Here is a 132,281-nt window from a genome sequence, read left to right as displayed (position 1 = left end):
GTAATTTATAAAAAAGACCTATGGAAAGGTCACAAAGTTAGGCCATGCATAGGCCCCATAACAGAAAATGCTAAAGAAACTTACTAGGGGGAAAACACCCTTTAGATTTGGCAAAACAAAATCTATGCTATGGAACCGAAAAGATATCTCAAGGATGAAGGTAGTGATCCTATGTTTTTTGGTGTAATAATCAAACAATAGGAGCAAAAGACTAGTGGCCAAGAAAGGAACAACCCTAACACAAATTATGATAATTAGAACTTAGTGCCCAAGGTAGCATGAAATAGAAGAGAGGATGATGGTGCTCTCAAGTAGAGAACTTCCTAAGATGGGGAAGTCGAGTTTACATAATATATAAGGTATTAAAGACATTTAGGAAATTGACTTTGAAAATTTAAAATTAAAAGTTTCAAAGTGCAATGGTTATATTGATAAAAATTGAGACTACTCGAGACTGAGTAGTGGGATTAAGAAAAAGAAGGTGTCTTTAACAAGTTTAGCAAAAACTAAACCAATAAAGGGAGAGAACTACCACAAATGGTAGAATGAATCTCTATGTTGGAGAAACTATGCTTTTTAAAGGATGGATAAAGTATGGTAAGCCTTCGGTGTTGAACTATCAACAAATATTAACTTAGTGCTAAGGATGGAAAGAGTAAAATTTGATAGTGTTACTCTATAAAATGATTTATTGTTCAATAAAGACATCAAACTTTGTCTATAGGTGGTGGAGTTGTGAGACATAAATCCTTTATCCCAAAGTGGAGCCAAAAGAGTGCTATATGGTAGTGGCCGAAGCAGAAGCTCAAACAAGTATAACACGTTTGGACTAAATGCTCTGATTTGGATAGTCAAGAGTGGGAGTGGAATTCCTAACAAAGTGCTCGAAGAACGAGCATGCAGCAATCAATAAGTGAGTCTCTAGAAAAGAGACACAAGAGGACCAACACATGACACATGGAAGTGCCAAGATGGAGTCTGAAATGGAGTCCAAGAAGGAGTCTGAGATGAACCCAAGAAGTAGTTTGAGATGAACCCGAGAAGTAGTCTGAGATGGAGTCTTAGATGGAGTCCGAGTCCAAGTCCGAGGGTGGAACCCCAAAGTGTTCATCTCCCAAACCCTAGGGGATTTGGTGAGCTCCAAAAGTATAATAGGGGGAGGACTCCAATGGAGCCAGTTTGGCCAGAAAAAGCCAATGTGACCAAATAAAACTATATCCATGTGGTGGGTAATGATATAATCATTGAGAAGTCTAAAGCTAAAGTAAATACGGACAAACAAATAAGGTAATTTGGTGAAGTGTTCAAAAGCTGGCTCCAGCTCCCTTGGGAGATCGAATGGTCAACGCTCCCAATCCAAGTGTGGGTGGCACTACCTACTTGGATACCTGGCATAGCTCAATAGAACCTTGCTCTAGCCCCATACCCAAAAGTAAAAGGTGGGGAGAGTACTCATGAGGCTCGCCTAGGGCCACAGTATTCCAAAATGTTATCCCAAAGTCCTAGTTGTGAGTGAGACTCCTCTATGTGGTCGAAGGTGTGATTAAGTGACTAAAGTAGAATAGAAAATTTAGTTGCTTACACCTATATGAGAACATTTGTTTGTTTAATGGTTTTTCCAACAACACTATTAATTGTTAAAGTAGAGATAGAAGTTTCATTTCAAGGAATAGAAAGTTAAAAGTTATATATGCCATTTGACCATATTTTAGCAAAATGTTTGCAATCCCAATTCATGCCACACTAATTATTTTTTAATTGTAATACTGTAATGATGGTATTAAGTAGAAAAGTTTTCCCAATACCACCAGGTCCATCAATAAAGAAACATTGATGCTAGTTAATGTTAATGGCATTCATAATGAGCTCAAAAATATACCATTGTTCGTGATTGAATTGATTTATATTTGCATTGACTTAATCTTGTGATAGATTAGGGATTTATGTATTAATCATATTTTGATAATGGGAGTAAGAGTTAGGATTGGTAAACCAAAATCATAAATAGATTTATTGTGTAGTTGGAATTTTGAGTTCATATTAAGTAAAGCAATATCAAAATAGTTTATATCATTTCTAGCATAATCCTCAGATATATCAATTTTGAATTAATCCCATAATAGTTTTGGATCTTTTGGTGAACAATACAAACAAATAAAAATAAATAATTTTTTTAATTGGGATGACATTTTAAAAGCAGAAGCTTCTTGTATGCAATGTTGTCATTCTGAATCATCTGTTAAAAATTCCATTGTTATAGCTGCTTATTTAAAAGAGAAGAAAATAACACCTTCGATAGTACATATATCCTCAAATGATATAACATCTTTTTTATGAAGAAATATAAGTCACAAGTGTTACACCTCATTATTAAAAGAAAATATAGAATACATTCTTAGTATGAGTTTAATTTTTCATTGATGTAATTGCCATTTATGAGAGGATTTATTATATGTGTAGTGTAATGGAATTTGAGCATATGTGTATTGCCTTGCATTAATATCTTACATGTTCAAATTGAACTATTATGTAAGCATTGTTCCATTTTGAGTGGCTCTTTCTAGTGCTTCTTGTTTATGATCTAGTATGAAATAAATGTTTTAAAAAATAGGTAAATAAACTAGATGGCGTATAATAGTTAGTGATTTATCATATATATGAAACTTAAATATATGCCATATGGCTTCGGGAGCAGAAATATATAGAGCATTGACAATGCTTGAGATTTCATCCCAATTTAAAGTCCTTTATTTCTTAGATGCAATTAGAAATTCTAATGTTGCATAGTCATAACCTTTGTATACATATTGAAATAAATATTTAACACTTTTAGTTGAAGCATAGATCTCTACATTGATGTGTGCTTTCTATTTCTTACAAAGGTATTTATTATAAAAAAACACCCCATTTATTGTCAATATTACAACCATTTTTTATAAAAGTGCATCCATCATTGGGTCAGTAGTAATTAGGATAACTATCAACATAATAAATAATTTCAATATTAAAGTTTTTTGGATAATTCTTAGAGCATTTATTATTTTCCATGCAAGGGCTTCTAGGATTTAAATTACCATATGGACCATGTATCATATGATTTATAATTATGTTATACAATTCTAGTTATAACAGTGGGTGTAGCAGTTGTGTGATGATAAATTTGTCAATCGAGTCATGGTTTCTTATCTTGTCTTCACTTGATAACATTGCTAAGAAATGATAATGAGGCAAACCTCTTTTCTAGAATTCAATAACATAAACATATACGATGCACTTCTCAAAAATTGCTTTGATACTTATGTCATTAGGAATTCTTTAAGTTTTATGTTGAAAACTCTTGAAATAAGATCAAGTTGATCCTCAAATGATTTATTTGGCTATAAGTTTTGCACAGTTTCAGGCCACTTTGGGTTGCATGTAAATATAATAAATAAGTCAAGATTTCCAAAATGTGTGACACTAGCAATAGCATCTTGATAATGTTACTGCATTGCTCATAGGCTACCAGGAAATGTAGAAGGCAAAATTATAACTTTTCCAAGTTCAACGTTATTAGTAGCAACTCTATTGCTAATATAGTCTATAAGACCTATGTAGTAATCCACTTTTAAGTGTTTTTTATGAGTGCAAAAGAAATTAAAGGTGTTGGATTCAACCTTTATATAAACATCAACCATAAATTGTTGAGTAAGCTTCCCAACATGTAGCAATTGATCATAAACGAAAAAGTTGCCAATACTATCTTATTGAGATAATCAATATATGTAGTATTGAAGTAGTGTTATATGCGACTTATTATGGTAGATTTTCTTACACCAACCTTTATCACCAAATAGTAAAAGTACAAGATAAACCACAAGATCACAATTTTCATTGAGAATAGAAATTTTTTTCAACTATGAGTTATATGGATGTATGTATATTTCTCTATCAAGAGATGGCTCACCCTTATCAATAGCAAAAACAACAACAACATCATTAGTCCATGGCAAGTTAAAATGATGTAGATTAGTACCTTCACTTCAAACAATTATGTAAACACTATGTTTCAAAGTTCTATTGTTAATTGAATGACATTGTTCTTATGATTCAAGATTATACATCATTTGAAAAGCTTATGCGTAAGGGTTTATTATTCTTAGCAAATGATATAATTGTAATAATAAATTAGGTGTGAGACACAAATCCCTAAGCTCTAAAGTGGAGCCGAAAGGGTGCCACGTGGTAGTGGCCGAAGCAAAAGCCAAACGAGCATAACACGTTTGGACTAAAAGGCTCCGACTTGAAAGGTCAAGAGCGGGAGTGGAACTCCCAACAAAGTGCTCGAGGAATGAGCACGAAGTGAGCAATAAATGAGGCTCTAAAAAAGGACTCAAAAAGGACTAACACATGACACGTGGAAGTGTCCGAGATGGACTCGAGATGGAGTCTGAGATGGAATCTGAGGTGGACCCGAGGTGGAGTCCGAGATGGAGTCCAAGATGGAGTCCGAGAAGGACCCGAGATGGAGTCCAAAATGGACCCGAGGTGGAGTCCAAGATGGAGTCCGAGAAGGACCCGAGATGGAGTCTGAGAAGGACCTGAGATGGAGTCCAAGATGGACCCGAGATGGAGTCCGAGATGGAGTCCGAGATGGACCCAAGATAGAGTCCGAGATGGAGTCCGAGATGGAGTCCGAGATGAAGTCCGAGATGGACCCGAGATGGAGTCCGAGATGGACCGAGACGGAGTCCGAAATGGACCCGAGATGGAGTCCGAGATGGAGTCTGAGATGGAGTCCGAGAAAGACCCAAGATGGAGTCCGAGGTTGAGACCGAGACCGGGACTGAGACCTAGACCGAGACCGAGACCGGGACCAGGACCGAGACCGAGGCCAAGGCCGAGACCGAGCCCAAGCCCGAGTCCGAGTCCAAGCCCGAGTCCGAGTCCAAGTCCAAGTCCAAGTCCAAGTCCGAGTCCGAGTTCGAGTCTGAGAGGGTGAAAGCCCAAAGGGTTCGTCTCCCAGACCCTGGGGGGTTTGGTGAGCTCCAAAAGTATAGTAAGGGGGAGGACTGCAGTGGAGCCAATTTGGCTAGGAAAGGCCAGTTTGGCCCAGGAAGGCTGTACCCAGTGTTGGGTGATGAGCTGCCCACTGGGAAGTCCAAGACTAGAGTGAACACAAACCGACAAGCGGGGTAGCTTGGTGAAGTGTTCAAGAGCCGGCTCTAGTTCCCCCGAGAGATCAAATGGTTGATGCTCCCAATCCAAGTGTGGGTGGCATTACCTACTTGGATACTTGGCGTGGCTCAACAGAACCTCGCTCTAAGCCCATGGCTAGAGCACCCAAAGGCAAAAAGCGGGGAGAGTACCCACGAGGCTCGCGTAAGGCCACGGTGTTCCGAAATGTTGTCCCAAAGGCCCAGACTGTGGAAAGGAAGAGGAGTAGTCCTCTGGAGTAGAGACCAAGGATATAGTTGTGTGGCAAGGAAGTCCCAGAAGACTGTGGGACTTAGTGGTTGGGCTTGTGGGCCTCGATCCAATAGCAGTGTTGGCAAACACAACCATGGGCAGAAAGGGACTTGGTGGGGACCGGAAAAGGGATATTGGGGAAGGCTATTCCCCATGTCTGTGGGCATCCTAAGGACGCTAAGGAGTGGATTTGAGATGACCACTCATGGGCAAATGGCTCAGTCTTGGAGAGACAGGATTGCAATGTAGGTGGTGTTAGACCAATGATGTGACCAAGATGAATGAGCATGGCCTAGCGTAATGGGCTCATATGTCGGTGGTACCTTGGGGTGTCGGTCATGAGATCGGATATATGGAACACTTGGACCAAGTGCAACGGTTGAGTGGCACGGATGCCATTCCTGGGGCTAACAAGTCCCCAAGTCCGGAATAAGACTTATGGAGGTTGTGAGTGAGACTCCTCCAAGTGGTTGGAGGTGTGGTTAAGTGACTAAAGTAGAATGGAAAAATTAGTCACTTACATTAGGATCATAGTTTATGTTGAATTGGTTTTGCTCTCTAATATTTATAGCCTCATATGCATTAAACATGTAAAGTTGTCTATATGATGGTGGTACATTAACAGTACGATATGCTAAAGCAATACTATGATAAATTTGACTATGTATTCTAAAGTAATATGGGCTTTTACCACTTAAATTATCAACATTAGCACCCATTGATGCAAAAGCCAAAGCATTATTCAAATTTCTTATGTAAATTTTAAAATTAAATTTTTATTTTCATTAAAAAGCATATGCAATATATTAGGTAAAGATGAAAGTTGGGGAAGGAAACCCTTCCATTATGGCAGCACATTGAGCTTGACTCATTTTCAAAATGTAATGCACCACAAAAGACACTTGTAGATGACATATTTCTAATATTGTGTTATATGGTTATTATAATCCTTTTGATCTGCTAATTTATAGACAGTATAACTGTGATGATTGCATGCATTTGTATTAGTTTCATTAGCATTTTCAAGGTCTATATTTGTATGAGCTTCATCAGCATATACTATGTTTGTACTAGCATCATCAAGATCTGAAGTAATTTTTGCATTAGTATGTTTAAGGTCTAAATTAGTTTCTTCATAAGCACATCCAAGGCTATTGTATATGCTAGTGTCAATAGTTGGAGGCAACAGGTAATATATGTTGAGAGATATATACTAGTGTAGCGCACGTGGTTTCTACCCTTTATCCTATAGTGATTTACCATAGGATAACCACAGAAGCGGAACCTAAACCCTTTGTGCCATGTGCCACATGCCACGTGTCCAATGGACAATGGTGCAGAACCCGAGTTTCAAGGCTTTGGGCCATTGAACGAAGGAATAGTGCCAAACTCCCAAACATAGAGCCAAAGAGCATTGGCACTGGAGCACGGAATGACTCTCGAGTATACAACCCAAGGAGTGAAGGGATAGGGACATGAAGCAACTTGGATCAGTCCTAGAGCAACCAGCATCCCAATACCAAATCTAGCACGCAAAATGGAATAAAACGGAGCTAAACGGAGTCTAGCGCTATTTCAGCATATCAGTGGCCTAATACAAGGATATGGGTATTCCACCAGCTAACATGGAATGGAACTTGGGCTTAGACCTAAGCTGGACACAAAACAAAGACAAACACACAAGTGAAAGCTAGATTATGCCTCGGGTTAGTCAGCCATGCCTGCTATCCCTATTATACATTTGGAACCCCCCTAAAGAACACACACTTTGGGCTTTCACCCCAAACCTCCTTTAGTACTAAGAGTTAGTCTTTAGGGCAAACTTGAAACTTACTAAATATGGAATATCTCTAGATTGTGAATTTGGACACGGGATGAACACCATTGTGTTCATAACAATCTTTACACTCCATAGATATGCCAAATGAGCAAATGTAGACACTTTCTATAAATAGCATTTGGGACTAAAATAAGACTAACACAAAAGGCATGATAGTGAGGGTGTTTGGTAGATATGATAAGCTATCACCCAGCAATATTAAGGGATTAATCTCAATACGCAAGTTCTTGTCACTAGCCAATGCAAAACATAATGAGACGGGAACACCGAGCTAAGTATGCTTAGCTAATAACATATAGGAATTCCATCCTTATGCTCGTCCGGTCTAAGTACACTCGAAATGCCCAATTAACTCCACTAGCATAAAAGGGACTAATAAAGGGTCTAGCAATACTAACCTCCTGCTGTCGTGGTAGTAAGGAAAGAGTGTCCGTAAGGACTAGTTGATTAATAATTTTCAATACCCAAAGTTACATTCATGACACTTTCCCCCCCCCCCCCCCCCCCTTAAGGAAGATTGACATCCTCGTCGATGTATACTTTAGTCTAGAATACCACCAAGAAAAAAACTCTAGAAAAAGTTCACAATGATCACATTATATGAAAAATGCACAAACTTAAATAAATTAGGGTAACCTCTTTGTCTAACGCAGATGTGCTACCAACTCAGACACCTTTCGGCTGTCACTGACAAGGAAATGACTAACAGAGTTAGCTACCCTTGCTGCTCTGGGTGTCACCCAACTTACAAAAGTGTGATACACCTCTACCCACAAGGACATAGAGAGAGAAGCCAGAGGCCCCAACCCTCCTAAACAAAGAAACCAAACCCGTCGGTTAAGTTTAAATAGACTATTGTAAACAAGTAGTTAGAGTTGTTTACATGGTCATGCCCTTAATGGAATAAGGAACATCGATAGAGAGGTGGGAGATATGACCAGTAGACAATAACTACCCCATGACTAAAGATTTCACTATGCACATGAAGTGCCAAAACTAGTTTTTTACAGACTCAATTATCAGTGAATATATCTTAGATTAGAATATAAAAGTATTCCAAGTAAGTTATCATTTGATAAACTAGTATTAGAGTTAAGGAACCACCAAACTCATCATAATTGGTTAACATAGGATCAACCATCTAATAATATTCAATAGCCAGTGTATCATCATGAGAACTTAATGATAAAAACTTAACTATCAAATATTGCAAATAACATGTTAAACAACTTACAAAAGAACACAAAGTATCATCGACTGGCAAGCAAGATGCTCGCAAATGTATCACCCAAAGGAAATAACATCCAAATCTATCAGAACTAACTCGAATAATAATCAATAAAACAGAATGAATGCAATAAAACCAATAAACACTCATTTATGTTAACAATTGCACTAGCCAATCTGAATAAATCCCAGTCAACAATACCAAAGAACTCAAATTGCTTTACCAAGCGTCAACAACATCCTACTGATGTCTCAAACCCAAAAGACCAATCCAAAACAAACCACAAAGAACATATGGTATTGTGAAAAACCAAAAGCCGTTAAAGCAAACAACTAACCATCATGAAAGATCATCAATCATCCTATCAATGAAGAGATGATTATCGTTAAAAAAAGAATCCACCATCCCAAAGAATGGCAAACTATTCTAAACTAACAATAATCAAGCAAACCTTTCACAAAGATAATCAATTATTATAAATGATAGTCAATCATCACCAATGATTGCCAGATGCAAATATTAACTTCAATATTAAAACTAATGAGCTAAAATGCTTTCCCCAACAACTTTTAACAAATGGAACAATGAGCATGAAAACTCAAGGAACCAAAAGTTTAAAGAAGTATATAGCCAAGTCATGCTTAACAATGATCACGAGTCTTGCATGAACTAACTTCAATGATAAAGAAGAAACTATGGTACAACCCATAATATCCCCCCCAACACATCCATAAGTTAAACTTCATAATATAAAGTTAATGAAGAGCACGTCTTCATCAATCCAAAAGCTAAGTATAATGATGGTCTTCACTTTAGTTTTGGCTAAGTTGGGATTTATTGATCATTGATGATTCTTTTTGTGCTTGTTATAAAGTGAGTTACGTTTTGTTATAGATGGATTCATGGAGGATTAGTTTGGTGGTCACTTATTGAGCATAGCTTTCAAATCTAACAAGGATTCAGACATTCTAATATTAATCACTAACTCTTCCTCTCGTAAAGCTAGTATAGTCCATGACTAAATCACTTTTCAAAGAAAAGCTAAACCTTAACCCCTACTAAATAATCTCATCTAGAACACAACTAACTCTAATTTGCCACTCAACTTGTTTGAACGCTAACATAGTTGCTAACTAACAAATGCACAAATGCCAATAACATAAAGCCATAACTAAATCATCAACACTATCTTCATTGAAACTAATAAAACTTAATATTAATCTTACGGAGAGACATCTCATCCCACTTAAATCTCAATATCAATAATGTCAATGATAATCAGTGTAATCCAAGAAAAATTTATGAAAGAGCATGGCAATGACTACTTGAACCAATAGACAAATCCCTACAGTCTTGGTCGATTCACTTGTAATCATGCCTAAGAAGGATTCACTAGTGCCGTGCTAAAAAGCTACAAACCAGCATATTTGCCACTCATAGCAAACCTAGGGGAGGTTTACTTTCACCCATAGTACATGGAACAACTCAAGGAACCACCAATAAGATAACATTAATCCTGCCAACTCAAAGTGTAACCTTGAGTTGCTAATGTGCCTTATGAGCCCAAACACAAACTTGTGCTAAACGGAACATCTCAATCCATCTTATAAGCCCAAGAACAAGCTCACATTATTATGGTACAAAAAGGTAACCAAGTCCATACCTAAAGAACTAATGTGAAGTTTTAGCATCCAAATGTGTACCCACTCGGATCATCATTTTCATCTCTACATATGCAACGAGACTAGTTGCCCAATTTCATTAGATAATACTCGCTGAGATGTATGCTTTTGATACCAAATGTAATGCACATGGTTTTTACCCTTTATCCTATGGTGATTTACCATAGGATAACCATGAAAGCAGAACCTAAACCCTCTATATTCCATGTGTCACATGCCACATGTCCAATGGACAGTGGTGCGGAACCCAAGTTTCACGGGAGCTAAACTATGTGTAGCACACGTGGTTTTTACCCTTTATCCTATGGTGATTTACCATAGAATAACCATAGAAGCAAAACCTAAACCCTTAATGTGCCACGTGTCATATGCCACATGTCACATGCCACGTGTCCAAAGAACAGTGGTGTGAAACCTGAGTTGCAGGACCTTGGGCCACTAAAAGAAGGAATAGTGCCAAACTCCCAAGCATGGAGCCAAGGAGCAATAGCACTGGAGCACGGAATGACTCCCAAGCGTATAGCCCGAGGAGTGAAGGGACATAAGCATGAAGCAAGTTGGATCAGTCCTAAAGCAACCAGCATCCTAATGCCAGGACTAGCACGCAAAATGGAGTTTAACACTATTTCAGCATACCGGTGGCCTAACGTGAGAATATAGTTACTCCTAATGCCAGGACTAGCACGCAAAATGGAGTTTAACACTATTTCGGCATACCAGTGGCCTAACGTGAGAATATAGTTACTCCACTAGTTAGCATGGAATGAAACTATAAGCTTTTGAGTCTGGACTTCCCGGGAGGTCACCCAGCCCAGTACTATTCAAACCCAAGTACGCTTAACCCCAAGTATCCCAAGACCCTTAACCGATTGGAAAAGGGGGTGCATTCTTATTCATGGGCCCTTTCCCTCTATATTTGAACCCCATGAATCGTCTCTTAAGTCGTTCTCTTTGGTTACTTACAATCCACCACGCTTCCCTGCAAGTTCACGCCCTCGTGAACGGAAGCTGAGAGCCGCAGCTCTCCCGAGAGCCCCGCTCTCTTGACACCCTACCCCTCGAATCGAGCCCAGCGGGAGCAAACTGGACCAGCCAGATGTCAATCAATATATGGTATGATCCCCCTAACCAACCAATAGAGTCAGACCCGAGACCTCTCTGATACCAAATGTAAGCTCTTGAGTCTGGACTTCCTAGGAGGTCACCCAGCCCAATATTATTCAAACCCAAGGACGCTTAACCCCAAGTATCCCAAGACATTTAACCGATTAGAAAAGGGGGTGCACTCTTATTCATGGGCCCTTTCCCTCTATATTTGAACCCCATGGATCATCTCTCAAGTCGTTCTCTTTGGTTGCTTACAAAAACTTGGGTTTAAACCCAAGCTGGATGCAGAACAAAGACAAGCATGCAAGCGGGAGCTAGACTATGCCTCAGGTTGGTCAGCCATGTCCAACTTACCCACTATCTCTACTATACATTTGGAGCCCCCCCTCCCCTCGCCCCCCCGTTTTGAGAAACACATGGTTTGGGCTTTCACCCCAAGCCTCCGTTAGTATCAGGAGTTAGTCTCTAGGACAAACTCAAAACTTACTAAATATGGAATGGTGCTAGATTGCAAATTTGAACACAGGACTAACATCATTGTGTTCAGGCCAATCTCTACATTCTGTAGATATGCCAAATAAGCAAATCTAGACACTTTCCATAATTAGCATTTGGGACTGAATTGATGTGAGACACAAAATCCCTAGGCCCCAAAGTGGAGCCGGAAGGGCGCCACATGGTAGTGGCCGAAGCGAGAGCCAAACGAGCATAACACGTTTGGACCAAAAGCTCCGACTTGAAAAGTCAAGAGCGGGAGTGGAACTCCCAACGAAGTGCTCGAGGAACGAGCACGAAGCGAGCAAAAGGCGAGGCTCCAAAAAGGGACCCAAAAGGACCAACACATGACACATGGGAGTGTCCGAGATGGACTCGAGTTGGAGTCCGAAGTGGAGTCCGAGATGGACCAGAGTTGGAGTCCAAAGTGGAGTTTGAGATGGACCCGAGTTGGAGTCCGAAGTGGAGTCCGAGATGGACCCGAGTTGGAGTCCGAAGTGGAGTCCGAGATGGACCCGAGACGGAGTCCGAGATGGAGTCCGAAGTGGAGTCCGAGGTGGACCCGAGATGGACCCGAGTTGGAGTCCGAAGTGGAGTCCGAGATGGACTCGAGATGGAGTCCGAGATGGAGTCCGAGATGGAGTCTGAGGTGGACCCGAGATGGACCCGAAATGGAGTCCGAGATGGAGTCCGAGATGGACCCGAGATGGACCCGAGATGGAGTCCGAGATGGAGTCCGAGATGGAGTCCAAAGTCGAGACCGAGACCAGGACCGAGATCGAGACCGAGACCGAGATCGGGACCGCGACCGAGACCGAGGCCAAGGCCGAGACCGAGCCCGAGCCCGAGTCCGAGTCCGAATCCGAGTCCGAGTCCGAGTCCGAGTCCGAAGCCTAAGAGGGTGAAAGCCCAAAGCGTTCGTCTCCCAGACCCTGGGGGGTTTGGTGAGCTCCAAAAGTATAGTAGGGGGAGGACTGCAGTGGAGCCAGTTTGGCCAGGAAAGGCCAGTTTGGCCCAGGAAGGCCAGACCCAGTGTTGGGTGATGAGCTGCCCACTAGGAAGTCCAAGACTAGAGTGAACACAAACCGACAAACGGGGTAGCTTGGTGAAGTGTTCAAGAGCCGGCTCTAGTTCCCCCGGGAGATCGACTAGCCGATGCTCCCAGTCCAAGTGTGGGTGGAACTACCTACTTGGATACCTGGTGTGGCTCAACGGAACCCGCTCTAAGCCCATGGCTAGAGCACCCAAGGGCAGAAGGCGAGGAGAGTACCCAGGTGGCTCGCGTAAGGCCACGGTGTTCCGAAATGTTGTCCCAAAAGCCCAGACTGTGGAAAGGAAGAGGAGCAGTCCTCTGGGGTAGTGACCAAGGACACAGTTGTGTGGTGAGGAAGTCCCAGAGGACCGTGGGACTTAGTGGTCGGGCCTGTGGGTCTCGATCCAGTGGCAATATTGGCAAACACGGCCAGGGGCAGAAAGGGACTTAGTGGGGACTGACAGAGGGATATTGGGGAAGGCTATTCCCCTTGTCGGTGGGCATCCTAAGGATGCTAAGGAGTGGATCTGAGATGACCACTCACGGATAGTTTGCCTAGTCTTGGAGAGCCAAGACGGTGATGCAAGTGGTATTGGACTACCAGTGTGGCAAAGGTGATTGGGCATGGCCTTAGCGTAACGGGCTGCTATGTCGGTCGTACCTTTGAGGGTTGGTCATGGGATCGGACACATGGAGCACTTGGACCAAGTGCAAATATTGAGTGGCATGGATGCCATTCTCGGGGCTAGCAAGTCCCATGTCCTGGATTGGACTTATGGAGGTTGTGAATGAGACTCCTCCAAGTGGTCAGAGGTGTGGTTAAGTGACTAAAGTAGAATGGAAAATTTAGTCGCTTACAATTTGGTATCGGAGCTGTTCCTTAGTCTGACTTTTATTGGTGCTCAAGTACATCACCACTGGTGTTGGCAACGGAAGGTCCGAGAAGTGGGCCTATCTTTGAGGAGTAGCAGGTCGGGAAGATATGGCTCTCCATTACAGTTCATGTGTGAACTTGTAGACAAGGTGGTGGATAGAAAAGGGCCAATAATGGAACGACTTTGGGATCTTGGGAACAGTATATGGTTTTCCTCAAAGAGTTGAGGATGTGATCCAGATGAGCGTTTGACTTAGCAAACTGGCTAATGTAGTTGTGGTAAACAACTACAGTTGGGATCACGGGAAAGATAAAGACTCCAAAGCAATAAAGGAGTCACAAGATTTTCCTCATATAGTTGAGGTTGGTGCTCATGAATGTGAGACCAGAAGTAATGACCGTGGGAGGTCAAATACGGAAGAGGACTCAAGTCCTTGAAAAGGTAGCCAGGGCTACCTCTAATAAATGCTGGAACAACCCAAGGAGTTGGGGGTGTATTAAGTGGATGAGTTGGTGTTCTCATCACATGGACAAGTAGTCCTAAGGGGCAAAGGTTGCCCCCAGAGAACAAAATCAAGTGTCGGAGTAACACTTGTGAAAATAGTCCTTTTGAGTAGGACAGGAATGCAAGAAGTGTATTCCAGTGAGCTAGTGCCTCACAAGTAGGACCTTACGGGTCTGTGGATTAACCAAGTCCAAAACTGCTGGATGACTCAAGTAGAGTCAACGGATGGTCCTAAAAGGACTGATGGAAGCATTTGGACTGAGGTGTGTTGTACCCCACAAAGGATGGGGGGGGATCATAGGATCCAAGGATGAGAACAGAGGGTATCTCATCGATGGCAAAATGTGCCATGCTAAAGTTATGGGAAAGGTGTTCCCAGAAGAAAACAACTTTGACATAAAGTTGTGTGTGACCTCTATGGTGCAGTGCTAACGGATGGTTGGCATGAGAAAGAGCGGTGTTGGTCTTGGCAAAGACTTAGACACGAAGGGGAAATGTCATTGAGGTAGGCTCGTGGAGCCGATGGTGTGGAGACACCAAATGTGCCAAGGTGTGATACCTTGAGGCTATGTTGGTGGGTTCATGAGAACCCCTTGCCAAAGGAATCCCAATGGAAATGGGAATAGCATAGCCTAAGCTGCAGAGCATGCAGTTGGAGTGTGGTGACCCAGATAATGATAGAGGTGTGAAAGCACCAAGCAATGAGTTGTAGGACTTGACAACTATGAGGCAACTAAGCAAGAGGTGCAAAATAACTAGTTAAACGGGTAGAAGGTAGCTACCCAAGACTTCTTAATAGCATAGGGAAGTTGGATATACCCTTACGGGGGATAAGTTGCTTGTGTTGCGATATAGTAAGTCAATGTCATAAAAGGAAATACTCATTGTCAAGAAAGCCATCATTGGGACACCCGAACACTCTAGAACACCAGAAGGTGGTGTTTGATGTCGCGAGGGCAATGGATAAAGCCCAAGGGACTAAGTCTCTAGCGAATGATAGATAGAAGGTGCTATCCAAATGTCCAAGGTTGCGGAGACATGAGAGGACTGTCTACCCGAGTTGGACAAAGCCAAAAATGGAATTTTGGCAAGGCTAGTGATGGGCATGTAAAGGCCCATAAGCAATAATGTAATCCCAGTGTGTGGGATTATAAGGTGAGCATACCCGGATTGAGGAACCACTCCCTAGGCTATTGAGTAGGTTCATCCCTAAGAATACTTGCTAAAGCATGATAGAAAGTGCAAAGCTATCCTCCTGGTCTGGAGGAGAATGACCAAAGGAAAGGTGTGAAGCCAAAAAGCAAGAAGTAAGGGGATAGAACCGAACCGTAGGAATCAAAAGGCATAACCAAGGTTGGTTATGCCAGCTGGGAGTGGAGAATCAAGTGGGGGCTCGAGGGTGTTGCCGCTAGCAACCGTGATGCCATGGAGAGTCTAAAATATGGAATTGTCCATGTTAGACTATGTGGCATTTGGAAGGCTTGCAAAAAGGGAGGCCTTAGCAAGCTGAGGGACAGAGTTCCTTCAAGGTTCCCAAAGACGATTCTAGGTAGCTTAGTACCTAGAAAGGCCAAGTGTAAATGGTTCATGGAACGCGCGAAATCAGAGTGGCGCAGCAGAAGTGTGGTCTTGAAGCTTGCCATGAGGCAAGGTTATCAAGGTTAGGGAAGTAGTTCCCGAGTGTTCAAAGAAAGGGCTTTGAACGAAAGTCGATGGTCAAGGACTTTCACGCTTATGCAGGAACCATGTTACAGTGGTCGGAGGACTTGCCAAGCGAGATTGGCACGTCGGGGGAACAAATACCCTAGTTGAAGGTGATAACTTCAAAAAGGGTGGGCCATGGGGCCGAGCATGGAGGAGTCCATGTATGATCACAGACATGTCAAGTGAGAGGACTTGGCAGTGTGGAGGAACTAGGTTCCTAAGCTGTGATCTGTAGCGCGCTTTAAATATAAGTTGGTGCACCGGCGTGGGGAGTTACGCCAAGCATCTTGTGTGATGCTGTCCGTAGATGCATATACGGAGGTTGGGTTCGAGTCCCGACCCTCTAGTGCTTGGGTTCGAGTCCCAAATCACTAGGGTGTGGTGATGGTTTAGAATATGAGGACACTCATATTTCGGTGGTCATGGACTCTCAGTGGGGAGATTGGTTTGGGCACACCGCCAAGCGAGGGATGCCTCGGAGTCGTGATGCACGGTTAGATTGCTTAGTGTGAAAGCTCAGCATATCTAACTTGAACGCTTTGGTGCAAGTGGCACCAAGGTCGTGGTGAGTGAGATGGGGACACCTAATCTCAGTTGCTATGAACCCTTGGCCGTAAGGGCTAGCTTGGGTGCACCGCCAAGTGTGGGGGATGCCCCCGGGGTTATAGTCAACAACTTGGAGGTCTAGAAAACCAAGTACCTCTTGGCAACTCTGTTAAGGTGCCAAGGTGAGATCACTAGGTGATCTTATGGCCAGATAAGGACAAGGTCCTTGGTTGGCTAAGGAATGAAGTTCCTGGTTCAAAATGTTGAAATTGAACTGTTTAAGATGGTGTGGCTTGGTCGTGATGACCAAGTGGGAAGAGCACCTAAGGGAAATAAATTATGTCCGTGTGATGGCATAATGAGTCCGAGGAAAGTAGTCTCTATAAAAGACCCATGGGAGGGTCACGAAGTTGGGCCGTGGATAGAGCCCATAGCAGAAGATGCTAAAGAGACGTACTAGGGGTGAACATCCTCCGGACTTGGCAAAGAAGAGTCTTTGCTATGGAACCGAAACAATACCTCAAGAAGGGAGGTAGAGATTCGATGTTGCTTGGTGCAACAATCAACAGATAGGAGCAAAAAATGAGTGGCCAAGATAGGGCCGTGGAATCCCTTGGAAGGAATCCAAGTGACAAAGTTAGGCGAGGAACACTAATGTGTTGGACGCTAACAAGTTGCGGGAAAGGAAGTGTGTTTCCAAGGAGGGATTCCGAAATGCTCCGATTTGGCGAAAGTGGAAGCTCCAAGGGAGGGAGTGGTAAGGTAGCCAAATGATAGGGCCATGAACAACCCTAGCACAAAGTATGATAACTGAAACTTTGGCACGAAATAGAAGAGAGGATGATGGTGCCCTCGAGTAGAGAACTTCCTAGGATGGGAAGTGGAGTTGCACAAAAAGGTGCAAGGCAAGGTGTCGGAGACACCTAGGAAATTGACTCCAAGAAGTCAAAATTCAAAGTTCCAAAGTGCAAAGGTTATATCGATGGAAATCGAGACTACTCGAGAAGGAGTAGTGGGATTGACTTAGAGAAGGGTCTCTAAGAGGTTTAGCGAGAACTAAACCAATAAAAGGAAAGAACCACTATATGTGGTCCAATCAGTCTCTAAGTTGGAAAGACTACCCTCCTTAGAGGATATGCAAAAGGCATGGTGAGCCTTCAATGTCCAACCATTGACGAATATGGAGAAGGCATGGTGAGCCTTCAATGTCACACCATTGACAAATATTGGCTACGCGCCAAGGATGGAAATGGTAACACATGCAAGTGTTACTTTATAAAATGGTTCACCGTTCGATGAGGACATCAAACTTCGTCTATGGGTGGTGGAGTTGTGAGACACAAAATCCCTAGGCCCCAAAGTGGAGCCGGAAGGGCGCCACATGGTAGTGGCCGAAGCGAGAGCCAAACGAGCGTAACATGTTTGGACCAAAAGCTCTGACTTGAAAAGTCAAGAGCGGGAGTGGAACTCCCAACGAAGTGCTCGAGGAACGAGCACGAAGCGAGCAAAAGGCGAGGCTCCAAAAAGGGACCCAAAAGGACCAACACATGACACATGGGAGTGTCCGAGATGGACTCGAGTTGGAGTCCGAGATGGAGTCCGAGATGGACCAGAGTTGGAGTCCGAAGTGGAGTCCGAGATGGACCCGAGTTGGAGTCCGAAGTGGAGTCCGAGATGGACCCGAGTTGGAGTCCGAAGTGGAGTCCGAGATGGACCCAAGACGGAGTCCGAGATGGAGTCCGAAGTGGAGTCCGAGGTGGACCCGAGATGGACCCGAGTTGGAGTCTGAAGTGGAGTCCGAGATGGACTCGAGATGGAGTCCGAGATGGAGTCCGAGGTGGACCCGAGATGGACCCGAAATGGAGTCCGAGATGGAGTCCGAGATGGAGTCCGAAGTCGAGACCGAGACCGAGATCGGGACGGAGACCGAGACCGAGGCCGAGGCCGAGACCGAGCCCGAGCCCGAGTCCGAGTCCAAATCCGAGTCCGAGTCCAAATCCGAGTCCGAGTCCGAGTCCGAGTCCGAGTCCGAAGCCTGAGAGGGTGAAAGCCCAAAGCGTTCGTCTCCCAAACCCTTGGGGGTTTGGTGAGCTCCAAAAGTATAGTAGGGGGAGGACTGCAGTGGAGCCAGTTTGGCCAGGAAAGGCCAGTTTGGCCCAGGAAGGCCGGACCCAGTGTTGGGTGATGAGCTGCCCACTGGGAAGTCCAAGACTAGAGTGAACACAAACCGACAAGCGGGGTAGCTTGGTGAAGTGTTCAAGAGCCGGCTCTAGTTCCCCCGGGAGATCGACTAGCCGATGCTCCCAGTCCAAGTGTGGGTGGCACTACCTACTTGGATACCTGGTGTGGCTCAACGGAACCCGCTCTAATCCCATGGCTAGAGCACCCAAGGGCAGAAGGCGAGGAGAGTACCCAGGTGGCTCGCGTAAGGCCACAGTGTTCCGAAATGTTGTCCCAAAGGCCCAGACTGTGGAAAGGAAGAGGAGCAGTCCTCTGGGGTAGTGACCAAGGACACAGTTGTGTGGTGAGGAAGTCCCAGAGGACCGTGGGACTTAGTGGTCGGGCCTGTGGGTCTCAATCCAGTGGCAATGTTGGCAAACACGGCCAGGGGCAGAAAGGGACTTAGTGGGGACTGACAGAGGGATATTGGGGAAGGCTATTCCCCTTGTCGGTGGGCATCCTAAGGATGCTAAGGAGTGGATCTGAGATGACCACTCACGGATAGTTTGCCTAGTCTTGGAGAGCCAAGACGGTGATGCAAGTGGTATTGGACTACCAGTGTGGCAAAGGTGATTGGGCATGGCCTTAGCGTAACGGGCTGCTATGTCGGTCGTACCTTTGAGGGTCGGTCATGGGATCGGACACATGGAGCACTTGGACCAAGTGCAAATATTGAGTGGCATGGATGTCATTCTCGGGGCTAGCAAGTCCCATGTCCTGGATTGGACTTATGGAGGTTGTGAATGAGACTCCTCCAAGTGGTCAGAGGTGTGGTTAAATGACTAAAGTAGAATGGAAAATTTAGTTGCTTACAATTGAGACTAACACAAAAGGCATGATAGCAAGGGTGTTTGGCAAACATGGTAAACTATCATCCAGTGATATTGAGGGACTAATCTTAATACACGAGGATTCTTGTCAAGCCAGTGCAAGACAGAGAAAAAGAGAACTAAGAGATAGGTTAAGTATGCTCAGCTAAAAACACATAGGAGTTTCTACCTTATGTCTATCTAGCTAAGTACAGGTGCTAAACCTAGTAAATTAACACTTGAACAAGAGGGGCTGATAAAGGGAACCAGCAATATTAACCTCCTGCCATCGTGGCAATAAGAAAAGAGTGTCCGTAAGGACTGGCCGATAGATAACTTTTGATACCCGAAGTCACATTTGCAACACTATGCCTCAAGTTGGTTAGCCATGTTCAACCTACCCATTATCTCTACTATACATTTGGAACCCTCTATAGCCCCCCTCCTTTGAGGAACACACACTTTGGGCTTTCACCCCAAACCTCCCTTAGTACTAGGAGTTAGTCTCTGAGACAAACTTGAAACTTGTTAAATATGGAATGTTCTTAGATTGCGAATTTGGACACGGGATGAACATCATTGTGTTCAGGACAATCTCTACACTCCATAGATATGTCAAATGAGCAAATCTAGACACTTTCCATAAATAACATTTAAGACCAAAATGAGATTACCACAAAGGGCATAATAGTGAAGGTGTTTGGCAGACACGGTAAGCTATCATCTAGCGATATTAAAGGACTAATCTCAATACACAAGGGTTATTGTCACTAACTAATGCAAGATATAATGAGACGGGAACTCCTTACCAAGCTAAGTATGCTTAGCTAATAACACGTAAGAATTCATCCTTATGCTCGTCCAGTCTAAGTACACTCGAAATGCCCAGTTAATTCCGCTAGCACAAGAGGGACTAATAAAGGGTCTAGCAATACCAACCTCTTGCCGTCGTGGCAGTAAGGAAAGAATATCCATAAGGACTGGCTGATATATAACTTTCAATACCCAAAATCACATTTGTGACAACTAGAGAGGAAGTTCTACTTGATAAATGAAATGAAATAACCTATTTAGTGCAAATTTAAACTTAGGGCAAGAAGTAGATATTAGTGATCTAAAAGAAAATCAAAGCACTTATCTTAAAATTTGTAGAGATTCTAAGTAAAAGCCAGAATTCATGTTCTTACAGTGGAAAAAATAAAATAAAATTGAAGACTACACATTGAGAGCACAATCTATACATGGCTTAAGCTATAAACAAAAGAAAGGTTGCACCAACACTAATCTAACAACCAACAAAACCTAGACACAAGATTGACACACCTTGGAAACACCTTTTCCAAGGTGTGGTGAGCACTCAAAAAGCCGCTTTCCATTGCACCTTGACCATCACCACCACTGCAGAAGTGCAATTGAGCCCAGTTTGCCAATCAAGAGCTTCACGCTTGTCTCCTGGAACACTCTGAATGCAGAGAACAGCAGAAACATCTGCTTTCAAGGGCCTAGAAGGCAAGGAGCTCAATGGGAAGCTAATCAAAGTCTTGGAGAATACAATGACACTTGAGTCATGAGAGGTGGGTGGGGTTTGCAAGTTCGAAAACTCACCTTGGGCTTGTTCTCTCTCACGGAAGAGCAAAGATTGCAAACTCTCTGATGGTTCTGGCCGCGTTGAAGGCTGTCTCTGGCTCCAGCTCTGCCACTCAATGGCATCCACAAACCTAAATGAAGACATCTCAAATTTCCACAGCACACAAAAATCCAGATTGTTGTGGTTGGGGCCAAATTAGCGGCTGCCATCCCGACACTGAATACAGATCTCCACAGGAAGAAGTGCAATTGCTGAGATTGCCACTGATCTGGCAAGCAAGCTTTAGCTCGATTGCGGCAGGGCATCTAAGGTGAGCTAAAAAGAATGGGCACGGGGGTAGGACACACTAGTGGCACGTGTCAATGCCAATGAGCACCAGAGCTGTGGTGGTCTATGCAAACCGAGCCTGGACTATCACTTTATATATATGGATAAAAGGGAAATTGCAAAATCCTTTTTAAGGTCAATGCCTTTGTGGTAGAAGCGATCCAGAGGTGGTTCTCAGCTTTGTGGAACTGACCACACTGCATCGGTGCTGTGCAGTCTGCAAGTCATGGAAATCCATCATCAACAATCGCCACAAGTGGTGTCAAAACAGTGGTGAGCAAAAATCATTGTGGGTTATAAATACCTCCGAACACTTTTTCACCTGGGATCCATCACGGTCCAACCACAGTGTGGAGTTTGCAACCGAGAAAGTCGTTGCTTTGGCAGGTGGCCTGGTATGCATCATCATGGATCATGGCTTCGCCCATCTGCATGTGTTTACCCTGGTGGTGGGCAATCCAGTGACCCAAGAGTGGAGCGAACTACCAACGCTCCACATTGAGGAGATTTCTTTTGCGGAGGACTTTGCCATGTTTGTTGACAAAGATGACTTCAAAGTCAGCGCGCACTTCATCAGCTACGACTCAGGGCACTGGTGCTACATCTACGACTCGGCAACACACGTCTGGTCTTCTCTCCCCAACCTCCCGTTCTCACAGAGGGAGGAGCGTCACGGGTTTGATGCTCGGTCTGTATTCCCAGACTTCTACGACCCTAGTATCCTGGGATTGTATGACTTTGTCCGCACCAAGTGGATCACAGGGGAAGTCGTGCGCAGCCTGAGGATTACAACGGGCCTGGAAGGGGTTGAACAAAGTGGAGAGTTTCTGCGCTGCGTATTGCCGCGTCCCGGTTGGTGCACGACAATGCTGTGGGATTAAATGGCCAGCGCTACTTTGCATGTGCATGAGGGAGACTACTGCAAGGTAGGGTACTGCAGAGCTGATGGCTATGGTGTGTGGAAGGTTGATGACACGGTTTGGTTATAGTCTCAGCAGTGCACTGTAAAGCCCTGCTCAATCAAGTGTATCCTGGGCAGTCTCACAATTTTTCCCATTGTGATATTCATGCAGAGGACAATCTCGTCATCTTTTCGGAAGGAAAAGTGTTCGTTTACGACCTGGACACAGAGCGTTGGGGTGGAGTGGGCAGGCGCACATATGAATCAGGCAAGGGACTGCTTTATCGCCCAGTGCTCACGACACTCTGTGGAACAACACGTCATCCCAAGTGACGATGAAATTCGCCCTGAGTTCTACAGAATTTTCGGGTTTTTAGCATGCTGTGTTGGTTGTGGCACCAAGTACCAGAGAAAATGAGGTGGCCAGAGATCAGATAGGAGATCCCTACACATGGTATAGAATGCCAGCAAGGATGGAAGAGGTGCCCTAGCCCAGGTGATTCTTAGCACTTAAGACATGTGCAGAATATTTGCATTCAACTCAAAAAAAATTAAAATCTGCACATGTGCAAATATATAATGCTTTCACGTGCAATCAAGATGCATATATGAGGAGGAAAAACTCTGTATCTCAACTGTGTATAAATAAGTATATATACATAAAACTCATAATAGCAATTCTTTACAAGAATTTTCATCTGGTAACAGTAAAAGTGGGAGCTTAACAGTTCACAACCAAGGTCACATGCTACTGGCAAGATTGAAGGGTGAGCAAAAGTGTATGCAAACAAAACCAAGACTAAGAACAAAGTTTTAGGTAATTGATTTATGAGTTTTCTATATGCTTTTCTCATCAGCTCTCTATGCTCATCATCTCAGACTAACTAGGCACAATTTAGGCTTAGATTCATTAGATCAACCACCTAATCGTGAGTGGTGTTAGAGGTACTTAGAGATAATATAAGTAAGCTACTATTGTGAAGCATGAAACAACTCTGGTATAAATGCACTACAGTTTTGTATGTTAAAAGTTTCTTGCCATACGTTTTTAGCTGTTTTGCTAGATTATATTAATGAAAAGTAAAAGACCACAGAACATCCTTAATTCAAGTTCCAGTGCAATACTTCAAAAGAAATCAAAGAACACCATCAAAATGAAACGAACCTTGCCACTTTATTATACAAACTGTCTCCATGAAACCTCATCCTTGTCCCAGTAGTTCTTTCCTCGATCCAAGTTTGACTCCTAATCAATTGACATGTAAAAGAATCTCTTTAAAAAACTTTTAAAAGTACAAAGGATTCTTACCTTCTTCTTGTTCTTTCTGGGCTTCGCAGTTCCTGGACGCATCCTCGTAAGCATTGGTGTCATCCACATGATCATCTCGTCCAGCTTTCCAGGAGGAGGCTGGGGGCAGTCTCATCTTTTGGCATCCTAAAGGAGCTTTGGTTCTTGATTGCAGACTACTGGATGAAAGTCCACCTAAGACTGAGGGTACGAGCTACTCTATACACCTCACTTTGCGAAGGCTGAGTTGTGGAAGATATACAGGCATTTGGAGTTTCTGCTCTGGAACATTTATGAAGAGCGAGAAATTATTTTTAAAAATAACAGAATATTCTCGAGAAATTTTAAAAGGTTAGCGCTTCTAAAAAGGAAATTGCAATCCTTCAAGGTAACCGACAGATGCAAGATGATATTGTGGAGCTGGTTCTCAGCTTTGTGGAACTGACCACACTGCGTCGTTGCTCCGCAGTCTGCAAGTCATGGAAGTCCATCATCAACAATCCATCCTTTCGCCACAGGTGGTGCCAAAACAGTGGTGAGCAAGAATCATTGTGGGTTATAAATACCTCTGTTAGTGACGACGAAACACTTTTCGGCCTGGGATCCATCACGGCACAACCACAATGTGGAGTTTGCGTTGCCTCCACTGACCGAGAAAGTCGTTGCTTCCGCAGGTGGCCTGGTATGCATTGTCATTGATCCCTCCGAGATTGGCCTGGTCCATCTACTTTTCCTTCCTAAAAGATGACGAGATTGTCCTCTGCATGGATATAACAATGAGGAAGTTTTCAAGACTGCCCAGGATATACTTGATTGAGCAGGTTTCACAGTGCACTGCCAAGACGATAACCAAGCCACCATTGTCATAGCCATCAGCTTCGCAATACCGTACCTCAGACGCATACACCCAGGCGCTTGCAAAGTAGCGCTGCCCATTGTAATCTCACAGCATTGTCGTGCACGAACCAGGACGCAGCAAAACGCAGCGCAGGATCTCTCCACCACTGTCTTCCAGGCCCGTTGTAATCCTCAGGCTGCGCACGACTTCCCCTGTGATCCACTGGTGCGGACAAAGTCATACAATCTCAGGATACTAAGGTCGTCGAAGTCTGGGAATACAGACCGAGTATCAAACACGAGCTTTCCGTGACGCTGCTCCCTCGGTGAGAACGGGAGGTTGGGGAGAGAAGATCAGGCGCGTGTTGTTGCCGAGTTGTAGATGCAGCACCAGTGGCCTGAGTCGTAGCTGAGGAGGTGCACGCCGACTTTGAAGCGATCTTTGTCAACAAACATGGCAAAGTCCTCCGCAAAAGAAATCTCCTGGGCTGGTAGTTCGCTCCACTCTTGGGTCACTGGATTGCACACCACCAGGTTAAACACGTTGTTTACGACCTGGACACAGAGCGTTGGGGCATGTCATCCCAAGTGACAGGATATTTGAAATTTGATAGGTGTGCATCTACAGGGCATGCTGTATTGGTTGGAGAAGCAACCAAAATGATTCAGACCAAATGGGGGAAGACTTTGTGATCTTCCGGAGCATGGTCTAGAAAGGCCAATGGATTTAACATAAAACCAGAATATACTCGGGAATTTAGGTTACCTTGTTGTAGGGCTTAATGCCCGTCAGGGGCGTTGCACCGTCTGTAGCAGCAGATTCCGAGACGGACATCACCACACAGCACAAAACCAAGCGAATGAGTCATGCAAGGAACTTCTTTGGATGCACCATACGGGAGTGTAAGATCTCTTGTGGCCATTTCTCAGGCTGGATGCCAAAATTACAATTGGGCCATGGATCGCGACAAAGAACCAAGGATTTGTTAAAAAAGGAAATGACATTGCTTCTCAAGAAATCTGGTCCCTCTTTTCAGGAAGTATAGGTTCGGTCCAACCTTGAAACTCTTGTCTGGTTCTCTGGGTAACAAGTATGTCTCTACTCTCTAACCGGAAAAGCAGAAGAAGGCATCACTCATGCTCGGACTCTGGTGTTTACCACGACTGATGCCGCCCAATGTCTCCTCGTGAAGGGGTACGTCAAGTCCTATGCGTTTTCTTTTAACACCAGATCAATCGACTTCGTTGCTCTTTTCAGGACCATGCTCTCTCGAGGGAAGTGATATTGTTAGTTGTGGAGGTGGCCAGCCAGAAGGAGGTACCTTGGCCTCTTTCCAGTTACTTTGAGTCTCATTCTGATGTTCTTGTGGTTGACCCTGCCAAGCGCAACGATGCTCCGCCACCAGCAGGGGAGACGAGAAACTAAAAATATTTTCGTCCCTCTCGCGTGACAAAATGTGATTTAAATGCGCTTCTGGCGCCTGTGTATTCTTCACTGTGCCAATGCCAAGGTAAGTTGGCAATCTTTCCAGTGATTTTGGATACCAAGGGAAACTGTGGGATCAGCGAGGCTTTGCTGGCATATTCGTTTCTAAAAACGAATCTACTCAGCATAATTTTATTATGGAGTTCTTCCATGGTGAATGGCGTCCTTCTCTGAGTCCTGCGACTTGGCTTCATCTTATGGTTTGTGGCGTCTTTCCTTTTCAGCAGTTTTCCAATAAGAAATCTTTCGACGACGATGATTAGCTCTGGTACTTTCTTGAGCTTCTTTGTTTTGCATTGTGTGTATCTTTTTAGGTGATTACCTTCGACGAAAAATCAGGTGGCAAGATCGTCTGACAAGCTGGCCTTGACTAGGTGAACTCTTAATTCTAGTTCTAGTTTCTTCAAATCTTTAGTTATGTAAAGTTGTGTTTTCTGGTGTGCAACAAGTTTGATGATGTTTTCAGAGCGCACGAACTTTTGACAGGAGAGGGTCCATCAGCAATTACGACTTCTCACAGGTTTACAGCTCTTTGTTCATGTCTCGAAAGCTGATGTGAAACCATTTCAAGGGTCAAAGAAGAGAGTGACGTGCTATGGAATCCAAGACAGCAGAGTACACAGTGGTATGTTTTTTAACAGCTGATCATACCATCCTTTTTACATCCTTTTCATTGTTGTGAGAGCACAAAGAGGAGGAGATTATAATGGTTTTTCACAGCAGCAAGTTGTGGTTATTTTTTGCTCATGTCGTTGTGCTAATCTGTGTTTTGGATCCTTTGCCATATAGATGACACTGAAACAAGACGTAGTATGTAACTTAACTACTTCGAACACAAAATAAACCTAGTTACAGCTTCAACACTGTGTGATGGATGTAGTCGGTATGTCCACCATACAGTGCTGAAGTCGCAATTAAGTTTGTCTTGGGTTTGAAGTAGTTAAGCTAGATACTATGTTTTGTTTCAGTGCCATCTGCTTAACAAAAGATCCAAAACACAGATTAGCATGACAACATGAGCAACAAAGAGCCACAACTTGCTGCTGTGAGAAACCACCCCAATTTCCTCCTCTTTGCGCTCCCATAACAATGAAAAGGATATAAGAAGGATAGTACGATCAACTGTTAAGAAATATACCACTGCGTACTCCACTATCTTGGGTTCTACAGTATGTCACTTTCTTCTTTGACCGTGGAAATGGTTTCGCATCAGTTTCCAATTAAAACTTTCGAGACATGAACAAAGAGCTGTAAACTTGTGAGAAGTCATAACTGCTGATGGACCTCTCATGTCAAAAGTTCATGCGCTCTAAAAGCATCATCATGCTTGTTACACACTGGAAAACACAACTTTGCATAACTAAAGATTCAAAGAAACTAGAACTAGAATTAAGAGTTCACCTAGTCAAGGCCAGCTTGTTAGACGATCTCACCACCTGATTTTTCATCGAAGGTAATCACCTAAGAAGATATACACAATCCAAAACAAAGAAGCTCAAGAAAGTACCAGAGCTGATCATTGTCGTCGAAAGATTTCTTATTGGAAAACTGCTGCAAAGGAAAGACGCCATAAACCATAAGATGAAGCCAGGTCGCAGGACTCAGAGAAGGACACCATTCGCCGCAGAAGAACTCTATAACTCAGGATCGTTGCAGTGCTCGACTGCAATAGCGACCTAGGGAGCCCACGCTGGCTGCAACTTGTCCTTGAGCAGCTCCAGTGCCCTGTGTTTATGAGGATTGTGGATGTTGACTGGGAGAAGAATGTGGAGACCATCAGAGACACTGAAAAATCGATAGAAAGTGGAGATTACAATGAGAATCGACAGGCAAGAGACTGATTTTTTGAAAGAAAACTCCTCCTCACCTCTCCATGCTCAGATCACGGGTTTCAAACAGGAAAGGAAGGTTGGATGCACTGTGAAATGATAGATTATGATGAGAAATCAATGGAGCAAGTACAATATTTCGAAGGGAAACTCCTCCTCACCTCTCCATGCCTGGATTGCAGATTTCCGCTGGAAGAAGAAGGTTGGATGCACTGCACAATCGATAGAAACTTGAGATTAGGATGTGAAAAGCGGCAACACACCTCTCTATGCCCGGATCACAGAACTGGCCGGAAGACGAAAGAACGTTGGATGCTGCAAAATTTAGGGGAAGTGGAGATTATGAGGATAAATCGATGAAATTAGCGTCAAGAGATTGATATTGGGAAAAGAAACTCCAATCTCACCTCTCCTGACCTAGGCTTGGAATATTCTTCAACGGTGTTAGATGGTGTCGGCTGCGAATCATCTCGTGTGGTGTGCCGCATTTCAGCTCGGCACAGTCCGGCGAGCATCTTGCCTCACCACTTGCTTTGAGGTTCGTGTTGTCCAGCATGGATGGCTAACTATTTTGTTCTCCACAGGTCCCGCCTGGTGAATATCGTCTTTCGCCCATTGCTACCAAGCACAAAACAGGACTATTATTTTCTCCACAGCACGTGGATGTTGTCTTTGCTGCGCCAGTATTTAATATTGTCTTCTTACAGGTAAAGGCTTTCCTTTGTATTGCAGAAACTCTAAAGGCAGTCAGTATCTCTGGACACGTGAACTGCAAATCCTAATGCAGCCCTGGGATATACATTGTGCTCGTCGATACTCAGGGAGGCAACAAAATAGTATATCAACTGACTGATACCCAGAACCATTTCAAATTTGAGAATGTTCTTCCGGGACAATATAAGCTCGAAGTAAGTAATGCCAGGCTAACATGGTTTGAAGCATGCGTAATTTTCTTTTGCAGGTGACCAAAGAAGGAGGACTTGGAGACGATGAATGGTGCTGGGAACAAAAGGTAGTCAGTGTGGATGTCACTTCCAGCGATATCGAAGACATCGTATTTGTTCAAAAAGCATACTGGCTTCGCATCAAGGCTACTCACCCAACTAAAGCGTTTATTGTTCACGACAACAAAGACCCGGATCCTTTGGAAATCATGGTCGGTGTTTTTGTTTATTGTCTTTGTGATCATTTTCTTGTTTCTTCCAGAGCGGGTGGCATGCGTAGAAAGTCCTGGAATACACGAATTGCACTTTCTCTGGGCTTGTGTTTCTTTCGGTGCTCCCATTTTCTCATTTGACACATCCAATCCAAGGGTATGTCGCGCAGTTGGGAGTGTCTAGGGCTTTGAGTTTCATCTCTGTCTTGCAGCGCATCAATTTGGTTGCCGAGAAATATCTTTTAAGCGGACACATTGACGTGTACTCTCCCTTATATCCTGGAGAAAACAAACTGGAACAGAAGTTGCTGGTCGAGGTTTGGAACGCTAAAGACGGGAAGCCTATTGCCAATATCCACGCTCACCTTTTCTCTGAAGCCAACGAAACGAGTCCCATTGCAGTCTATGAGTATGTCTATTGGGCCCGTCTCGGGGATGCTCTTAGTTTCGTCCCACGATATGGGAGGTATGCGTCTTCCAACCTTCGAATGCTTATATTGCTGCGTATGAAACAGAGACCAAAATCAAACGGAGCAAGTTCTTCTATTCTATCCTCGAGAGCAAAACGTAAGCTACATTTTATTTTCAGTTGTCAGCTTTCAATTTGTATAATCAGGCCACTTTGGCTGTGGATGGCTGTCAACCGCGAGTACCTAGTTTTGCTGAACGACCGGCTGTGTACGTAACCGGGAGCATTGTTCCTGCACTGGAGGCAGTGAACATTGTGATAACTGCAGAAAAAGAAAGCAAAATCGGCCTTTTAAAAGCAGGAGAAGTGGCTATGAAAGTACTAACAGGAGACGATGGCGTTTTCGCAGCTGGTCCTCTTTATGACGACACCCCGTACATGGTTCATGCGGACAAGGTTCGTCCTGGATTATTTCAGAGCCTGTGATTATTGATACGTGTCTCGGATACCACTTCAAGCCCTTTGGAAAGAACTCTTTTCAATGCCAGAAGCTTGCTCAGATCCTCGTAAACATCATTGCTGGGGACGGCGCCGAGGAGATTCTTCCGTCCGTTCTTCTTTCGCTGAGCGGAGACGATGGATACAGGAAGAACGCTGTCGCGCCGCCGGGAGGCAAGTTCGCTTTCGACGGCATGTTTCCTGGCAGTTTTTACCTGCGACCTCTGCTTAAGGTACTCGTCCTTCTGGTGCTATCTCGTGAATGAATCTTTACATCTTTACAGGAGTATAGTTTTAGTCCGCCTGCTCAAGCCTTGGAACTCTTGTCTGGTGCAACTTTAGAGACAACCTTTATTGCATGTCGAAATTTTCATGTGAATTCCTTCGATGACGAGTTTGTTTCTGCTCTGTAGCATTTATGGAAGAGTCTCCTCCTTAACTGGGAAACCAGAAGAAGGCGTCACTGTGGAGGCACGTTCGGACTCTGGCCTTTATTATGAAGAAACCGCAACCGATGCTGATGGAAAATACCGACTAAGAGGACTTGTGCCCAATACAACGTATAACGTCAAGGTGGTCGTGAAAGAGGAAGTAGACGGTCCTCCCAGACTTGAACGTGCGTCTCCAAGCGTTTATCCAGTAGAGGTCCGAAAACCTTTTCGTGAGATTTTTCCAAAAGTAAGCTCCATTGTCTACTCCTTAGATCTCCACCAAGGACACCAGCTCAATCAACTTCGTGGCTTTTTGAGCACAGCTTGGCGACTGTGCTCTCTGGCCTCGTCGAGGGAAGTGATCTTGAGAAATGGCAACCGCACATATCCGTGGAGGTGGCCAGCATCTCAGAACCAGCGAAGAGGTACCTTTGCCGCTTTCCAGATTCTTTGAGATTCAAGGTCTTCCGAGGGGAAAGTACAGGTTGCGGCTTGTTTCCAAGATGGCCGTGCAGACGCACAAGTTTCACTCGGATGTTCTCGAGGTTGATTTTGCCGAGCGCAACAATATATTCTTAAACTCCGTCAAGTTGTATGCAGAGGAATACCATTACAAGCAGGTGAGACGGGAAACTAAAAATTTTCGTCTCTCTCGTGACAAGTGTGATTGCGGTCCAGGATTTAAATGCTCCTCCAGTACTTCCCGTGCTCATTGGTGTGTGATTGGTCTCTTCACTGCAATGCCAAGGTAAGCGAAGCCGATCAAACACATTGGCGATCTTTCCAGTGATTTCCATTCGTGTTTCTACAGCCTGAAAGATGGATACCAACGACTTCTCGCCAAAGACTTGCCACGAACAAGCCAAAGAAAAAGAAACTAAAACGCTAACTCGGAGGTTTTTTAAAAAGGGTGCCAGGTCTAGTTGATGACGCAGAGAGAAGAAGCGCCTGTGTGGGTGCAAGATGACATTGTGGAGCTGGTTCTCAGCTTTGTAGAGCTGGCCACACTGCGTCGGTGCTCTGCCGTTTGCAAGTCATGGAGGTCCATCATCAGCAATCCATCCTTTCGATGCCGTTGGTGTCAAAACAGTGGCGACCAAGAATCATTGGGGTTATGAATACCTCTGTCACCAACAGCGACCACTTTTTCGCCTGGGATCCATCACGTCCGAACCACAGTGTGGAGTTTGCATTGCCTCCACTGACCGCAGAAGTCGTTGCGTCCGCAGGTGGCCTGATATGCATCGTGAGCGATCCCCCCGAGCAACATCTGGGTGTGCTTAACCTGGTGGTGGGCAACCCAGTGACCCAAGAGTGGAGCGAACTACCACTATAACTAGCTCCTTTAGACGAGACTGCCCCAGCGTCCAAAGTTGATGAGATGAATAAATATCATACAAGAAAAACCTCCATCTGGATTGAGAAAAGCTCAAGGTCTTTATCATCTGCAGTCGATGAACTGATCCATTCCACTTCCAAATGTACAAGGACAGAGTGAGGTTGTATAGAGAGGGCACGGTGCATCGAGATCTCGTTTACTCCTTCACAGGTTTGTCCCTCCTGTGATCAGGTCCCAGCCTAACTGGAAACGCAGAAGAAGGCACCACTGTGGAGGCACGGTCGGACTCTGTTGTTTATTATGACTGATGCCGATGGAAGAGACCAAGTAAGAGGACTTTTGCCCAATACAATCCACCGAGACTTGAGCATGCATATTGTGGACCAGATCAATCGACTTCCTGGTTTTTGAGTCCTCGAGGGAAGTGGTCTTGAGAAATGGCAACCATACATAGCCGTGGAGGCGACCAACCAGAAGGGAGGTACCTTTGCCGCTTTCCAGTTACTTTTTGAATCTCACTCGGATGTTCTTGAGATTGATTTTGTCAAGCGCAAAGAGGATGCCATCACAGGCAGGTGAGACGAGGAACTAAAATCTTTGTTGGTCTTTTTGCAATGCCAACTTGAGTAGTATATTCTGTTTTTGAAAGAGATCTTATGAGCATGAAGGTGTTGCATTGATGAGGCACGCTCAGGCCTATCATAACGTGGATGGAGATGTCAGCATTGCCTCTTCTTCCGCGGCGAATGGCGTCGCCTAACACCCGGCCTTCTTCTCCGCGTGCTGCGACCTTTGTTTATCACATGGGTTGTAACATCTTTCCTTTGCAGCACAAAATCCTCCAAGAAATCCTTCAACGATGATGATCAGCTCGTCGATGCCGTCCTCACTCCTGCTGGATGGGAACAGGTACTTCCTTGAGCTTTTCTTCTTTGCACTGTTGTGGTTTTTGGATTTTCTTTGCTAATTACCTTTGACAAAAAGGTCAGGTTGCTACACTCCGCAAGATCGTCCGAGAAGCTGGCCTTGATCGCCGCATCCAGCTCGTGACAGTTTCACCCATGACGATCAAGTCTTTAGATACTTTCGTTTTCGTTAGGACGTTGCAAACAGCTACAGGAGTTTTCCGTGGTGCCGACAATGGAAGTGATTCCAGCCTGCCTTTGGTTGCTGTGGAGCTATGCCGAGAGCGCATTGTAAGTCGTTGTTCTATTGTATTGCAACAAGCTGATGCGTTTAGAGCGCACGAACTTCTGACAGGAGGCGGTCTATCAGCAGCTTCAAGGCACACTTTCCATCCGTCGACTTCTCACAGGTTTATTGTTCCTGTCCCGAAAGCTCTAATTCGAAACTGATGCGAAACCATTTGTAGATCGAAGAAGAAAGTGGCGTGTTGTGGAATGCCGAGACAGCCAAATCCCTGGCAGTGATGCAGCAGCGGATCAGACAGTTCCTGCAGTGGTATGTGAATGTGCCTCACAGCTGATTATACCATCCTTCTTACATTCTCTCTCCATCAGGCTGTGGGAGCGTAAAGAGGAGGAGATCATGGTGGCTTCTCATAGCAGCTTTATGTGGAACATGCTCAAGCGCTCCAACGTTGTGTATGTAGCTCTTTGTTGGTCATGCTATAATCTGTGTTTTCGATATTTTTTTAGACTTCCCAACCCTCAGCTCAAGACTGTCCTACTCACTTGATTGGCAGAACAGGATTTTGGCATTCTTCTTCAGGCTAGTTCTGTGATCTGGGCATGGAGAGGTGTGACTCCATTGATTTCTCAAGTTTCTATTGATTGTGTAGTGCATCTCTGACAGAAATTCGTGATTTGGGCATAAAGAGGTGAGGAGGAGCTTTCTTTCGAAATATCATTCTCTTGCTGCTTGCTCATCGATTTTTTATCGTAATTTCTACTTTCTATTGGTTCACAATGCATTTCACATTTTTCTTCTAGCCAAAACCCATTTTTCTGCTGGAAGAAGAAAGTCGGATGCACTGTGAAATCGATAGAAACTTGAGATTACGATGTGAAATCGATAGAGTGAACATCGACACACTTCTTTATGTCTGGATTGCGGATTTCCATTGGAAGAAGAAGGTCGGATGCATTGCGAAATTGATAAAAATTTAAGATTATGATGTAAAATCGATAGAGCAAGTGGCAATGCACCTCTCCATGCCTAGATCGTGGAACTGGCTGGAAGAAGAATGCTGGAAGAACATTGGATGCTGCAATATCTAGGGGAAGTGGAGATTATAAGAAGAAATCAATGAAATGAGCGTCAAGAGATCAATATTTACTCCAATCTCACCTCTCCTGGCCTAGATCGCTCTCGAAAGCCTCTGGAAACCCTCGTATGGACAAGCAAAATGCCCAAGGAGGTTTTAAAGGAAGGGTATATACCTAGGCTTGGAATATTCTTCAACGGTGTTGTCCAAGAATCCTAAAAACAGAGGGGTGAAGTGTAGGGCTTAAGGCGCGGGGGATGGCGTCGGCTGCGAATCATCTCGTGTGGTGTGCCGCATTTCAGCTCGGCGCAGTCCGGCGAGCATCTTGCCTCACCACTTGCAGGTAAATCTTTGCGGGAGCTCGGTCGCCCATATCTGCTCGTGAATCCGTAGGTTTCTCGGCGTCTCTGAGACTTTGGTGCGGCAGCGAGTGCCTGGCGCTCGTCATCGGGCCTTTGCATCGTCTGTAGCGGCAGAATCCGAGACGGAAATATCGCCACCATCGCCATCACCGCACAAAATTCCTCTCCCAACCAATGAGTCATGCGAGGAGTTGCTCCGGATGCGCCATACGGTAGTGTAACATCTTTTCTGGACATTTCTCAAAGTCTTGAGCTCGTCTTGCTCGTTTAAATCTTCGCAGTGTGCTCACGTGATGGCTATGGCGGTCCAGACACTCTATCCAGACGCTAAAGTTACAATTGGGCCGTGGATTGAGAAAGGATTCTACTACGACTTCGACCTCAAAGAACCACTGTCGGACAAGGATTTGAAGAAGATAAAGAAGGAAATGGTAAGTGTTTGCTCAAGAATGTGAGCCACTGAAACTGGTCTTTAGGATCGCATCATTGGCCGGAATTTACCTCTGAGACGAGAAGAAGTATCGAGAGAAGAAGCCAAGGATCGAATTATGTCTATCAACGAAAAGTACAAGCTGGAAATACTAGAGGATATCAAAACAGAACCCATTACAATATACCACATTGGTGAGGAACATACTTTGCTTGCTCCTTCCCTCACTTCCTTCGAAAGTTTTCAGGCAATGACTGGTGGGATCTTTGTGCTGGTCCACACGTTGAAAGGACCGGCCAGCTTAACAGGAAAGCCATTGAGCTTGAGTCCGTCGCTGGAGCTTACTGGAGAGGTGATGTCAAGAGACAGATGCTTCAGCGGATTTATGGAACTGCTTGGCAGACGGAAGAGCAGCTCAAAGCGTATCAAACGCAAAAGGAGGAAGCGAAGAGACGTGATCACCGTCGACTTGGCCAAGACCTTGAGCTTTTCTCAATCCAGGTAGAGGTTTTTCTTGGATGATATATCATTTCATCTCATCAACTTTTGGTACAGGAGGACGCCGGGGGCGGTCTCGTCTTCTGGCATCCTAAAGGAGCTTTGATTCGCCATTTGATCGAAGACTACTGGAAGAAAGTCCACCTGAGACGAGGATACGAGCTACTCTACACACCTCACGTTGCAAAGGCCGAGTTGTGGAAAACAAGCGGGCATTTGGATTTTTACAAGGAGAACATGTTCGAGCAGATAAAGATCGAAGAGGAGTTTTATCAGCTGCGGCCGATGAACTGTCCGTTCCACATCCAAATCTACAAGGACAGAGTGAGGTCGTATAGGGAGCTTCCCATCAAGTTTGCGGAGCTAGGTACGGTGTATCGCTACGAGCTGAGCGGTGCTCTTCACGGACTATTCCGAGTCCGGGGCTTTACACAGGCAAGTCCTTAACATTTGGAAGCTTCTGATCTTTTCTGTTATTGTTTCAGGATGATGCACATATATTTTGCCTTCCAGAACAGATTAGAGGTGAAATCAAGAGCGTTTTGGACCTGACAGAGGAGATCCTTTCTCAGTTTGGCTTTCAAAACTATGAGATCAACCTGTCAACAAAACCGGAAAAGGCTGTCGGTAGTGATGATATCTGGCACAAAGCAACGGAAGCTTTGAAAGACGCTATAAGTGACAAAGGTTGGACGTATGGAATTGACGAAGGCGGTGGTGCTTTCTACGGTCCAAAAATTGATCTCAAGATTGAGGATGCTATTGGCCGGACGTGGCAATGTTCGACAATCCAGGTAACGCTTACATGATTCTTCATGCTCTGGCAGCTTATGTTTGATTCTCCTCCAGGTGGATTTCAACCTTCCCGAGCGTTTCGATCTTACATACGTGGATCCCAGTCAGGCCAGAAAGCAGCCCATCATGATCCACAGGGCGATATTTGGATCCATTGAGAGGTTTGTCGGCATTCTTATAGAGAGTTACGCTGGTGACTTCCCATTATGGATCGCTCCTGTTCAAGCCCGCCTTCTCCCAGTCACGGACACTGAGGTAAGTCGCGTTTGTTCTCTGTGGAGCAAGTATTCTAAAGAAACGCCTGTCCACTCTTGCAGCTGCCTTACTGTAAGCAGGTCCTGGCAAGGCTTAGAGAAAAGGACATTCGAGCAGAGATTGCGTGCGGTGAGCGGCTCTCCAAGCTGATTCGTAATGCCGAGGTTCAGAAGATTCCGCTCATGGCAGTGGTTGGTCCCAAGGAAGTCGAAGCTCAGACTTTGACTGTTCGCACCAGACACGGGGGAGAACTCGGCACCCTCAGCGTAGACGAGGTGATTGACAGAATCGAAACGGCCGTGGCAACCAGAGGAATTCTCTAAATCAAGAGCAAAGTTATAAGTTACTGGACAGCGTCACAGGTACTGGACAGCAGGGATGGAAAGTTATCGTCACAGGCAACTTCGAGCTTTGACGCTGGTATGTTTACTCGTGCTGTGCGTCCTGCTCTATGCCAGATCTGGAGGACAGGGTATTGATAGTGCTAGTGAGCAGCTGGGACCAATTGGAAAGTCCATGGTAGACATGCTAGGTGGACAGGATTTGGATCTGGCATTCACGAGCTTCGTCCCGAGCGAGGCCATTCTGGACAAGCTCGTAAAGCCCTCAGGAGAGGACAGTAACAGGGACGGGAATAGGCAGGCGCTGCTCTCTCGCTTGCTGGCTTCCAGCTCGGTTCCCAGCCGAATTAGTTCCACGAGTTTGAGGCCGGGCGAGCAGCTCCAAGTCGAGACCATATCCGGGTACAAGCTGAGCTTGGGGGTGGACGTGAATAGGGGCCTGGTGGTGAATGGGATGCGTTGCGTGGCCAGGGACCTGAGGATTGGAGAAATGCTCGTGGTTTACATTGTCAAAGGTGTGATTATGGACCCGGAATTGAGGAGATCTGTCCTTGATCTCGATCCAGACAGCACATAATGCAACATGATGCAGTAAGTGGTACGTAAAAAAAATGACGGAACTAGAAAGAAAGATAATTGGTTTTGGTCACTCACGCTGGCTTTAATTACAGGGATTGAACCTGGCTTCTCAAGTCAATGAAACCAGCTTTCAAGTGCTTTAAAAAACTTCTCTCCACCAGAGAAAGGATGGTGCTAGCTCTCGAGTGGTAAGATATTGTTTTCTGCAGCACACACACACACACACACACACTCAGGTATGAGATCTCGCTCGGCTTGGCAACTTGTTTTGTAGCTCCGAAACCAAGCAGGACGATCTAGCGAATCCTTGAGAATAGTGGTACAGGGCATTTGCCTTTGATGAATTGCTTAATCTCGGGGTCCAGATCCCGAGCGTGTTGTTCCAGGAGAGATTTGTGTGTCGCGCATCCAGAGAACATCTACACTTAAAACAACACTTTGTCTCGCGAGTCGCGACTGCGATGGCGCACAGTGGGGGTGGGGGAGTCACAAGAAAAATGGATGCAAGCCAGGGAAATGCTTGTTTACTCGCTTCTATAATGCTTTGGAAGTCGAGAGTCAGGGCTCTCAGGTCCTTCGCGCTCCAGTAGCAGGCATCATAGTCGCGAGTCCCCATCTCTCTCTTTTCCCATTTCTTTATAGAATCTTAGTCTAGGATAAAAGCACCCAGAGGAGCTGGCACTCCAGAGATTTGATCCCAGATCACATATATGTACGAATTTGCATGGTTGATTCACTCGCAAGGAAATGATGCTGGTTTAGGGTTCCTGGGATTGGAGTGTGTTACATTGTTGTTTGGTCCGTAATGCCGCCTAGGGTTCTTGGTTATAGGTAGCTATAGTGGTAGTGGTGGCAGTAATAAAACAGGAGTGAAAGTTAAAACTTTCTTTCACCATCGCTCCAGGGAAAACGACAGTGCGTCCAGAGTGAGCAGAGCGCAGCCCTTTCATCTCTTTTTTTTGACCCCTCTCATGAAAGATGCAGTGCAGTGCTTGAGTGAAAGAAATTTGATCCTTTTGGACATTCCACATAAAATCCCTCCATTATTTTGAAAGAAAAAAAAGGTGAAAAGTAGGTTTCGGGGGTGGGCTGGCATCGAACCCCGGACCAGGCGCTGCCATTTCGCTCTCCGCCGTCGGATCTATCCACATCGCGAGCGCCAAAGATTCGCGTGTCGCTTTCCCATTTAACTCTGGGGCGTATTGCGTAGAGCGCGGTGAAATACCCACTAGCGCAGGAGGTGTATTTGACTCGCAGGTAAAAAACTAATCATGCCGGCAAATGCAGCGCATTGGCGGATTTGAGCGGGCCCATTCTAATCGATTCTAATCGGCGGAATGGCGAGAATATTCCTCGTCACGAAATCTCCGTTTTGTCCGTGTATGCCCATCCAACGGCACTGCGTGGCGCCACGTCGCCGGGGCACAACATACATGAACAAACGAGGAGAAGAGGAGGCGGCTATGGCCATGGCGATGGCGCCCTCTCTGTGAGAATCCCTCCCTATACCTACATTCTCTCTCCTCGATCGCCTCCGCCAATCCCTTCTTCGTGACGGCGGATCGATGATACTCTTCCTCGCTGGGTGAGAGCTCTTCCTCTCGCGATCGGATCTTCGCTAGTCGATCGAGCGAGCGGCGCTGGGCAGGGATCGCCAGGGAGTTACCGCAGGCTTGGGGATCGCGCGGGCCGAAATATTTTGGGATTCGATCAAGAATGCGTGCCACAGCCGTGACGGCATTGCGCCACTCGCGATCGATCGCATCATAGGGCTGGCCATGGCAACGGGCTGATTATCTATCTGGTACGCTCGCTTTCTTCGCTTGCTTGGTATCATAGACTAAATCATCAGTTACATTGCGTTCCTCACACAGGCCAGCGGGGAGTAGCAGCTGGACAGCAGGAGTATTTCTAGCGAGCGCTCAGCCGATCGAGCACTGATCTCCATCCGCTGAAGAAGAAGAAGAAGCAAATGGCCCTGCCCTTGTTCCTGCTACTGCTACTGCTACTGTTGCATCAAGCGATCGACGCCGCACCCACTGCCGATGCCACAGCCGCGGAGCTCCAAGCCCTTCTCTCCTTCAAGCAAGCGCTCACTGGCGGCTGGGATGCTCTCGCCGACTGGTCAGATAAGTCCGCCTCCAATGTGTGCGCTTTCACGGGGATCCACTGCAATGGGCAGGGCCGGATCACTTCTCTCGAGCTTCCGGAGCTCAGTCTCCAGGGACCTCTCTCGCCATCGCTCGGGAGCTTGAGCAGCTTGCAACACATTGACTTGAGTGGCAATGCTCTGTCCGGGAGTATCCCCGCCGAGATTGGATCGTTGAGCAAGCTGGAAGTTCTCTTTCTCGCTAGCAATCTTCTCTCGGGGAGTCTGCCGGACGAGATCTTTGGCCTGAGCAGTTTGAAGCAGCTGGACGTGAGCTCCAATCTCATCGAGGGAAGCATTCCGGCCGAGGTTGGCAAGCTCCAGCGTCTCGAGGAGCTGGTGCTCAGTCGAAACTCTCTCCGTGGCACTGTTCCTGGCGAGATTGGATCGCTTCTCAGACTCCAAAAGCTGGATCTCGGAAGTAACTGGCTCTCGGGAAGCGTCCCATCGACGTTGGGCTCTCTCCGAAACCTCAGCTATCTCGATCTCAGCAGCAACGCTTTCACCGGCCAAATTCCTCCGCACTTGGGCAACTTGTCGCAGCTCGTCAACCTCGACCTTTCCAACAATGGCTTCTCCGGGCCTTTCCCGACGCAGCTCACGCAGCTCGAGCTCCTCGTCACCCTGGACATCACCAACAATTCGCTGTCGGGTCCCATTCCTGGGGAGATTGGACGTCTGCGAAGCATGCAAGAGCTCAGCCTGGGTATCAACGGTTTTAGTGGGAGTCTTCCGTGGGAGTTTGGGGAGCTCGGCAGCCTCAAGATTCTCTACGTTGCCAACACCCGCCTCTCGGGGTCTATACCTGCGAGCCTTGGAAACTGCAGCCAGCTCCAGAAGTTTGATCTCTCCAACAACTTGCTCAGCGGTCCTATCCCCGACTCGTTTGGAGACCTGGGCAACCTCATTTCGATGAGCCTGGCGGTGTCACAGATCAACGGGAGCATTCCAGGAGCTCTTGGAAGGTGTCGAAGCTTGCAAGTCATCGACCTTGCTTTCAATCTACTGTCAGGCCGGCTGCCCGAGGAGCTGGCTAATTTGGAGAGGCTGGTGTCCTTCACTGTGGAGGGGAACATGCTTTCGGGGCCGATACCGTCGTGGATTGGGAGGTGGAAAAGGGTGGACTCCATACTGCTTTCTACCAACAGCTTCACGGGAAGTCTTCCTCCGGAGCTTGGCAACTGCAGCTCTCTCCGAGACCTGGGAGTCGACACCAATCTCTTGTCCGGGGAGATTCCAAAGGAGCTTTGTGACGCTCGGGCCTTGAGTCAGCTGACGCTCAACAGGAACATGTTTTCCGGAAGCATCGTGGGGACATTTTCCAAGTGCACCAACTTGACGCAGTTGGATCTCACGTCCAACAATCTCTCCGGGCCACTTCCGACCGATCTGCTTGCGCTTCCGCTGATGATCCTCGACTTGAGTGGGAACAACTTCACAGGGACACTCCCGGACGAGCTCTGGCAGTCGCCGATTCTGATGGAGATATACGCAAGCAACAACAACTTTGAGGGCCAGCTTTCACCACTGGTCGGAAACTTACACAGTCTGCAGCACTTGATCCTCGACAACAACTTCCTCAACGGCTCACTTCCTCGTGAGCTTGGAAAGCTTTCCAACTTGACTGTCCTTTCGCTCTTGCACAACCGCTTGTCCGGCTCCATTCCAGCGGAACTTGGTCACTGCGAGAGGTTGACTACCCTCAACTTGGGGAGCAACTCGCTGACGGGGTCTATTCCCAAAGAAGTTGGCAAGCTCGTGCTGCTCGACTACTTGGTGCTGTCCCACAACAAGCTCACCGGTACCATACCGCCAGAGATGTGCTCCGACTTCCAGCAGATTGCCATTCCGGACTCGAGCTTCATCCAGCACCACGGTATACTCGACTTGTCGTGGAACGAGCTCACGGGTACCATACCTCCGCAAATCGGTGACTGCGCAGTGCTGGTTGAGGTTCACTTGCGGGGGAACCGGCTCTCAGGTAGCATTCCCAAGGAGATTGCCAAGCTCACCAACCTGACGACCTTGGATCTTTCCGAGAATCAGTTGAGTGGAACGATTCCTCCACAACTCGGCGACTGCCAGAAGATTCAAGGACTGAACTTTGCAAACAATCACCTCACTGGCAGCATTCCGTCCGAGTTTGGCCAGCTCGGTCGCCTGGTGGAGCTCAACGTCACTGGCAACGCGCTATCCGGGACATTGCCGGACACCATTGGGAACTTGACGTTTCTATCTCATCTGGACGTGAGCAACAACAATCTCAGTGGTGAGCTACCGGACTCGATGGCACGCCTGTTGTTCCTTGTCGGGCTCTACGTCCAGAACAATCGGCTTACCGGGGACATCCGTGGCCTTCTCACTGAAAGTGCTGCATGGCACCAAGTACAGGTTTTGGATCTCAGCCATAATTTATTTCGAGGAGCGATACCAAGCAACATCGGTAACTTATCTGGTCTCTCGTACCTCAGTCTCAAAGGCAATGGCTTCAGCGGTGCTATTCCTACGGAGCTCGCCAACTTGATGCAGCTCAGCTACGCAGACGTCTCCGACAACGAGCTGACAGGAAAGATACCCGACAAGCTTTGCGAGTTCTCCAACCTGAGCTTCTTAAACATGTCCAACAACAGGCTGGTTGGTCCCGTCCCAGAGCGATGCAGCAACTTCACTCCACAGGCGTTTCTCTCGAACAAGGCTCTCTGTGGCAGCATTTTTCACTCCGAATGCCCGTCAGGGAAGCACGAAACGAACAGCTTGTCGGCGTCAGCTCTGCTCGGGATCGTGATAGGCAGCGTGGTGGCATTTTTCAGCTTCGTCTTTGCGCTGATGAGGTGCCGGACGGTCAAGCACGAGCCTTTCATGAAGATGTCCGACGAAGGCAAGCTGAGCAACGGCTCCTCCATAGATCCTTCGATGCTGTCCGTGAGCAAAATGAAGGAGCCTCTGAGCATCAACGTCGCCATGTTTGAGAGACCTCTTCCGCTGAGGCTGACGCTGGCCGACATCTTACAAGCAACTGGCAGCTTCTGTAAGGCCAACATCATTGGAGACGGTGGCTTTGGGACGGTGTACAAGGCCGTTCTTCCCGACGGGAGGAGCGTCGCGGTGAAGAAGCTGGGCCAGGCGCGGAACCAAGGCAACCGGGAGTTTCTGGCGGAGATGGAAACGCTTGGCAAGGTGAAGCACCGGAACCTGGTCCCGCTGCTGGGCTACTGCTCGTTTGGCGAGGAGAAGCTGCTCGTCTACGACTACATGGTGAACGGGAGCCTCGACTTGTGGCTGCGAAACCGAGCGGACGCTCTTGAAGTCCTCGACTGGCCCAAGAGGTTTAAGATCGCGACGGGGTCGGCTCGGGGCCTGGCCTTCCTCCACCACGGACTGGTGCCGCACATCATCCACAGGGACATGAAAGCTAGCAACATCCTCCTGGACGCGGAGTTTGAGCCTCGGATAGCCGACTTCGGCCTCGCCCGTCTCATCAGCGCTTACGAAACTCACGTCAGCACGGACATCGCGGGGACTTTCGGCTACATCCCTCCGGAGTATGGCCAGAGCTGGAGATCCACAACCAGGGGGGACGTGTACAGCTATGGAGTGATCCTGCTGGAGATCTTGAGCGGCAAGGAGCCAACCGGGATCGAATTCAAGGACGTGGAGGGAGGCAACCTCATCGGATGGGTGAGGCAGATGATCAAGCTCGGGCAAGCAGCCGAGGTGTTGGACCCGGACATCTCCAACGGGCCCTGGAAGGTGGAGATGCTCCAGGTGTTGCAAGTCGCGAGCCTTTGCACAGCCGAGGATCCGGCGAAGAGGCCCAGCATGCTCCAAGTCGCCAGGTATCTCAAAGACATCGAATCTAACAGCTCGGCCGGATCGGTGGGGGTGGCGCCGCCGCCCCAAACTCCACTCCAAAGCGTCGGGGTTTGAGTCTAGTGATCTTCTTTCTCTTCTCATGTACACTACTGAAAAGCTTCATTGTTCTCCATAGCTGAGCTTCTGAAAGTACAAAAATTTGAATTTGAATTGACTTTGAATTCAGGCGGGATGTTGTGCATACGTGGCGCTTGATGTGCCACGTGGACGAAAGGTCTTGAGTTTTAGGGCTCCTGGCGGAGATGCCCCCTCGCAGCAGCGGCATGGATGATTCTGGACAGCGCCTGCGCAGTGTGGATCTGGAAATGCGGCGGTGAGAGATTGGAAGATGTAAGCGCCGGATCCATCGATCTTTGGTGTGTGAGTGACCGTGGCGTGGAATGAATACCAGGAAGAATAAAAAGTGCGGGGGATGTGGGGAGGACCTTGACATCGCCAGGCTGAGGCAGGAGATCATCCGGATGCACGAGAGGGAGAATCACGACCTGTTGGATCACCTCAAGAGCCTCGAGAGTGCGATCCAGGACAAGAAGCTCAAGCTTTTGGAGAAGGAGCTCGATGGCAAGCACAAGATCACGTGTGAGTATGAATCCCGATGCAAAGACGACGATGGTGGGAGCATAAGTTTGAGCATCGACGTGGAGAAGAAGGATGGGCTCCTCCGGAAAGAACAAGGCAGAAGAAAGGCAAGCTCTTATCGTTTTTTCTCGGTCGAGATGGTGATGTGATGTTCTTCTTTCTCTCCTTTCCAGCAACTTTTGCAGCGTGTTTTGGCACTCGAGGATGAAGTGCGACGGGTCCAGCGGAGGAAAGAGCGCGAGAGGAAGTTTTTCGAGGTGGAGAATGATACGCTCCAGAGGAAGGCAACAATAGGTTGGATATTGGGCACTCTGTCTGGTAATTCTGCCAAAGAGTGTGCTCTTCTCTCCATTTCTTTTCCTTGCTCGTTTTTCCTATGTTTTCAGTCTTGAATGAGCAGCTTGGTTGCAGATATCGTCCTGGAAGACAAGCCTCAAGGCGGAGCCGAGTGCATCATGAGGCTGGCACGCAAGATCCAGCGGGAGTTGGAGACGAGAGAAACCGCGGCCGAGCTGGACCGCCTGGAGCGGGACGTGGAAAGGCTGGTCGACTACGCGGACTCTCGGCCGGGGATCACACTGGACATTGAAGGGAATGGGCCTCAGGTAATTTTGAGCTGGAAGAAGGATCATCACAGCCAGCAGAAGAGTTCGTCGCGTCGTTGTCGTCGTCGGCGTTGTCGTCCCTGTAGAACAGGCCAGTAAGCCAGTCCTCGAGAGTTTTCGCACAGTAACGGGTGTTAAGTTAGTTCCAGGAGCTTTGCAAAGATCGGAGCTTCACCTCTTCAATCCAGATGTAAGCTTTGCTTTGCTTTCCTCGTTTCTCTCCTCGACTAATCATCCGTGTGTGCTTCTCCAGAGAGACGAAGCCAGCCGGCAAGCTTTCCAAGTGCTCGAGTTTCGTCACCTCGTGCTTGAGCCGGGGTTCGAGTGGCATCAACCCGAGCGGATCGAGAGGGAGGAGCCCCTGCTCTCGACCGTCCTCTCGAGGCGGCTCTCGATCCAGAGGACACAGCCCGAGAGGTGGCGGTGGTGGCTCCGTGGTGTCGGTGGAGATCAGCAGAAGTCCATCACCCTGCGCGTGCTCGGACGACGAGCCGAGAAGAAAAGCGCGAAGGCTTTGGGCGGAGGTGAAGCTGTCGAGCAGCCGGAGCGAGGAGGAGGAGCGAGTGGAGGCGGCGCTGGAGAGCATCCGGAGCAACCTCGAGTATCTCATCGACCAGGAGAAGATGAAGCGATGGCAGGAGGCCCAGATCCGGCACTTGGGATACTACCCGCAGGAGCGACTGCCAAGATCGGCGCTGTGGTATCCGCCGCAGCTCATGTGATTTTCCACCATGATCATACAAGCCAAGAATTTTTTTTTCTGCCAGAAACCTAGTTACCCTTTTTAACGGGGCCCCTTTAGATTACTATATAAAGGGGGCGCGGTTAGCTTTAGGGTTTGTGTAGCTTTAGGGTTCGTGGAAATTCTAGGGCTTGTGATGGCGAGGGCGAAGAGGAAGCAGCGCAATGGCAAGACTGCCAAGGGGGCCGACGCTATGGCGCCGCTGCCGCCACTGCCGCCACTGCCGCCGGTAAAGAAGGAGGAGGGTGTGGAGATTGAATACGTCCCGGAGGAGATTGGAGGTGATGATGTCTTGGCCATTCAGTTTGTCAATGTGTTTGCCAGGTTTTCCGAGGCCAAAAAGGATGAATCGCAGCCAAAGGACGAGCAAGATGAGGGAAAGGTGAGGAAGGACGCCCACGCCCTCCTCCGCCGGGATTTGGAGGAGGAGATTGACGATGGCGGGGATATGGGAGGAGGAACGGGGGCTGGCAGCCTGGTGGATCCCAACAAGAAGCTGCCCAAGAGAGAGCGCAAGAAGAAGATCCAGACCAGGGTCGCGGAGCTCAAGAGCAAGTGCAGGAACCCGTCGGTGGTGGAGGTGTGGGACGCGAGCGCCCCCGACCCGGAGCTCCTCATCTATCTCAAGTCGTACAGGAACACGGTGCCGGTGCCGCGCCACTGGTCCGAGAAGGGCCGCTACCTCTCGAGGAAGCTGGGCAAGGAGCGGTCGAGCTACAATCTCCCCGACTACATCGCGGCCACGGGCATCGGCAAGATGCGCGAGGAGCTGCGGGAGAAGGAGGCGAGCAAGAGCCTCAAGCAGAAGCAGAGCTCCAAGATGAAGGGCAAAGTTGGCAAGCTCAACCTCGACTACCAGGTGATGTACAACGCCTTCTTCAAGTACCAGACCAAGCCGCGGCTGTCCGGATTCGGCGACATGTACTACTGGGGGAAGGAGGAGGACGACGTGACGGAGAAGCGGCGGCGGTTCAAGCCGGGAACTCTGAGCACCGAGCTGCGCAACGCACTGGGAATCGGTCCCGGCGACTTCATGCCGTGGATCTACAACATGCAGACGTATGGCCCCCCGCCCTGCTACCCGGGCCTCCAGATCCCGGGAGCTCGCGACGCGCAGCCCATCTACGTGAACGAGAACTTGGGACTGGACCGGCGGCGCTGGGGGGATCTGGACGAAGAGGAAGAGGAAGAAGAAGAGGAGGAGGAGGAGGAGGAGGAGCAACAGGAGGAAGTGGAGGACGCAGCGCAGCTGATTGAGCCGAGCGAGGCTGGAAGCGAGGAGCAGGAGCAGCTGACGATCGACAGCGGCTCGGCGTCGGTGGTAAGCGAGCTGGAGCTGAGGAAGACCAGCAGCCGGTCGGCGGCGGTGGCGGCGGCGGCGGCGGTATCAGCCGCGGTGGCGTCCCAGCAGCAGCAGCAGCAACTCTACCAGGTTGTCCAGCAGGAGGGCGTGACGATTGCCTCGGATGCTCTCCTGGCGCCGGACCACCGATACATCGTCCCGGATGCTGGCTCCAAGGCGGCGGTGGCAGCTTCCAGTTCCAAGGCTGGCAATGCGGTGGCGGTGGGGCGGCGTGGCGGTGCCAACAGCCGGGTGGAGGTGACGCTGCGTCCCGAGGAGCTGGAGCGCGGTGTGGAGGAGAAGGACATCCGGGACAAGTACGAGGAGGCGCGGACCGCGAACCAGCCGCAGACCGAGGACTTTAGCGACATGGTGGCGGATCATGTGAGGGAGAAGAGCCGGAAGCGCAAGGAGAAGCAGCAGGCATCGGGCAGCAAGAAGCAAAAGTTCAAGTTCTAGCCGCGGCCAAGAACAAAGCAAAGCGGTGGTTCTTCTCAAGAACCTTGGGGAGCGAAGATAAAAGGTGGTGATGAGCTCTAGGATTTGTGTTGTATCGCTTCTGACGTTTTGGTTTTTCTATGATCTAGGATTGTTTCGTGATTTCTTCTCCAGTGAAGCTCTAAAGTATGTAGACGCGTGTTTGTTTCTTACAAAGGGTTTTATATTATTCTTTCTACAGTTTATCCATACGTCGTTCTCATGGCGGGCATGGCTGCTGCTAGTGGAGCTCCGCGGGTGTTTACGTCGCCCATGCCGAGCTATGGCGTCACCGCGCGCTCGCCGCTGGTCCTGGGCAGTAGCTTCGTGCCGCATTCTTCCTCGAGGACGATCATCGCGTCGCCGGCGCGGCTGATCTTCGAGACGAGCACGAGTAGGATCAGCATGGCCTGGGCGGGAAGCCTGGCGTCCATTCGGCTCGTCATCCAGGGCAAGCATTTGGAGGTGAGTGACGAGTGCTCGCACGATCGCTTTGCTACAAATCTTTTGGCGATGATGGGCACAGCTCACGGAGGCGCTCAAAGCTTATGTGGAGGACAAAGTCGGCAAGGCCGTGCACAATCACGCGTATCTGGTGATGGAGGTGGACGTTCGCTTGTCCGTGCGCGGCGGCGAGAGTGGCAGGGGACAAAAGCTCCAGAAATGCGAGGTAGTTCTTTCTTGTCTTTGGATCAATCGTGGTCGTGATGGATTCGATCCAACAGGTGACCATGTTTACGAAGAAGCACGGTGTCGTGCGAGCCGAGGAAGCGACCGATAGCATGTACTCGGCCATCGACCGGGTGTCGGACGTGGTGGCCAGGAAACTCCGCAAGATCAAAGAGAAGGACGGACATGGCCGGCGCTTGCCATCGCACGTCGGGGAGATCCTCTCCAGGGAATCGTCTACCGCTCCTCCAACCCCGGCTGTGGAGGAGCCTGACTTTCCAGACGAGGTGAGTGAGCGATTGATGATCCACTGCTCTCTCGATGATCATTGTTTTGGTTCTGCTAGATTGTGAGAACCAAGATCTTTGACATGCCACCCCTCAAGATCAACGACGCAATGGACCACATGGCAAACATTGGCCATGATTTCTACGCGTTCAGGAATGCCGAGAGTGGTAAGCTCGCGAGATCTATCGTCACGATTTCTTATTCCCATCTTCCAGGCGAGGTGAACATCCTCTACAAGAGGAAAGAAGGCGGCTACGGAATCATCATCCCCAGGGAAGGCGAGGTGGAGGAGGGCGAGGAAGACAACAAGAATGCGTAGAGGAGGCTCCAGAGTTTTGGAAAAACAGGTATTCTAACCTGTGTGCCGATGGAGCCTCACTGGCGGCCCGGATCAAGGCCTCGACGCGGCTCTCCAGCCTCCGGGAGTTCCACGCGCGAGTCATGGACGTGTACAGCAAATGGGGAGGCACGATCGCCATTACGTGGAAAATCTTGCTGGTTCATCTCGCTCGAATGCCTACACTGGGTATATGTCAAGGCGAAAAAGCTGTTCTATGATCTTCGTGAGTTTCTTGAAACTCCATGCTTGGATGGTATAGCTAGATTGTGCAAGCCACAATGTTGCTTGATCTGATGGCATGCGTAGACTTGGAATGCCGAGAATGGGAATCTCAAAACCACGTTTTAGACGACGAACCTGTTGTTCAAGATCCGAAGCTACCGCAATCGCTCGTCTTGTCCGCAAGAGACGTGTTGTTCTCCACGATCCGATGGCGTTTCAGGTGGAAATGCGTCAAGGAGCTATGGCGGATGAGCAGCTTGTCGCTTTGCACGATAGGCGGGAGGTCCACCTTATTCCCAATTCGTGTCAACGCTTCCTCGCCTGGATTCTCTGTCGGTGCCGAGACGCGTTCTTGAGACTCAATCTTTTGCGGTTCCCCGGGTATATTCTGATACCCAGAATATTTTCTTGCCACGTAAACAAGTCAACCATCAAATTTAATTTAAATCGCGAGGGTTTAAGGGCTAGGGTTCTTCTTTGGTGTAGCATTTTACCGATAAATTCAGGCTGGCTGGGCCATGGATTGCTTTTGGTCCTGGCACGACGATCGATGCCAAGCCGACGATTGATGCCGACGCAGTGATCGCTGATGTGAAGTAATGGATTGATCTCTTAGAATTCCAATTCCAATTTATCTTCTTTTCTGCAGTACAAATGTTGATTGGACGAGAGCTTGGGTGCGGAGTGACGGTAGAGCTCCGTTTGAAGAACGAGAGCTGTTCATTTATCCAAGGTTAGTCCTACTGTATAAATTCGGTTCTTTCATGAATGATATAGTGGTATGTAACGTAGGACAAGGGGCACTCTCTTTGCCAGGAAAGGAGGCAGTCGAGTGTGGGCGAGCGTGAGGACTCACATACAATTCACCGTTCAAGTTGAGATTGAATCTAGATGTCGTCTTCCAGAATTTCGACAGGCACATCAACTTGTCAACGACGTGAAAAGCATCATCGAATTATATTTCTTGACGCACGCTAAGGGACTGGAAATTCACATCCAGATCCATGACTACGAAGGGTATGTGTTCTTTAGATCCATAATCTTCATTCTCGTGTCTTTTTGGTTTTTCTTTTTTTGTATTGCAGAAGTGTCATTGATGTTTCTTTACTTGCTGCTATAGCTGCTCTTGTCTCCTTGGGAGATCAGCCTCTTACTGAAACGGTGAGTCAGCAATAAACTTTCTAGACTTAATCTGGATTTAACATTTCCAGGTTATACATGATATCCCAGTTGCCATTACCTTTGGATTCTTTGCTGATGGAGGGCCAGTAGTAAGCTATTCGACCTTTCTTTCTTTTGCTGCATCCGACTGTGATATATTTCCATGTTTTTGTAGGTCGTGGATCCAAGCGAACGAGAGGAAGCTCTTATAAAGAGTTCCTTGACACTGATTGTGTCACAAGCAGGAAAACTCCTTTTCCGGAAAAAAGAAGGAACAACAAAATGGAGTGAGCAACTTTGGCGTGTTTTAAAATCTAGGATTGCCAACATGGTTATGTTTATAAACGCATGGGTATGTCTCAGTATATTCTCTTTCTTCCTGCTGAAAATCTGTCTTTCACAGGTTGAAAGACAAGAGAAGCTTTGTTGCTTCTACAATAGCAAGCAGAAGCCTCCTGGAGCAGGGTTCCAAGGCGTGCAAGCAACCTGGTATGATTCATTCCAGCATTCAAATGAAGCTGAATGGCATTCTTTCAGGAAATACACGCCCAAGATTTTTGGCACACCTGAAGCACCATCAATCTCTCGACAACTTCCTCTCCCATATTGGGCTTGTGAGCGTCAGGACTCGGCTGGTGAGCATTTGTCCATTCGGAGGATCGATGCCAGCGCGCTTCATCGTCTCCAACTGGAACAGCGTAAGTAGCTTTTCTTTAGTTTTTTTGTTTATTTTTCACCAAACTAACTGTAGGACGAAGAGTCAAAGGGAGTTATAAGCTACTGCAAATCACAGTCTGCTTCACAAACGGTAGAACTGCCAATGGTGGACCTACTAAAGTCTTTGTTGAGTTTCCCCACCTACTGGTGAGTCATGGTACTAGTTATGGATGAATTATCTCTCTTGTCTTTATTATAGGGAGCTGTGAGTGAGAGAAATTATGTGGGTGACGCCTTAGTGAGATCGAGATCACTAATAGGGGAGTTAGTCTGTTCGCGTGCTCTAGTACCACCGCCTTGGACACAAAACGAACCTCCTTGGGATTTTCTACGACGTTTTGAGACAATCTGGAGAGAGCGCTACCCGAAAGAAGAGATTTTCCAAAGCTTAACCAAAGCAAAACTTTGGTTACAAGAAGAGGAGAAGACTATGAAGGTATATTTTGATTCACTAAAATACTCTAATTTCTTAAAAAAATGTTTAACAGGAGGAGCTTAAGCAAAGCAAACAGACCTCAAACCCGAAAGATGACCTGCCTTTTGAGCTATGCACAGGGGATGTGACGATTATTGGTTGTTACATCCCTTTTGTCATGGAGCCACTCAAAGAATGGGATCCCCCAGCAGAATGGGGCACGGAGGAGGAGGTTGAATTTCCTTACCGGTGACATAAAACTAACATGAATTCTACAGGAAGATAAGAAGGAGGAGGAACTGCTAGCTTTGATGTTTTATCCACGGCTAAAAGATGAAATCTTGGGGACGATGTTGAAACCTGGTTTGAAGTTGTTCGAAGTTTATTTTGGCCGAAAGGTTGGTAATGGGTGGATTTGTTTTTATAAGAGACGAGACACTCTGAACTGGGAGAAGAAACATTAAGTATATGATGAATTTTTTTTTTTTCTTATATAAAGCCTGTTATGGGCAAGTTCAGTTTTGATTGAGGTGTATAAAGATTAGATTAGTAAAATGTAACTGCATGATCGGTGATATCCAGCATTGTCTTCTCCTGGACAATCTTTCTGGTTGCATATACCAGCCACGCGATATTGAGCTAGCGGAGGAGCTCTGGAGCCGCATGCCCGTGGCAAATACCGTAGCCTGGAATGCATTAATCACTGGATATGCCGAAACCGGGCATTTTGCCAAAGGGAAAAGCATTGTTTGATGGGCTTCTTGCTCCCGACATCGTCTCTTGGAATTCCCTTGCCTGAAAAATGACATAATAATGTTTAATCTGGTGCCCTGCAGAGATCTAGTAACCTGGAACTCTGTGCTTGCGGCTTATGGCAAAAGTGGTGATCTAGAAAGTAACAAGCGTGCTTTTGACTCTATGCCGGAGGGGATATGGTCTCCTGGAAAACTCTTCTAGAGGCACACGAAATCGTTTTTTTAGCGGTGGAACTTCTCGTGTGCTGGAAGAGATTCCCATGAAAGACGTTTTCTCTACGACTTTGATCATCTCTGCAAATGCCAAACTAGGGGATATTCATAGCGGGAAAGAAGCATTTAAATTGGCGCCGGTCGTGACGTGCTCTGCGATGCTCGTCGCCGATCTGCACTTGTGTCGCCTGAATCGCGTTCGCGAGTTGCTAGAATCGATGCCGTAGCTCACGCTATCCTCTTGGAATGCGCTCGTTTGGGCGCTCGCGATGGCTCGTGATCATGGAGTGATTGAATCTAGCAGTGCCATCGCCATTGCCCACGTGCCCCCGGGCGATCTGGATGCCGCTGCGGCGATCTTCCTTGGCGAGATACGTGGTCTCGTGGACGGTGGAAGCGTACGCCCAGAATGGCCACCTCGCCCGGGATCACTTCCACGCCCGGAATGCCGTGAGACATGGACCGCTATGATCGCCGCATACGTCCAGTATGGACATCTCCGGAATGCCGTCGTGCTGTTCTCGTGGAACGAAATGCCATGACCTCTGGATGCTAATCGACGCTTTGTCCCGGACGTGGGGATGATCATTGTGATCACTACAACCGTGGAGCGATGATCCAGAGATGGTTTGGATCGATTTCGGTGGACCACCGTCACTGCAGCACTACTGCTGCTTGGTGGACGCGCTGGGGCGGCCGGGACTCGTAAATTCCGCGCAGGAGCTCGTACACACAGTAGTACGACACTGGCCCAAGCGGCTGCTAGGAACCTTGTCCGCCGTGATGGTGATGGTTCTTGTCCAACTCGTTCGCAGAGAAGAAAAATGAATTGCCTTTGGAGAGAAAATGTACATCGATGTTTACATGGAAAAAAAAGCAAATCAATCATTGAAAAACTACGATTCCTCACTGCCAATAGCTTCCTAGGAGAGAGCCTGTTGTTTCCTTGGCCTTGTCCTCGCAATCTTGCACGGGTGTGTGAGCAAAGCAAATAAGCTGAAACACTGAAAGAATAGATGATCGGCACCTTGGAAGAGGTCGCTGTTTGTTTTCATGCCTCTCAATGCTTCTTCCGAGGCCAAGCACAACACCATACGTCAATTCTTACACCGGGAGGTTCAAAGACGTACAGCTCTCATCCCAAGGCCTCTTCCCAAAACTTGTCACTTAGGTAAACAGGAGCCGTTGTGCCTGGGATCAAGATCAAAGGGCCAAATCAAAGAAGGGAGTCGATGTGATGCGATGCGGCCAAATGCGCTATGCTTGCTGTTGTTTCATGGCAGAATACAAACCGTAATTATTTATTTATAAAGTTGACTATGCTGTTGGCGACCCGGGGATCGGCGTTGTTGAATGGGTCTGTGATCTCAACCGCCTGCTCCGCTAGAGGTTTCAGCCACCTCTCCTTAATCTCCTGGGAGCCCTTGATTAGCCCACAGTGGTCGCTTCCACCCCTGACTTCCATCCTCACGACCCAGAGATAGAGGTGGACGACAAGCTCCACCTATAAAGGCAAGAGTAAAGCATGACTCTAGAAAACAAAATGGTGGCCTACCGCGTGGAGTTGCCCCAGGAAATCTCTTCTGCTAACATCTCCACCCTCCTTGTCACTGGGATTGAAGCGGAGCCCGCAGAAGAGACAGCCCAGAAGATCCCGCAGCTGCTTGAAAGCTGTAGCATCTCCAGCAGGCCATTTCTCGCTCACAAGCAACTGGAGGATCGATAACAGGAAAGGGAGCTGTGCAAGGCAACAGATGAGCATAAGCACAAGAGTTTTAACCATTACACCTGTTTCGATGCGATGTTCAGTGCGCAAATACATCAACCATTCCCTTAAAGGAGGCATGCATTGGCATCCAATGCCAAAATCCATAAGAGTTACAGATGATTACAAACCGCAGCTAGCAGTATGTCCGCCAGGTCAGACAGCTCGTTGTCTAGATGGCAAATCTGGACAAGGCTCTGGAAGGAAGAGCACAACGGTAATGAGTTTAATTTCTTGAAAATAAACTAATTTGAAAGCGGCACCGCACGAAAGGATAATCCAAGAAGCCCATGACCTCCCGCATGTTTTGAAGGTATTTTCATGTTTGCTTCGTTTTGTTTTGACTCTTTATTGCTTTATTAAATATATTGAAACCCACTACAGTAATATATAACTTTAAGCCATAGAGAGATGAATCTAGGGGAATGTACATGTCCTTTTCCTGATGTACTTTTATAGCTCTAATGTGTGCTAGAATCCTCCTCTCTGCCGTGGAATGCTAGAATGCATTCCATGGCATCTTAGATTCTCCCAATTCAGATCACTTGACGCTGTTGCCCTCCTTTTGATCGTAAAGCTCCAAATTTCTAATCTTCTCTGTTGGAATGTTGGTGATCGAGAAGTCCTCCTTAGTCCTAGAAGCAGGCATATTTTTTAAGATTCAACGGAAGTTCAAGCTTCTACGGTGAAGTAGACAGGAATCAAGATTGGGTGTTTGTACTATTTACAACCAGGTGAATGGTTCGACAACTTATACCACTATTCTATAGGCAGAGTTAGCCATGACAACAGAGTATTAGAGTGCTAAGAAAGATGAAGTTTTAGATTATCCAGGAGGTCTTGAATGATTTGAGCACAAGTTTGATTAGTCACTTATTCTTGAGATTTGCATAGGAAGCAGAAGGAATTTGAATCTGTCCAAGCATATACTAATGCCTTCAGTCAAATAATAGTTTGGATTGCAAGTGCTGCTGATAAGTTCTACAGGCTCGAGGATTTTGTGGGAGTGATTTGTGGCTGTGCATTTGATCGAGATCTCTCGTCCAGGCAAATTACGATTACGTCTTACAGAGTCAAGTCAGCTGAGATCCGACAGGTTCAAGTGTGGCTGTGTGGAATCCGTGTGCTCAATCTTTGACAAGATGGAGGCGCCCAACACATTCTCCTGGGGCACCATGATCTCGGCCTATGGCCAGAACAGTCATTTCAACACAGCGAAGAGCCTCTTTGACATGGCTCCAGAGAAACCTTATGATCAGCTTGTTCATCCAGAGTGGGGATCTCGACGCCGCAAATCCCATACATGTCGATGAGGAGGGTGCAATGCTTTGATACAAGCGTTCTCCCTACCTAAAAGGATGGAAAATTGGCTGCCAAGTAAATTTTGGGATGTAATGAGAGATGCTTGAGAAATAGAGGTACAGGAATGCTTCAAAGAAGTGAGAGTCATTGGAGTAAAACATAGAAAAAAAGATGGAAGAATCTTGTGATCAACTAAAACACAGTGTCTCTTGGTAGTGGGAATGAAAAGGAGTGAATTAAAATTCAATCCAAGTTAGGGGCAATTATTTCAAATTAACATCCACTACTATTGGTTGTTTCATTCATTGTGACCTTCAAGAACTTCTTGTTGCATGCCAAAACCTCCTTTTCCTTCTTTGTCCAGAAAGTTGTTCTTTAACAAATGACAGCTAGAATTCAATGCTGATGCTTCTGGTATTAATCTAGCAAAAACCTCTTTGGTAGTTGAACAATCCCTTGCTTACTTGCTGCTACCACTAAAATTCCTTTTTTTGTAAAATCCAAATTAGCTTTTATGAAATTAATAAATAATTCCAAAGAATATTCAATAGAACTTTCTATATTTAGATTGCCGACTTCGAAAGGTGGCGATGTATCTTATGGCAGCTGGCTGTTGCTTCTTTGGTATGTTTGGCATTGCACTTCCGGTTGCTCAAGCAGCACCAACACTCTCCTCTTACACAACAACTCCACTAACTTCCTTCTTTCTCCCCCTAGGGGATATACCTATCACCATGTTTCCACAGCTCACTACAAATCCCTTTCAGATTCTTATAGACACAACTAAAAGTTGCTAGGCAGGCCTTCACTTTCTTGGATTAGTGGGACAACTCCAGAACACTTTACCTGTATCTAGACAAGCTTGGAACACTGTGTTTCCACAACTAAAAGCAAACTATGCTAAAATTCCTCTCCAACTTGACTAAGGAATGTTAAATTCCTTGCTCACTCTAGATGTGGAAGAACTTTAAAACACACTTCTATAAACTCAAACAAATTTGAGAACACTATATTGCCACAGCTAATCATGAGCCACATAAAGATTTCTTACTTCTCTCTAGAATGAATTTCTCTAATGCTCATAAATGTCCAAGGGGTTTACTTTTACACTTCAAACTCCAACCTTTTGTACTCTCAAGCCCAAGATTCATGTCCCACTACTTGAGATTGTCATGTCTGGATTTTTCATGTTCTGCCACTCTTTACTCATGTCCTATGGATCAATATTGCAATTGAGGATCCAGCTATAGTTCTTCTAAAAGGCTGGTGCCTTAATTCTCCCTATTCCCAGTTTGTGGAACAATAATTTCCACTTTGCCATGTGAAACAAACAATAAAATTTAATTACAGGTTAAAGATAATCTATATAATTAATATCTAACACTGACATCCACAAAATGCAAATGAATATCTATCATTAAAGCTATATTTTCAGATATCCAATTACATTAACACTTTTTTTCAATCATCTTCAAAATCTAATGTGAAGCCAAAACATAAATTAAAAAAATGATATGAAAAATAAAAAAAGGATAATGATAAAATTTTAATAAAACATATAAATTACTTAACACTATTGTAATGATTCTGTGCATAGAGCTTTCTTCTCATTGTTTCCTTCTTGCGTGGAATGCAGAGGGTTGGCATTGCCGTTGAATGCCATATTGAAAGGACAAACCTCACTGAAAAACACTAAAGTTACTACTTAAAAGCAAGTGGTGGCTTCCTTGTTCCTAGTTCCATCAGGGTACACCTACAAGAAAAACCAAGGCGTTTGTGAGTTGGAGACTTGAGCAACCAGCAGACTACAGCTTGCGTCAGCAGTGCTTGAGTTGGCTGAATAACCGGAATTCAACTTGAGACAACCAGTTTGAAACAAGTTGAAGGCAAAGCACACTTGCTTAAAGTTACCTGAGATCTGAAAGATCCAATGCTCTGACGGTAACTCCAAATCAGGCTTTGCTTGATGGTGAGTCTGGCTGCTCTTCTAGCGCTGCTGGAGCCCGCTGGAGCTAACTTGGGGGAAGTAAACATCCTTTACAAGAGGAAGGAGGGCGGCTATGGAATCATCATCTCCGGGTAAGACGAGGTGGAGGAGGAGGATGCGCAGCCGAGGTAGAGGAGGAGCTCCTTGGGATGCGCCACGGCAATCTCTCTCACGACCAAGTTGTGGCACTGGCGTGCCGGATCAAGGCCTCGACGCGGCTTTCCAGCCTCCAGGAGCTCCATCCTCGAGTGGTGGGCAGCGGCAGCACGTACCTTGCAAATCTCCTCATGGTCATGTACAGCAAATGCGGGAGCCTTGCCAAGGCACAATCGGTGTTCTGCAGCATTGTCAATCCAAACGTCTTCTCCTGGACAATCCTGCTGGTTGCGTATACTAGCCACGGCGATCTTGAGCGAGCGGAGGAGCTGTGGAGCCGCATGCCCGTGGCAAATACCGTAGCCTGGAATGCATTGATTACTGCATATGCCGAAAGTGGGCACTTTTCCAAAGCAAAAGCATTGTTTGATGGTCTTCTTGCTCCCGACATTGTGTCCTGGAATTCGATGCTTGCCTGTTACAACAAGAACAATGACGTTGGACAAGCCATAAATATGTTTAATCTGGTGCCTTGCAGAGATCTAGTAACCTGGAACTCTGTTCTTGCGGCTTATGGCGAAAGTGGTGATCTAGAAAGTACCAAGCTTGCTTTTGACTCTTTGCCGGAGTGGGATATGGTCTCCTGGAACACTCTTCTAGCGGCACACGCAATCGTTGGTTTTAGCGATGGAACTTCTCGTGTGCTGGAAGAGATGCCCATGAGAGACGTTTTCTCTACGACTTTGATCATCGCGGCAAATGCCAAACGAGGGGATCTTGATAGCGCGAAAGAAGCATTTGAATCGGCGCCTGTCCGAAATGCCCTGACGTGCTCCGCGATGCTCGTCGCCTACCTGCAACTGGGCCGCCACGATGGCGCCCGCTGGTTGCTAGGATCGATGCCAGAGCTCACGCTCTCCACTTGGAACGCGCTCGTCTGGGCGCTCGCGATGGCGGGGCGAATGGAAGAGGCCATTGCGATCCGGGAGCAAATGCCGGACAAGACGATCGAATCCAGCAGCGCCATCGCCATCGCCCACGCGCGCGCGGGCGATCTGGACGCCGCTGCGGCGATCTTCCTCTACGAGATGCCACACCACAACGTGGTCTCGTGGACGGCGGCCGTGGAAGCCTACGCCCAGAATGGCCACCTCGCCATCGCCCGGAATCTCTTTCACGCCATTCCGGAGCGGAATGCCGTGACGTGGACGGCCATGATCGCGGCCTACGTCCAGCACGCACAGCTCCGGAATGCGGTCGCGCTCTTCCGCGCCGTACCGTTCGGCCACTCCAGCACGGTCTTGTGCAATGCCTTGATCATGGGCCAGGCACTGTACGGAAGCCTGGCCGAATGCCTGGAGCTCTTCCACGCGATGCTAATTGACGCCTTTGTCCCGGACGAGAGCACGATGGTGGGGATGATCATAGCTATCTCGCGTTGCCACTGTGATTACTACAACCGTGGAGCGATGATCCAGAGATGGTTTGGATCGATTTCTGTGGATCACGGCATGGAACCGTCAATGCAACACTACTGCTGCGTGGTGGATGCGCTGGGGCGAGCGGGACACGTAAATTCCGCCCAAGAGCTCGTACACACGATGCCGTACGTCCCCGATAGAGTCGCATGGAAGACAATGCTGTGTGCTTGCCGGAACCACGGTAGTACGACACTGGCCCAAGCGGCTGCTAAGAACCTTGTCCGCCGTGATGGTGACGGCGGGGGTGACGCTGACGGTGATGGTGATGGTGAGGGTGACGGTGCCCCTTACATTCTCTTGTCCAACGCATTCGCGGAGAAGAGCACGTAACACCAATGAATTGCCTTTACAAGACGTGGAGAGAAAATGTACATCACCTCCACCGATTTTTACATGAAAAAGCAAGCAAATCAATCATTGAAAAACTACGATTCCCCGCTACTTGGGCTACTTCAATCTCACTGCCAATTGCTTCCGAGGAGAGAGCCTGTTGTTCCCTCGGCCTTGTCCACGGGCTGGTCCTCGCAATCTCTTATTAGCTGGCACGGGTGGAGATCTAAAACAAGAACAAGTGCGAGCAAAGCAAATGAGAAGCCGAAACATACAAAGAATAGATGATCGTCACCTTGGACGAGGTCGCTTCCCGGTATTGTTTGTTTTCATGCCTCTCAATGCTTCTTCCGAGGCCTGTTTGATCAAGCACAACACCACACGTCAAAAATCTTACACGGGAGGTTCAAGGTAGTATACCTCTTGTCTTGCTGCATCCCAGGAGAGACCTCGGCCTCTTCCCAGAACTTGTCCCGCGACTTCCACCTAGACAAAGAAGTTTGCTACCCTGCCGACCAGAAAACTTGAGCGCGTACCTCGCAGTTGTAGATCATTGGACTGGATTCTAGTTGCAGGTCTCGAAAGCTTACGCTGAGGTTCTCAACAGTGCACTGCGTAGCGGTAAAAAAGCTCGTCAGTTTCCATCGAAGCGAACTTTCGCCGTGTTACCAGGTCTTTGAGAGCAGCGACGGCATTGAAGGTAGGTAATTTCGGAGGCTCCACAATTCTGACATGCGGTGCGTTCCATTGCTGTGCTGGAGCAGCATTGAAGTTTTGCTTCTCTGGTAGAAACGCCACAAACGTGGTGTCGCGAAGCTCGTCTGGAAAGTTTGGGTGAATATAAATAAAAGCTAGACTTTTGTCTTACTTGACAACAAACGAAGAGCATCCTCCGAGGCACGAGAGCGAGCATCTCTGCTGGTTCTGCCAACACCCCTCGCAATTTTTTCTCCATTGAAGGTGACCTGTAACTCGTAAAAATCAGCTGTCAAGAACATACTTTCATTTGCTACGCTCGCTTACCTCCACACAAAACTGAAGCTCGATAGTGGGACTTACGGAAGACCTGAACTCCAGCTGTTCATGGCAGAAGGAGAAGAACGTGTAAGTAAGGAAGTTAAAAAAAGACTCAATGCGCACCTGAGCATTGTACTTTCGAGCCATAGCTTGTAATAAAATAATAGAATTAGACGGTTCAGGAACAGTACTGCCGTTTATTCTATAGTCTGTATCTAAAATCAAGGCGGGTGTGAGTGGCCAAGAAATACTAGACGCGAACGTACCTGAATAGTCTAAAAGCTTCCTATCTTGATTTTGTGGCCGCAAGAGACCGCCCTGAATAACAACAGAAAACTATGAGAGATCAAACAGAGTTGGTCAAGCACTTACAATCTGTCCGGCTTCTAGCGGGGCGTCTGGCGAACCACCTGGTCGCCCAGGACTCACTTGTTCTTCGTCCCATTCTGTTGATGGTCCTGCAGCATTGTCCTGACCATGCTGCAAAATTAACAGCCTCCTACGCGTGTCAGGATCTAACTCAGATTCTGGAACCTCTCCTTCCTCCCAGTTTTCACCAGACGGTTCGGGCGCAGAGTTCTTGTTTTCTAGCTGAGGATTCCAGATGGTTTCGGTTTCACCGTCGGCTAAGCCATCCGGTAGATCTTTGCTGCCGCCGCCGGCGTCCACTGCCACCGCCGTATCTTGTGCTCTCTGAGCGCGTAAAGAACCGTATCAAGCAATGAAACCAGACAGAAAGGAAAAACAAGGAGCTTACCAAATAACTACTAACATCCAGTGGTTTAGGAAGTGTGGAAGTATCCGTATCGAATACAACCGAACCCAATTGCTGCGATAAAACCTCATCGAACTCCCTGCATATTTCACAGAAGAATTAACAGAGCAGTCGTACGCATTGTAAGCTCCAACTACTCACTTGAAGAAGTTGCCCCGAACGGTGCTTGAGATGTTTTTGGCAATGCAAAGAACCGGTAAACTACCCGTTGTCTGTTGGAATCAGCAAAAGATTTTGTCAAAGCAGAGACTCGACACACAGACTGCCTACCTCTGCCTGAGGAGCATAATACGGTACGAAAGGAGGCACAACATGAACCCGTGGTTGATCTACCTCCGTCCACACATTAGAGCGGTCATCAATGACCATTGACAACCGCGGATGGCACTGCCCTTTCCGGAAGACGTTAGCAAGCGATTTTAAGCCTGAAAGTTTCGAGCACAGTATGAATAAATGCGAATCCGAATAAAAAAGATAAGAGAAAGAGAAGAGATCTACCTCCTGCCTTCACGCACACAACTCGTTCCTCGACCTCAATGGACGGGATCAAGCGTGCGTCTGGATCAAGAAGCCTCCACATTTCCAGCGCGTAGTCCTTCTCCGCCAGCGTACATATAAACACTTCGAAACGTTTCCTTCCTTTAGCGGTGAGGTAGCTCCTCAGCTCCTCCCAGGCTGGTCGGATCCTCACCAGAACACTCGTGAAACGGACCTACACAAACCAGAAAACATGACGTCAGTCACCTCAACCCAGCGAAAAAGAGAAAGAAAAACCAAATCTTACAAGAGGATTGATGCGTGTCAGGATGATATTGCGACTGTCAAGCCGGATAATAGGACGTTCCAGAGCCGGGGTGGCGTCAGAGGACGAAGGAACCATCTCGGTCTGGGCTTTGATGATCTTGCCATTGTCTAGCACACAGTCATTCTCCATGTACTGTTTGAGAATGGAGTGATCCTCTTGGTATCTCTTCAGTTCACCAGCGAGAGCAGCAGTACGCTCGGGATCAGTCTCCAAGCGCATCTTCCGCGTGAGAGCGTCCATGCGGTCTTCGAAGGATCGCATGGTGTTGGCAACGATGAGCGTCTCGTCCAGGTCGAAAACCAAGCCCAGGCATCTCAGGTTGAGCATCGTGAGGCACGAGGCGTAGGATCCCTGCCCCGTGAGAAATCCCCAGAAGCACGGCTGCTGCGTGTGCTGGAGCTGCGAGAACTCCTCGTCGCCATCGCTCCCCTTGGTCATGGCCACCAGGTGGAGCTCCATTCCAGCTTCCATTTGCACCATTGCGGTCTGCAAGAACAGCAGCAGGCCGGCCGATAAGAAGATCATAAGCTGTGAGAAGAAATCTCGCGCGTACCTTGGCTTCGTGGAGGCAGGAGGAGTGGAGGAATGTGAGGCCGTCGGGCTGCTGCTGCTGCTGGGGGAGATCCATGGTGAACAAGACGCCGCCGCTGGAGATGGAATGCATGATGAGCAGCGGCGTGCATCGATCGCTGGGCGGCGAGAAATCCGAGACGCGCATCGCCTTGCCGGAGAACATATGGGAGACATGATCCTCGGCGCCCGGACGAACCCTAACTTCTCCAATGTAGTCGTCCTTGTTAAACAAGAAGGTAGTGAATTCCCTGGGAGGAAGTGGTGGAGGAGCTACTGCTAGTGCCATCAAAGGAAAGATCTCTCTCCTTGCGCGACTGCCCGGGCCCTAATTCGTCACCATGCACCACCGCAGAGCAAGATCGAGGCCTACCGATGGGCAGAGCTGCGAATTCGCGAATCGATGACGATGGCGGTGGCGAGTCGATGCTACATTTCCAGATTTCAATGTCCGGGCGTGAGGAATCGGGAGCTTGGGTTGTCTTGTTTGGCAAAATATTTTCTTCTTCTTCTTCTTCGTTCTTCTCCTCTTCCTTCTTGTTTGCTTTTGATTTGATCGATCCTGGATTCTTGCTGCGGCTGGCCTGCTCTTGAGAGATGAGATTGAATGGCTGCTCCAATTTTCCCCTGGTGGTACGAATGGATCGACGCTGATATACGTAAAATCTCCTTGACTTAAGCTTAACACACCCCCGCAGTTTAAGCACAAGAGGAGTGTGTCGTTTCTTTCGAGCACGAACAAAGGGAGAAAAAAAGATCAAAACATTCGTTTGGAGAGAAATCGAGGCGGCGCTCTGTCTGTGTGCTTGCGATTGCGAGTGCTATTGCGATGCGGGGACTACGCGGTGGAATCCACAAACCCTAAAAGCGGCAGAGGCGCAACAAGAGAGACAAAGAGAGCAGCGAGACGAAGTTGCAGTGTCTTTCGGTAATGGATTGGCGAGGGATTGAGACGAGACGAATAGAGAAACCCAGCTAGGGTTTTTTCTTCCTGCGCGACTAGGGTTTGCGAGAGCTCGGCTATGGCGGACAAAAAACCCTAGAACCGTGCAAAGGCGCCCAAGCAAATATATAATCCAATCGCGCGGTGCCACGTCGCAATCGCTTAAGCCACGTCATTGGCGGCATATTCGCTCGGCGCTACCCTAGGGTTTACTCTGTGATGGCACAGGGCGATGGCGCGGCGCTCGGCGGCTTCGACTACAGCAACTGCCGGAGGAATCAGATGCTGGAGAAGGCCGGCATCAAGCTCGATCGATACTTGAAGACCGGCACCACGATCGTCGGCCTCGTCTATCAGGTATTGCATTGCATTCGTCGAAGAACCATCTCCAATCGGTCTCTCCAGGATGGCGTGATCTTGGGAGCCGATACCCGAGCTACAGAGGGCGACATTGTAGCTGACAAGAACTGCGAGAAGATTCACTACTTGGCTCCGAATATTTACTGCTGCGGGGCTGGGACTGCTGCCGACACCGAGGCTGTGACTGGTAAGCTAGTAGATCCATCGCATTTTTTCCAGAATTTGCTCCTTGGATCTAAAATTTCTTTGCGCAGACATGGTACGCACACAGTTGGAGCTTCACAGGTATGCCACCGGCCGTGGATCACGCGTTATCACAGCACTGACGATGCTAAAGTCTCATCTCTTCAAGTAACTTGCTTTCGATTTTCCAAAGGGTGGTTTTTTACTAGTTGCTTTTCCTTGAAGCTACCAAGGTCACGTAAGCGCTGCTCTAGTGCTCGGTGGATTTGATGTATCCGGTCCTCACCTACACACTGTGAGTTGCTAGCTTGCCTGCGATGTGGTTTGATTTTCGAGAGGCTCAGGTTTATCCCCATGGATCGACGGATACACTGCCATTTGCGACGATGGGATCCGGCTCTCTTGCTGCCATGTCGGTTTTCGAAGCTGGCTTCAGAGAAAAGATGACGGTGAGCTCAGCTGAATAGACTTGATTGGTGATTGCTTACTTGCTTGTTTCGTCTCATCAGAAGGAAGAAGGGATGAGCCTCGTCAGTGACGCAATCTGTGCTGGGATTTTCAATGACTTGGGCAGTGGAAGCAACGTCGATTTATGTGTGATCACAAAGGTATCCAAATGCGTTCTTCTTTTCTCTCGAAAGCTCGCTTTTCTGGTTTAGGCTGGGAAAGAATACTTGAGGAACCACATGACGCCGAATCAAAGGGTCATTACCAAAGGCTATACTTTCAAGAGGGGCCACACCCGTGAGTATTTCTTCTTTTTCTATCTTCGCCACCGACCTTTGGCTTGTCACCGTCTTCTTTGCAGCGATTCTCTCGACGAAGATCGTCCCCCTCCGCGACAGAGTGGACGTCAGTGAGGGAGAAGCTATGGAAGAGTAATCGCCCAGTTAAGTTTCCAATGGATTCTTCTTTTGATAAGCCTTGAAGTCCATTTCCATTGTTTCTTGGAGGATCGATGTAGTTTTCCACATCTTCTAGTCTATAAATATGGGCTTGCATGGTCTCGCTTTGACAGTTTGGTGCAAAGAAGCGCGAGGTTTAGGGCGTGGAGGTAAAAGAGGAGAAAGAAAGAGGGGAGAATGATGAACATTGCGAGCGATTTGCTGGATGCCATCCCGGCCTACACTGGCCTCTCGCCCACCGCATTCTTCACAGTGCTGGCGCTGGGCGTGGCGCTATGGCTTGTCGTCAGCTCCTGGTTTGCTCCTCCTCCCCCGCCCGCCTTTGCCCCGCGCGAGCCCCCGCCCCCGCCCAAGCAGCTGGGCGAGGTCACGGAAGAGGAGCTCAGCGCCTACGATGGCAAGGATGACTCCAAGCCGCTGCTCATGGCCATCAAGGGCCAAATCTATGACGTCTCCATGTCCAGGTAGAAGAGATTCTTCCCCATTTCGTTTGTGCCACTGGTGTGATCTTTGGGAGATTTCAGGGTTTTCTATGGGCCGGGCGGGCCTTACGAGCTCTTCGCCGGGAAGGATGCGAGCCGGGCGCTGGCCAAGATGTCGTTCGAGCCCGAGGACTTGAACGGGAATCTCGAAGGCCTCAGCCCCTATGAGCTGGAAGCGCTGTCGGATTGGGAGTACAAATTCTCCTCCAAGTACATCAAGGTGGGGGAGATCAAGAAAGCGATTGGCGATGGCGATGGCGATGGCGATGGCGTCTCAGCTCCCGTGGAAGACGAGAAGCCAGAGAAGATCGCCGATTAGGGTTCTTCGCGCAAGATAGTCTATTACTTTATGCCACGTTGGCAGTGACGTGGACAATGAAACGTTGGGATGTGAAATATTTCCAGTTTTTTTTTGTCTAGGGCTCCCGGCAGTTGGTAGGGGAAGGAACAAGGGGACGGATGATCCACGCGAGCGCGCACACTGCGAGAGGATCGATTCTATGGGTGCTGGACAGAGAGGTAAGCGCCGATCGATTGCGCATCGAATAGCAGCAGCATTGTGAAATCTCGCGCGCAGGTCTTGCCGAGATTCTCCCTTGCGACAGCGAGGCCAAGGAATCGAGTGAATCGGGAGCTGTGAGCCGGTTCTTGTGCGCGGCGGCTGCGACCAGCGCGATCCCATCGCCGGAGGAAGATCAAGGGAAGCAAGGAGATTTAGACGAAGCGGGGGTTCTTCGCGAGCAGTTTGAGTCCCAAGCCCGGCAGCTGATCGCGCGAATCAACTGGCTGCAAGAGAATTTGCAGCTGGAAGAGGAGAGCCGACTAGTGGCGGAGAACCAGGCGCTATCGCTACGCTTGGCGTGTGCGCAGCAAGCGGGCAAAGTCGAGGAGCTCGCTGAGCAAATCAGTATGCTCTTCCAGGATTTGGATGAGCAGCACAAGCACTGGACGAGCTTGGAAGCCAAGCTGGAGTTTGAGCAGCAGGAAAGGCTTCATATCGAGGCCACACTCAAGGCTCTAGCTGCGGGAGCTGCGCAGGGATTTTGTTCCTCACCCCCTCCACAGAGCTGTGCGTCGGATGGATGGAGCTCCGCTCAAGCGAGTCCCACTCCCACGGCAGCGGTGGAAGGATTCAGAGTCTCCTGGGATAATGTAGAGTTTGAAGGAGACGCAAAGAAGAGTTCCTGCAAGGCTGCCAACATGTTTAAGGAGCTCAACTCGGAGTGGTCCAACTACAAGTCGGAAGGGAAGCTCGGAAGCTGGAGCTTGGCGAAAGTGTTGCGGAGGCTCAGCTTTTCCGACGTGAAGAAGAAGAGGGGAAGAGCAAACAAGAGCAGCAGCAGTGCTGCCTTTGAAAGCGCTCCTGAAGCACACTCGGGAGAGTCTAGGCGAGTTTACGACACTGCGAAGCTCACAGAAGAGATTTTCAGCCTGAACTCCGAGGCTTCCGACGTCAGGGAACGGCATTTGGCTGACTTGAGGAACAAGTTGGAGCTGCAACACCAGGGTGGTAGGGTGCCACAAGTAGAGGACAGGGACGTTTCTTGTGAAACGTGGAGTGACTATCCAAAGCCCCGTTTCAAGTCGGCCAAAGTCTCGAGGAGTGTTTCAAGATCGACCACCAAAAGGCACGGTTCTCAGAAGAGCTTTGAACTAGACAACAAAGCTCACTTCAAGATTGAGAACCTGGGAAGGCAGGTGTTTCACCTGAAGAAGCTGTGCACAGAGAAGACGCAGCTTGTAAAGCTAGAGAAGAGGCGGCGGAACGAGGTTGAGAATCGGTATTACGTGCTCGTGAAAAATCTGGAGAAGCAGGTTTTGCAGCTGCGGAAAATAAACCTCCGGAAGGCCGATGAAATCAAGCAAGAGCGGTGTCGGCGGCAGGAGGCCGAGAAGAGAAGTGTGGTCGAAGTGGAGAGTCTGGAGAGGCAAGTGGTGAGGCTCAGCAAGCTTGCTGATGCAAGAGCACATGACGTCAAGCACGAACAGAAGCAGAGACTAGAGGCGCAGAAGAGGCTCAAGGACCTGGTCAGCCAGCTGAAATCATCCAAAGTTTCTGCTCAAGGCGTGCAGTTGAGCAAGCCCCAGCGGAGCCCGAAAGCTAAGCAGGCTGCGTCAAAGACGAGCCTGGCATTGTCCCCGGCGGGAGCTGGTTTTGCGCAAGCAGAAGACCAACCAGCCGACGATGAAGTGGGAGGACGGGAAGACGAAGGGGAATTCGTTGAGTTGGAAGCTTTGCAGTTTAGAACGCTGGGAACAAGTGATTTCCAAGGGAGTTCTTCCGAGCGGCACGTATGGAAACTTCAAACCAAGCAGAAAGGACGCATCGTCCTGACGCCACTCCAGAGTGTGGTCCCTGAGCACAAATGTAAGTCGGAGCAGCAGCAGCAGGGCCTGGAGCTGTCATCAACAGCGGATCGTGAGCGGGACGAGCTGCAAGTTGAAGAAGCTGGTCCGAACTCCAATTGCAATGCTGACTCGGGAGGAACCAACCAGATCCTCAGTGACAACGAGAGCAGCGATTTATTAAGCGTTGCCACGCCGCAGCAAGGGAGGGAGGACAAGAGGCTGGAAACCAGCGTCACCGCATCACCTCGGCCGAGCAGTCTAACCGGGAAGATTTCTCAGCTGAAAGAGACGACAACCAGATTACTCAAAGATTTGGAAGGAACTCAGCTGTTGCTGAACACTCCTGCTACTACTGCTGGTACTGCTGGTACCCCTGTCGCTATTGCTACTATCGAAAGTCAAGGTGATGGTGGTGGTGATGGCGACGGTGGTGGCGATGGTGGTGGTGCTTGTGACGGTGGTGACTCTATAAGAGCGGACGTAGAACAAGGTAAATACCTCTGGGCTCCAGGTCCAGGTCCAGGTTTCGGTTTGCAGGAGTCTCTCTACTACGATGACGATTTTCGGCTAAAACACCATCTGTTGGAATTGAGACGTGGTTTCAGAGCCAGGACAGGATTGGTAGGAGGAATTGAAGACTTCGCCCCGGCACGAAGTGACGATCACGCAAGAAAGAAGAAGCATTCCTACAACAAGACAAGAGTCGTCAGCAAAGGCTGGATGAAGACAAAGGTGGAGCTGATGCTGAGGCTGGTTTTCGACAGGCAAGAGCAAGAAGAGGAGGAAGAAGATGATGATGACGAAGGAAACGATTACAGAGTTTTGGCTGGAAGTCGTGCCGGCGATGGTGGTGGCGACGACTTTGCGCGGTCCCATTTGCTGGGACAACAACGCTGCGAAGAAGATGAAGCCGCGTTCTTTTGACAAAGGCGAGCGAGCTGCGTTGACGATCTTCGAGCAACCGCGAGAGCGATCTCCACGAATTTGGCTTGTTCTTGAGGAATGAAACCAAGAGCAAAACAGGGACATCGTCCTGGGATCATGGATTCATTGATAGCTCGCCAGGGATCTCACCTAAAAATAAAGAGGCATTTGCTACTTTGCTACTTTGCATTGAATGACCACTGAGCTGTCTGTGACCGTGAGTCAATTCCCGTCCGACGTGGCGTGCTGGCGTGGCAGGGACTATATACCAGCTACCTAGGATAGAGAGAGAGAGGAGGGAGAAGAGTAAGCGTGACGGGGAGCGCCAAGGCTAGGGCTTTTAGATCGCGCTGAGCTGCGCCGCGCTGCGATGGAGGAGGTGCTCGATTGCTACATCGTCAAGGTCGAGGAGGCCAAGCGCGATGGATCGGCGTCCATGGGGCCTGTGTACCGGAGCGTCTACGCCAAGGACGGGCTCGTCGAAGCTCCCGAGGGCGCCAGGACGTGCTGGGAGCTCTTCAGGTATGATATTACGGCGGCATTTCGATCGATTCTCACGCTCTCGCGGTTCTTGGTCCAGCAACACGGTCAAGACCTCGCCCAACGCTAGAATGCTCGGCCATCGCCCGATTGTCGCCGGGAAGGTCTGTGTCTACAGTGCCATTCGCTCCGTTAAGAAAGCCTCTTTCTAAATTGTTCTTTCTAGGTAGGGAAGTACGTGTGGCAAACGTATCAGGAAGTTTACAATCAGGTTCTCTACATTGGATCTGCAATGCGGACTCTGGGCGTCGGGCCGGTACGAGAGTGATCGATCTCACGCGTTTCTTCTATTCTCGACGCTTAACTTAAATTTGGTGTTCCAGAAAGGTCGCTGTGGTATCTATGGAATAAACTGTCCTGCATGGATGATCACACTCCAGGTATGCTCCAAGTATGGTCTTATGGATCCGGGATTCATTTATTTTCTTTCCTCTTCTTTGCAGGCATGTAATGGCCACAGTATCTATGCTGTTCCTCTATATGACACTCTCGGTACGTATGAGCTAGGGCTTGGTTCTTGATTTTTCGGTTCCGCGAAGCCTTTCGCTTTGAATTATAACTCGGCCGTCTTTCAGGAGATGATGCTGTGGAGTTCATTGTTGGACACGCTGAAGTTAGCATCGTGTTTGCACACGCTGATAAAATACCAGCTGTAAGTCACACACGGTGTCTTCAAGTTGAAGAATTCTCTTAACCGCATTTGTTTGTGAATATGGCAGGTTCTGCGCGCTTTACCGAAGTGCTCGAAGTATGTCAAGAGTGAGTATTTTAATTGGCAGCATCTATTGTCTTATCGCCTTAGATTTTTTCGGCAGCTCTTGTCAGCTTTGGCGTGATGGCTGATAGCGATAAAGAACAAGTCAAGAGTGCTGGGGCAGCGGCGTATTCTTGGGATGAGTTTTTGAATTTGGTGAGAATTTACGTTTGAAGTGTCGTTTCATTGACTAACAGCGTAAACGCAGGGAAAAACGAACCCCGTGAACTTCGAGCCTCCAAAACCGGAAGATATATGCACCATCATGTACACAAGCGGCACGACCGGAGAACCCAAGGGCGTTTTGCTATCGAACGAAAGTATTGTGACAGCGATAGCAGGCATCGATTACTACCTCAAAGTGAAAAACGAGAAGGTATATGTGGAAGTTTTACGTAAAGGTTTTTGTTTCCTTCTACAGCAATTGTCTCCTTGTGTAGGTTGATGCGTCAGATGTGTATTTGTCTTATCTTCCCCTTGCCCACATTTTTGATCGCGCTGTTGAGGAATTCTTTATCTACAATGGTGCTGCAATTGGATTTTTTCAGGGGGTAAGGATCCTGTGATAAAGAACTTGAGCTCAAGCATTTGTGTGACTTTCAGGATGTGAAGTACATATCAGACGACATTCAAGAGCTAAAACCCACGTTATTTGCTGGAGTTCCTCGAGTTTTTGATCGTGTTTACGCTGGTTTGTATATTGCTAGTGTTATTTACGAGAGAGTTCTTACGTTTTCTTTCTGTCAGGAGCAAAAGCAAAGCTTGCAGAAGCACCCGCATACCGACAGGCAATATTTGACTTTGCTTATAGGCGGTGAGTAGTTACCTTTCCTAGTTTCTGGAAGATTGAGAATGCATACAGGAAGCTGGGATATATGAAAATGGGATTCAAACAAGAAAAGGCATCTCCAATGGCAGATGTTCTTGTTTTCAGCAAGGTACTTTACTGTTGCACTTTGTTGTTCTTTGTTAATCACGCCATCTGTGGCAGGTGAAACAAAGGCTGGGAGGTCGTGCTCGACTATTGATTTCCGGTGCCGCACCCCTGGCAGATCATGTAGAGGAATTTCTGAGGGTGGCCTCTTGTGCTCGCATGACACAAGGCTACGGTAAGGAAAGCACCTGTGACGTGCTATCGCTAATGTGTAGCTTTCAGGGTTAACCGAGACTTGCGCGGCCAGCTTCATCTCCATTCCTGATGTCTACTCGATGCACGGAACAGTCGGCCCTCCCATTCCTGTGATTGAGGTTTGTCTGCAGTCTGTTCCAGAGATGAACTACGATGCACTTGCCGAGACGCCTAAAGGAGAGGTTTGCATCCGGGGAAAGACACTGTTCTCTGGATACTACAAACGGGAAGATCTAACTGCGGAATGCATGATTGACGGCTGGTTCCACACGGGTAGGGACTCAAAAGAAACTTGCTACGTGGTTCGTACTGAACGAGGTTTTTACAGGAGATATCGGAGAGTGGCTACCAAACGGAGCCTTGAAAATCATAGACAGGAAGAAGAACATTTTCAAACTCTCGCAAGGCGAATACGTCGCTGTAGAGAACTTGGAAAACATCTACGGCCAATGCCCGACCTTCGATTCGGTTAGTTGCCATGCGAGCATCGAGATTGCCAATATTAACTGCTGCCCTTTCGATCCAGATATGGATATATGGGAACAGCTTCGAATCTTTCTTGGTCGCCGTTGTTATCCCGAACGAGGCAGCGCTCGATGCTTGGGCCAAGGAAAACGACGTCAAGGGAGACGACCTCTACAGTTCTCCCAAGGCAAAAGCGTTCATCATGGATGAGCTAAGCCGCACTGCCAAGAACAACAAGGTAGCGTCATCTTTGCATTTTCTGAGAGTTGTTTCCCTGCGTTAATCAATCTTATCTTGTATTCTCTTTCTTGCAGTTGAAAGGGTTTGAGTTCATCAAGGCAGTTCACCTCGAGAAGCTCCCATTCGACACTGAGAGGGATTTGATCACGCCAACCTTCAAGAAGAAGCGGCCGCAGCTTCTCAACTTCTACAGGGTCAGTTTTGTTCGCTCTGCAAGATGTATGGATCGATCAAATCGTGACGAGAGATTTTTCTTGTATGACAGGAAACCATCGACGAGCTCTACAGAGGTCTCAAGAAATAGCGTGCAAATGGTTGGGCTAAAATCCAAGAAAAATATCTCAAAAAAAAAAGGGCTCCACGTTGGCGACAGTTCAGCTTGTCACGCTCAATTCTAACCGTGGGCATCCGACGTGTGGCTATTGTGTGTCCGACGTGGCAGTGGCGCCCCCAAGCTTTTCGAAATTTCAAGTCGAATATTCCACTAGGGCTCTTACATTCCATCATGGGTAGCAGCTGAGTGAGAGACGCAAGAGGAGAGGGACTAGAAAGGCGAGGAGAGGGGAAAGATCTAGCGAGGGTGTGGAGGATCGATCGGAATGGGGAGCGAGGCGGCGGCGATCGCCGTGCCGGATGGGCCGCCCACGCCCACGCCCAAGAGGGTTCCCCTGCGGGGATTAGCTCGCGTAGCATCGGTAGCGCTGGGCGTCCAGTTCGGCTGGGCTCTCCAGACATCGCTGCTGACGCCCTACGTCCAGGAGCTGGGGATTCCTCACGAGTACGCCGGCTACATCTGGCTGTGCGGCCCAATCTCGGGGATGTTCGTCCAGCCCATCGCCGGCTACTACAGCGATCGATGCCAGCTGAAATGGGGGAGGCGTCGGCCATTCATCCTCGGCGGCGCGATCTTCGTGGTGCTGGCCATCTTCGTCATTTCCTTCGCGGCCGATCTGGGTTTCTTGCTGGGCGATAACAAGCACCATCGCCCTCGCGCGATTGTGTTCTTTGTGATTGGCTTCTGGCTCCTCGATCTGGCCAACAACACGCTCCAGGGGCCGTGCCGGGCTCTCCTGGCCGATCTATCAGGTAAGAAAAAGGATGCGTAGATCCAAGGCTTTTTATACGCTCGTCCACATCCTAGAACAGAGCATAACTCTTCCACACTCGCAGGGAAGGACTACCGCAGGACGAGACGAGCGAACGCTTTCTTCTCGCTCTTTCTCTCCATCGGCAATGTGCTGGGATACGCTGCCGGTTCTTACTCCAACTGGCCAAAGGTATTCCCCTTCACGAGATCCGAGGCTTGCGACAAGTCCTGCGCGAATCTCAAGTCGGCTTTCATCATTGACGTGCTGCTCTTGGTGATCACCACAGTTCTGAGCATCACCGCAGCCGACGAGGTCCCCTGGTCGCCACTATCCTCCAATTCTCGAGCACCACTCTTGCAAGATCCGGCTCACGCTGGCTCCGTCAACGGAGAACAGGGTGAGCAGGGCGCAGAGGAGGAGGGGGAGCCTCCACTCGAGAAGAACGAGGCCTTCTTCTGGGAGCTGATTGGAACTGTCCGCCACTTGCCGAGAGAAATGTGGTGTATCCTGCTCGTCACTGCCATGACTTGGATCTCGTGGTATCCCTTCTGGCTCTTCAACACCGACTGGATGGGGAGAGAGGTCTTCAAAGGCGAGCCGAGCTCCAAGACGGCGAAGCAGTATGACAGGGGAGTCCGACTTGGATCCTTCGGCCTCATGCTCAACTCCATTGTTCTGGGCCTGGCCTCGGTGGTGATGGAACCCCTGTGCCGGAAGTTCAAAGCCAAGAACGTCTGGTCCATCGCCAACTTCATCATGGCTGCCTGCTTCTCCACCGCGGTTGCTGTCTCGATCGTCATGAAGAACGCCCCTGTTGGCCGGCCATCGCTGGGAGTCCAGATTGCTTCGCTGCTCTTCTTCACTGTGCTGGGAGCTCCTCTCGCGGTGAGTGAAGGCTCTTGCTTGTCCTTTCGGGAAGTCGCTCACCTCTTTCCTTGGCCGCCAGGTGACTTACAGCATTCCCTTTGCGCTCACGGCAGCGGTGGCCGGTTCCTCCGGTGGGGGTCAAGGTACGTGATCATCCAACTTGTCACGTCTTTGTTTGATCGAATGCATTCCTTGCGAGACGTAAATTTTCCATTCGATGCACGCAGGCTTGTACGTTGGAGTACTCAATCTAGCTATTGTGATCCCACAGGTCAGTCCGTATGCCGAAAGCAAAAGAAAATCAAACAGTGCCACAAACCTCGTGCTAATTTCTCTTGTCTGTGTGTTCTCGCAGTTCCTCACTTCGATTTTCATTGGTCCCTGGGATACGCTGTTTGGAGGTGGTGACATGCCGGCATTCACTCTGTCCGCCGTGGTAGCGCTCCTAAGTTCATTGATAGCGCCTTACATTCTTCCAAAGCCTCCGGCGGAGCTACGCAGCTCCAAGCTGAGACGTACCATCAGCGCCCCCATACCGTAAGAGAGATGGATCGATTTGGCTGTCCGTTCTCTCTTCCTTTCTTCCGCGTTCGTTCGTTGTGTCCATATACTCGTTCCTTTACGTGGATGGCCTGGCCACTGGCTTTCTTGTTCGTCGTTTATAAAGAATGAAAAAGTCGGCGGCCCGATTGATTGCCGGTCCACTTGCTCAAGTGAAACAAAAGTGCGCCAGTTCAAAGATGTATACAAGGACTCGTTGATAGGCTTGTCCAGGTCGGCGAATCGTTGAGGCACTTGTGACAAACATGCAAAGATCCATCAGCAGGAAAAGGAGCATGGAATTCACCTGTGGAGTAAAAAAAGAAAAAGAAAGGGAGGGAAGATCATCAATACAAATCGAGCAACAGTGTATGTAGAAGAAGAGAAAGGAGAACTTGCCACCTTGTGCGAGCGTGAGAGTCAAAAGAGACGATGCGACTGGGCAAGCTCTCGTTGCCAAACATGAGGGAGAGTGTCGCGAGCGGATCTTTCATGGATCCTCCTGGCCAAATCCAGGAATCTTGTGCAGCAACGAGCTAGCATGGGCATTGCGTCACGAAGGCAATGCTTTCCACGCTCTTTTCTGCCACTTCTTTGCCTAGATACTCCATCACCGCTTCTGCGCCGCACTGTTTGGAGAAAGTAAAGGATCTTATACTCTAAAAAACAAGCATTTTTAATCACCTGATGGACAAGCTAAGTGTAAAGCGCAGCTGGCACGTTGGAGACAAGCCGCCCGATGAGAACGATTCGTCCATCTTCCACAGCAAAAATCTTTGGCGATTTGCTTGGTTCCGGCCTCGCTGGAGGCAAGGCTGTATCCAGAAAAACATGAGAAGAGCCGGCCAAAGACAAACCTGGGCCATGTTTTAAACAGATTTTTCCAAGTACCTGGAGTAGACTGTTCATGAACAAAATCCACGCTACAGATCCGCAAGAAACCACTGCTTCAAAAGATTAAAAAATGTTAGCTTCAAGTCTATGAATGCCATAGCTGGAAAGTCCTGAGAGAAATAAATACCAGTGCCAAGGAAGAAGCCACCACCACCAGAAACGAAGTTAAACTGGAAAATCTCGGTGGCACAGATATCCATCTCCCATACATCTGTCCAAAAAGAAAGTCGCTGGAAGCTTAAGCCAATGTAGGTTAAACGAAGCATCACATCGTCTCTCACCTCGGATTTGGCGCATTCGCGGAGCGATAACTTCCCACGCATAGGCAGATGACAGCGCTGGTATGGCACGCGAGATCAATGCCACGCATAGAGTTACATTTCGAGACCCTAGCCAAGAATTCGCGCATTGCGAGCGCGGTTAGCATGGAGCTCGAGCGAGAAAGGAATGCCGTGCCGCTGGGCCGCTGCGATCGCTCCCACCGAGAAGCCCTTGGCTGTGGAGAGGGAGGAATCTAGGGCTCCTGGAAATGGAAATGGACCAATTGCGTTGCGGGGCGGGAATAACTTTAAAAACATAACCGATAAAACCCTCATCATCATTTCTATAGGTAGGGCTAGCCGCTATTTCGAAAGGTCGGCGATTCTAGCGGCGCGCGGCTAGGGATCGCGATTTCCAGCGGGATTCTAGTGCGGCATCGCTGGAGGTAGGACCTTTTTTCTTCGATCGGCTCGGCAGCGAAAGAAAGAGGGAGTGGCGGCGATGGAGCTCGCTTGCGAGAATGGGAGGTGTCTGGTTTGCAAGACGGAGCCGCCAGAGCAAGAAACCCTGCCTTGCGGGAGCTGCGGGTGTGTGTGGCACTTGCCATGCTTGAAGGCGCCGATGACCTTGGCGGATGTTACTCCGGGCTGGGCGTGCCCGGATTGCTCGGATGATCCGGCCAGCAGCAGCAAGAAGCCGGGGCCGAGCGGTGGAGAGAACGAGCTGCTGAGAAAGATCCGGGAGATAAATGCGGATAATTCTCTCTCAGATGCGCAGAAGGCAGCGCAGCGGCAGATGTTACTGAGCAATGGGGCTGTTCCTGCCGGCAAGGAGGACGATGAGGACGAGCTCATTTGCGCGTTTTGCCAGGGTTCGCTCGATCGCCCAGTGACGGTATGTGCAAGCTTTTTCTTTCTTCTTCTTTCTTTTCGTAAGCTGCAAAGGCTAAGTTTTGCTTCTCCTTTTTTTTTTTTTTTTTTCTGTAGACTCCATGCGGCCACAACTTCTGTTTAAAGTGTCTCCAGAAGTGGTTTGCTCAGGGACAGAAGAAATGCGGCAAATGCCGCGTGAACTTCCATCAAGGCTTTATACAGCAGCCCAAGATCAACCCCCTACTCGTACAGGCCATTCGAATGGCAAAGATTGGAGCTACTGCGCCAGCTTCCAAGGCCGTTCATGTTCTTCAAAACAAGAACCGGCCCGACAAGGCTTTCAAGAGCGAGAGAGCGAAGAAAGCCGGGTTGGCGAACGCGTCGAGTGGCAGGATCTTCGTTACAGTAGGCCACTACCACTTTGGGGCAATTCCAGCGGAGAATGATCCCGAGCGGAACCAGGGTGTCTTGGTTGGCGAAACTTGGACCGATAGGCTGGAATGTAGACAGTGGGGCGCTCACAGGCCTCACATCGCTGGAATCGCCGGGCAGAGCGACAAAGGTGCCCAATCAGTAGTCATGTCTGGTGGCTACGAGGACGACGAGGACCATGGAGAGTGGTTTCTTTACACTGGAAGGTGAGATTGATCTTAATATCTGCATTCGCATTTTTGTCGACATTTTCATTTTCGTTGCAGTGGTGGTCGAGATTTGAGTGGGAACAAAAGAACTAATGATCAGTCTTTCGATCAGGTTTTTTCGAAATCAAATAAAGCTCTGTCCGTGAGCTGCTTGAAAGGCTATCCAGTGCGTGTTGTGCGGTGAGATTTTCTTTCTTTTCTGCACCATCTCAAATATGTTTGTCCAGGTCGGCCAAAGACGTTCGTTCTGCTTACGCACCTCAAGAAGGCTTGAGGTACGATGGACTGTACAGAATTGAGAGATGCTGGCGAAAGATTGGTCTTAAGGTAAGAATTCTGTTCACTGTATCTTCGCTAAGTCGCGCATCAGGGGTTTCGCGTGTGCCGATACTTGTTCGTCAGGTGTGACAACGAACCGGCACCCTGGACAAGGTGTGTTTGTGTGTAAATCTATAGTGAATTTGCTCTGAAACTTTTGGTGATCAGTGAGGACTACGGTGATCGGCCACGTCCACTTCCAGAGATTACAGAGCTTAAAGATGCAACGGATGTCAAAGAAAGGAAGACGCAACTGCCGTCTTGGGACTGGAAGGTAGAGAATGCTTTATTTTCTTTCAGTATGCTCTTGACAAGGGCAGGTTTAGGAGGATGAGAACGTCTGGGGTTGGATTAAGCCGCCTCCAAGTTTCAGGGACGTTAACCCTTCATCTGCCCGGAAGAGAAGTGTCTCTTCGAAGGAGAAGGAGCTTAAGACCAGTACGTGTTCATCTCCTTTAGTTTAAATCATAGTACTTACGACAATGTTTTATAGAATTTGGATGTGGGCTTTGCAAAAACGTATTGCAACGTCCGCTTTGCGCTCCTTGTGGGCACAACTTTTGTCAGGCCTGTTTGGCTGGTCATTTCGCTGGTCACAAGGACGTTCGAGACAGGGCAAATGGCCGACGATCCCTCAGAGTTCGAAAGAACCAGAAGCCGTGTCCTCAGTGCAACAAGGACATCGCTGACTTCATGGAAGCCCCCGCGGTAAGTTTTGTTTATATCGACGCTTGTGGAAGTTTTTAAGTATGCTTCATCAGGTCAACAACGATATGGATGATGTCATCCAAAAGCTGAAAGCTGCCATAGCCGACCTTATGAAGACGGAAGAGGAAAATCGCGATGCCGACGCTGAAGATGGTGACGATGACGATGATGAAGCTGAAGACGCCAAAGAGGCTGATAACGAAGCCGAAGAAGCCAAAGAGGCTGATGACGAAGTCGAAGAAGCCAAAGAGGCTGGTGACGAAGTCGAAGAAGCCAAAGAGGCTGATGACGAAGTCGAAGAAGCCAAAGAAGCTAATGAAGAGCAGAAAGACAACAAGCTCGGGGATGGTTTTGGACGCTTGGTATGATTCGGCTTATCATTTTTGTGGAAATGCTGAAGTCTGGTATTGCAGGACACGAGTGTTACTGTGGACAAGGACATTGCAGTTGACACCACTCCAAAGGAAGAAGCTTCGATGGCCAAGGAAGCAGAGAAAAAAGCTAAGGTGAAGCTGTCTTCTTTTCTTATGAGAAGCTCTCACGAACCGTTTTGTCAATGACAGGATCGTCGTGTGAAAAATGGCAAGAGAAGCGCTGTAGGGAGCTCCAGCATTGCAAAGAGAACGAGAGGAAGCAAGGTCGCTGCCGCTGAAGCAAAACAGATGGATCCGGTCGTCATTGTTTTGGACGATGACTAGCGATTAATCGTTTTGGACCAATCATTGGGATCAATCCATAGACCGGCCCAAGGGTCACTTTATGCACTGTAGCAGCTTCGTTACGGTTCGAATCTTCATGTCTTACATTTCTTTTGAGAATTCTCTTCTTCGATGAAAGAGTTCTTGGCAGCGAGCAATCGGCGCTTGGTATTTGGCTGCTCTGTGCATAAGACTCCGGACGAGCACTGGCAAGCACTCGAAGTTGTGCATCACAGTCTTCGGGTATGCTCAAAAACAAATCTCTCAATACTACTCAACTTGTTTTCTTTGTCTAGCTATGGACGTCGAGGTTGGGAATGGAGCGACGTGGCTCATGGTAAGCTCGATCAAACTTGAGCTTTCGTTTGCGAGAGAGTTTTAATCCTCCTAGCTTGATCATGAATACCATGTTCGACGTGGTCGCCAAGGCTTTTCCAGTCTCTCATGGCCGCAGCCGGTGATGTTTACTTGTGGAAGTTCGCATTTGGTGACCGTGTTGCAAAGTGAAGTATCCATCTGAAAAAATGAGAGGAAAGCTCATAAACTTTTTTATGCAGATGTTTTGCCAGCTCGTCAACTGGTTCACCTTCGTTTTCGCACTCATCCAGTAGCATCGAGACTGTCCTGACGACGATTGCTCGCTACTGGTCTTCTCCAATGGGATTTATGTCGAATCGTGAGCTAGATATTTGGGCATGGGGCTGGCTCTACGTGGGGACTTATGCCGTGGTATCTTCTCCATGAAGTTCTTCCTATCGGGTAAGCAAAGAGAGGGACGCGTGCTCCGAAAGCGGTGTCTCATGACTTTCCTTTGGGACAGGATCATTCGGGTGGTCTACGGTAGCCATCCCAGCTATGCTAACAGGTACTTGGTGGCGCAACTTTTTTAGTCATGGTGTTTTTGCAGGTTTGCCTTGCCGGCTCTTCTTTTGGTGATTGCTGTTTTCTGGACACAGCCTTGCCTCCAGCCGAGCTTTCAACCAACGACTCCAGAATTTCAAAAGTCGCCAAAGCAAAATCCGGTGGTTACTGTCACTCCCAGCTGCGCTTTCGATCAGGTGAATGAAAGCTGCTTTTTTGTAGACTTTCTGATGCAATTCCATTCTACTCGTCGCTGCACAGTGATTGTCAATGAGATTCTTAGATTGCTCTCCAAGCAGCGATGGTGGCCAAGGTTCATGGCACATTTACTCGCAGCACTGCCTCCCTCATGTATGACGACGGGAGCTTGCCCAGTCACATTGCCTTCTTTGGCTCCTTGGAGGAAGCACGCTCCTACAAGCTGGCAAGTCCTCTGTATCTCTTTCTTTCCTTTCACTGTTCCTTTTTTTCTTACTCCACAGGTGAAGGTGTTCCATGCTCGTACGGTTGACAAAGAAACAGCTCCCCACCACCTCTGGACTGCCAGTCTGCTCAAAGCCGATCAGAGGCACACTCTGCGCTGGGAGAGAAGAAGAGGCTGCGCGTTTCCAGCATGGCTGAGCTGCTGAGGTCCGAACGATAACAGGAGGAGGTGGAATCGTTGCTGGCGCGTTAAAGAAAGGAAGAAAGAGTAAGAACAAACAAAACAGTACGCATCGATGACTCCGCTGCGCACTCTCCTGTGAAGAGAGAGTGAGATCAAAGCAATCAATCCGTGAATGGGATCCTAGAAGTGACCAAGGCCATACTCGACACGGACAAGGAGCTCGCGCGCCAGCGCCTGGCCAAAGTGCGTGATGCAAGACTGGAGCAAGAGCTCTCTTGCGGCTGCCTTGTCGGTGGCGTGTCGTAGCAGCCGCGATTGCAAGCCAAGGCACGAGTTGAAGCCGCCGGTGCAGCCATACCGGAGCACAGCCTCCATGACCACCTCCGCCGTGGGAACTCGGACGTAGACGCAAGGCCGGCCTCCAGTGTAGTAGTGGTGTGCAAACCCGGACCGGACCACTTGCTTGTCTTCGGAGCTGAAATCGTTATGGAGCACAAACTCTTCCATCAAACACATCCGCTCCACGTCGTCCCTCCGGATGCATTTGCCAACGCCTGGGTAAGGATACAGCACCGGGATCTTCGTCTCGAGCTCGCACTTCCGGCACTTGCAAACGATGATCTCCTCGGGCCTCGACGGCCAGATGAGTGACGTGAGCCTGCTCTTGAGACTCCCGCCATAGTAGCTCACCAGGAGCTCCTCGCCCGACTTGAGATCCCTGGCAGCTCTGCAGAAGAGGGTTGTCCCGACGACCCGGAGCGTGACGCTCGGTATGCAACTGTGGTTGATGAGCGTCAACAGCGGCCACAAAACGTTGTCCGGGCACACGGACTTGTGCCCGGCAGCCATGTAAGCGTCCACCACCCTCTCCAGCCCTGCTGCCTCTTCGTGACCATCATCATCCAGGTAGTCTTCCAGGTTCGCAGAGGGATGGAGCAAGCTCACGGGGAGGGAGGCCGCGGCGCTGTTCCCGCCTGGAAGATACTGAAGTAGCTCCGCCACCCTTGGCATCTTTGCTTTCTCGAGGACGGCCTGCTTGAGTGATGCTCCGCCCCTGGCAATCCCGATCGGCTTGGTGGCGAAGATGACATCTCCGGCTTCCAGATCTTTGGTCGCGAACAAGCCGCGGCCATGGAGTGTGGAGGGCGCGCACTGGAACTCGCCAAGGAACTCCGCCATTGGTGCCACCGGAATCTCGGAGAACACAAAGGCGCCGTCCGACACCCCGCCGGCTCGTGCACTCTCGGTCCGGAACGCGGCGCTGGAGAAGTAGGCGCGCAGCGGCTGATCGAAGTCGCCGGTGGTGGACTGTGCCTTGAGCTGCTCCGCGACGGCGAGGAGCTCCACCATTTCGTGGCTGGAGCTGTCCGTGGCCTCCATTCCCGTGCTCAGGGTAGCGCATGCATGCTCGTACTCGCCCAGGCCGATGAGGGATCGCGCCTTGCCAAGAATTGCCTCGATGCTCCACGGATCGATCGCGAGGATGGCAAATGACGCCCTCAGCGCCTCGCAGTATCGCTCCTCCCGAAGCAATCCATCTGCGGCGCAACAAGAAATCCGAGCCAGCCAGCAAATGCGATCCAATCCAATCTCTAGCCGCTTACCGATCGCCATTTCGTGAAGGATCGCGCTCGATCACTGGCCGCGCCCTCGCGTTGCGCTCGATCACTGGCGGCGGCCTCGTGCTGCGCTCGATCGTGGCCCAAAATCGCTTTGAGCCAGCGTGTTTTCTTGTATCGGGCACGTATATGAGACCGTCTCTTATACAATATACACATGGAATACATAGTGTACTAGGGTTTAGTCCTAGCGTACATTTATCTCTATCTTATTTTCTCTCCGTCCGTACCTTTTTGGCGATCCGTACGCACACAATCACGACCCTTTATAATCGAGTTTTGCCAGCCCTTAACTTTCCTAGGATGGAGTGTAGCTGGCTGATCAAACACGCACCCATCACGCTGCCAGCCAAGAGGGTGTCCGGGATCTGCAAAGCACACTCGCGGAACGAAGGCCTCACACCCAAGCCGGATGTTCTTCGTGACCTTCGACAGGGAAAGGTGGGAAAATCTCTTCCTTGTTTTCCTTTTTCTTTCATATTTGTCATTTCTTTCTCCTTCTTAAAAAGGCTTTTGTTATTCCATTTGCAGCCGATTTTTGTTCTTGATAAGCATGGAAGGCTTCTGGTTGCAGCCGCTTCACTGGTTACTGAGGAGAACCTGCGTGATTTCGCCAATCACACGAACAACAACATGTTTATGGTGGCCATGCGAGGCCAAGACTTCGATAGGCTTGGAATAATAAGAGGAGGCTGGCCGTATGTAATGAAGGCGAGACCGTCATCCGGCACTCGTCTGGGTAGAATGGTGGAAACTATCCGGGCTCTTGGAACCCTGCCTGTCGACAGGCACTTGTTCAAGATCACAGACGAGGGTATACTTCCAGTGCGTTGCAGCAATGACAGTGAAAACCCATTTTCATATCCTGATCCCAACTCTTGCAGCAGCTCGGATATTACTGTGGATCTTGTGGCTTCTGCAGGATTGCCACCGGTTGCACTGTTAGTAGATTGTTTGGGTTTAGGGCTTACTTCAAACGATTAAACTTCATCGTAAAGTAATCTAATTATATCATTCATATTTTAAAATATTTCTTATCTAGCGGGTTCTGGTCACTTTCCAAATGAAATAAAGAAAACCACTAGTGGCAAAAAGAAAAGCTTACCGGAATCGTGAAAAAGCACACGTGTTTAGGGCAAACGGTTATATGGTCATTTTCGTACGCGTATATGGGCCGCTCGGTACGGACAGAGGAGCGAGCCCAGCTCGAGCGGGAGGGCGATAAGGCGCATTTCTTGATCCCGGCAAGAGATGTCCATCGGTTAGTGAAGATCTTTGCAAGCCTCCGTGGAAGTTCATGGGCTTCTTTCTGTTTCGCTCGCCATTGCTTGCGAGGACTTTCTTGCAGATGCGCTGATCCGAGAGGGGAAGTACTGCGAGGCGTTGCAAGCTGCGCTCGCGATCCTCGCCATGGATCCCTGGAGCGTTCCAGCGATCATCGGGAAAGCAAAATCCTTGCTCGGGCTGGGGGAGTACGAGCTTGCTTCCTCGACTCTGAGCGCGGGAGTGGAGATCACGCAGAGCTCCAGCAGCGACATGATCGAGCTCCTCGGCGTTGCGGAGGAGCTCAAGACACAGGCGATCACCGGTAACTACGATCGGCCTCTCCTTGCGTACTTCTCCAGCGGTGCATTCATGACCCAAGATGGGAGCTTGGGCAGGATCACGCTGTGGCCGATTCCATGCCCAGGCTACAACATGCTTCTCTCCACTGCCGGTGTGCCACAGATGGCGGATTTCTTCGGGGATTTCCAGTGCCAAGCATCCGAGCTTCATGGCCGGGGACTGTTCGCTACCAAAGCCTTGAAAGCGGGCGATCTCATTTTTGCCACCAGGCCGCTGGCGATGGAGGACTATTTCAACGATCTCTCGCTCAAGCAGGACATCCTCAACAAGGCCAGCGACCTTTCCAGGGTGGCCGAGCTCCTCCACTACCTGGATGGAGCGAGCAGGAGCTCGGCTCCTCCTCCAAACAGGTTGCTCGTCCCTTCCGGAGACATGGAGGACTACATGGGCGATCTCTCCACTGCCATGGATCCGGAGCTGGAGAGCCGGGTGGAAGCCGTGGTGCGCGCCTACACAGAGCGAGGCCATCCAAGCTTGTCCCCGCGCAACGTGCTCTGGCCGCTCCTCACACTGATCAACCATTGCTGCGTGCCGACGATCACCCTCCGGGTTGTGGGATTCACGCTCTTCTGCCGCGCGGCTCGCGATCTCAAGCCCGGCGAGGAGCTGCTCTCGAGCTACGGTGACGGCCCACTTCGCAGCCGAGTCTCGTGCCTCAGACATCTCGGCAACGAGGAGAGCGCCTTCGACTGCCAATGCGTCAAGTGTACTCTTGAGACCAAGATTCTTCCACAGCCGCAGCAAGACGCCAGCGAGATCAATGTCCGTGAAGTCGAGGAGTCTCTGCGACGCAGCCGCGAGTTGAGCGTCGAGGACAGGCAGATCATCCGGTCTGCCTATGGATTCTTATACTACAAGGAGGGGATCCAGTCAGTTCTCCCGGACGCCGAGGTGATCATGGACGCCGTGCATCGTTATGCCAACAGCAAGCTCGTGTTTCACTCATGCTTGCGCTTGCAGTCACAGCTGCTTCGCGACGCTAAGAACAAGGAAGCTGGGAGGGAGATTCTACTCAAGTCGTGTGTCTCACACTTTGGTGTGTCTCTTGCGCAGGAGCTCGTAGTCCGAGTGGAGCATGGTGTTGGTGCCTTCTAGATCGTCGCCACGCTATAGCGTACGTATGTAACTAGACCTGCCTGGGAGGGAGTGGCCTCCTTTTTCAGCTGAAAGTTTTGTCACTGAATCTTGTGATAAGATGACAAGCAAGCAAGCATTGTCACCAATAGAGTGGCTCCGATGGCGAGCTAGTGAGGGCAGCACTGCGTTCGACTTTACGTTTGACGAGGCCGGGCAGAGTTGCTCGACGGGAACCTAGGTGTTTGTGGCCAAGGAGTGCACAGGGAGACGAGGTAAGGTGAAGTGCCACGATCTTCCAGTGATGGGGTGGTGTCCATGCTTTGCGCAAGCAAGGGAGGCAAGGTTCTCTAGGCGGTGCTTGCGGAAGCACAAGGTGGCGAGGAGACACTACAAAGCGCCGGCGGTGGTCAGAGTACCGAGACAAGTAGTCGTGGCTCTGCAGAAGGCAATCCCTGGTCATGACGATTGTCCAGCAGGAGACACGCCAAATAACTCATGATTCCCAATATATCTCTCATGTATCTCTCGTAGACGGTGGCTTGCCATGAAGAGCACGAGTCAGTTCCAAGCATGGACATGGTGTCCTTGGGCGCCTCTAAATCCTGTGCCTTGTCTTGTCACTCGCAACCATGGAAGAGAACACTTCGCTTGGCTGGACGCAGATTGTGAGACGAAGGCAATCTCACCACTCTCTCTCTCTGGATATACAAGAATGCGATCTGGTCCATGGATTGATATCAAAAGTAGTGAATGAAATAGAAAGTCAGAATCTTTGTGTAGTGCTGGGGGATACCCGCAGCCTTTTATGGTCTCCCCATGTTTGACTAGCTTCACATAGAGGAAGTCACAAATTATTCTCTACCTTGCTTAATAAGAAGTTGAGTTTCTTGTAAAAAAAAAGTACAGATAAGAAACTTTTAACTTAAACTAAATCTAAAATGTTTTTTAGATTAATTAAGAAGTCTGTTTCTGTAAAAACAAAAAACATAAATATAAATAATTTTCATATAAACTAGTTTTGTTTACTAGCTGACTTCTTCTTGCCTGCACCAGCTCCTTGTAGTCTTGCATGTCAAGGTCCACCTCTTCTAAGTGCCTCTCAACAGTGGCAAACTTCTCCCTGGGAAGCCTTGTCTCTAAATTGCTTGTGACCTATCAAGCATCAAATTTGCTTTCTGAGCAATTTAAGTTAATACAAAATGACCCAGGGCCTGTCACACTCAAATTGTTAAAAAGAGTCAATTCTTCACCAATATAGAAACTCCTGAAATTCTTGTTGCTCATGCAAGTGAACCCAAAAGAAAGTCAAATTGGCTTGTGAGACTAGGCTCCCTACACCTCCTACAAACGTCAACAAAGACATTTGTCAGACTGCCACTAACGTCCACCACTAGAGAACAATTGTTTGGAAAATATAGAGAGCCAAACAACCCAAGTCTATCACAAAACATGCATCTCTCTGGGGTGGAAGTCTGCACAATAAGCATAGAAACAGAAACAGATGAAAAGATCCTTGGAGTTTTTAAACTTGATAACTGGAATGTCCCCTCACAAGCTAAACATAAAGATTGCCTACATTGTAATGCTCCTAACTAGAAATAGGGCTCATGAAGCAACTTTTGTACAACAACCCTTGTGAGCTATTACTCCAAGGAATGTCAAATTAAAGAGAACTGGTTGGAGCACAAAAAAGTTTTGCAAGTTTGGGAAAGTGTGCTAGGGAAGTGTGCATGCACCAAGGTCTGTTGTCACGATGAGCAGCCTCTAAAAGAGTTGAGCTTTTGTTTTGCAGCAGCAGCAGATCTTCACAATGTTGTAGAAACCCTAGATTCTTTACCAAACATAAGCAAAGCTGAAATCTTATACACAAAGCAAAAGAGTCCTATCTAGGATCTCTTTGAAACCAATGGATTAAGACATGCTATTCATAGAAAGTGCCAATTTCCTATAAAGATTGCATTTTTTGCAACAATATGTAAATCCTAAAGACAAACACTGCTGCTAAAATTAATTTTCGGCCATGGTCAAGTTTCATACTTTCGTTTGAAGGGAACATCAAAAAAATGAATTTTAATCTTTATAGAAAATTGCAAGAGACAGCTGCAAAACAGAATCATTAACCCAAAAACCATTGGCTAGGAGTGGTGAAGCGCTTCTTCTTTTTCTTCTTCCCTACAAATAGAATTATATCACCAACCAACAATTTTCTTATCTAATCCAGCAGAGCTGGATTGCTTGCTACTTCTCTATTTATTCTACTCTGCCAGTTTCAATTGTAGTGACATCATCTGCTGAACTACAGAGGGCGTCCATGTTCATCGCTACTACACTTCTTCGTCACTACTTACCTTCTTCCACTTCTGCTTCTGTTCATTGCTACTTGAAGATGCTTTCCGCATCAGCTTCTTCCTCTTCGGCTTCTCTTCGCTATCACATTTTGGTCCTGGCCTGCGCCGTGAGCGTAGCTGTGAGAACGGCCCCTCAAGTATGGCACATGCAGCACACTGCCTCCGGACCGCCACAGTCCTCCATAACCCCTGCGTCCAATATTGACTTCACGATTCTCTCTTTAGATCTGATGCTTCTGCGCCTTCGCCTGCAGGAATGCCTTCTTGCATTCATTGACTCACTTCAGCACGGCAGGGTCCATTTTAGACCGCCTTTCCTTCTTGGACTGCTTTCTCTTCTCCATGGCCTCTCTTCTCTTCTCTTCCAGCTCCTCTAGCAACTTGCAATCTTCTTCCGTGATACCATCAGCGAAGGACTCCAAGAAAGTCGAAACATGCAGCCGATGCTCCATAGCATCCACCTCTTTGTCCAGGGGGTTCAAATCAACCTTCGTCGGGCTGAAGAAGGAATAATGCACCCGACCTTCGTCCTCGCTCAAGTCCGGTAGCCAGATTCGAACGTATGACTTCTTCACAAATTTCTGTTCTGTCTTTCGATGGTCCTCAGCGTTCATGGTTATCTGCCCAGAGAATTATATGGACGACGCCAGACTTGAACACCACCACGAAATCGGTGTACTTGAAGAAATAACTATCCGGAAGTAGTACAACTCCCTGACCGTCCCGAAAGCCCTTAGTCTGCACCTGCTTCGGCTCTGCTCCCTCAAAAGGTTCCCTGGTGAATTCTCTCGGAACCTTGAAGTCCCCTAGCTTCATGCCTTTCTTACAAATCACTTCACTGATAAAATTTTCAATCAGCCAGCCGAGCTCAGCCCAGTTCATACGCCTCACATCTGCCAGCCTTTGACGTGCGTAAGCCGTCAAGACTTTGTTCCGATAGGATCTGTAGACGTCAAGTGCCTGTTAACCTCCTCCGTATGGATCCTTGCGATAAAAGGGGTGCAGAACTCCGTCGCCACCGTAAACGCCGGGAAAAGAACAGCCAGTGGTAACAGCGGGTCCAAATTCGCCATGTTCCTGCGTATCGAATTCTTTAAATCTTGAAATTCCGGATCCTGTTTGTAGCGCCGCACAAGCATCTTCCAGTCTAACTTCTGCAGGACAGAACGTTAAGGTCCTAGTTACAATAATTCATACGGTGCACTTACATGGCAGTACTCCTCAATTAGCTGATTGGGATCAGGAGGAACAGCAGCAGAAGAATCAGCGGCAAAAGGATCAGTGGTGGCAGAAGGATCAGCGGCAAGCTCGGGATGCTGTTGTGGTTGCACGCAGAGATCATATATCTCGCGAAATCCATCGTACTCTTCGTCAGCACCTGCGGCGTAACCTGTCAGGCTGTTGCAGTGGTTAACAAGAATGGAAAGTGACAACGGGTGGCATGCAGCAAGGTCCTCGACATCACCCCAGTGCTCAGGATAGTTCTCAAGAAACTTGCCAAGAACAGTTCCCGACAGGTACGCATCACGCTCTGCCTGTTTGACGAAGATAGTTAGCAAACTCCAATCTGAAGTCACCACATTACCTTCGTGAACATCTTGCTGATATTATATACTGTGGGACTACCTTGAAACCGAGATTGTTTCAATACTTCACTGTTGGGTGAAAGGGCCTTCACCACAACGCGTGCTTGCCCCCAAAGTTCGTCTGTCCATTTCCTGGCTGCCCTGCGCTTCTCTGCATCACTTCCGGTCCTCGGATCATGACGCTCTTCCCCATCAGTCAACAGGACGATCCTTTCGCCGAGCCGCCTCCGCCTTTCCAGAAATGCCTTAGCATCTTCCGGTGTTTCTATGGAGGCTATGGCCTCCTCCGCGCCTTTCTCGTTGCAGAACGTGAAGAGCAGCACGTCACGGATCTGTTCAGCAACGGGATGATCCACATTCAAGTACCAAATACACACTATTCTGGTGATAGGACATCCAGGTCGTGGCCGCTTGTTCGACATATCGTAAAGTTTAATAAGCTCCCAAGCGAAGGCCCTCAATATGCTGCTTTTCCCCCCTCCCTTGGTACCTGTCAATATGAAAACGCCCCCCCTGCTATTCTTGAATAGAGGTTCCACAGCATTCCTAAAACCGATGTACTCCCCCGTGCTGCAAAATTCGAACTCGAGAGGAGGCCTCTTGATCCGGCACGAACCCTCCAACCCCGGGAACGGAAGAAAAACCTTGGAGCCTTGATTCCACAACTGTGTGAAATCTACTTCACGAGCCCTCGCCACTCGCGCCTTATTCACCTTGCTCTCAAGCGGCTCATCCTCCATCTCTGCTGTAAACTTTCAAGGAGACCTAGTGAAATGTGGTTTTTAAATGTTAGCTTTAATCTTAAATATTTAAATTTAACTTTAACATTTACCGCTGACCGAACAAATTGAGCTATGCTTAGGTAGTGAATATATTTAAAATATATTTAAATATTCTAAGATATTCTACCATTTAACCATTGTTATTAATCTTGCATTTATGATTTATAAACATGTTTATAATTATAAACTTCCATTTGATCATAGATTAAGTGTTCGTCTCTCCCAGCACAACCTTCCATGCCGAGTATGCCTCTGATCGACTTTGAGACGCCATTAGACTAGGGCTAGCAAACTGGAGTTTGAGGAAGTTGGCGGTGCCCACTTGCGCAAGTGCGCGCCAGTCCAGGATCTGTACTCGTTCGCGGGAGTAGAGAAGCTTGCCAACTTGTAGGAGCGTGCTTCCAGAAATGGCCGGAGTTTGTCCTCCAAGGATTAAAAAATGACGATGTGACTGGGCAAGCTCCCGTGGGTGGATCCTCCATGAACCGTGAGGCCTCGTCTTTGCCACCATCGCTAAGAATCTCATTGGCAAATCCTTGTGCAGTGACGTGTAGAATGGAGTAGCATGGCATTGCGTCAGAAACGTAATGCTTTCCACCCTTTGGTCTGCCGCTTCATTGCCAAGGTACTCCATTCAGCCGCGCTGTTTGGGCAAAAGTAGTGTTCGTTAGTCTACAAACAAGCAGCTTCTTTCACCTGGTGGACGAGCGAAGTGTAAAGCGCAGCTGGCACGTTGGAGACAAGCAGTCCGATGAGAATGGCTGTAAACTTCATCGTCCACCGGATTTTGCTTTGACAATTTGCTTACTTCCGGACTCAATGGAGGCAAGGCTGTTCCCAGCAAAGAGCATCGCCAGAGGAAGTGCTGGCAAGACGAACCTGAATGACTAGAAAAGTTAAGTTGCTCTTCATACATATGCTAACGGATACCTGAATTCTTTGTGCCCGAGCAGACTATACGTGAACAATATCCAAGCTACAAGACCCGCAAGAAACCACTGCCGCGACTACCAACATGTTAGCGGCAAGTGCGTGAATGCCATCGCTGGAAAGCCCTGGGTGAAATACCAGTGCCAGGGAAATTAAACAGAAGTCACCATCCCCCCAGAGGAAATTAAACAGGAAAACCTCAGCAGCACAAATAACCATTTCCGTACATGATCCTGTCCAAAACGAAAGTCGCTCCAAGAATGCCACACCTGAAAGTTGGAGGCAAATGTAAGGGTTTTGAGCATGGAACACGCCTCCTTTGCGTATCCGATAGGAAGAACTTCATGGAGGAGATATCTGGACCAGTTGACGAGCTGGCAAAACATCTGCATAATAAAGTTTGAGAATCGAGTTTTCCTCACATTTTTTCAGATGGAACTTACTGTCCACTTTGCAACACGGTCACCAAATGCTCGACAAGCGAGCTTCCACAGGTAAACATCACCGGCTGCGGCAATGAGAGACTGGAAAAGCCTTGGCGACCTCCACTATCATGGAATCATTCATGAAAAGCTAGAAGGCATTAGAACTTTCTCGAAAAAAGCTTAAGTTTTATCGAGCTTACCATGAACCAGTATCCAGCTTAAACACTGCCAACGTCTTAGCGCGCAGCAAAGATGAGCGGGTGTAGGTAGCTCCGAAGACCTTCGTTCCATTCCCAAGTCCATATCTAGACAAAGAAAAACAAGAATGTAGCATGAGAGATTTGTGAAGACAAGATTTACCCGAAGACAATGCGGTGTGGGTGCTGTGCATCGCATTTTTGCTGTTTAATGCACTGCTCGTTCGCACGTACTACGAGCACTGGAGTTGCAACAAACCACGCTCTCGAGCGCGATCCCTCTTCAAAAACCCTAGAACAATTTCCTACACTGCTATGTTTCAACTAAGATGGATGTAAAATGCCAACTCTAGGAAAGATAACGACGACTTGTATTGGAGATTGGGACTACGCAAGCTTATACATTGGCAATTGAATTAAAAATGCCAATAGCTGCGGCCTAGCAGGCGCTGACTTGCCTGTAGTGGCTGGGTCTGTGGTCCGGATACCTCACAAGATAGCCGTCACGCTTGAGAAGCAGCTGCTGGCTCAATCGAGGTGTTCTCCCAAACTCTCTGATGATCTTGGAATGGAGCAGCATGAACTTGCCATCCTCGAGCTCGACAACTGCGTTGTGCCACTGTTTGGATGCGGGTGGATGGAGATGCGCAGCTGCAACGGGAAGAGCCACTCCACCATGGGCCGAGTATGAACCGTTCCAGTTCCAGAGGATCATGAGGAAGCCAACTTGGCTGCACAACTTCGACTTTGACGGAAGGTCCTTGCAGCTCTTGTGTCGTGCAAGTCCTCGAGGGTGAACCTGGAGAAGCCACGATACAGATTACGTGCTCGGGGTCTTCCTACCTTGGTGACGGTTGACTCGTCACATCCAAACAATGAGCGTTCGCCTGGCATTCTCTGCATTGGCCGTGAGCTCAGTCGCAACTGAATGCTCCACTGCCGTGTTGGATAAAAGGTTGGCAATGCTGTTCTCGCTGTGGTTGTCCAGCAGAAACTCGTCCAGGCTAAAGAAACTGACCAAGCCGGGATACAAATTGTGTGCCATCTCCCAAAACATCCCTCCATAAGAATCCACAGCAGCATCGTCAGAGCCGACGAGATCAGAGAAGACATGGCCATCCGAGACGATGTTGTAGTGCATGCCTGGATCCGCAACAATCTTCATGGAATGGATGGCCAGCTCCTCGGCCTTGTCAGGGCACTTTCCCAAAGTCTTGTTGAGATTGCATGACTTGACTGGAATTGCCTGCAAGACGAGGAACATTCTTTGTGACGGCTATATATATGAAGTCCAGGTGTATGGCTATAATGTTACATACTATTACATGGTACCTCACCTTATCTGCAAACCTTTGCTTCACCCCGCTGGTGAACCACTGATCGTGCTTTGGAAAGTGGATGTAATTCTTCTCAATGATGTCCACAACCTTGGAAGGTGATGGTCGTCCACCTCTTGAGGTGTGTGTGAGGTAAAGGACTCCAAAAGGCAATCTCTAGTCATGACGCCGTTGTCCAGCAGCAGAGAGGCCAGATAGCTCATGCTCTAGCTATCCTCCTCCTGGAGACTGGGATGAAACCACGCCCTCAAACCCATTCCCAATGTATCTCTTGTACACGGTGGCTTGCCATGAAGAGCATGAATCAGCTCCAAGAATGGACATCGTGTACCTGTTGATTTCAAAGTCAAATGTTGTAGAGGCGGCCAAGGCCACAATCTCCATGACACCGGAGTCCAAGAGCCCGAGTTATCTCAGTGGGACCTTAGAAATAGTACAGAGGAAAAATTTCAGCTAACAAATCTTTTAATCTGGAGCATATCAATGAGCACCCAAGGACTAAAGAAAAGAGAAATTCTTGTCATCCAGAAGTGAACAAGCAGCAGGTAAGTCTTGTCATGGCAAGGACTCAGGAGCGGTTGAGGGTTCGACATCGGGGACCAGCATTTTCCCTTCCACGAGAAGAATGCGGTGGAAAAAAACAAGACAACTTTTTAACTTTTTAATCAAGAAGCTTTACACATCGACGTCCTTCACCTTGCTGCTTGCAAATAAGAACATATTTCAAGCCCTTGCTTCCAGTCATCCAGCTGAGATCGATCGATAGGGGATATGTGGACTCCAGTGTTCTTTTTCGTGTTCGCCCTCTGCGTTAAGTGTTCTACACTTCACATCATCACATCTGCTTTGGTCGCAGCTGACATTATATATACTGCTCTTTGGCTCTCCAGCTTCTGGATGGATCCAGTGCCCGCCGCTATGGCCGATGGGGTGGCACAGAAGGCATCGAGTTTAGCGACGGCGAGTCCAAAGGGATTGTGTGCATGAGACTCTGGCATGGTGAAGTGTTTGATGGTCTCCAAGTGATGTATGACTATGGAGATGGTCAGTATATCTGGGCACCAGCTCATGGCACTACCACACACAAGGCACCGACACAGGTGAGCTCCAACTTGTCCACGAGATCACCTGGTTCTTCCTTCTTGTTCTTCGCAGATATGTCTGGACTATCCAAATGAAGAGATAACCCAAATGAGAGGATTCGGAGGACCAAGCAAGTTCACGAGAGATGGGATAAATCAGCTCACCTTCATCTCCAGCGACAAATACACTGGGCACCAGAAGAGCTATGGGCCATATGGAATCACAACAGGACAGTTTTTCGTCACTCCAGTCGGCAAATTCGTGGGCTTCTGGGGCTTTGCTACACAAACTCAGTACTTCAGAGGCATCGGAATGTATCTGGAGCGACCCTGCTATCCTGGATCCAGCTTTAATTCGTCATCCACACTAGAGCTCAATGTGGCTTAAGCTTGTTTGATCCTTGATCATGTCCGAGAATTTATACGTATGACTTGTCCTTTGGCCCTGTGCTCCTCGAAACATAGTTCCCTGTGCCGTAGCGACTCGATATACAGCACGAGCCTCTCCATCTCCAACTTGCTCTGTGAGCTGAGTTAGCACCTACAGATCCCTGCCACAAACCCATGTCCTCCTCGTTAAAAAAAAAAAAACACGTAGCTTTCATGAAAACATATCGGTTCATACCGCGATCTAGTAGAGATCATCCCATTCGCGAGCCCGTGGCCAGCTTCGAGCTTCGCAGATCCACCTACGAGCGCAGGGTAACTGGACTCCTGCTAATGTAACGTCACTACCTTCCTGTTAGAATCTCCACTTCTGTAAGAGCATCCTGACGACCCACTGCGGTGGTGACGGTGCCGAAGTTGGCCAGCTTTCTCGATCTTGTCCGGAAACCAATCTGCAATGGCTGCCCTCCTGGTTTCTTAAAATCGAAAGGTGATAAACTCTGATCGGTAAACGTACCTGAAATTGTCGCTGCAGTCATAAAGGTACACGAGATTGGCGCCACCAGAGGCAAAACGTTCGGCGGGCGAGCAGGCAATGAGGAACTGATCGATCACCTATATGGCATCACGTCATTCCGCTGAAAAGAACTCTCAAGCGTACCATGCACTAGATGAAATATAGAGCGCAGCAACATGGAAGAAGTTGCAATGAATTCCAAGTGAGAGGCGCTGAAAAAACACAATTTTTTTCTGGAAACCAGCTCCGAATTAGGATTACCCGAAAACGTGCTCCTCTTACGAACGAGGAGCGCATCGAGTAGCCGGAATGCGGCAAACAGCATGAGCAGCCCCCCATCCCCCCCATAAACCCAGGAACTTGGTTGGTTGGTCGATTATGTCACCCACCAAGTTGGTCATCTATGATGGACAGACCAACTTGGGATAGCGCATTGCCGGCCTGTCCAAAGAGCGATGTGATGGAGTACTGCTCCATGGACTTCACCTGGTACCACGAGTCCATCACCACGTTGTTTTTGTCGGTCCCAGAGAACGCGACATTTATCTGTAAGAGCCAGAAAAGGAGTAAGGATGCTTCTTCTCTGTCTCGGAGGAAAAGACACAAAACTTACGGCAAATCGGCACGGATCAGCGCCTTTTACCGACGCAATAGTCGACGATGGATCCAGACAAGTCGACTCTGACGTCGAACAGGCGCCTTGGAAGCACGAAGCGCTCGTCTTTCCACCGCAGGATGCACACTTATCGTCCTTCCTGAAGAAAGAAACGTAAACACACACAAGAGTCTAAACAAAGGTGATTCTTACCAAAGCAAATTCTTGAGCACTCCTTTCTTGAGCTCAATCACGAGCGTGTAGATCGGTATTCTCCCCTGCTCACAAAACAAACCGTGACTCCAATTTCGGCTAAAACTCTTCCTCATGAACTTACGTAAGGAATGAGGAAGTATTTTGGAGTCGAGACAATTGTGGGGTTCCCAGCATACGCAACCACAGTAGCATTCCCAGGAAACTGGAACAAACAAACAAAACCTGATAAGAAAGTCAAAGTAAAAGAAAAAGATCTTTTACTGTGCTCTTCGATCGTGGGAGTTTGATAGATTACGGCAGTGTGGAGATCCAGATAGCTCGCATTGTTCGTCCGCAGCATCGAGATTTGATCCAGCAGAGGCCTGAACACGGCAACCCGGGAATTCGCCGGCATTTTCTGCCCAACACAGCAAACCAAAGAAAGCTCGATCAACACGAGTTCTCAGACAACACTCACAGCAACGAGCGCGTTGTCGCAAGGCGAGAGCTGATTGAGCGACGGATCCGAGTTGTTGTACCAAACCGAGGGCGCGCCAGTGTACCCTACCGCAATGCTGATCGAATCCTTGCCCCCGACCGGCAGCAACTGGCGGCACGGATTGAATACCGGATTGTTGTCCGCGGCATCGACGAGAATCATCGCGATCGGCAGGAGCGCCAGCAGCAGCAGCAGCGCCATTGCTCTTCTCCTCTAGGGCTAGGGCACTTCTTTTCCCGCTCATTGGTTTAAACTCTAGCATTAGGGTGCGACCTGTTATAGAAATATAATTCCCGGGCAGATGCATTTGAGATGATCAATATCAAATACATTAGGAGTTTACAAATATAAAGTGTAACATAGAAACGATCCTCTCTTTCACAGAGGACACAAGAATCACGTCATGTATGCCTCCAAAGTACGTGATAAAGATCAGTGATCTAGACAATGGGTGTCTTCCCTGTGGTACGAAACAAGCTAGATAAGTATAAAACAAAGATCTAAAGATCTTGAGAGTTTTCTAGAACATACCTGGTGAAAAGCCTCGGGAAGAACAAATCCAGCAGCTTCTATAACCAGCTAAAATGCGTTAACAACCGTGAGCCCTAAACAACAGAGGATATACCGTGAGCCCTAAACAAGGCCTGTGACAATGCCCTAATTACCAGAGTAACTATCGAGTACTGGTCCCATATCTTTTGCGTGGGCTCCTGTTTCTATGGCTAGAACAGGAGCACAGGCAGCCAAGATGGGGTTTTTCTAACCAATGTAGTGTCGATCGTGCTCGCTCGCTCGCTCGGTCTCCGCGATTGCTCCACAAATCTTGGCGTCAAGCTTCCAACAATGGTGACGCGGATCGGATCTGGTGGTGCCCACGGCGCAAAACGTTGACAAGTTCTTCCCTCTTCTATTCTGCGAGGGGGCAAGAGATAGGGAAGGAGAGGAGAGCTCCCGATAGTTCCGTGCTCTGGGTAAAGACAGGAGCTTCTTGGACGGAGCTCATCAAGGCCGTAGAGATGGAGGAGATGTGGCGGCGTTGGGAGGCCGCCAGCCACAATCACAGTGCTCCGCCGGACGGGAGAAGGATGAGCGACAGTGGGCGATGACGCCAACACCCCCGAATCGTGGCACCGATCGAGGCGGAGACGGAGAATCGGGAGCCCAAGTCGCTTGATCATCGATTAGATTTGGCAGAAATGGATGCGGTGGTCGAGACCGATGAGGAGGAGGAAGCCCAAGAACAGGGAAAGGGAAGAATGTGGAAGTTGGACCAAACTTTGGATCAGCCACTCGGGGAGGAGGCCGGGCGCGTCGCCAGTATGTGGCGATCCGACAAGGTTTGTGATGAATCCTCCATCCCGCTTGTCTCGTGAATCCAATTGGGCTTCTTTGTTTCTTGCTCCAGGGATTGTCCACGGCCACCACTTTGTGGCTGGCCTTCTTGAGCTTGGGAGTGGTGTATGGAGATCTTGGAACCTCGCCTCTCTACGTCTTCTCGAGCATCTTCCAGGACACTAGCACCGTGGAGAACACCGACGATATCCTTGGAACGCTCTCGCTCATCATCTACACCATCACTCTCATCCCTCTCATCAAATACGTGTTCATCGCGCTTCAGTCGAGCGACTATGGCGAAGGTTGGTTCTTTTTTCTCGCTCGTTGTTTCCTTCTCGTCTCGATCGGGAGCTCATGAATCCTTGTCCGCAGGTGGAACTTTTGCTCTCTACTCGCTCATCTGCAGGCACGTCAAAGCAAACACCATCCAAAACCAGCATCACACCGACTTGAAACTCACGACGTATAGCCGCCGGCCAGTAGCTCCAAACTCTCTGGCTTTCAAGGTGAGAACACTCTTGGAGAACAACTCCCATCTCCAGAAGATCTTGCTCGTCCTGGTTCTTTTGGGAACGAGCATGGTTATCGGCGATGGTATCCTTTCCCCGGCAATCTCAGGTAGCGACACACACTTTTTCTTCGCTCTTCTCGCTCGTTTTCTTCTGACAATACGCGACCTTTGCAGTACTTTCGTCTGTCAAAGGCATTCAAGCGGCGCATCATTCTCTTCCGGAAGGTACCAAAGAAGCAGCGCTCACAAAAGTTTACGCAGCATTTGTTTCTTTCTGCAGAAGCTGTGCTGGTGCTGTCCCTGCTGATTCTGGTGATCCTGTTTTGTATGCAACGATTTGGAACCGGCAAAGTGGCTTTCATTTTTGCTCCCATCATCTTTCTCTGGTTCCTCTCCATTGGTTTGATCGGGCTCTACAACATTTTCAGGCACGATCCATCCATCTTCCGGGCGCTCTCGCCGCTCACTTTCATTCGCTACTTCCACAGGAGTGAAGTGAATGGATGGGTCGCTCTTGGAGGAATTATGCTCTCCATCACTGGTAAACGATGTTCCTCTTTCGTTTTTACGCTGTAGCTCATGCAAGGAATTCACATTGCAGGCGCAGAGGCATTGTTTGCAGACCTCGGCCATTTTTCCGCTCTTTCCATTCAGGTAACGAGTTTCCTCGAGCGAAAGAAAAAACCAGAAAGAGAAAAGATAGATGAATTGGTATACAGAGATTTCTTATGAGAAACTTTTGCAACAGCTGGCGTTTACATTTCTGGTTTTTCCTTGCCTCCTCGCAGCTTACATGGGGCAGGCTGCGTTCTTGATGCATCATCCAGATCGAGTGGCCGATGCCTTCTATAGCTCTGTCCCAGGTACTACGGTTTTCTCAAAGCTCGTGAACAAATATGTGAACAAAACTTCTCTTTTACCTTGTTTCACAGGACCTCTGTACTGGCCAATGTTTGTGATCGCCACCGCAGCAGCGATCATCGCGAGCCAGGCAACAATCTCGGCAACTTTCTCTATAGTCAAGCAGGCAGTAGCACTCGGCTGCTTCCCTCGAGTAAAGATCGTCCACACTTCTCAGCGTTTCATGGGCCAGATTTACGTGCCCGAGGTGAACTGGATACTCATGGCGCTGTGCTTGCTCATCACTGCTGGCTTCCGCAAAACAACGCAAATCGGCAACGCATACGGTACTCAAAAACACTTTTTTTCCTTTTCAGGAAGAGCAAAACTTACTTCCAACTTGCTTGTCACAGGTGTTGCCGTGATCGGAGTTATGCTAGTCACGACTTTGCTCATGGCTTTGCTCATGGTGGTCATCTGGCAAACAAATATTTTCCTGGTGCTGCTCTTCCTCGCCGTGTTTGGCACCGTGGAGCTCGTCTACATCTCGGCCGTGCTCTTCAAAGTTCCAAATGGTGGCTGGGTTCCCCTGGCGATAGGAGCGGTCCTCTTGCTCGTCATGTATACATGGCACTACGGCTCCACGCAGCGCTACGAGACCGAGAAACGCAACAAAGTCTCGGTTGGATGGATCCTCGGCCTGGGACCGAGCTTGGGACTCGTCCGGCTGCCCGGCATCGGCCTCTTCTACACCGAGCTAGCTCATGGAGTTCCATCGATCTTCTCCCACTTTTTGACGCACTTCCCAGCGATCCACTCCATCCTGGTGTTCGTCTGCGTCAAGTACTTGCCGGTGAGCACGGTGCCAAAGGAGGAGAGGTTTCTGGTGCGAAGGATCGGCCCCAAGAACTACCGGATGTTCCGCTGCGCTGTGAGATACGGATACAAGGATCTCCACAAGCGAGACGACCATTTCGACGATCTCTTGATCCAGACGCTGGCAGCGTTCGTGAAGTACGAGTCGCTGCTCGAGAGCGTGGATGGACAGGACGATGGAAACTCGGAGTTAAGCCAGGTGGTGTACGCGGCGTCGAGCTCTCAGTCCCAGCAAGAACAGCAAGAACACGATCACCAGGAGACGAGGAACACGGTGGCGGGGTTCATGAGCAACTCTCTCACGTCGGTGAACTCGTCGACGCAGCTGACGAGCTACAGCAGCGATGGCGACGACAGAGATGATCGACGACAGGACGAGCTCAAGTTCTTGCACAGCGCCAAGGAGCAAGGCATCGTCCACATCCTCGGCAACACGCTCATCCGGTGCAACGAGGGATCGGGGCTGCTGAGGAGAGCGACGATCAATTACTGCTATGGATTCCTTCGCAGGATCTGCCGGGACAACTCGGTGATCTACCACATCCCTCACGAGAGCCTCCTTCACGTCGGCATGGTCTACAATGTGTGATCGAGGCATCCATAGCTTCGTTACTATTGATTGAGAAAGAAGATCGCGAAGAACAATGATTAGATTAGCAGCGGTCGTTAGTGGTAAAGTGGGGGTTAGATTAGTGGGAATAAAACGTTCTTCCCGGTTGGCGGCATGGTATTGGGCGCGGCCTCTATGTCCAAACGTGTGAGGGGAGAACCCTATGCGTGAGTGATGTAGAGCTCACTCCTGCAGCACTGCCAAAGAAAGCTTTGCTCGCCCAGCGCCTCTCTCTCTTCTTCCTCTCCTCCATCATTTTCATTGCCACTCTTCCAAATCCACACTCCAGTTCTCGAGAGAGTGAGAATGAGAGTGTGATTTAAAGTGTGGCAGAGAAGAGCCAGCGCTCTTTAATCGATCCAAGAGCGCGCGGAGCGAGCGCCGCCGCCGCTCGAGTGTGGATTGCTTCTTCTTCTTCGACTTCTTCTTTAATGGGGAAGCTCAGTGCTGCGGAGAAGGAGAAGACCAAGATCCGCGAGAGGCACAGGCGCGCGATCACGACGCGGATCTTCACTGGCCTGCGCAAGCACGGCGGCTACAATCTCCCGCCGCGAGCGGACATCAACGATGTTCTCCGCGCGCTTGCCGGCGAGGCGGGATGGATCGTGGAGACGGATGGAACTACTTATCGCCCCCAGCAAGATCAGAGCTCTCACTCCCAGCAGCACCAGGTTGGTCTTTCTTTCCATCTCCTTCCATTCGCTAGCATTTGATCACCAATCGAGTCGAGCGAGCAAAAGAGAGCGCGAGTAGAAGATTTCTTGATCGAGATATGGGAATGAGATTAATCGTGGTTTCTCTTGTATGTTTCTTGGGCAGAAGGTCGCATTGAGCCAGATTTCGCTGCCACAGTCGGGAGGATCCGGAAGAACCACCACAACATCGCTGACAAACACGACACACTCGATCAGCAGCGGCGGCCACCACCACCACCACCACCACCACCAGCAAATGAATCTCGCGGCGGCTGGAAGGTACCTCCTCTCCCCCAGCCACCTGATGCTCCAGCAGCAGCAGATGGATCCCCGCGCGGGGGATTGCTCCACCACCGCCTCGCCCCGCCACCACTACATGTCCAGCTCCTCCATGCCGCCGCTCCTCCAGGGCGCCGCCACCACCGCCACCACCACCACCACCACCAATTCCGGCCTGTCCACCTCGCCGCTAGCGTCCCCGGCTTCTTCCGAGGGTACGGGAGCTCGGCCTGGCGGAATTAGATCCGCTAGCGCCGCCGCCAGCGCCGCCAACAATCACAACTTCTTTGGCCAGTTCCACCACCTCCCATATGGACTGACGCTGGATCGAGCCGACTCCACGGACCAGGACGCTGTCACGGCATGGATGACTGACATTGGTACCGCCGGCGGTACCGCCGATCATCTCCCACGGTCCGCGCAGCTCTCCAACCTCATCTATTCCATGCAGCAACAGCACGCCGCGCGGCTTGCCAGCGGCGCCACCTCCCGCGCCGCCACGCCGCCGGCCTACGGTACCGCCCAGCTGCTCCACTACAGCATGCAAGAGCAGCGGGCATCCAACCACAACACGCCACTTGGCTCGCCGCAACGCCACTGCTGACTAGGCTGACACGTGCCAGAGTATCGGAATAGAATATTATTATTTATTTATCTCATATATCAGTTATGGTTCCATTTTGACTACCAATGAAACTGATGGATAAGAGTAGAGCTAGATACATTTCATTTTTATAAGAAACCTTCCCATACATTTACGTCTAGTGACTCTCTACTTAGTATCCACCTCGACTCGAGGTAGAAAAGAAAATGTAAGAAACTAGTTACTGCTAGCTAGTGGTCAGGTTATAGTTTGGTGGTGTCACACCAAAACGTGGAGAATCGCGTCGTGTCAAAGTGACCTCTCACTCGTGCCGCTATATATTGTACGGTAGAGGTACATTTCTAAAACTGGCCCAGGGCGTACGGGGATTGGAATCCTTTTGGAATCCGAGAGATTTAAAACCGGGGGAGGAGTATAGTACGCTGTAGTAGTAGCGCGCGTAAACAACTACGCTACGATACTAGCGGGGGCGATAAGGAATATACCTAGGCTAAAAACACGCGCTACTCATGCGCGCCACCATAAAATCATTGCTGTAACGGCCCCATGGCATTGGCATGGCATTGGCATGGCATGGCACACATGCATGACTGTGGAATATACCCTGGCCTTGCCCGTGGAATATGCGACCGTGGGGATAGTGCGTCACCGCGCGGGGAGCATGTGAACGCGGTCGTGCATTATCTAGGGTTTTGATGCGAGATGGAACTGGCAGAGGAGGCGGAAGCGTGGCGGGGGAGGCGGAGGAGGCGGGCGGAGCTCAGGGACGGATGTAAGCTCTAGGATCGACTGAAATTTCGCCCTAGTTCCTCAGCTATGGGCTGCTTCGCGTGCTTCGGCTCCTCCAAGAAGCAGGCATCAGGGAGGAAAGGGCTGAGGAGGGAGGACAGCGCCGGATCCTTCAATAAGACCGCATCCGGTGAGTGTAGCTCGGAGAATGCGGGCGATCTGGGTTTGTTCTTGCCCTTGATCCCATTGCGCTGTGAAATGCGGGTGTGAATTAGGCAATGTACATTGCTTGCTGGCGGGAACTGATGGGCTGTCGATGCAGATAAGCTCAAATCCAAAGGCTTCTTCGATGCAAAAAAGGAAGGGAGTCGCGGCGACGAGTCCAAGATTGCTGCGCAAACATTTACGTTCCGCGAGCTTGCCTCGGCAACCAAGAATTTTCGACCGGAGTGTATGCTCGGCGAAGGAGGCTTTGGCCGTGTCTACAAAGGGCGCTTGGACAGTGGCCAGGTTCGGTGTTCTTGCTCTCTTGCAAAACCAGTTTTTTCTTTCTTGTTTGGTTTTGTTCTAACAAGTTTTCCTCCTTCCAACACTGCAGGTTGTGGCAGTGAAGCAGCTGGATAGAAACGGACTTCAAGGAAACAGAGAATTCTTGGTGGAAGTTCTGATGCTCAGCTTGCTTCACCATCCAAATCTCGTCAATTTGATCGGCTATTGTGCTGATGGCGATCAAAGGCTTCTCGTCTACGAGTTTATGCAGCTTGGGAGCCTGGAAGATCATCTACACGGTTTGTCTATTAATTTAGTTGTTTCCTACATACGAAACTGAGTGAGCTTTCGTGCAGACGTGCCGGCTGACAAGGAACCGTTGGGCTGGAACACAAGGATGAAAATAGCTGCGGGAGCTGCCAGGGGACTGGAGTACCTGCATGACAAAGCAAATCCGCCAGTTATCTATCGGGATTTCAAGTCATCAAACATCTTACTCGGCGAGGGGCATCATCCCAAGCTCTCAGATTTCGGTCTTGCAAAGCTGGGTCCAGTTGGGGACAAAACACACGTTTCAACCCGTGTGATGGGAACTTATGGCTACTGTGCACCTGAGTATGCCATGACGGGACAGTTGACCCTCAAGTCGGACGTGTACAGTTTCGGAGTCGTTCTTTTGGAGCTCATCACTGGACGGAAAGCTATCGACAATGCTAGGCCGGCCGGAGAGCACAATCTTGTTGCATGGGTAAGTTTTTGTACTCCTTTTTGTTTTCCTTCTTTCATACACGTACTTTACGCGCAGGCTAGACCCCTCTTCAAAGATCGACGAAAGTTTCCTTCTATGGCCGATCCACTCCTTCAAGGCCACTATCCAATGAGAGGCTTGTATCAGGCTCTCGCAGTAGCAGCGATGTGTCTCCAAGAGCAGGCAAATACGCGGCCGCTCATAGGGGACGTGGTGACGGCTCTAAACTATCTAGCGTCCCAAACTTACGATCCGGGTCTTTATCCAGCAAACAACAGCAGGTTCGCTCCCTCGACGCCGTCCAGGGACAGGCGTGAGCGAGAGAAGAAGTCGAGTGGGACGGAAGAGAGACGGCTCAGGGATAGAGGGGCTAGATCGTCACTACCATCGGCTCAGGGAACGCCAGAGTTGCGGTCCAAGGATCCTCGCTTCCGTGCTGCAAATGGTGGTGGGGGGAATTCTTCCGACGATTTGGAAGGTGGTCACAGGGACAGCCCGACGCATGCTGCTACCAGACACGCCAAAGCAGTGGCCACTCGCGAGCAAAGAGACCGAGCTTGGGGGGAGAGCAATAACAACAGTAGAGATAGAAAGAAGGGAAGCTTTGGTTACGATGGCTGAAGAGGGGAATTCCAGAACAACTGTGCTTTGCTTTACTACGATCTACCAGCGAAAACTGGATCACAGCGAAGAGCAGCAGCAATGCGAGCGACTGAAAATCAAAAACAAGGAACAAAAGTGGGAGCTGCTGGAAGAAAGTGTATAGAACACACGAATGGTTCTTGGTTCTTGGCAGCGAATTTGCAAGGGGGGAGTGACAGCGGCGGAGTCTTCTTTATATCTCTTTTTTCTCTACACACTCTTGCCTTTGTGGTGTTATATAGTATTATGTAAGATAGATTGTTTCCTTCTTTCCAAACAAGAAACAGCTTATGCTCTCTTACCATTGTATGGATAATTTATCTTGCAAATATTCTTTGAGGTAATTTTATTTCTCAAATATAGATAGAATGTATCATGACAAAATGAGAAATTAGTAATAATTTTAGTGCCATATAGAAATGAAAATAGGTGAATTCCTGATATATATAAACTTTGAAAGGTTATTCAATCTCAAGAATCAAGTTTAATTGATTAAATCTTAGCAATCTTAGCAATGAAATGTTTTTTGCTTCTAGCATTGCTAAGTTTGCTTCTTATAACAGTTACAATAGCAGGCCATCGGTGACGATGGAGGTCATCACGGAGGTGGTGGAGGTGGTGGTGGTAGCTCAGGTAAATCACAAAATAAAAATTGTGTAGAAGCTTTGGTTTCTTATACGTGATCAATGATTTATCACAGATCCTACACAGTCTCTCCCATGTACAATTCCGAAAGTAATGAGCAAGCGAGCCCTCCTGCTGATTATTGCCCTTCATCGCCATCAACTTCATCGACTCCATCGACTCCACAAGCTCCACCTCCGCTCCAAGTTGCTCTTCCTTGCTCTGCTGACGATGAAGGCATACACGAGGAAAACTAGAGCATGAGCGCGGATAGACTTCCATGTTTCCATTCGCCTCTCCCCACAAACTTGCGAACTAATAGACTCTTGCGTTCTTCCACTTACTTGATATTGATCTCCAGGAACTTGTCCATTGCGTCAACCACGGCAGGAGGCCATTCCAAGCTCGAGCCTATCCACCTTATACAACACAGGAAATCCATCAAAGCAGCTTTTCACAGAACTAAATCCATGTTTCCAGACCTTGCATCGCTAAAATTTGGATTTTGCACGCCGGCTTGATTGAACTGGTCTTCTGCTTGGCTTCGGTTGCCTTCTTTCCAGAGAAGAGCTGCTAATGCTGCATGAGCTTCGGCATAGTTGGGATACTTCCTCACGAGGCCTTGCAGCAATTTCTTTGCTGCTTGGACTTGATCTAGCTGAATGCTCCATCAAAGCAAAAGAAAACTAAAGATGCGGGAGTCTTACTTACCTGGAAGAGAACTAGTGCTTGCTTGAATCGGTATCCTGCGATTCCAGGAGCTAAAGTGGCAGCTCTCTCGTAAGCACTTGCAGCAGCAGCATAGTTTTTGACACGAACATCCACGTTTCCCAGATTATACCACGCTGCGTACTCCTGTAAATTTCTTCCTAAGCGAAGAACAAAAACAACAAGAAATACCCGAGGATCGATTTTAATGGCTGCCTCACAGTCAGCAATGGCATCGCCATAGTTTCCTAGCGCCTGAGTACAAAAGATAGAGTTTGAGTGAAAGTCTAGAAGAACTTATTTACCTCGTTCGCAATGGCTCGATTGAGCAGCGGAACTGGTGCTCCAGGCGCAAGAATTACTGCTTTCGTGTAATCTTCTAGCGCTTGCTGGTACTTCTTGAGTGACACTCTCACGTTTCCACGGTTGGACCACACGCTAGCATTTGTATCATCCTCGGATAGAAGCTCCGAGAAGAGGGCCTCGGCATAATCAAAGTCACCACTTACAGCTGCTCGAATCGCCTCCCGCAACTTTGGATTGTCAACGTCTTCCAGCCTCACTTGCTCGCACCGAGCCACACTCGTCAAGCCGAAAAGCAAAGTGGCTGGCACTCCAATCGTCGACAAAATGGCCAATTTTCTTCTCGTCGTCGTCGGCTTGAGCTTGTGCTGTGGCTGCTGGTGCTGGATTTGCAGATTCTTGCCCAGCGGTGGAAGAAAGTTGCGAGCATCGAGAGTTATCATGATATCTTTTGAGAGTGAGCTCTAGCAAAGCGTTAGCGAGTGACACGAACTAAGATCTCTTTTAATCCAGAAAGTTGGTTTGCATCGTCTCACCCGTTTCTAGATCTCTCAGTCGTCTACGGTGCTCAGAAAGCCTCCAACAAAGCCAGCACCATTGCAGTTTCCACACAAGATCTGCCTCTTCCCCCTGGAAAGTTTTCTCGGTTTCTCAATCGGAAGAACAAGTTTTAGCAGTACCTGCACAGCCAGCACATCTCTCCGGTTTTGAAACGTCCTCCAAAATGATCCTCCAAGTTGACGCCATCGCCTTTGCATGAGGTGCAAGACTTCGCCCCTGTGAAAAAGAATAGAATTTGAAGAACAATCCATGAGAAACAAAAAAAAGCTCACCATTTCCAGTACACTCTGGACAGATGATGCTCTTGCTTCCAGACGAAGATGGCGAAGGAGGAGCGCTGCTACTTGCCTGGAAACCAAGAATGCGGTACTTAGCTATGGGAATTAGAGGAAATACTTGCCTTGGTGACGATAAGAGAATGCTGGTGCCGTTGTTTCAAGCACGCCTGTGGAATCGCGGGCTTGGAACAAGTTTTGGAGCGAGCCCAGAAGCTGGGATTGCAGTGCACGACTAGAGAGGACGACGCCATAGCAGCGCTCTCACTCTAAAGGCCAAATAAACGTCAAGGGCTTCTACTTAAATGCTATATACTGGATTTGCCACCTCGTTCGAGCAAGAGAAATCCTTCTCGTGGCGATGTTCTATGGAAAAATTGGATCTTTGTTTACATGTAACTCCCTTCGCTGGGTAGTATTTACATTTGCAAAGGGTCCTGGAAGAATTTGAGGAAGTGTCATAGAGAAATCGCTTCATCGTCTCTGGAAGTTCAAGAACTTGATGCACAGGCCGAAGACGACCGCGATTGTGACGACGAGCGCAACATGCACGCCTGCGACCACACCCAGGAAATCGTGCTCGTAGCCGAAGTAGTCTCTCAAAAACTCTTGCACTGGCACTGGCTGCCTCGTCTCGTCTGTGAGCCTCAGTGGCGCAGTAATATCCCCGAGCTGAGAAGTGATGATTCCATACAGCGTCCACGCGGGTGGCGAAAGCCAGTAGCACCATCTCCACCAAATTGGCATGCTCTGCATCGTGCAAGACAAAAAAATGAGTCTCCTCGATCGAGCAAAAGCGAAAAAAGATTGATCATATACGTACCGGTCGAGGGATGAGAAAACCCGCGAAGAGGTTCCACACTGCGTAGAATCCCGTCGAACAAATGGCCGCCACCCTCTCGTTGGGTGTGATTGCCACGGCCATCATCCCGTAGAGCGTGAAGAAGAGGAAGGAGAAGTAGGAGAAGAAGACGAACCACAAAAACTTTGCGGCCGTCCACTCGAGTTTCATCATCGAGTAGACAATGGCCGCGTATGAAACTGCCTGAACCAAAACGTAGAAGAGCTCGATAATCACCTGAAAGAAACGTCTGAGATATGTTTCTTCGTGTCACCATAGCCAAAGCTTCAAACTACATTACCTGAGCAAAGGCGTAAGGGAGAGCGGAGTACATTCCAGCGGCTTTCTCTCGATAGTAAACAGCTCGCTCCACTGAAACAACCGGTTGAACTCCCACTGCGTTGCAAACTCCAATGAAATACACGGCCGAAAACATGGATCCCATGAGATTGAACAAGTCTTGCTGCCTTTCTCTGCAAAGTAAACAAAACCGTGTCAACTTTGTCAAACATTATCGCAGCAAAAGCTTGCCTACCTTTGCGAGCCGATGTCCCAAAACATAGTGCCAAACATGAGAGCAGCAGTGAGCGTGAAGAACAGGCGTCCCAAAACATAGTATGGATTCTTCCAGTAAGATCGATGCTGCTTCCACAAGCAGGCCACTACTTGTCCCCCAAACGAGAGAGGAAATTGCGAAGGGAAAGACAAGTCGACCGAGCCTGGAGGAGGTGTGCGTAGATCAGCAATCACAGCTTGGTTGTGCCTGATAATTCATTGATCAGTCCCAAAACTCTCAAAGAATGTTATAACTTACTGGTAGAGAGTTGACGACTTGTAGATCTCAGAGTAGTCGACATTCAGCCGGTGTTCTACGTCCGGATTCGTAACCTCGAGCATCCAAGTTGCCGGATTGTATCCGTCAGGGATACAAGGAACACCAGGAACAGCCTGCACAAACAAGTCGCGCTCGTTTAGAACCGAGTTTTGCAGAAGAAAAAAACTATCACGTACTTCAAAGTAGTCGATGAGTCTGCTCGAATGATTTCCAAGAGGACCAGAGTAAATCACTCGCCCTCCTCGTTGCATGAGCAACAGCTAAAACCACACAAACATAACAATCAGCACAAAAGCTGGAAAAGAGAAACTCTCTGTTGATCAAAAGATCTTACCTCATCAAAGGATTCGAAGATGTCAATGCTCGGCTGGTGAATGGTACAAACGACGGTGCGTCCCGTGTTCACGGTATTACGTACGGTTCTCATGACGATTGCAGCGGCCCGAGCATCCAGACCCGAGGTTGGCTCGTCCATAAAAATGATGGATGGATTCGCAACGAGTTCTACTCCTACTGTCAGTCTCTTTCGCTGCTCGGTGGAGAGCCCGTCCATTCCAGGGCGACCAACGATGGCATCTCGAATAGGAGTGAGCTCCACAAGCTCCATTATCTCCTCCACAAACATCTAAACCACAAGGGAAAAGAAAATGCTCAAAGTCAGAAACCACTTGAACTTGAACGCTCAGCAAAAACACTTACCAGTCTAGTCCCCTTGGATACATCCTCAGACAGTCGAAGCCAAGCCGAAAAGACGAGCGATTCGTAGACAGTCACGTTTGGTGAGTGGATATCGTTTTGCTCGCAATAGCCAGAGACTCTAGTAAACGTTTCCTGCTTCTTTGGAAATCCCGAGATGGAGATCTCACCCTCGATGTGGCCACCAGTTTTACGTCCAGCCAAAACATCCATGAGTGTAGTTTTTCCAGCTCCACTTACGCCCATCAGAGCCGTAAGAACTCCAGGCCTGAAGCTGCTGCTTATGTCGTGAAGAAGCTGGAGTCTGCTCTCGTCCACGCCTTCTTTTAGCATCTCCTGGAAGTATGAAATGAGATTTTCGGAAGACAACAAAAAAAGAGAGCTCAGTTTTGCAAACCAACCGGAGGCATGTCTACGTAATACTTGACGTTGCTGAAGGCCAACGCCAGTGGCTTGAAAGGAAGAACCATTCCAGTTTTCTTGGTGTCAGCTTGTTTGCTTAGCTCGAGCTCAGTAGCTGCAAGAAACAAATACGGGAAATCAGATCGCCCTCGTGAGAATGGAAAAACGTAGACTTACCCGAGTCATAAACCTTAGACTGATTCTTGTGTCCTGTGACCGAGACTATCGCTTGATTAGATTTACTGGGAGCTGCGAAAATAGATGGAAATCTTATAACGTAAGAACTTCAAGAGTGATCAGTAATTCTTACCGCGAAGATAGGTCAAGGCCAAAGTGAAACCAACATTAAAAAGGATGACGTAGCCAAGCTCAGCACCAGCTCCAATCCAGTACCAGTAATCATCAGAAAAAAGTCCTCGTGACTCTAGGAAGTTCCTTCCATCTGTGGAGTCCCCTTCAGTCTACAAGAAAGAAAAGATCGATGATTAAACTTGTGAGAATGAAATGCTTGTCTTAGATAGGACTCACCTGTTGCCACCTTGATGCACTAAACTCATTAACAGCGAGAGCGCTTTGCCCATACATCATTGGAGACGACCAGTACCCCCAGATCCACCAAGCATGAATGCTATCTGGAACCAAGAAATAGGAGAAACTTAGATATTACAAACTGCGAGAAACGAGTTTCGTTACCTCTGGAGAGAACAAAGCCACCCAGCGAAAAGATGACCAACAGAGCAAACGACCCAAAAGTGTTTGCTACAACCATCTTCTGTGAGAGCGCAGCAATAAACCGGAAGAGTCCTCCGGCCATCTGATGGACCAAGAATATAATTAGATACTGGCGAAAGAGTCTGTCAAAATAGATGACATAAACCATTAGAGATGTCAACAAAGCCTCGTAAGGATTTTACAAACCTTGAAACGCTAGGAGCGAAACCAATCACGTAGTATGTCATGAATACAAACATTGCTGTTTCCAAAAGCGAGAGCGGAAGCCTCGTAATTACTGTCGCGATCGAATATGCCCAGGCAGGAAACAGCATTTGGTCTCGTTGCTTGAAAAACACCGGAAGGCGTTGGATCGTCATGGAAAGCTCCACAAAACCACTGAACATGATCGTAGCCAGGGCAAAAAACAAGGCTCCCATGTAAAGTTCCGCATCATCGGTGCTGTTGGACTGAATGTGTGTCCGTAGGAAAACGGTCATAGTGATCAAGGCCGTGATAAAGAGCTGCAAATTCGAGTTTTTCTTTAGTCACTTGAGATCATCCTGGGTGAAAAAGATCTACGTACCTGTGTACACTTGAAGACGTAGACAAAAGCGTCCCTTTTCATCAGAAGCACTTGCCTTGCCATCACTGCTTTGAAAATGTCCCACTTGCCAAGGCCGTATTTCTTGGTCACAAGTGCCGCTGGATGAGATTTAGTTGTGTCAAAACGCGTTGAAAGCTCCTCGGCTAACTTCTGACCAACATGAAATCCCTCGAATGCGCGTGCGAATTTATCCACGGACACGTATTCGTAAGGCTTGTCCTCGACGGCCCAGTACTGCTCCTGATCTTTTCTCGACGTTACTTCTTGTAGGAAATCTGCGACTCCTTTCCTTGGAGGACACTTGAATCCCTGGGAGACGAAGAAATCGAGCACAAGCTCCCGTGGACCCTGATAAACAATCTGGCCTTCGGCCAGGAGGATCAAGTCGTCGAAGAGCTCGTAAGTTTCTGGCGCCGGTTGTAGCAAGGACACAACCACCGTAGCATCCAACACGTGAACCGTATGCCTCAAACTTTTTATAATTTGGTACGTGGTGGAGGTGTCGAGACCAGTCGATATCTCGTCCATGAAAAGAGATTTGGCTGGCCCAACTAGCATCTCACCTGAAAGTTTTAAGAACTTGTTAGCAAGCTCGCGACTCAATTGTTGGAGCACTCACCAGTAGTAACACGCTTCTTTTGTCCACCAGAGATTCCTCTACGCATTGCATCGCCAACTAGTGTATCAGCACAAATGTCCAATCCGAGGATCTATACACGAGAAAACATATATAAAAACTCAGTCCACATTGAACTATTATAGCACTGAAGAAATACCTTCAGGATGTAATCCGTGACAATAGTGGTTTCCTGGCCTTGGATGGCAGAAGCCTGTTTCCACAAAAATATATGGAAGTGGAGACGTTTTTCGTAAGTTCTTTACCTTCATGTAAGCATCAATATCAAGGTCTGGTTTGATCTTGGCATTCTTTTCTCTTCTAGCCAACTCCATAACCATTTCTGTTGTAGACAAGAAAAAGAGGTTGTCAGTCAGTACTAAAGCTTGTGATGCAATAGCTTTGGAGATAATTACCATGGCTGCTTCCAACTCCTTGACACCTCGAAGAAAAATCAAAGGTTTCTCTCACTGTCAATTCTCCCATATGCAAGTCATGCTGGCTAATGTAGGCTGACGTTCTCTGGGGCACAAACTCTGTCATATCGGAGCCATTGTAGGTGATGCGACCCGAAACCTGGATGAGGGAAAAGAGAAAATGGAGTTTGAGAAACTTCCTTGATAAACTTTAGATGATAAGAACTTGTTCTTGCCTTGAGTGACTTGTCCAATTTGCCGGCGAGTGCTAGAAGGAGCGTAGTTTTGCCCGCACTGGGAGGACCCAAGAGCAAAGTCATCCTGGAAGGCTTGATGATGCCACGGACATCGCGCAAGACTTGGAGTGGATGCTTGTTTGATGGAACGAGATGAAGCAAGCCGAGGACTCCCTCCACCCCATTGACAACAAAGTTGTAGAGCGTTGGAAGAGCTCGCTTTCCCACATGAGCCTCAGCTTCTACATTGAGACCCTCAAACCGGACTTCGATTTTGGGAAGCTCCACTCCAACCCTGCAAACAGAAAAAGAAAAGAGCTGAGAAAAATCCCGATGTGACAAAGTTAAGAGCTTGCCTATCGATTCTTTCTCGGAGCCTCCTGACGAACTTCTCGTCCTCCGACTCCTGGACGCCCAGCAGCTTCTGGATGAGGCCCCTCTTTTCTTGTGATCCGAGCTTCTTCACATCCTGATAAGTAATTTGCTGCCCCCCATTCTCCCCAAGATTTTGGAGGAGTGCTGTCCTGAGACGATTGTGGGTTGGAAGCTTTTCCAACGCAACCCACTTGAGAGCCTCTTCATCATCGAAACGAATCGATCCACTCTCGGAAAAACAATCACCCGACATTGCCACCTCCATGATCGATCGATGAATGTGTTTAGATACCAAGGGAAGCAAATGCTCGGGTTTTTATGCTCCAGTCTTCTCTGATTTTACAATACAAGTCTCTTGAGCGCGAGATCAAAGTTGGTAGGCTCTACTTGACAATTATAATACACTGGTAAAATGTTATGCGTTGAAGCAGAGTTTTTCTCTTTGTCAGCTGTCAAACGAGGAAGCTCATCGCAAAAAGTTTCATACGAGGCTTCCTTTCATGACTTTGTATTGTTTAAATCGTGGTCCGCGTTTCAATAGTCAAAACATTCCCACGCCGAGGTACGTTATCTTGTTTCCGAGATAACACTTTCTAAGATCAGTGGCTTCATTCCGGTTAAGCGCGTGAAATTCTGCACCTAGAAAGTATTTGTAGTAGTTACATAGTTTATTTGTACGTGATCATGCCTTTATAAACAGGGCTCAGGAGAACCATTGTTAATATCAACCATCTCTAAATGTGTGCATGATGACTAGGGTTAAATTTATAAATGAGTAGCGATTTAAAGTCTAGGCGTGTAAAGTCTCTTGTAGAAGAAGGCTAAGCTCGTGCTGGATGATGTTACTCGCCGGAGACGCTTGAGGCAAGGGCCGTTTCTTGTGTGCGATGGCGTGTCCGGGGAGGAAGCCAAGGCGCTACTAAACTACGAAGAGATCACGAGTTATGGCGTGCAATACGAGAATGGCAGCTTGTTGGTGTGCGGGGACAACACTCATTTCCATGGCCAAGCTCGGATGTGGATGGCGGCCACCCTCATACCCGAGACCGGCATGAGGAGGGTATGTTTTGGGTTCCCTCATTTGATCCTTTCCTCCGGCGTGATCAAGAAGGTGGATTTTGGAGCCAAGAGCAGCGACGGGTTTGTGGAGCCGATCGTGGTGGGAGAAGTTGCGTTCACCAGCGAGGATGATGCAATCTTGGAGAAGAACTCTCTCGCGCTTGAGTCTGTGAATCTGGTGTTTGGGTTTTCTCTCGAGTACGACGAGATGGCTCGAAAGGGGAGCTACAAGTTTTTTGTGGGGTGCCGGTCATGGGGCAAGGACACGATCAGGAGCTTCAGCAAGCCCAACCAAGATGACTTTCCCCGCTGAAGAGGTGTTCAAGCATCCTGCTCTGGAAGATTTTGTTCTGGAGAGGCAGGGAACTGCTTTTGAGATTGATCTCGAGGGCTTCGTGGAGCATATGAATTCCTGCACGGACATCGCCAGCATACAAAAAGTAGCTCATGACAAGTACCACTTATTGCCTTGCCATGGCTCCCACACCGTAAGATGCATCTTTGCTTATTTGACAACATGGGGATGACCAGGATGATGACGATCGGGGAAGCTGGCAGTCGGCATTCTCTGTTTTTCTGTAGAATTTTTAGGAAAAGATGCCTACATTGTTCTCTTTAGTTGTAGATGGTGCTACAAACTCTGGCTTGATTAACATGAAAACGATTGTCAAAGTACGTTTCAGGTAGTGCTCAAGGTATGATCGATCATTCATGAACAAGCTATAAATTGCTCACTCAAAGTGGACCAGGCTCTTATCACTTCTTTGTGGGCTTTAATTGACACAGTTACATAGGTTGTGGATGATTTTCTAGAAAAAACATAGGTAAGGAACTTCTGGATGATATTGGAAAGTAGATACCCTTCAACGACTCACCAAGGACCTAGGGGAAGGAAGAGAGTTTATGGTGGTGAACAAAAAGACGATTTCTGCCTCTACCATCAAGCTACACCCGTTAGGCAACATTGAAGTTGAAACCGTGCCATCGGCGAGGGAAGTGTGGCTGCCATGGATTCCTGCCCGGTAAAACTGCCCGAGGGACTGGATTCATTCGAGCTAGGCATCAAATCAATGATCACGGCCTATCAGAAAGTACCAAGCAGCTGTGGCGGCCCCGCAAACGACCACCACTCCAGCGGAAAACAATGCCCGGACCGAAATCAAATCGGATGTTGGAGGCGGGAAAAAGGAATGGAAGTTCCAAGCTGAAATGTTTGACAAGAACAAGAAATCCTGGGCTTCGAAGGAGCTCCACCATCCATCCATGAATGGTATGAGAATCTAGAGTGGAAGAAAGACAATGTCCCTTGATGACTTGTAGTTTTTCCAAACAAGGAACTGTGACAATATAATGGAAAGCACAGGACGAGTTTTATCTATGGCTCATAACAACAAAAAGGCTCAAGAATGATGCTATGCACAACAATAGACTCTCAACCAAGAGTAACTTAACAACGGTATTCAAGCTTGCTGGCTTCTTCCAAGAGCTCTCCAGGACAAGTTCATGTCTCCTTGTCGATAGCTGCAATCTGCCTCACCAAATCCCACAACCGGCGATATGAGGCTGCGTGAGTGCGGGGCCACAGCTCTGGCTCGGCAGCTATAATTGAAAAGCAGGATGAAACTCGGTCGTTTCCTTCACCTACACAGTAAGCCTGGAGCAAAAGGGAGCGCGTCAAGGGAAAACTTAAACGAAGAGAATGAAAGAACCTGTAGCTGCACCGCCTGTGACGATGATCGCGCGTGAAACTCTTCTGGATACTTTTTTGTTCCGTCTTCTCCGAGCACGCTTTGTAAAGCTGCTTGGCCATACTGCATCAGGGTGCTGCTCGCCTCTCGGATCATGTAACGCCCATTGTTGTGCTCCGGAGGGAAATGCTCCGAACGTAAAAGAGTGTAGACAATTTCGCAGCTGCGCTGGGAACAAGCCCTGCAAGCACAAAAGCGTTATGTCATTACAGTAGATTTCTCTGACCTGTTATATGATTACGTGCTTCCATTGCTCTGCGGTTCTGATCCGGATTGGGAGCACCAAACATTGACCATTGGAATTAAATATTAATTAATCAGAGTAGGATTACATCCCTGTTTAATATTTACATTTATCAAAACTGGAGCAAAAATGTGTTGGCGATGCTTTATCGTCTCTGGAAGTTCAAGAACTTGATGCACAGGCCGAAGACGATCGCGATTGTAACGACGAGCGCAACATGCACGCCTGCGACCACACCCAGGAAATCGCGCTCGTAGCCGAAGTAGTCTCTCAAAAACTCTTGCACTGGCACTGGCAGCCTCGTCTCGTCTGTGAGCCTCAGTGGCGCAGTGATATCCCCGAGCTGAGAAGTGATGATTCCATACAGAGTCCACGCGGGTGGCGAAAGCCAGTAGCACCATCTCCACCATATTGGCATGCTCTGCATCGTGCAAGAGAAAAAAAATGAGTCTCCTCGATCGGGCAAACGCGAAAAAAGATTGATCATATACGCACCGGTCGAGGGATGAGGAAGCCCGAGAAGAGGTTCCACAGCGCGTAGAATCCAGTGGAAGAAATTGCCGCCACCCTCTCGTTGGGCGTGATTGCCACGGCCATCATCCCGTAGAGCGTGAAAAAGAGGAAGGAGAAGTAGGAGAAGAAAACGAACCACAAAAACTTTGCGGCCGTCCACTCGAGTTTCATCATTGAGTAAACAATGCCCGCGTATGAAACTGCCTGAACCAAAACGTAGAATAGCTCGATGATCACCTGAAAAGGACGCTTTCAAGTAAGATTCTTGCCACCATAGCCAACGCTATGTAACTTTACCTGAGCAAAGGCATAGGGGAGAGCTGAATACATTCCAGCAGCTTTTTCTCGATAGTATACAGCTCGCTCTACTGAAACAACTGGTTGAATCCCCGCTGCGTTGCAAACTCCAATAAAATACACGGCAGAATACATGGATCCCATGAGGTTAAAGAGGTCTTGCTGCCTTTCCCTGCAAAGTAAACATAAACTTTGTGAAAAGATCAGGATTAAAGCTTGCCCACCTCTTTGAGCCAACGTCCCAAAACATGGTGCCAAACATGAGAGCAGCAGTGAGCGTGAAGAACAGGCGTCCCAAAACATAGTAAGGATTCTTCCAGTAAGATCGATGCTGCTTCCACAAGCAGGCCATTACTTGTCCCCCAAACGAGAGAGGAAATTCCGAAGGAAAAGACAAGTCGACCGAGCCTGGAGGAGGTGTGCGTAGATCAGCAATCACAGCTTGGTTGTGGCTGGTAATGCATTGATCAGTCCCAAAACTCTCAGCAAAAGAATATTAAAACTCACTGGTAGAGAGTTGACGACTTGTAGATCTCAGTGTAGTTCACATTGAGCCGGTATTCTACATCCGGATTCGTCACCTCGAGCATCCAAGTTGCTGGATTGTAGCCGTCGTGGATACGAGGAACCCCAGGAACAGCCTGTGCAAACAAAGTCTCTCGTTAACAATGCAGTGTTGGAGAAAAACTATATGAAACTTACTTCGAAGTATTCGATGAGTCTGCTCGAATGTTTTCCAAGAGGACCAGAGTAAATCACTCGGCCACCTCGTTGCATGAGCAGCAGCTAAACACCACAAACATAACAATCAGCACAAAAGTGGGAAAAGAGAAACTCTCTGTTGATCAGAAGATCTTACCTCATCAAAGGATTCGAAGATGTCAATGCTCGGCTGGTGAATGGTACAAACGACGGTGCGTCCCGTGTTGACGGTATTGCGTACTGTTCTCATGACAATCGCGGCAGCCCGAGCGTCCAGACCCGAAGTTGGCTCGTCCATAAAAATGATGGAGGGATTTGCAACGAGTTCCACTGCTACAGTCAGTCTCTTTCGCTGCTCCGTGGAGAGCCCGTCCATTCCAGGGCGACCAACGATAGCATCGCGGATAGGAGTGAGCTCCACAAGCTCCATGATCTCCTCTACAAACATCTACACAAGAAAACAACCAAGAATCGTGAGAAACTTGAAAGCCAACGAAAACAAGAAATAACGACAGAGTGAGAAACCTCTGAAACCTCTGAAACCTGTGAAAAAGCACTCACCAGTCTGGTCTCTTTTGATACATCCTCTGACAGTCGAAGCCAAGCAGAAAAGACGAGCGATTCGTAGACAGTCACATTTGGCGAGTGGATATCGTTTTGCTCGCAATAGCCAGAGACTCTGGTGAAAGTTTCCTGCCTCTTTGGATATCCCGAGATGGAGATCTCACCCTCGATGTGGCCACCAGTTTTACGTCCAGCCAAAACATCCATGAGTGTAGTTTTTCCAGCTCCACTTACGCCCATCAGAGCCGTGAGAACTCCAGGCCTGAAGCTGCTGCTTATGTCGTGAAGAAGCTGGAGTCTACTCTCTGTGACGCCTTGTTTTAGCATCTCCTGGAAGTGATCAAATGAGCAATGTGAGAACTTCGCATGAGAAAGAGCTCAGTTTTGCAAACCAACCGGAGGCATGTCTACGTAATAGTTGACATTGCTGAACGACAACGCCAGAGGCTTGAAAGGAAGAACCATTCCCTTCTTCTTTTCAGCTGGTTGGCTCAGCTCGATCTCGTTAGCTGCATTAAGGTATGGAAATCAGATCTCGCTCGTGGTCGTGAAAATAGTAAATTTACCTCTATCAGAAGCTTTGAACTGGTTTTTGTACGTTTTGGTCGTTTCCACAGATGCTATTGCTTGATTGGATTTACTTGGAGCTGCCAGAGATAAGAAGAGCACACTTCGTAAGTTTGTGAGAAAAGCTTTAAGAGTGATCACTTACCGCGGAGATAGGTCAAAGCCAACGTGAAGCCAACATTGAAAAAGATAATGTAACCAAGCTGAGCACCAGCTCCAATCCAATACCAGTATCCATCAGCAAAGAGTCCTCGGGACTGTAAGAAGTTCCTCGCAATCGTGGCATTCCCATCCATCTACAGGAAAGAGAGAAGGTGATCAAACTTCTGAGCTAGTTTTTAAATAAGACTCACCCGCTGCCACCTTGTTGCACTAAACTCATTGACAGCAAGTGCGTTTTGCCCATACATCATTGGAGACGACCAATAGCCCCAGATCCACCAAGGATGTATGCTATCTGGAACCAAATGAAAAGGAAGAAAATTAGATGCTATAAACAGCGAGAAACAAGTCTTTTACCTCTTGAGAGAACAAAGCCACCCAGCGCAAAGATGACCAAGAGCGCGAACGAGCCAAACGTGTTTGCTATGACGATTTTCTGTGAGAGTGCAGCGATAAATCGGAAAAGTCCTCCTGCCATCTGATGGACCAAGAACAGAAGCAAGAACTGGCGAAAGAGTCTGTCAAAAAGTTAACAAATGTCTTAGAGATATCAACAAGCCTTGTAAGAAGTTTTACAAACCTTGAAGCGCTGGGAGCGAAGCCGATAACGTAGTATGTCATGAACACCCAGATTGCTGATTCCAGCAGCGAGAGTGGAAGCCTTGTGATTATTGTAGAGATTGAGTATGCCCAGGCAGGAAATAGCTTTTGGTCCCTTTGCTTGAAAAACACTGGGAGGCGTTGGATTGTCATGGAGACCTCAGCGAAACCACTGAACATGATAGTAGCCAGACCAAAAAACAATGCTCCCATGTACAGTGTCGCATCATTTACGTTGTTGGCATGAATATTTGTCCGTAAGAAAACTGTCATCGTGATCGCGGCCATGATAAAGAGCTGCAAAGTCGAATTCTGCTTTAGTGACTCGAGATTATCAACATCTACGTACCTGTGTACACTTGAAGACGTAGACAAAAGAGTCCCTTTTCATCAGGAGCATCTGCCTCGCCAGGACTGCTTTGAAAATGTCCCACTTGCCGAGGCCGTATTTCTTCGTCACAAGTGCCGCTGGATGAGATTTAGTCGTGTCAAAAGGCGTCGAAAACTCCTCGGCTAAGTTCTGACCAACATGAAACTGCCGGAATGCGCTTGAGAATTTCTCTACGGATACGTATTCGTAAGGCTTCTCCTCGTCAGCCCAGTACTGCTCTTGGTCTTTTCTCGACGTGACTTCTTGTAGGAAATCCGCGACTCCTTTCCTTGCAGGACACTTGAATCCCTGGGAGTCGAAGAAATCGAGCACAAGATCCCGCGGGCCCTGATAAACAATCTGGCCTTCGGCCAGGAGGATCAAGTCGTCGAAGAGCTCGTAAGTTTCCGGGGCTGGTTGTAGCAGAGACACAATCACAGTAGCATCCAAGACATGAACCGACTGCCTCAAGCTTTTCACGATTTGGTACGTGGTGGAGGTGTCAAGACCAGTTGAAATCTCGTCCATAAAAAGAGATTTGGCTGGCCCGACCAGCATCTCCCCTGAAAGTTTAGGAAAGAACTTGTAAGCAATTCTGCAATCCAATTGTTTTAGGACTAACCAGTAGTAACACGCTTCTTTTGTCCACCGGAGATACCTCTGCGCATTGCATCTCCAATAACTGTATCAGCGCAGATATCCAATCCTAGGATCTACAGGACGAAAAGAAAGAAAAGAAAGAAAATCAATGATATTAAACTAAGGTACTAGCTAAGAAAATGGCACTCATACCTTCAAGATGTAATCTGTGACAATGGTGGTTGCCTGACCTTTGATAGCAGAAGCCTGTTTCCACAGAAAACATAAGAAAGTTGATTCATTTTTGTTAAGTTCCTTGCCTTCATGTAAGCATCAATAGCAAGGTCGGGTTTGATTTTGGCATTCTTTTCTCTTCTTGCCAGCTCCATAACCATTTCTGTTTTAGAGAACAAAGAGCTGGCGATAGTCAGTAGCTGTGATGCAATAGCGATGAAGATTATATTACCATGTCTGCTTCCAACACCTTGGCACCGGGAAGAAAAATCAAAGGTCTCTCTCACGGTCAGTTCTCCCATATGCAAGTCATGCTGGCTAATGTAGGCAGAAGTTCTTTGCGGCACAAACTCTGTCATATCAGAGCCATTGTAGGTGATGCGACCCGAAACCTGTATGAAAAGAAAAAAGAAGATAAATAAAAACTGTAGAGAAAATTCTTCATATTTTTTCGAGGATGAGAACTTCTGAGAGCTTGTTCTTGCCTTAAGTGACTTGTCTAGTTTCCCAGCGAGTGCAAGAAGGAGTGTAGTTTTGCCCGCACTGGGAGGACCCAAGAGCAAAGTCATCCTGTCTCAATGAAAGAAAGTAAGATGAGTTCTAGTTCATTGGAGTTCTTGCGAATTGAAGGAAGCACTACAAACCTGGAGGGCTTGATGATGCCACTGATATTGCGCAAGACTTTGAGTGGATGCTTGTTTGATGAAATGAGATGAAGCAAGCCGAGAATTCTCTCCACCCCATTGACAACAAAGTTGTAGAGCGTGGGAAGAGCTCTCTTTCCCACATGAGTTTGAGCCTCAACAGTGAGACCCTCAAACCGGACTTCGATTTTGGGAAGCTCGACTCCAACCCTGCAAACAAAGAACTAAAGAACTAAGAAAAAAACCCTTCCAAAGAGATTGACAAGTTGTAAGAACTTGGAACTTGCCTATCGATTCTTTCGCGGAGCCTCTTGACGAAGATCTCGTCCTCTGATTCCTGGACGCCCAGCAGCTTTTCGATGAGGCCCCTCTTCTCTTGGAATCCGAGCTTCTTGACATCCTGATAAGCAATTTCCTGTCCATCCTCCCCGAGATTCTGGAGGAGGGCTGTCCTGAGACGATTGTGCGTGGGAAGCTTTTCCAACGCAACCCATTTGAGAGCCTCCTCGTCGTCGACACGAAGCGATCCACTCTCGGAAAAATGGTCACCCGTCATTGCAGCCTCCATGGTCGATCAATGGTGTTTCCACTTTCCACAAAACGCAGAGCTCACAAAGAAGAGGTTCTTATGCTCTCACCCATTTACTATCACAGTACCGCCAAAGAGAAAAGCTTTGACCCGACAATCAACGCTGGTAGGCGACACTGTAGAAAAATGTATAGAAAATGTTGACGATATCAAAGATCTTGTTTTCCGTGGTTGTCAAGCGGAACTTGGTAGGAAGGTCACGAGAGGAAATTACATATCAAACTTCCTTTCCGATGATATCAGTTAAAATCTAATCACGTTTTTTTCCCAAAGGCAATCGCCCACGTTTGATAATTTTCCAGTCAAGCGCGTCGGGCGGCTTCCTGGTATAAAAGCCCAACCAGAGAAACCCAGACAATTCATCGATCCCAGTCTACAATCTTCCATCCTCTAGCCTGAAATTTGAGATTTTCTCTTTTTCTTCATAACACCCATGGCAAGTTCATATCCAAAGGACAAGATTGCATTCCTGTACATCCACAGAGAGAGTGGTGAGATTGGCTTCGTCTCACAATCTGCGTCTAGGCATGTCCCAGTACTAGCAGCCAAGTGCGATTTCTTGTTCTCCTCCATGGTCGCGAGCGACAAGGCGGAAGATTTAGAGGCGGCAAAGCAGGCCACACGCTCAGTTGCTCCAGATATGAACAAGTACACCATTTCCATGCTTGGAGCAGCAGCTGACCAGGAGTGGACAGCCACCGTCTACGAGAGATACATTGGGAACGGGTTCGAGGGCGTGGTTTTCATCCAGGATCCCAATCTCCAGGAGGAGGACAGCGAGAGCATGAGCTATCTGGCCTCTCTGCTGCTGGACAACGGCGTCATGACCAGAGATTGCCTTCTGGAGCCCTTCAGCTCGCACACACCTCAAGAGGTGGACGACATCACCTCCCAAGTTGTGGACATCATCGAGAAGAATTACATCCACTTCCCAAAGCACGACCAGTGGTTCACAAGTGGGGGCAAGCAGAGGTTTGCGGACAAGGTGAGGTACCACGTCGCAAGAAACATTCCACTCGAGTTCGTCTTGCCCGCATTTCCAGTCAAGTCGTGCAATCCCGACAAGACTCTGGGAAAGTGCCCGGACAAGGCCGAGGAGCTGGCCATCCATTCCATGAAGATTGTTGCGGATCTCATCAAGGCCGTGTATGCTCCAGGCGTGCACTACAACGTCGCCTCGGATGGCCATGTCTTCTCTGATCTCGTCGGCTCGGACGACGCTGCTGTGGATTCTTACGGCGAGATGTTTTGGGAGATGGCACACAATCTGTATCCCGGCCTTGTCAATTTCTTTCGCCTGGATGAGTTTCTGCTGGACAACCACAGTGACAAAGACATTGCAAAGCTTATCTCCAACACCACCGTGGAGCATCCCGTTGCGACTGAGCTCACCGCCAATGCAGAGAATGCCAGGCGAGCTCTCATGTGCTTGTTTGGATGTGACGAGTCCACCGTCACCAAGGAGATCAAGGAGGAGCCGGAGACACGCAATCTATATCGTGGCTTCTCCAGGTTCATGCTCGAGGACTTGTACGAACACAAGAGCTGCAAGAATCTCCCGTCAAAGTCGGCCAAGAAGAAGCTGTGCAGCCAGGTTGCCTTCCTCATGATCCTCAGGAACCGTGCATACTCGGCCATGGTGGAGTGGCTCTTCCCTTTGCAGCTGCGCATTTCCATCCACCCGCATCCAAACAGAGGTCCCAAGTATGGCATCAACATCATCCATTCCTCTCTAGTGGCAGCGCAGCGTTCTTCCGAGGAGAAGAACTTCCACATCCCAACACCATGGCACAACGCGGTGGTGGAGCTGGCAGATGGCAAGTTCATGCTGCTGCACTCCAAAGTCATCCGAGGTTCGAGTATGCAGGCCAGAGAAATGGCCTGTGAGCAGCTCGACTTGAGTCAACAGTTGCTTCTCAAGCGTCAAGGCTACAGAATGACGCTGGTGACATATCCAGACGGCAGACCCAGCCACTACAGGCAGGTCAGTGTCTGCTAATATGTGATAGACGGTTTTGATTCTGGGTAAATTCCCTCAGGCCCATTTTTTTGTAAATTTTAAAAAGAGTAAATACCATTTTTTCTCTCACTTCTTTGTCTCCATCTGGGATTCTAAAAATGAACCGTACAAACAGAAGAAATAGAGAACATATTGTTGACTGTATAGTGCTTCCTCTGTTACTACAAATATATGAATACCATTACAGCAGTATAGGAGTCACTACTAACTTTGACAATCTTTTACTTCTGCTCCTTCTCTGGATCAATGTTGTGAAGAAGAAGCCCTGGATCGAAAATTCCTCAATACCGACACTATTCACCGCCTAAGTTTTACGCTGTGTATTTTTCAGTCCAATTTTGTAAGCGGCTCAAGCTGCACAACACGTTACATGCTTCGCTCCAGCGTAGGCCATCCTGTCTCCAAAAGGACGAGACGTGGTCTTTGGCAACTTGAGAACTTTAGGATGTGTTTGACAAGCCTTCTTTTTGAAACAAAGGTTTTTGCAAGACAATGTCATACGTCAAGTGGAATTTGTGGTCAAAGAATGTTTGCTACTTGTTTTGCGTTATACTGTATTTATGCATCATTTTAAACACGTGTTTTAAGAGCAGGAAAGCAGCAAGAAGCTACCTTCTTTCTTTATGCAAAGTCTCAACCGCCTGATATATAAAATGTAACTATAGTTCTTGTCAGAATTAGATGGCCTGACTTTCTATGGCAAGTTTGGATTCACATCAGATTCTCTTCTTTTTATGGAACTTGCTTCCCTGGTATTTGTTTTCTTCTTTGTTGACTTACATAGTTCACGTGTAAGTTCCAGCGCAAACTATCAGAGCAAGATATGTACTGTAGGCCCGTGCTTTGCCACCATTGCCTCCATCATACCAGTGCTTCACCCTTGCATTCATCGTAATACGACTCAGACCACGCTAGCCAAAATTCGAACGACTGCATATTAGGTAAAGTCATACTGCTGCCAATGGCTGACCTGTCCATTCTTTTTCTTGGCCGTATATCATGTACCTCCTCCATGATTAACAATTTTATTCATAAACATTCACATGGTTTTGTTTGTGTGGCTTATATTAAATTATTATGAATATACCTTGAAAGCATACAAGGCCTGTGCCAAACACCCATGTGGAAATAGCAGACATTTTGTGTCATCAAGATGTATGTGAAGCATTCAGTGTGGAATCAAAAGTGAAATAGGGCTTCCCAGGGACATGAGGAGTGGCCTCGTTTGCATTGAGGACTTGGGGCCCCAGTATGCTCAACCTCATGCCACAGACAACACTTTCAATGCTGTTGGAGAAAAACTTTTGTCCTTCTGCGATGCAGTATAGGAATGTCAGTGGCTTGGACACACATTGGGAGGCTGCACTTGTGAGGCATGGATCCTTGCAAGGCTTACATGGTCTCATACTATATGCTGCCTCAGAAACTCTGGATGAGGAGCTCAGCACGGCCTGGATAAGGGTGCAAGGATTCTCAATGTGAGTGGTGTTGTTGCTGAGATCTTAGGCAATTGTGTTGCATACAATGGCAAATCCAGCATGAGCTGGAGCAGACTTGCTGCAAGCTGCAACTCATCTCATTGTGGGCTCCAGCTTTGGAGCGCTGCCTCCTGCGAGCTGCACTGCTTGGGGCAGGAGTGCTGTGCCTTCATAGAGATTCATGAATGTGGCTACAAGCTCTAGTAGATCCAACAATGAGGTATCTTTGGAACATGGCCTATGTCCACACGCCAGGTCCACTCAAACTTCTAATGCACCCAAGAGCTGTCTTGAGATGGGACCAGTTCCCTAGGACCCTTGGAGTGAGAGAGATTTCCCTGCCAACCAAGTGGTTTCCCTCTGCAACGCCCCATTCACCTTCCAAAGGCTTGTCACCAACACTTTTCAAGACTACCTCACCGACTTCATGAGAGTCTTCATGAACGACTTCAACGTTTTCAGCTCGGAAGATCAACATCTTGAATGCCTGGAGAAATGCCTCAACAAGTGCGAGGAGAACAACATAGCACTCAACCCCGATAAATGCACTTTCTTTGTCAAATCTGGAGTACTTCTCGGCCACGTTGTCTGCAAAGACGGCATTCTTATCGACAAGGACAAAGTCAACGTCATCTCCAAACTCGAACCGCCGAAGAACCAGAAAGAACTTCGGCGCTTCCTCGGCAAAGTCGGATATCACCGACGATTCATCCACAAGTACGCTCACATTGCCAAACCACTCACCGATGGACTGAAACAAGATGCCCAATGGACATGGATGTCCGAACAGCAACAAGCATTCGACAATCTCCGACTCAAACTAACAACAGCACCGATCCTTGCCAAGCCCGACTGGACACAAGAGTTCCACATTCATGTCGACACTTCCAACGTCGCCACTGGTGCAATTCTGAGCCAAATTCAACACGACAACCGAGATCAACTGATCTACTACGCCAGCCGACTACTCAACCCAGCTGAACGAAATTACACCACCACTGAGAAAGAAGCTCTTGGCATGATCTACTCACTTCAGAAGTTCCACCACTACATACTGTCAACCAAAGTCATAATTTTCGTCGACCACAAGGCACTCCTTTACCTCATCAACAAGCCAATACTATCTGGTCGAATATCAAGATGGTTCCTTTTACTACAAGAATACAACTTCGAGATCGTCCACAAACCCGGCAAAAATCACAAGCAAGCAGATTATCTCAGCCGGATCACCACCGGCGACAAACCCGAAAGACTTACCGATGACTTACCCGACTCAAACCTATTCCGAGTTTCAATACTGGCAACCTGGCTCGACGACGTCTTCAGTTACCTGAACTCAGCAAAAGTTCCAGATCAGTACACTACGTCCGACCAAAAGAAGACTTTTGTTGCTAAAACCCGACGATACTCGGTTATCGGAGGCACTCTCTACAAACTCGGAATTGACAACATTCTTCGCCGATGCATCAAGCAGCCACACACAACTCAAATCATCAAGGAAGCTCACGATGGACCTTCTGGTGGACACTTTGCCGCTGACACCACAACTCGGAAGATTCTTCAAGCCGGCCTCTGGTGGCCGACACTCTAGCATGACACTGAAGAATTCTGCAAATGCTGCAACACATGTCAAAGACACCGATTACCACCGAAAACTTAGACTCAACAACTCAACCCAACATTCCCAATGGCACCATTTCAGAAATGGGGACTCGACTTCGTCAGACCCCAAGTCAGCACCCGTCGATGAAATCAATACATCATCATCGCCACTGATTACAGGCCGAAGCAATACCTCTCTGACATGCCACAGCGAAAGCAACAGCAACCTTTATCTACGAAAATATCATCACTCGTTTCGGCATACCACTCAAACTCGTCACTGACAGAGGTACCCACTTCATCAACCAAACAATCAAACATCTCGCCACCGAGTTCAAAATCCGACACAAAATGTCAACACCATACTATCCTCAAAGCAACGGTCAAGCAGAAGCAACGAACAAAACACTAAAGACCATCCTCAAAAAAGTCATCAACGATTCCGGCAAAGACTGGGACGACAAACTTCTGGACATACTTTGGGCCTATCGCACTGCGTATAAAGTCACCACTGACATGATGCCATTCAAACTGGCATTCGGAACAGAAGCCATCACGCCAATTGAATTCATCGTCCCAAGCATGCGAGTCACCGTCAAGTATAATCTCGACACCCGACATGCAGTTCGAGAAAGGCTTCAGCAACTCGAACATCTCAACGAACTCTGACTCAACGCCCTCTGGACACTTCATGCCATCCAAAAACAAAGAAAAGCTCGGCACGACCGACAAGCATCCTGGCATAACATTCCCAATTACAGCATCGACGATCATGTTCTCTGGTACCAAGGACCCATCGGCAAACTTGGCCGAAAACTCCACACCAACTGGCAAGGACCTTTCAAAATCATTGAACTATACCCCAATGGCACAGCCAAAGTCAGCACACTAGCTGAAGACTTCATTGAGATTGTCAACCTCAACAAGCTTTGACCATATCACATTGACATATTCAGCATCACCACCTCAGCAAGTTTCCAACCTGAACCAACCAACACCCTGAAACCACAATTTCTAAACAGCAGCAAAAATCTATAAGTCCCAAGCTACCGTTGGATTAAGCAATCGAGGCTGACTACGTTCGCACCGAGGACAGTGTCTAGTTCTGTCAGGGGATCAAAGTGTATCAACCAAAAACCAAGGTTCAGGGGACTCCGACTTTGAACCCAGGGCTACATTGGAGCCATAGATTAAATCATGCACAACATATAGTATATACTAGCAGTTAGAACCGCTAGCCTTTCAAAGAGGGGAATTTGAATTGTGGATCCCTATCTCTATTCCATTGTTTTTCTTATCAATAGACAGCATTCTTTTACTCGTGCTTCTTCTCTGCCCTTGGAGATCGAGCCCTTTTCTCTTTTGTTTTCTTACTAACAATAGATTTCCAGCGAAGAGGAGTTTTCACACCTCTTCATGCCAACAGTCTACTATGGAAAAGGCCCTATCAAATTAAATGCCACCACCTCAAATGGACAGGAAACTGCAATTGACTATAATTGTCCTTTTGTAGCACGAAGGGTAGTATTATGAGTTTAGCACCAAATACAACTACGCTTATACTAGAAATATCACATCACATTTTTAACTAATAGAAAAACCTATGCATCTTCTCAATCACACAACGATGTTCTATATGCCCACCTAGAATAGGAGAATCATGGTAGGTATGGAGAAAGTGTGGAATAATGATTGAAGGCACCACCAGCCATAAATGATCATCAGGATCTGTCCTTACAAAATAAAGGTAATTTTTAAGGCAATATTGAGAATGTAAATACTGATATGACAAGTCATTAGTAAGTGATGTAAGATTTCTCAAACCTATTGTAAAGTTTTCAAATCCACAGCTCAATCTTTTGAGCCTCACAAACCTTGTCAAAAGAAAGTAAATCTAGCTTCGCACCTTATGGACACTGAACATTAATTATAACAATCACTAATAATATTGAATCCTTGTCCAAAAAATCCATAAATATTGGAATAACAGGCTCGCCAAAACTATGAGAAGAGAGTTAAAAGGAAGAGGAGCTCAAGAAAAAGCATTAACATTAATCATAAAACTCCTTAAGCGATGAATAATTATAGTGCACCTGAATTTGGAGCAAAACTCCAAGCCTATTGCACTACGAAATAAGGGTCCAGTACAATCCCATGAGCACTAGTTCCCCGTATCTAGCACTTGCATGGAAAATGGTGTCAGACGAAGTCTGGCACAATTTTGGCATACCGATGGCTTAACGCGAAGAGGAGGGTACCCTACCGACTAGAGCAGCGATTTAGTAAGTTTCGAGCTTGTCCCAGAGACTAACTCCTGGTACTAAGGGGGCGGGTTGGGGTGAAAGCCCAAAGCATGTGTTCCTCAGGGTGGGGGGCTGTGGGGGGTTCCAAATATATAGTAGAGATAGTGGTTAGAACGCATGTCTGACTACTTGAGATATTAGTTTGGCTCCTGCTAGGTTGTATAGCTCCTTGTTCTGCATCGGGCTTGGGTCTAAGCCCAAGCTCCAATGGAATGGCCTTAAATTGCGAATTTGGACACAGGACAAACACCATTGTATTTAAATCAACCTTTACATTCCATAGACATGCCAAATGAGCAAATTTAGACACTTTCCATAAATAATATTTGGGACTAAAATGAGACTAACACAAAGGGTGTGATAGCGAAGGTGTTTGGCAGATACGGTAAGCTATCATCTTGCGATATTGAGGGACAAATTTCAATATGCGAGGGTTCTTGCCAAGCCAGTGCAAGATAGAGCAAAAGAGAACTAAAAGCCAGGCCGAGAATGCTTAGCTAGAAACATATATGAGTTCCTACCTTATGCCCATCTGGCTAAGTACAGATGCTAAGCCCAATTTACTAACACTTGGACAAAAGGGAACAATGATGGGAACTAGCAGTACCGACCTCCTGCCGTCATGGTAGTAAAGAAAGAGAGTCCGTAAGGACTAGCCGACAAGTATCTTTCGATACCCGAAGTCACATTTGCAACACTCTCCCCCTTTGGGAAGATCGACGTCCTCGTCGATGCATACCCGAGTTTAGCAAATCGTCAAGGAAACAACTCTGAAAGTTAACGGAAAGCACACTATGTGGGAAACACATCAACTTAAATGAGTTATGGAACGACCTCTCTTCTACGTCTAAAGACGTTAAGACTCAGACACCCTCCGACCGTCACCGACAAGGAAATGACTAACAAAGTTAGCCACCCTTGCTGCTCTGAGTACCACTCATCTTACAAAGGAATGATACATCCCTGCCCGCAGGGACATAGGAAGAAGGCTAGAGGCCCAACTTCCCCTGAGCAAGAAATCAACCCTGTCGGGAAGATTTAGACAACTATTATAAACTGGTAGATTAAGTTGTTTATACGACCACGCCCCTTTTCAAAAGTGAGTCATTGATTGAGAGGTGGGGACTTGTGATCAGTCTATAATAGTTATCCCCATGGTTATGGATTGCATCCATGCACCGAAGTGCTGAAATCAGTCTGCCAAACTGACCCAAGTACTAATAAATGAGAGAAACGACACTTTGATTTATAGAAATATATTACTTTATTAATTTGCAAGATTTATTACAAGATTTACAAAAACAAATCTTTATTACAATTTTCATACTCCATGACAAGCTCACGAGCATGTGTAAGATTCCTAAAAGGCTCCCAAGTTGATTCACAAGTTGGATAACCTTTCCACTTAACTAGATACTCTCGACATTTGGCATGTTTAAGCCAATGAGTGTCCAAAATAGCTTCAGCCTCATACTCAGGTTCACCCTCAATAATCGTTGGTGGAGGATGAATTTCCATAAAACATTCCTCAGCAGCATAATATGGTGCCAGTAAACTGACATGAAACACATTATGTACATGAGAACTCATCTGGAAGATCCAACTTATAAGATACAACACTAACTCGTCTCAACACTCGATAGGGTCCAACATATCTTGGTAGCAGTTTCCAAGATAAAGATCTCTTAACACTGAGATTCCGGGAAGATAGCCATACCTGATCTCCCACTTGATAAGATACATCTTGACGATGTTGATCCTTATCATGTTGATACCTATCCTAAGCTTTGCCCATCGCCTCAGTAGCTCTAGACAAACCTTGGCGTAGCTGCTTTGCATAAGTCTCAATGGTCGAGACCAACACTTCGGACATTAGTTTCGACAACAATCTGTTGAGGCACTCCGCAAGCATTTCCTTGCAGCATCTCCCATGGAGAACAGCCAATAGTGTTGTGAAATGTGTTGTTATAACAAATTTCTGTTGTATCCAAATGCTCAACCCAATCGCATTGGTCTGCCACAACATAGTACTGTAGATAATCCTCAACTTGAACATTCACACGTTTGGTCTGCCCATCAGTCTAAGGATGATAGGCCGTACTAAACTTCAACTTGGTACTGAACCACTGGAACAGTGTGCCCCAAAACTTCCCCGTAAACCTCGAATCCCTATCCGAGATCATCTTTTCGGGAAGACCACGAACCCGCACTACTTCATGGAAAAAGAGCTTTGCTGCTTGTTTTGCATTCACGGTTCCCACAGTTGGAATGAAGTGTGCAATCTTTGACAACCGATCCACAACCACCATCAAAGTATCATAACCCTTAGACTTCGGCAAGCAAGTGATGAAATCAAGTGTCACACTCTGAAATGGCCATGCTAGTACTAGAATGCACTGCAACTTTCCAGCCTACTTCTCAGTTCTGCGCTTACATTGCTGGCATATAGGGCAGGAACGGACATAATCCACTATATCACCTTCTATACCAAACCAAAAAAATCCCTTTTTCAACGAAGCCAGAGTCTTTTGCCTCCCACCATGTCCCGCTGCTGGAACATCATGATGTTCCCACAAAAATAACTACTGCAAATCCTTAAAGGGAAGATACAATCTTTCTTATTTATAGAATATAAGCCCATCCCGAACTGAGAAGTGAACCTTCGCATTAGTGCGACTAGCAACTTTTGCTGCTTCGTTACTAGGGCTCTGCTTCAACAACCCTGCATGACATAAGATTGCCTTTGCCAATGGATCACTTCCATATGAAGCCCAAACGTCCTCTAATCAGTCCAAATTGATTGCCGATATTGCCCGGAATTGAGCTTGACGACTCAACGCATCCGGAACAATATTGTCTTTACTAGGTTTATATATGATTTCAATATTATATCTAGTAAGCTTCTCTTACCAATGAGCCTGCTTCGGCATAAGCTTAGGCTGCGTAGCAAAGTAGCTTAGTATGTTACTATCTGTATAAACCTTGGTATGTCCACCCAGGTAGTATCTCCAATGTTCTAGGGCCGACACTATAGCAAACATCTCTTTCTCATGCGTTGGCCATCTTCGTTGGGTTTCATCCAATTTTTTGAAATAAAACACAACGGAACAACCATGTCGCTTTAGAGTAACACCAACTGCTTTGTCACAATCTTGTTGTAACACAGCACCAATAGCATATCCAAACGCATCACAATGCACTTTGAAGGGTTTATCAAGATCTGGGATCTTGAGAACAAGAACTGTAGTCAACATTTCCTTCAACCGTATAAAAGCACACTAGCAAGTTGGTGTCCAATGAAACGGAATACTACTCTTTGTCAACTTAGTCAACGGAAGAGCAATTCTTGCAAAATTGCGGACAAACTTGCAATAGTATCCCACCAAACCGAGAAAGGAACGAACATCTGATACAGTGGTTGGGACTTCCCAGGACTTCACCGCTTCCACCTTCTTTGGATTGACTTCAATCACACCACCACCAACTATATGTTCAAGAAAGTTTATGCACAATTGACTAAAAGTGCATTTACTTTCCTTAGCATACAGTTTGTGTTCACACAACTTCTGAAACACTAGCTCCAAGTGTTTCAAATGATCCTCCAACGTTTCACTAAAGACTAGAACATCATCGATATATAGGACAACAAATGCATCCAAATAATCTCTGAAAATTCTATCCATCATAGTAGTGAACGTTGCCGGAGCATTGCATAACCCAAACGGCATGACAAGGAACTCATAGGATCCGTACCGAGTCTTAAAGGCTATCTTGTCCACATCCTAATCTGCCACCCGTATTTGATGATACCCGGACCGCAAAGCAAGTCACGTAAAATACTTAGCCTTTAAGAGTTGGTCAAACAAGTCATTAATACGAGGCAAAGGATAACTGTTCTTAATTGTGATCTTGTTGAGTGCCTGATAGTCAATACACATCCTCATGGTTCCATCCTTTTTCATAACAAAAAGGACTAACGCTCTATAAAGTAACTTGTTTGGTCGGATATGACCTTTGTCAAAAAGCTCTGTGAATTTCTTCTTGAGTTCAGCCATCTCCTTGATGTTCAATTGATATGGAGCCTTCGTAGGTGGTTTAAAACCCAAAATAACCTCAATTTGATGATCAACCTCATGGCTAGGAGGTAGCCCTGGTGGCAAATCTTTTGGAAAGATATCTTGATTCCTTGCCAATAACTCTAGTATTTTCTTTGGTACAGAATCAACCCCGTCGCCAATTCAAATTGAGTCACCAACACCCTCAGCTTCCATCACTTGAATCCAAAAGGTCCAACATCCCCTCTTAGCTGTTTTTTGAGCGGCCTTCACAATTAGGAACTTTGCATCCCAATCCTTTGAGGAACGCTTTTGCAATTGGAAGGACACATTAGGATGTCCTTTGAACTTCAATGTGATATGACTTTGTCCAGCACTATAAATCCCTTTTATATATTTGTTGAAGAAGTCCATACTAAACACCATTTGAAAATTTGGTATCTTCAACACTACCAAGTCCACTCTTTCTTTCCATTTAGATATCTTTATTGGAATATCATTCGCAAACTTTCTGGCTACTTGCCCACCTTTTACAAACTGGAAGTGCATGGGCGACATTTGCTCAACATTCAATCCTAACAACTTAACGAAGTCTTCGGATATCATGCTGTGCGTAGCTCCCGTGTCAATCATCACTCGGATTCGGTGTTCGCAGACAAAGCCTACCAAATACATCAATGGATCAATGTTTGCATTGACTGTGAAAAAAGCTTGAGGAAAGCAATAAAAGTAACTCACCTCCCCTTCCTCATAGTCTGCATTGACCAACTCGTCAACCCCTTTAGCTTCACCACCACCGTCTTCCCTCATGACA

At 48.0% G+C, this 132,281-nt stretch overlaps 21 protein-coding genes, 3 long non-coding RNA genes and 3 pseudogenes across 34 annotated transcripts; 18 read left to right on the top strand and 9 right to left on the bottom strand.

Annotated features, from left to right (window-relative positions):
• The first annotated feature begins 25,222 nt into the window (after positions 1-25,222).
• Positions 25,223-26,748, top strand: LOC112347541. 2 transcript variants are annotated; one of them, XR_002992795.1, is made up of 4 exons: positions 25,223-25,627; positions 25,691-26,292; positions 26,385-26,438; positions 26,490-26,748. It is a non-coding gene; the product is annotated as an uncharacterized LOC112347541 (long non-coding RNA). The 2 variants fall into 2 exon arrangements; XR_002992794.1 differs by having other exon boundaries at positions 25,691-26,438.
• Positions 26,749-32,600: 5,852 nt separating this feature from the next.
• On the top strand, positions 32,601-33,543 carry LOC9642835 (phosphoglycerate mutase-like protein). The gene is made up of 6 exons (XM_024678589.1): positions 32,601-32,776; positions 32,821-32,895; positions 32,953-33,041; positions 33,101-33,184; positions 33,239-33,339; positions 33,396-33,543. The coding sequence occupies exons 1-5, from the start codon at positions 32,642-32,644 to the stop codon at positions 33,276-33,278; spliced, it is 423 nt and encodes a 140-aa protein (XP_024534357.1). The 5' UTR covers positions 32,601-32,641; the 3' UTR covers positions 33,279-33,339; positions 33,396-33,543.
• A 487-nt stretch (positions 33,544-34,030) lies between these two features.
• LOC9642834 (threonine--tRNA ligase, chloroplastic/mitochondrial 2) lies at positions 34,031-37,457 on the top strand. Its single transcript, XM_024678580.1, has 10 exons — positions 34,031-34,150; positions 34,201-34,381; positions 34,451-34,600; positions 34,646-34,793; positions 34,847-35,100; positions 35,155-35,532; positions 35,583-35,891; positions 35,947-36,147; positions 36,210-37,086; positions 37,160-37,457. The coding sequence occupies exons 1-9, from the start codon at positions 34,065-34,067 to the stop codon at positions 36,468-36,470; spliced, it is 1,968 nt and encodes a 655-aa protein (XP_024534348.1). The 5' UTR covers positions 34,031-34,064; the 3' UTR covers positions 36,471-37,086; positions 37,160-37,457.
• A 1,045-nt stretch (positions 37,458-38,502) lies between these two features.
• Positions 38,503-43,243, top strand: LOC9642833 (leucine-rich repeat receptor protein kinase EMS1). Its single transcript, XM_024678590.1, has 2 exons — positions 38,503-38,871; positions 38,942-43,243. Exon 2 carries the CDS (start codon positions 39,040-39,042, stop codon positions 43,141-43,143), a length of 4,104 nt encoding a protein of 1,367 aa, XP_024534358.1. The 5' UTR covers positions 38,503-38,871; positions 38,942-39,039; the 3' UTR covers positions 43,144-43,243.
• An 89-nt stretch (positions 43,244-43,332) lies between these two features.
• Positions 43,333-45,039, top strand: LOC112347548. Of its 3 annotated transcripts, XM_024678604.1 has the most exons (5): positions 43,333-43,419; positions 43,481-43,775; positions 43,842-43,986; positions 44,080-44,463; positions 44,527-45,039. In XM_024678604.1, coding segments are annotated over exons 1-4 (735 nt in total). In that variant the 5' UTR covers positions 43,333-43,417; the 3' UTR covers positions 44,373-44,463; positions 44,527-45,039. The 3 variants fall into 3 exon arrangements, with proteins under 3 accessions (XP_024534372.1, XP_024534373.1, XP_024534371.1); XM_024678605.1 differs by lacking the exon at positions 43,333-43,419 and having other exon boundaries at positions 43,431-43,775; positions 43,842-43,962; XM_024678603.1 differs by lacking the exon at positions 43,333-43,419 and having other exon boundaries at positions 43,431-43,775.
• An 88-nt stretch (positions 45,040-45,127) lies between these two features.
• LOC112347546 (splicing factor 3B subunit 2-like) lies at positions 45,128-47,038 on the top strand. Of its 2 annotated transcripts, none has more exons than XM_024678596.1 (2): positions 45,128-46,880; positions 46,945-47,038. In XM_024678596.1, the coding sequence occupies exon 1, from the start codon at positions 45,152-45,154 to the stop codon at positions 46,814-46,816; it is 1,665 nt and encodes a 554-aa protein (XP_024534364.1). In that variant the 5' UTR covers positions 45,128-45,151; the 3' UTR covers positions 46,817-46,880; positions 46,945-47,038. The 2 variants fall into 2 exon arrangements, with proteins under 2 accessions (XP_024534364.1, XP_024534365.1); XM_024678597.1 differs by having other exon boundaries at positions 45,182-45,296; positions 45,340-46,968.
• On the top strand, positions 47,036-48,800 carry LOC9642398 (ribosome-binding factor PSRP1, chloroplastic). Its single transcript, XM_024678601.1, has 5 exons — positions 47,036-47,299; positions 47,361-47,504; positions 47,560-47,790; positions 47,850-47,958; positions 48,007-48,800. The coding sequence occupies exons 1-5, from the start codon at positions 47,057-47,059 to the stop codon at positions 48,108-48,110; spliced, it is 831 nt and encodes a 276-aa protein (XP_024534369.1). The 5' UTR covers positions 47,036-47,056; the 3' UTR covers positions 48,111-48,800.
• A 636-nt stretch (positions 48,801-49,436) lies between these two features.
• On the top strand, positions 49,437-49,729 carry LOC112347553. Its single transcript, XR_002992808.1, has 3 exons — positions 49,437-49,514; positions 49,565-49,624; positions 49,690-49,729. It is a non-coding gene; the product is annotated as an uncharacterized LOC112347553 (long non-coding RNA).
• Positions 49,730-56,817: 7,088 nt separating this feature from the next.
• Positions 56,818-58,575, top strand: LOC112347504 (pentatricopeptide repeat-containing protein At4g02750-like). Its single transcript, XM_024678450.1, has one exon. It carries the CDS (start codon positions 56,818-56,820, stop codon positions 58,573-58,575), a length of 1,758 nt encoding a protein of 585 aa, XP_024534218.1.
• LOC9642831 (RNA polymerase II C-terminal domain phosphatase-like 1) lies at positions 58,573-62,787 on the bottom strand. Of its 2 annotated transcripts, none has more exons than XM_024678591.1 (16): positions 61,726-62,787; positions 61,152-61,658; positions 60,866-61,079; positions 60,638-60,792; positions 60,509-60,579; positions 60,350-60,446; positions 59,965-60,285; positions 59,859-59,910; positions 59,716-59,807; positions 59,599-59,652; positions 59,444-59,540; positions 59,245-59,396; positions 59,112-59,186; positions 58,996-59,061; positions 58,871-58,932; positions 58,573-58,801 (listed from the first exon to the last, which is right to left on the bottom strand). In XM_024678591.1, exons 1-16 carry the CDS (start codon positions 62,029-62,031, stop codon positions 58,693-58,695), a joined length of 2,430 nt encoding a protein of 809 aa, XP_024534359.1. In that variant the 5' UTR covers positions 62,032-62,787; the 3' UTR covers positions 58,573-58,692. The 2 variants fall into 2 exon arrangements, with proteins under 2 accessions (XP_024534359.1, XP_002973617.1); XM_002973571.2 differs by having other exon boundaries at positions 59,716-59,801.
• Positions 62,788-62,878: 91 nt separating this feature from the next.
• LOC9642830 (proteasome subunit beta type-7-A) lies at positions 62,879-64,234 on the top strand. Its single transcript, XM_002973722.2, has 8 exons — positions 62,879-63,042; positions 63,091-63,232; positions 63,300-63,396; positions 63,454-63,523; positions 63,573-63,677; positions 63,738-63,836; positions 63,888-63,972; positions 64,037-64,234. Exons 1-8 carry the CDS (start codon positions 62,905-62,907, stop codon positions 64,108-64,110), a joined length of 810 nt encoding a protein of 269 aa, XP_002973768.1. The 5' UTR covers positions 62,879-62,904; the 3' UTR covers positions 64,111-64,234.
• Positions 64,235-64,256: 22 nt separating this feature from the next.
• Positions 64,257-65,022, top strand: LOC9642829 (membrane steroid-binding protein 1). Its single transcript, XM_002973721.2, has 2 exons — positions 64,257-64,597; positions 64,658-65,022. Exons 1-2 carry the CDS (start codon positions 64,311-64,313, stop codon positions 64,932-64,934), a joined length of 564 nt encoding a protein of 187 aa, XP_002973767.2. The 5' UTR covers positions 64,257-64,310; the 3' UTR covers positions 64,935-65,022.
• Positions 65,023-68,180: 3,158 nt separating this feature from the next.
• Positions 68,181-71,503, top strand: LOC9642828 (long chain acyl-CoA synthetase 4). Its single transcript, XM_024678595.1, has 19 exons — positions 68,181-68,410; positions 68,469-68,532; positions 68,595-68,684; positions 68,752-68,808; positions 68,872-68,920; positions 69,004-69,080; positions 69,148-69,187; positions 69,244-69,338; positions 69,391-69,558; positions 69,623-69,733; positions 69,786-69,873; positions 69,930-69,996; positions 70,045-70,120; positions 70,174-70,291; positions 70,339-70,584; positions 70,640-70,779; positions 70,838-71,014; positions 71,091-71,210; positions 71,282-71,503. The coding sequence occupies exons 1-19, from the start codon at positions 68,259-68,261 to the stop codon at positions 71,318-71,320; spliced, it is 1,974 nt and encodes a 657-aa protein (XP_024534363.1). The 5' UTR covers positions 68,181-68,258; the 3' UTR covers positions 71,321-71,503.
• Positions 71,504-71,595: 92 nt separating this feature from the next.
• LOC9642827 (sucrose transport protein SUT2) lies at positions 71,596-73,684 on the top strand. Its single transcript, XM_024678598.1, has 5 exons — positions 71,596-72,102; positions 72,187-72,989; positions 73,051-73,114; positions 73,199-73,242; positions 73,327-73,684. The coding sequence occupies exons 1-5, from the start codon at positions 71,616-71,618 to the stop codon at positions 73,510-73,512; spliced, it is 1,584 nt and encodes a 527-aa protein (XP_024534366.1). The 5' UTR covers positions 71,596-71,615; the 3' UTR covers positions 73,513-73,684.
• On the bottom strand, positions 73,600-74,940 carry LOC112347551. 3 transcript variants are annotated; one of them, XM_024678607.1, is made up of 6 exons: positions 74,687-74,940; positions 74,533-74,635; positions 74,403-74,455; positions 74,196-74,326; positions 73,914-74,140; positions 73,638-73,818 (listed from the first exon to the last, which is right to left on the bottom strand). In XM_024678607.1, exons 1-5 carry the CDS (start codon positions 74,726-74,728, stop codon positions 74,122-74,124), a joined length of 348 nt encoding a protein of 115 aa, XP_024534375.1. In that variant the 5' UTR covers positions 74,729-74,940; the 3' UTR covers positions 73,638-73,818; positions 73,914-74,121. The 3 variants fall into 3 exon arrangements, 1 of the variants encoding a protein (XP_024534375.1); XR_002992804.1 differs by having other exon boundaries at positions 73,600-73,818; positions 74,196-74,458; positions 74,533-74,616; XR_002992805.1 differs by having other exon boundaries at positions 73,600-73,818; positions 74,196-74,455; positions 74,533-74,616.
• A 94-nt stretch (positions 74,941-75,034) lies between these two features.
• On the top strand, positions 75,035-78,014 carry LOC9642396 (E3 ubiquitin-protein ligase ORTHRUS 2). Its single transcript, XM_024678594.1, has 11 exons — positions 75,035-75,560; positions 75,653-76,176; positions 76,237-76,359; positions 76,407-76,506; positions 76,550-76,611; positions 76,666-76,771; positions 76,824-76,935; positions 76,991-77,205; positions 77,259-77,567; positions 77,619-77,711; positions 77,769-78,014. Exons 1-11 carry the CDS (start codon positions 75,168-75,170, stop codon positions 77,901-77,903), a joined length of 2,172 nt encoding a protein of 723 aa, XP_024534362.1. The 5' UTR covers positions 75,035-75,167; the 3' UTR covers positions 77,904-78,014.
• Positions 78,015-79,551: 1,537 nt separating this feature from the next.
• On the bottom strand, positions 79,552-80,985 carry LOC9642826. The gene has a single exon (XM_024678449.1). The coding sequence runs from the start codon at positions 80,983-80,985 to the stop codon at positions 79,552-79,554; it is 1,434 nt and encodes a 477-aa protein (XP_024534217.1).
• Positions 80,986-82,556: 1,571 nt separating this feature from the next.
• Positions 82,557-83,872, top strand: LOC112347552. The gene is made up of 2 exons (XM_024678608.1): positions 82,557-82,758; positions 83,447-83,872. The coding sequence occupies exons 1-2, from the start codon at positions 82,673-82,675 to the stop codon at positions 83,709-83,711; spliced, it is 351 nt and encodes a 116-aa protein (XP_024534376.1). The 5' UTR covers positions 82,557-82,672; the 3' UTR covers positions 83,712-83,872.
• Positions 83,873-88,614: 4,742 nt separating this feature from the next.
• Positions 88,615-90,011, bottom strand: LOC9642825 (annotated as a pseudogene).
• A 1,976-nt stretch (positions 90,012-91,987) lies between these two features.
• On the top strand, positions 91,988-92,822 carry LOC9642393 (jacalin-related lectin 3). The gene is made up of 3 exons (XM_024678606.1): positions 91,988-92,108; positions 92,189-92,398; positions 92,454-92,822. Exons 1-3 carry the CDS (start codon positions 92,070-92,072, stop codon positions 92,766-92,768), a joined length of 564 nt encoding a protein of 187 aa, XP_024534374.1. The 5' UTR covers positions 91,988-92,069; the 3' UTR covers positions 92,769-92,822.
• Positions 92,697-94,790, bottom strand: LOC9642824. 2 transcript variants are annotated; one of them, XR_002992807.1, is made up of 9 exons: positions 94,553-94,790; positions 94,357-94,492; positions 94,217-94,297; positions 94,093-94,157; positions 93,898-94,039; positions 93,429-93,830; positions 93,285-93,382; positions 93,006-93,228; positions 92,697-92,931 (listed from the first exon to the last, which is right to left on the bottom strand). It is a non-coding gene; the product is annotated as an uncharacterized LOC9642824 (long non-coding RNA). The 2 variants fall into 2 exon arrangements; XR_002992806.1 differs by having other exon boundaries at positions 94,357-94,790.
• A 612-nt stretch (positions 94,791-95,402) lies between these two features.
• Positions 95,403-98,865, top strand: LOC9642823 (potassium transporter 10). Its single transcript, XM_024678593.1, has 9 exons — positions 95,403-95,910; positions 95,979-96,210; positions 96,281-96,526; positions 96,594-96,644; positions 96,700-96,960; positions 97,021-97,073; positions 97,168-97,282; positions 97,352-97,606; positions 97,673-98,865. The coding sequence occupies exons 1-9, from the start codon at positions 95,770-95,772 to the stop codon at positions 98,722-98,724; spliced, it is 2,406 nt and encodes an 801-aa protein (XP_024534361.1). The 5' UTR covers positions 95,403-95,769; the 3' UTR covers positions 98,725-98,865.
• Positions 98,866-101,020: 2,155 nt separating this feature from the next.
• LOC9642392 lies at positions 101,021-103,260 on the top strand (annotated as a pseudogene).
• A 317-nt stretch (positions 103,261-103,577) lies between these two features.
• LOC112347547 (small glutamine-rich tetratricopeptide repeat-containing protein alpha-like) lies at positions 103,578-105,037 on the bottom strand. Of its 2 annotated transcripts, none has more exons than XM_024678599.1 (5): positions 104,569-105,037; positions 104,456-104,518; positions 104,267-104,410; positions 104,038-104,213; positions 103,578-103,974 (listed from the first exon to the last, which is right to left on the bottom strand). In XM_024678599.1, exons 1-5 carry the CDS (start codon positions 105,007-105,009, stop codon positions 103,896-103,898), a joined length of 903 nt encoding a protein of 300 aa, XP_024534367.1. In that variant the 5' UTR covers positions 105,010-105,037; the 3' UTR covers positions 103,578-103,895. The 2 variants fall into 2 exon arrangements, with proteins under 2 accessions (XP_024534367.1, XP_024534368.1); XM_024678600.1 differs by having other exon boundaries at positions 103,578-103,966.
• Positions 105,038-105,049: 12 nt separating this feature from the next.
• On the bottom strand, positions 105,050-105,691 carry LOC9642391 (chaperone protein DnaJ). The gene is made up of 4 exons (XM_002973566.2): positions 105,528-105,691; positions 105,400-105,475; positions 105,247-105,343; positions 105,050-105,196 (listed from the first exon to the last, which is right to left on the bottom strand). The coding sequence occupies exons 1-4, from the start codon at positions 105,654-105,656 to the stop codon at positions 105,118-105,120; spliced, it is 381 nt and encodes a 126-aa protein (XP_002973612.2). The 5' UTR covers positions 105,657-105,691; the 3' UTR covers positions 105,050-105,117.
• A 99-nt stretch (positions 105,692-105,790) lies between these two features.
• On the bottom strand, positions 105,791-110,849 carry LOC9642821 (annotated as a pseudogene).
• A 3,384-nt stretch (positions 110,850-114,233) lies between these two features.
• LOC9642820 (ABC transporter G family member 37) lies at positions 114,234-120,051 on the bottom strand. 2 transcript variants are annotated; one of them, XM_024678452.1, is made up of 22 exons: positions 119,708-120,051; positions 119,421-119,630; positions 119,262-119,346; positions 119,009-119,168; positions 118,863-118,939; positions 118,756-118,809; positions 118,586-118,676; positions 117,943-118,526; positions 117,574-117,890; positions 117,351-117,511; positions 117,185-117,288; positions 116,977-117,127; positions 116,831-116,911; positions 116,661-116,773; positions 116,262-116,594; positions 115,858-116,148; positions 115,701-115,784; positions 115,506-115,639; positions 115,223-115,450; positions 114,999-115,170; positions 114,684-114,938; positions 114,234-114,609 (listed from the first exon to the last, which is right to left on the bottom strand). In XM_024678452.1, exons 1-22 carry the CDS (start codon positions 119,986-119,988, stop codon positions 114,334-114,336), a joined length of 4,242 nt encoding a protein of 1,413 aa, XP_024534220.1. In that variant the 5' UTR covers positions 119,989-120,051; the 3' UTR covers positions 114,234-114,333. The 2 variants fall into 2 exon arrangements, with proteins under 2 accessions (XP_024534220.1, XP_024534219.1); XM_024678451.1 differs by having other exon boundaries at positions 118,863-119,168.
• Between the last annotated feature and the right edge of the window lie 12,230 nt (positions 120,052-132,281).

This window comes from Selaginella moellendorffii, unplaced genomic scaffold, assembly GCF_000143415.4.
Source record: "Selaginella moellendorffii unplaced genomic scaffold, v1.0 SELMOscaffold_22, whole genome shotgun sequence".
Taxonomy (NCBI): domain Eukaryota; kingdom Viridiplantae; phylum Streptophyta; class Lycopodiopsida; order Selaginellales; family Selaginellaceae; genus Selaginella; species Selaginella moellendorffii.
This window is presented reverse-complemented; position numbering and strand designations above follow the sequence as displayed.

Bases quoted from the DNA above. Each gene is read 5' to 3' on its own strand.
- LOC9642835 (XM_024678589.1), top strand. From the start codon at position 32,642: ATGACGATCAAGTCTTTAGATACTTTCGTTTTCGTTAGGACGTTGCAA. The intron at 32,777-32,820 runs GTAAGTCGTTGT...TGATGCGTTTAG, and splicing joins AGCTATGCCGAGAGCGCATT to AGCGCACGAACTTCTGACAG. The intron at 33,185-33,238 runs GTATGTAGCTCT...ATATTTTTTTAG, and splicing joins CTCAAGCGCTCCAACGTTGT to ACTTCCCAACCCTCAGCTCA.
- LOC9642834 (XM_024678580.1), top strand. From the start codon at position 34,065: ATGGCGTCGGCTGCGAATCATCTCGTGTGGTGTGCCGCATTTCAGCTC. The intron at 34,794-34,846 runs GTGAGGAACATA...GAAAGTTTTCAG, and splicing joins CATTACAATATACCACATTG to GCAATGACTGGTGGGATCTT. The intron at 36,148-36,209 runs GTAAGTCGCGTT...CCACTCTTGCAG, and splicing joins TCCCAGTCACGGACACTGAG to CTGCCTTACTGTAAGCAGGT.
- LOC9642833 (XM_024678590.1), top strand. From the start codon at position 39,040: ATGGCCCTGCCCTTGTTCCTGCTACTGCTACTGCTACTGTTGCATCAA.
- LOC112347548 (XM_024678603.1), top strand. From the start codon at position 43,470: ATGAATACCAGGAAGAATAAAAAGTGCGGGGGATGTGGGGAGGACCTT. The intron at 43,776-43,841 runs GCAAGCTCTTAT...TCTCCTTTCCAG, and splicing joins AAGAACAAGGCAGAAGAAAG to CAACTTTTGCAGCGTGTTTT. The intron at 43,987-44,079 runs GTAATTCTGCCA...GCTTGGTTGCAG, and splicing joins GATATTGGGCACTCTGTCTG to ATATCGTCCTGGAAGACAAG.
- LOC112347546 (XM_024678596.1), top strand. From the start codon at position 45,152: ATGGCGAGGGCGAAGAGGAAGCAGCGCAATGGCAAGACTGCCAAGGGG.
- LOC9642398 (XM_024678601.1), top strand. From the start codon at position 47,057: ATGGCGGGCATGGCTGCTGCTAGTGGAGCTCCGCGGGTGTTTACGTCG. The intron at 47,505-47,559 runs GTAGTTCTTTCT...TCGATCCAACAG, and splicing joins AAAAGCTCCAGAAATGCGAG to GTGACCATGTTTACGAAGAA. The intron at 47,791-47,849 runs GTGAGTGAGCGA...TGGTTCTGCTAG, and splicing joins AGCCTGACTTTCCAGACGAG to ATTGTGAGAACCAAGATCTT.
- LOC112347504 (XM_024678450.1), top strand. From the start codon at position 56,818: ATGCGCCACGGCAATCTCTCTCACGACCAAGTTGTGGCACTGGCGTGC.
- LOC9642831 (XM_024678591.1), bottom strand. From the start codon at position 62,031: ATGGCACTAGCAGTAGCTCCTCCACCACTTCCTCCCAGGGAATTCACT. The intron at 60,447-60,508 runs GTGAGTAGTTGG...TGAAATATGCAG, and splicing joins GTTCGGGGCAACTTCTTCAA to GGAGTTCGATGAGGTTTTAT. The intron at 58,802-58,870 runs GTGACGATCATC...TTCTTGTTTTAG, and splicing joins GGGAAGCGACCTCGTCCAAG to ATCTCCACCCGTGCCAGCTA.
- LOC9642830 (XM_002973722.2), top strand. From the start codon at position 62,905: ATGGCACAGGGCGATGGCGCGGCGCTCGGCGGCTTCGACTACAGCAAC. The intron at 63,678-63,737 runs GTGAGCTCAGCT...TCGTCTCATCAG, and splicing joins GCTTCAGAGAAAAGATGACG to AAGGAAGAAGGGATGAGCCT. The intron at 63,837-63,887 runs GTATCCAAATGC...TTTCTGGTTTAG, and splicing joins ATTTATGTGTGATCACAAAG to GCTGGGAAAGAATACTTGAG.
- LOC9642829 (XM_002973721.2), top strand. From the start codon at position 64,311: ATGATGAACATTGCGAGCGATTTGCTGGATGCCATCCCGGCCTACACT. The intron at 64,598-64,657 runs GTAGAAGAGATT...GGGAGATTTCAG, and splicing joins TATGACGTCTCCATGTCCAG to GGTTTTCTATGGGCCGGGCG.
- LOC9642828 (XM_024678595.1), top strand. From the start codon at position 68,259: ATGGAGGAGGTGCTCGATTGCTACATCGTCAAGGTCGAGGAGGCCAAG. The intron at 68,411-68,468 runs GTATGATATTAC...TTCTTGGTCCAG, and splicing joins ACGTGCTGGGAGCTCTTCAG to CAACACGGTCAAGACCTCGC. The intron at 68,685-68,751 runs GTACGAGAGTGA...TTGGTGTTCCAG, and splicing joins GGACTCTGGGCGTCGGGCCG to AAAGGTCGCTGTGGTATCTA.
- LOC9642827 (XM_024678598.1), top strand. From the start codon at position 71,616: ATGGGGAGCGAGGCGGCGGCGATCGCCGTGCCGGATGGGCCGCCCACG. The intron at 72,990-73,050 runs GTGAGTGAAGGC...CTTGGCCGCCAG, and splicing joins TGCTGGGAGCTCCTCTCGCG to GTGACTTACAGCATTCCCTT. The intron at 73,243-73,326 runs GTCAGTCCGTAT...GTGTTCTCGCAG, and splicing joins TAGCTATTGTGATCCCACAG to TTCCTCACTTCGATTTTCAT.
- LOC112347551 (XM_024678607.1), bottom strand. From the start codon at position 74,728: ATGCGTGGGAAGTTATCGCTCCGCGAATGCGCCAAATCCGAG. The intron at 74,636-74,686 runs GTGAGAGACGAT...TTAAGCTTCCAG, and splicing joins GCGAATGCGCCAAATCCGAG to CGACTTTCTTTTTGGACAGA. The intron at 74,327-74,402 runs GTACTTGGAAAA...TTCTGGATACAG, and splicing joins TCATGAACAGTCTACTCCAG to CCTTGCCTCCAGCGAGGCCG.
- LOC9642396 (XM_024678594.1), top strand. From the start codon at position 75,168: ATGGAGCTCGCTTGCGAGAATGGGAGGTGTCTGGTTTGCAAGACGGAG. The intron at 76,507-76,549 runs GTAAGAATTCTG...GTCGCGCATCAG, and splicing joins GGCGAAAGATTGGTCTTAAG to GGGTTTCGCGTGTGCCGATA. The intron at 76,772-76,823 runs GTAGAGAATGCT...GGGCAGGTTTAG, and splicing joins TGCCGTCTTGGGACTGGAAG to GAGGATGAGAACGTCTGGGG.
- LOC9642826 (XM_024678449.1), bottom strand. From the start codon at position 80,985: ATGGCGATCGGTAAGCGGCTAGAGATTGGATTGGATCGCATTTGCTGG.
- LOC112347552 (XM_024678608.1), top strand. From the start codon at position 82,673: ATGCCCAGGCTACAACATGCTTCTCTCCACTGCCGGTGTGCCACAGAT. The intron at 82,759-83,446 runs AGCTTCATGGCC...GCAGATCATCCG, and splicing joins TTTCCAGTGCCAAGCATCCG to GTCTGCCTATGGATTCTTAT.
- LOC9642393 (XM_024678606.1), top strand. From the start codon at position 92,070: ATGTGGACTCCAGTGTTCTTTTTCGTGTTCGCCCTCTGC. The intron at 92,109-92,188 runs GTTAAGTGTTCT...TTGGCTCTCCAG, and splicing joins TTTTCGTGTTCGCCCTCTGC to CTTCTGGATGGATCCAGTGC. The intron at 92,399-92,453 runs GTGAGCTCCAAC...TGTTCTTCGCAG, and splicing joins CACACAAGGCACCGACACAG to ATATGTCTGGACTATCCAAA.
- LOC9642823 (XM_024678593.1), top strand. From the start codon at position 95,770: ATGGATGCGGTGGTCGAGACCGATGAGGAGGAGGAAGCCCAAGAACAG. The intron at 96,211-96,280 runs GTTGGTTCTTTT...CCTTGTCCGCAG, and splicing joins GTCGAGCGACTATGGCGAAG to GTGGAACTTTTGCTCTCTAC. The intron at 97,074-97,167 runs GTAACGAGTTTC...CTTTTGCAACAG, and splicing joins TTTCCGCTCTTTCCATTCAG to CTGGCGTTTACATTTCTGGT.
- LOC112347547 (XM_024678599.1), bottom strand. From the start codon at position 105,009: ATGATAACTCTCGATGCTCGCAACTTTCTTCCACCGCTGGGCAAGAAT. The intron at 104,411-104,455 runs GTATTTCTTGTT...AGAAATTTACAG, and splicing joins CCATTAAAATCGATCCTCGG to GAGTACGCAGCGTGGTATAA. The intron at 103,975-104,037 runs GTCTGGAAACAT...GTGTTGTATAAG, and splicing joins CCAAATTTTAGCGATGCAAG to GTGGATAGGCTCGAGCTTGG.
- LOC9642391 (XM_002973566.2), bottom strand. From the start codon at position 105,656: ATGGCGTCGTCCTCTCTAGTCGTGCACTGCAATCCCAGCTTCTGGGCT. The intron at 105,344-105,399 runs GTGAGCTTTTTT...TCTTTTTCACAG, and splicing joins TCCAGAGTGTACTGGAAATG to GGGCGAAGTCTTGCACCTCA. The intron at 105,197-105,246 runs GTACTGCTAAAA...AAAACTTTCCAG, and splicing joins GAGATGTGCTGGCTGTGCAG to GGGGAAGAGGCAGATCTTGT.
- LOC9642820 (XM_024678451.1), bottom strand. From the start codon at position 119,988: ATGGAGGCTGCAATGACGGGTGACCATTTTTCCGAGAGTGGATCGCTT. The intron at 117,512-117,573 runs GTTTGTAAAACT...ACTTTTTGACAG, and splicing joins TTCGCTCCCAGCGCTTCAAG to ACTCTTTCGCCAGTTCTTGC. The intron at 116,149-116,261 runs GTGAGTGCTTTT...TTTCTTGTGTAG, and splicing joins TATCAAAAGAGACCAGACTG to ATGTTTGTAGAGGAGATCAT.